This window comes from Zootoca vivipara, chromosome 7 (assembly GCF_963506605.1).
Source record: "Zootoca vivipara chromosome 7, rZooViv1.1, whole genome shotgun sequence".
In the NCBI taxonomy this organism is placed as follows: domain Eukaryota; kingdom Metazoa; phylum Chordata; class Lepidosauria; order Squamata; family Lacertidae; genus Zootoca; species Zootoca vivipara.
Genome location: NC_083282.1, coordinates 16,351,362 through 16,495,540, shown reverse-complemented (window position 1 = coordinate 16,495,540; position 144,179 = coordinate 16,351,362). Strand labels below are relative to the sequence as shown.

At 42.1% G+C, this 144,179-nt stretch overlaps 1 protein-coding gene across 6 annotated transcripts; it reads right to left on the bottom strand.

Moving 5' to 3' along the window:
- Positions 1 to 24,099: 24,099 nt before the first annotated feature.
- Positions 24,100 to 139,586, bottom strand: NR5A2 (nuclear receptor subfamily 5 group A member 2). 6 transcript variants are annotated; one of them, XM_035124043.2, is made up of 7 exons: positions 139,288 to 139,586; positions 117,130 to 117,248; positions 115,250 to 115,391; positions 109,453 to 110,102; positions 57,513 to 57,632; positions 46,012 to 46,159; positions 24,100 to 26,709 (listed from the first exon to the last, which is right to left on the bottom strand). In XM_035124043.2, exons 1-7 carry the CDS (start codon positions 139,349 to 139,351, stop codon positions 26,462 to 26,464), a joined length of 1,491 nt encoding a protein of 496 aa, XP_034979934.1. In that variant the 5' UTR covers positions 139,352 to 139,586; the 3' UTR covers positions 24,100 to 26,461. The 6 variants fall into 6 exon arrangements, with proteins under 6 accessions (XP_034979934.1, XP_034979933.1, XP_034979938.1 ...); XM_035124042.2 differs by lacking the exon at positions 139,288 to 139,586 and adding an exon at positions 122,766 to 123,078; XM_035124047.2 differs by lacking the exon at positions 139,288 to 139,586 and adding an exon at positions 122,492 to 122,732.
- Between the last annotated feature and the right edge of the window lie 4,593 nt (positions 139,587 to 144,179).

Below are 144,179 nucleotides of genomic sequence, written 5' to 3'. Positions count from 1 at the left end.
AGCGTTGAATACTACACTGTCATCAAATGTTGTGCACAAGGCTAAATATTTACACTGCGTATATTAAATATGAAGGCAATCCACCACTGAGCAAAGGTGTCACGTTTTAAGCCCTGACCCTTTGTATAGAGTCAGTAGCCTCTGGCAAAGGTGCAAGAAGTGATTTTTGAATAAATAATTCAGCCGTCTACAGTGGAAGTGCCAAAGGAAGCATTGTATACAGAAGAGAATTTGTCTAAGGCTCTAAGCAGTTAAGCCAGCAGTAGGGGTCTGTGTGTGTGTGTGTGTGTGTGTGTGTGTCCTTGTACCATCTGAATAGAATAATATGTTGGTGCAACGAAGGGAGGGAAAGCATTAAAGCAGCTTGGTCCCTCCAGATATTTTGAACTACAATTCCCATCAACCCCAGCTGGCATGGTCTATTGTCCAGGATGATGGCAGTTTTGACCCTAATATCTGCTGATGACTAGGTTGAGGAGGCTACCCACAATTTCATTAATTTATTATTATATATAGATCTTATATTCACGACATAAAGATACAAGATGGAAACACCAAACTATCTATCAGTAAATCCTCATCTGTCTTTACACACCCCTGCCACCATGATTGTTGTTGTTGTTGTTGTTGTTGTTGTTGTTGTTGTTGTTGTTGTTTTGTATACCGCCCTATATCTGCAGGTCTCAGGGCGGTTCACAGGATAAAATCACAATATAAAAAACCCCAAATACATAATCAAAATAAAACAAAAACAACCCAATAACACCCCCCCCCCACACACACATTTTAAAAGGGCACTGGATGTCAATTAGCCAAAGGCCTGGTTAAATAGGAAAGATTTTGCCTGGCGCATAGTTCAGGGGTCGCATAACTACGTTATGTTTGCTATCCAGAGCCATCTCTCTTCTGTGTGGGTCTTCCTGAAGAGCACACAATTTGGTGTGCACAGTGGGGAATTTGTGACTGCACAATGAAGCTTCCTATCATGTAAAAGAGAACAGGAAGCTATGAATATACTGGGCTCCAGGGAGTGTTCTCATTGTGGCCGTTGTGTATAGACTTGCACGCAGAAAGGAATAATTATTGAACTTAATGACTGTCGTGTTATCTTAAGAGATGTTCCTAATGAATATAGAGTAGCTTTCAAACGTAAGTGTTCAGGCTCCACACTGTTTAAATAATGTTTGATTGATCAACTGCAATTTAACCAATTAAGTAATAATTAAATTTAAACAACTAAATTTAAATAACTTTGCATATTGCCAAACCTGATGTCCTCTGAGATTTTGAAGGCAATGTGACATAGCTTGCAATTTAATAAAAAGGTGTCACTCATTGGAAGGGAAGCTTAGTATTTTATTTTTCATTTCCTGTTTCCTTTATGCAGAACTAAGGCTTTAGTTGAATAATGTTAAGATCTCTAGAGGGGGCTCTCTTAGTATTTTCCCTACCCTTGGAACTGTGGACAATGGAGGCCTGGGAGAGAGCTTTTTCTATGGCAGCCCTTAAATTGGGGAACTCAGTCCCCATAAAATGCATCTTGCTTCTTCACTGTGCAGCCTTTGCTGTATGTTAAAGAAGCAGCTTCCCCCCCTCCCCCGGCCTTTGGCAGTGAAGGTGACTTTGGCTAAATTTATACCATTCTATTCCATTTGGAATGGTTTTATGTGCTTTATAATTGCAATTGTTTTATCTTATAATTTTAAATACAGTAGTGCTAAACTAACCTAGGATCTAGGGCATAGGGTGGGTAAGAAATGAATGAATGAATGAATCAATCAAATAAATAAATAAATAAATAAGATAATTGTTGTTTATACTGATTAAATCTATACAATATGTGCTAATAAATATGGGATTTCCTTACTGATTTTTTAATGCTATAACTATAACTTTTCTTAAAGGTAAAGGGACCCCTGACCATTAGGTCCAGTCATGGACAACTCTAGGGTTGTGGCGCTCATCTCACTTTATTGGCCGAGGGAGCCGGCGTACAGCTTCCGGGTCATGTGGCTAGCATGACTAAGCCGCTTCTGGCGAACCATAGCAGTGCACAGAAATGCCGTTTACCTGCCCGCAGGAGCAGTACCTATTTATCTACTTGCACTTTGACGTGTTTTTGAGCTGCTAGGTTGGCAAGAACAGGGACCGAGCAATGGGAGCTCACCCTGTTGCGGGGATTCGAACCGTAGGGCAAGCCCTAGGCTCTGTGGTTTAGACCGCAGCGCCACCCATGTCCTTATCACTTTTCTTGGGCTACCACAATTAATATTGAAATCTCTCCAAAATGGCACTTTATATATAAAAAGAGAAAGTTAATTTTAGAAAATTATTTCTGCGTCGTTGTATTTTGAGTAGGACAAACATTGGATACAGTCACATGTAATATAAAAGGCAACAGGAGCTGGGACCGAGCAACGGGAGCTCACCCCATCGCGGGGATTTGAACCGCTGACCTTCTGATCAGCAAGCCCTAGGCTCAGAGGTTTAACCCACAGCGCCACCCGTGTCCCTTATATATACTGTACTACCCTTCAAGTAACACTTTATTAATAAAATACAATAGTAATAAAGCAACATAGAACAACAATTAAAGGCAGCATTAAAAAAAATGAGAAGATAAATGTTACATCAGCAGTTAAAAGATTGGGAAAATTAAAAGGTTTTCATCTGTCTCCAGAAATATATCACAAAGTCCAGCAACAACATGAAGCTTCTTTGGGCAGGAGTTGGAGCTCTCCAAGATGTAGCAATGGCCACCAACTTAGATGGCTTTAAAATGAGATTAGACCGATTTATGGCGCATTAGGCTCTCAATGGCTACTAGCCATGATGCCTGTATTCTGCCTCAACTATCAGAGGCAGTTCCTGCGGATCACAGACAGAATGGCATCCACATACTGCTTGCCGGCTTCAGATTGGCAAAATTTAGGAACCAGAATGTGAATGTGAAATTTATGGACTTAATTTTCAATACTTTCATTTAATATCTACAGTAATACCTCCGTGAATGTCCGCCTCATCTAGCATCCATTCCGGCTAACGCCTGCGGGCAAACCTGGAAGTACCGGAACGGGTTACTTCCGGGTTTGCTGCTCGCGCATGTGCAGAAGCGCAAACTGCTCCACACACATGCACAGACACAGCACTTTGCCCTGCATCCTTTTTGGCTAGCGGCTGGGGCTCCGGAACAGATCCCGGTCGCAAAACAAGGTACGGCTGTATTGCTAACCCTAAGGTTAATTTAGATGGACATCAAAGGAGGTAGAGTCACCGCAAAGTGGCTTGGGGGGACTGAACAACTATTGGTTTCAATGCTTTAGCCTAATCATAGACCATGTTAAGAATGTACTTTGTGCGTGCCAAAATATTCATATGAAAACATCCAGATTGAAATAAAATCATCTTGTAATGACTTTATTAACTCTGCCACCAGTTCAGCAACCCTTTTTATTCCCTTTCGCCCTATGTTTTCTGAAACATTTTCATGTTGTTGTTGTTTTGGTCAGAAAAACATATGTTGCAAAATATGGTTTCTGTTTTTTTATTATTATAGTAAAACCAACAATAACAATGAGTCTAGCTATTATATTAAGAATTAGTGCTGATCCCACACACGGCTTTCATCTCCTGTTCATTTGTCATAATGCTTATATTTCTGTTGCAATGAGGATGTGTGATGCCTCTCTGAAAGCAGCTGGAATGAAAACAAACACATCCACCAAGTTTGGCAAGCAAGAGAACAGAGACAGATTAATTTGTTGTGTGCTTCAAAGGGTTCCTCAGAAAAAGCTCTTTCATTGATGGTAGGGTGGCACACTATGCCTGTAAGCATGGAAAGTCTCAGCTGCATTCTTAATTTAGTACTGTGTGGGAAAGTTGATGGACGATGACAGTAATGTTGGTTTTACTTCTATTGTAAGGTTCTTTGTAAAAGAGCAAATCTCAGTTACTAATCTGCAAAATCTTAATTTCTGTGGATTAATTCTGAACACACATATATGCACACACTGCTAAACTTCACTTTAATGCTGTGCAATTTCCCAGTTCATTTATACAGTTGTCTCTATCAGAGGTTAAGTTTTGTTTCTAAATTGTGCAAAGAAAAACTGCGTAGCATTGAAGAAACTTCTATTTAAAACAAAGTTCATGGAGTTCAGTAAGTGTTCCAAACAACAGGAAAATAATCCTAAATTATTCTAAGTCTGCAATATACACACTTACCTGGGAGTTAGCCCCACTGAACACACTGGAACTTACATATCGATTCATGTCATTAGAAGAGAATTTGTCACTAGCACACTTCACTTTGATTTCCACTCCACCCCATCCAGTTGATTATTTTATGTCATTTTGGTAAGAACTTGGCTTGAAGTTCACAGGCAGCACAAAACATGTACCGTAGCTACAAACAGAGCCCTTCATCAGTTGAAACATCTTCCCTTCAGACTTTGGGATAAATAGACTTCTCCGTTTACCACTGACACGTGTGTGAGGAACAGCCCATAACATGATTGAACTCCATTGATTTTTCATAAAAGTTTAATAAGACGATACAGGTCAAAAGCTTTGCAAAATTTGCAATAAATTTTGGCAGCTATCTGAACTAGACTTTGCTGCAAAAGCTGACATAAGAGGAGTGAAAGTGTTGGCTGAGACTATGAAAGGTAATGAGCACTGTGAAACTTTTGATCATCTTTTTAAAGACCTTTGTATTGACTGCTGTTTCTTAGCAGATTATTTTTTTTTGTTAACAGGGGATTTCATTCATTTGATAATATCAGCATATCTCCAGCAGCATGCATTATAACAGCACCTTCCTAATAGTGATGTCCCAAAACATTTTGATGTCCAAAAATACTATCCTAATGGTATGCCAATGGTGGTCAGAGTATTAAAACTAAATAATTGACATTTTGGTGCCTTTTAGTGATATTCCAAAACATGGTGTCTGAGGTGAACTGTTTCTTCCTGCCAAATAGTTGGGCTGATCCTGCTACCTAAATGCAAACTCTCTTGAAGTGCAGCTTTCTGTGGGAATGTTGAAGAAGGTAGGAGAGGATATATTGATTAAATATTATCCCTCCTCACTCACTTTAGTGAGCAAGCAGCAGAGCACATTCCCTTGCAGCTTGTTGGAAGCATGTCAATGATTCGTTAGAATCATTTAAATTAAGCAATCCAGTCTGGATTGTTGCTGGTAAGTTTCCCTTTTATTTCCTCCTTAAAATAATAATAACATGGCGGTCTCCTGTAAAAGTAAGAGTAAACATTCAGTTCACAGCAGTAATCTGTAGGCAGGCTTTATCTTGTGGTTATAGTTACATAGTCAGCTTTTACATGGTCAGCTAGGGTCACACCCATCTACCTGGTCACACACAAAGAGAGGAGACTCCAGAGCAGGTATGACAGGAAGTCCTCCTTGTCTGGAGCCACATTCTTCTGTGTGTCCACTCTAGGCAACAGGAAATGTTGTACTTGACTGCTTCAGTGATGATACACCCCACACTTTCTTCCTGTTTTACATAAGCTTAAAGCAGCTAGGACAATGGCAGTCAACATATTTGGGACTACAAATCCTATCAGACTCAATCAGTATGGCTGGTGTTTGGCAATGATAAAAGTTGGAGTCCAAAGCATCCGGAAGACTTTGCATTGGCTATCCCAGATCTAGGGCGTACTTGCACAGTATGGTTGCCAACTGGAGCTCATTTTTATATAGTTCCATGCGGGTGGTGATGCTTCATGATGACGTATTTGTTGTGTAGTTACATAGCATGCAACCTGGGCAATTTTCTCCATACCAGCACAAGTACCATTTGCCATTAGGTTTCATGAGAAATGGAGAAAGTCGCCGATCCAAGTGGTGATTATGATTAATAATAATAATAATAATAATAATAATACAGTGGTACCTCGGGTTAAGAACTTAATTTGTTCTGGAGGTCCGTTCTTAACCTGAAACTGTTCTTAACCTGAGGTACCACTTTAGCTAATGGGTCCTCCCACTGCTGCCGTGCTGCCACTGTGCGATTTCTGTTCTCATCCTGAAGCAAAGTTCTTAACCCAAGGTACTATTTCTGGGTTAGTGGAGTCTGTAACCTGAAGCATCTGCAACCTGAAGCGTCTGTAACCCGAGGTACCACTGTGAGGAGGAGGAGGAGGAGGAGGAGGAGGAGGAGGAGGAGGAGGAGGAGGAGGAGGAGGATACCACATTTAGCAGTATCAGAAGCTGTTAAAAGATCAAGGTCATACTCCCCTATCTTGTTTCTGACAAACGTTACCAATCAGGGCAACCAAGGTGGTGGTTTCAGTGTCATGGCTGGGCCTGAGACCAGTCTGGGATGGATCCAAGTAATCAGTTTCCTCCAAGTGTGCCTGAAGCTGTACCACCACCACCACCTCCTTGAGCATCTTGCTCGACATATTTGCCACTGGGTGGTACATAATTAACACTTCTAGGCCCAGGGAGGTCACCTGTTATGTAGGGAGATACTTGTAAGATATAAGGCAGTATGGGAGTTCAAGGGGGGTAAGTGAGACAGGGATTCAAACTGCCAACCTTCCGACTGGCAAGCCCAAGAGGCTCAGTGGTCTAGACCACAGCGCCACCCATGTACACATGGAGGGAGCCCCTGAATGGTTTGAGTTTCTAACATACACTTCTTCCATTTTCCATTTTCAGATTTAAATTGCTATGATTGGTTTTGTAGTGGACAGCTTAGACACCATAATATTTTTTCTTTCACACGCTTCATCACCCTCCTTGCCCTTTCAATCATTTCCTACTTTCTTTACAAACTTGTCATTTAGCTCCTAAAAATATCCTTGTTATCAGGGTTCAGACTCGGGGCTTTCACTGAGAGACTATTGTTTGCCAATAATTAGTTTTGTGGTGCATAGCATCTGAGTGGGTCCCTGGTCCTTTTGAGCAGCCTATTATGCTAACTTTCAGTTTCCTGACTGGTCTGCCAAACAAGCACAGATGGAGATAGAAGGAACTTTTGGCTTACTGATAACAGTGATGTTCCCCTTCCGACATCTACACAGAAAACATGGCAGTTTTCGCATAAAACTAGCGTGTTGCAGAAAACAACCTATAAACAAGCAGAGGATACAAGTGCTAGCAGGAAGGAAGGCCAAGAACAGACAAAAGGGAAACAATTCTGCTGCTAGATGTTGAGATGTTGTTTTTGAGACTCTGAAAATGTTTTGCAAAATGTGAAAAAGGCATGGCCTTGAAAGCATCACGCTATCTTAACGTTTATAGAGGTGGCTTCACAGTGCGCTTAGCGTATTGATGAAAGCCTTGCTGTCTCACTATTGAAAATGCTTCTGTCGTTATGGTTTGCCTTGAAGATTAGAATTGCCTGCTTAGAATCCAGAATTTGACAAAAGGAAGGTTCTTGTTTCTTTCTTTGGCTGTGGTTGATCCTCCGAATGGTTCATTCACCTGCAAGGGTGGCCCCTAAGAGGCATGCTTGGTAGATTGTGTGGCGACCAGGGTCAGCCCAAGTCATTTTGCTGTTTGAGGTGAAGGGAAAATTGGCACAACCACACACAACCACATCTACAGAAACTGGGAGAACCGGCAGTATAATCTTACAGGTGACACGGCACACTCTGCTTTTCATTCTGTTAATATTGTTCACACTCTGCTTTTCAATCTGTTAATATACAACCTTACATCTCCAGTGCCCTATCATTCAGAGGAAAAAAAACAAAACTTAGTTGGTCTTTAAGGTGCTGCTGGAAGGATTTTTTTATTTTATTCAGAGAAAAGATACCCAGTGGTACATCCCTTGAAACTCCTCAGCTCTCATAAATATATATATATAGTCTGTAGAGGGCTGTCTCAGTAATGGCTCCCGCCCTGTGGAATGCCCTCCTATCAAATGTCAAGGAAATAAACAGCTATCTGACTTTTAGAAGACATCTGAAGGCAGCCCTGTTTTATTTATAATTCTTTTGGGAGACACCCAGAGTGGCTCAGGAAACCCAGCCAGATGGGCAAGGTATGAATGAATGAATGAATGAATGAATGAATGAATGAATGAAATTTGATTGTGGGTTTTGGTTTATTTTTTAACTGCTGTTATTGTATACTGCTCCGATCTCCTTAGAGGGAAGAATGGAATCTAAATTATTTTTGATATCAAGCTAACTTGTGAATGTCAATATGAGGTACAGGAAAGAGCCTGAAATGAGCATCATTATCAATGTAGCTTTTTCATTTGATTTACAGACATGAGAGAACCACTGCCAGGTGAAACTATGCTTGAGAATACAATAATACAAATGGTTTCAAAGAGTAGTGTAGAATCTTATGTCAAGGGTACTTGGAGATGTCCTCACTTCATAAAGTTGGATTAAACATTTTGCAATTATTATTTTTGTTGCAAATAATGTTTTGGGCCAACATTAAATATTTATTAAATCTTCCGCCCTTTCATGAACAAACACTTTATTTTTAAATGTTAAAAAAGACACATCAAAATTTAAGTTGAAAAGAAAAAAAATACAAAACTTATCTTGATCTTTCTAGGTGTTGCTATGTATTTGAGTAATATGTTGTCAAACCAACAGGCATTCCTAAGATGCATTAAACTAATATTTCATAAGAATGCCTCAACCCTGATGATGTATTAATGTAATACATCGTTAAGGCGCCATTGCTCTTATGACATATAGCTCAAAATATTCCTATACTATTGAAGCACTACCTAGGGCATCTAGATTTGCTCGACCTGGGAAGGAGGGAAATGTTTCTAATGGCTAAGGTGTTGAGTTTTTGCAAAGGGGATGCATAGACAAATGCAGCTGAAAACTAGATGTATCTGGAGGAAGCAATGGCATTGCATAGTTTGTGAAATAAAAATAAAGAAGAGCCAGACTGAAGTTGTAAAATTCATAAATGCCAAAATAGGAGCCGGAAGACTTGATCCTGGCTACTCTTCAGATAGCTTTTGATACTGCACAGAAGCACACACTTTTTTGTGTGATGTGCAAAGAGAAAGCTGCACATTAGCATGGGATTTACGCATCTTACACAGATTTCAGTATTGGTGCTTGTAAGTTTTATACCAGGTGTCAAACAGCAGCTTTGGAGAAATTGTACATGGGAAAGGATTAAATAATAAACACACCCCAATCTGATTTGTCCACTGCTGTAGGCTACTGTTTTTTGGTTTTTTTTAAGAAACTGGGAGATCCTAATCATCAATCTGCATCACACATCACATGCGGTTGTGCTCTCACATTGTGTGGGAAATGAGCACCACCCTCTTCTCATGGTACCACAAGTGATATAAACACACAGCAGTGCCATTAGGCATGGACTTGGGTCCTGCTGCTCAGCTCTCAGGGAGGCCCAAACAAAGCACCCTGTTGTCCACGCCCCCTCGGCACTCGGCTGAACTTGGGATGGCCGCATGGAGCGATCTCTCAGCAAAATGGTGGCGTTGTTATTGAGATCCCAGTAATAGCTGTTTTGGTGGCTGGCTGACATTTTGGAAATGCAGCCAAGAGGACGTGAGCTATGCTGCATAGTGGCAGCAGTTGGAAACCTGGCGGGTGAAACCAACTCCAGTGTAGAGTGTGGTTGCCAAGTGAGTAGCCAGGAAAGAAGAAACCATGGCAAGAGGGGAGGTTGGGGCACTGCAAAGGTACCAGCAGACCCAATCTGGTGCTCCTACCATGTGTCCACCATACCAATCTCACCGCCACCTTGTACTCCCCCTTCTCTGTTTCATCATGCAGCAGTGGTGTGGGCCAGTGATGTCAAGTCAGCACCACGCCCTGCTACTAACACCCTGCTCAGGGCTCTTGAACCTGGCAGTGCCCCTACAAGCAGGGGGATACAAATCCCACTGATAATTGTATAGAGTGTCTGAAGCTATTCCCCAGAGCCAGTTCCACTGAAATAAAATGGGCTTTGTTCAAAGAAAGAGATGGTATAGCTGTTAGCACCACTGTTTTATTAGTTGTATTACTTGTAAATATGGTGTAACGACACAGGTCAAATACGCTGACATGCATTTTTCATTAAGTGAAAACCTGCAGCGCTGTGGTGCATCTTCTGGTGTTGCTGAGCCACGGGCTGGTTGCACTAGTGCTGTGCTGAAAGCTGTCCTCCAGTTTCTGAAAAGGTTCCCCCCCCCTTTCCTGCAAAACATGATTTTCATTATTTGTTTTATTCTTAGGGCACTTTAGAATTTATTTAGAATTTGCTGGGTGTAGCTGTTTTACTTCATCACTGGCAGGTGGTCAAGGGTGGCGTTGTTGTTGTTGTTGTTGTTTTCCAATGAACTTTTGCAGCTTTCCTTGACTGCTTATTCTTGTTGATATGAAATATCCCCATGGGAGGAATGATGCCTTTTCTTGGGCTTTAAGTGTAGTCACCCAGGGAGGCTGCAGATTGTAGACTGCTGCTGAGATGATTTGTATAATGAAGAAAGAACACTCACTCTCAACCACTGCTCAACCACCTTAAAAATAAGGTCAATGTGACCCCCTCAAAAAACAAACAAACCACCCCCCCCCGGAGAATTTCCCTTTGATCATTTTCTCTGCATTTGAAAATTAACAAAGGAGACTTTCTCCCCCTCCCCCCCAATTCATTGCATGAATTACAATGCAGGGGTTTGGATGATCCTTGGGGACCTTTCCATCTTTACAATTCTATGATTGATGGAGAACATCGGACAGAAATGTGGGATAAACTTTTAGCATACTGCTAGGTTGCACATTTGATGAGTGCTGGTAACAGACATAGAGCAGATGAGTTGCATTGGTGTTTTGGCCATACCCATCATGTCTGCATCTGAAGCAACAACAGCTCAGACTCCAGTTGTTCACCTGTGACATATCTACCCTTGCAAGATTTATGGGGATTAAAAAGGGAATACATGGCACGCTTCGATTTTCCAGAAATTTTGCATTGTGTGCACAATTAAACTTCTAAACAAGAGTTATACATTAATGTCTACAGTAGCCTGTTAGTTATAGCTGAGATACTTCCCTCTGGAATATTGAGAGATAAAGTGTTTTTGTGTGTGGTGGTGGTTGCTGCTGGGGGAGTGGGAAACATACTCGACTTTCTAGGCGGTGGAAACATGGTAGGCAGGCCTACCTGGAATGTGTGATGTTAGTTCTGTGGCAAGTGTTTGGCTGCTATATAGCTCTTTCTGTTCATAGCCTGGTGGACTGCTACAATTTCCTACTCTCTCTTTTTAAATGACATGAAAAAGGTTGCCTTTCAGAAGGCAAGGAAGAAAGGTATGTCTTTGCTTTTCAGTTTCCTAGTCCCTGCCCGCCCTCCACAATACACCTTTGCAGGTAACAGAGTAGTTCAAAAAACTTCCCTCTACCAATATGTGTGTGTGTGTGTGTGTGTGTGTGTGTGTGTGTTGGTTCCTGAGAGCCTTGTTTGGCTTTGACGGCAACTCAAGTAGGGTGGCAGTGTTACAAGTAGCTGTGATAGGTCACAGGCAGCTTTGACAACTTGGCACATTCAGTGACGAGAAGCAGTTCTCCAACCTAACAGATGCTGCTACGCTATTCCCTTTGATCACTACATGGCTGCTAAAGAGGTATTGCCGCTGCAAGTGTGTCGTTTTCATTACGGCAGCGAACTACTTCTGATATCAAGTGAAATCCGCTGGGACTGAAACGGCGGTCTGCATTACATGGGAACGAGATGTCTCCTTAGGGTATATGCGCTAGACATAATAATAAAAAATCCCCCTTTACCCAATGATCCAGTTTCTTTTGGGATGTTTATGTTAAAAAAGGGAGATTAGCAAAAGACACCCTATTTGGGAACAAGTGAAGGTTTTGTTTTTTGTTTTTAAAGAATTCTAACCAAAAAAATGGATGCTGCCTTCATTACCCCCCATCGGTGGGGTGTGGAATGGCTCGGTAAAATTTTGTGGAATTTATATTAAAGAAAAAATGCAAGTAATTCACATAAGAATGGCTTCTGGTTGTTTTAGAACACGACATTCCATGTTTGGAGGGGCTTTCTTTTCACAGTAGTTGCCATCTACCTCTTGAGTTATACTAGAGATAGAAAGCAGGTAATGAATAGTATAATAACCAAGGGAGAAAACTATACCTTCCTTCAAAAGAGATGCTGTAGGCCTTCCAGAGTCCTGGATTTTGCTTTGAACAGCAGAGCCCCATACCATATTGAGCACTGCTTGGGAGAATATGCAGTTTCAAAAGTGGCTTTCAATGGGGCCTAAGACCTGCCCAAAGCCATGGCTGGTTCCAGAAGGCAACAAGTGCCATGGTGTTGCGAACACCTGTGGAATCTGAACAGAACCTTCAAACAAAACCATTCTATGTTCGTAGCACTGTGTGACTAAAGGACAGCGCTGGAATTGAGAATGGAGCGGATCTCCTTTGGGTACTGGTAGATTTTTCTTATTTTTTAAGTGATATGGCATTCAGATAACAAAATAGTTTGGCTTGCTTGCATGCATCATATGACAGAGGGCTGTTGGGTGCTTTTTCACTTGGTGCGCCATATGCACCTGCATTTTAGGGGCCCACTGGCGGGTCCAGGTATTGTACAAGTAAAGGGACCCCTGACCATTAGGTCCAGTCGTGACCGACTCTGGGGTTGCGGCGCTCATCTCGCTTTATTGCCCGAGGGAGCCGGCGTACAGCTTCCAGGTCATGTGGCCAGCATGACAAAGCTGTTTCTGGCGAACCAGAGCAGCACACGGAAATGTCGTTTACCTTCCCGCTGTAGCAGTACCTATTTATCTACTTGCACTTTGACGTGCTTTTGAACTGCTAGGTTGGCAGGAGCAGGGACCGAACAACGGGAGCCCACCCCATCGCAGGGATTCGAACCACCGACCTTCTGATCGGCAAGCCCTAGGCTCTGTGGTTTAACCCACAGCGCCACCCGCGTCCCCCAGCTATTGTAGGTGTACCCCAAAAGTGTGACATATCTAGAGGAATTTTTGACTTCCGCCTTTTAAACAGCAGAGCCCATGCCATCTCATAAACTGCTATGTGAAAGTCCCCCTGGACTTTGAAAAGTGGTTGCTGTGTGGTAACAGGAGCTGCTGTTCAAGGAAATTAAGCCAAAAGCCCACTTGGATGCATGGGATGAGACGAGTTGCATAATCCTAGCATGTAATATACTGAAAATATAAGTGACAGAAGTAAGGCATTCTTACTCCTGAAGTATTAATATGTAAGCACTATTTGTGCTGCATGTGTAACTGATTTTGCTAATTACAGGTAGGTAGCCATGTTGGTCTGCCATAGTCGAAACAAAATAAAAAAAAATCCTTCCAGTAGCACCTTAGAGACCAACTAAGTTTGTCATTGGTATGAGCTTTCGTGTGCATACACACTTCTTCAGATATTCTTCAGATCTGAAGAAGTGTGCATGCACACGAAAGCTCATACCAATGACAAACTTAGTTGGTCTCTAAGGTGCTACTGGAAGGAATTTTTTTATTTTGTTTTGATTCTGCTAAATTGGTCTTAAGACTGCTCAGTTCTAACTCCTAAGGCAGAGCTTTCAGTATGTCGCGAGATGTTACCGTAGTGTGTCAGCTGCAGTGTTTGCTGTTATGTGCGAACGCTCCCCGTGCTTCTCTTGGGGCTGGGAAGGGGTGGGTTTAACCTCCGGTTTGCTAGTAAAACTGAATTACTGTGTTACAAAATGATGCATGTTTAAAAAGTCTGTCACCAACATGAAAAGTTTGGAAAGCTCTGCTTAAGGCTATTCTTCCATCGACTTGATTCAATGTGAGAATTATTTCCTGGCTTAAACCTACAGATGTGACTGTCTCTGAAAACAGCCCATTTCCTTGGTCTAGCAAAGGAAAGTACTAGCCTTCCAGCCAGATGCTGTCATCTGGACCCATGACCTTATCTTTACTGTTAGCCAGATTACTCTTCAACCTGGTCACTTCCAACCGTTGCTTTTCCTGTTTTGACATTCTCTGGCATTTTCTTTATTTAAGGCCTGCACAAGTTTCTACCTTGCATTTTTCATTCTATTTGTGGGCCGTAAGAGCACATGATGATGGTTACTTCCATGGTAGCCTTGACACCTTTCATTTATTGTTATTATTATCATTAAATAAAATTTAATACAGTCTCCACAAAAATAATAAACATAGCATTGAGTTTATAGTAGATAGCATATTTCTCCCACCAGTTTCACAAACATCTGTAGAGAGCCTACAATGAATATTAATGTTTTAAGATTCTGTAAAATGACACCCTGACACCTTTCATGAAGTTGATCTGACATCCCAAAAAGAAAGGGAAAATAACGAAAGAGAAGGGAAGAAGAGAAAGTTTTGAGAGACTGAAAAAAAGTGAGAATTAAAATGTTTGGAATTGGAAGGGGAAGTGAGTGAGCAACAGATAGCTCAAATATTTCAGAATGTGCTGAAATGCAATGCACTGACGTAGAAACTCAAAATTGAAATTCTCTTAAATTTGGTAATAAATATTTGTTAATGTTGCAAGATAAATATTTCAAAGAGAACGTTCAAGGAGGTTTTTTGCAGCAAAATTGTTTCAGTTCTATTTCATATTTTCTAACTTACATTTTAATTTAAAGTTAGGGGTTGTATGCAGTGCTAGTTCTACTCCGAGTAGACACGTTGAAGTTACTAGACATTATTAACTTTTGCTCATTAATTTCAGTGGGTTTATTCTAAGTAGGACAACCACTGAATTCAAAAGCGAAATATTTAAGCATTTCAGGTTGTGTGCTTTTGCAGAACTCCCATTAATTTCAGTTTAGCTAGTCTGCAAATAATAACTAAACTAATACTAATTTATCACTACTATGATTTATTTCATTTATGAAGTACTTCCCAGCAGGCATCCCAAAGTGATTTACAAAATAATAAAATACTAATTACTGAACTAGTGGGGTTTTTTGGTTTGTTTATGTTATGCATTCTGTTCATTGTACAACACTTACTGAGATGAAGGTAAAGGACCCCTGAACGGTTAAGTCCTGTCAAAGGTGACTATGGGGTGCGGCGCTCATCTCACTTTCAGGCCAAGGCATAGCTGCCAAGTTTTCCCTTTTCTCACGAGGAAGCCTATTCAGCATAAGGGAATTTCCCTTAAAAAAAGGGATAACTTGGCAGCTATGGGCCAAGGGAGCCGGCGTTTGTCCGCAGACAGCTTTCTGGGTCATCTGAGGTAACTGGTCAGACAAGAGAATTGCAGGCAGGCTTGGAAGTTCCGCCACATGCTTCAGTTCTGAGCAGGTTATCACTGAAAGGAGCTACCAAACTTCAGAAAGAAGACTGCCCTGTGATAGTCTTTCAGACAGAACTCGGGGTAGCCAAAGGTGTGACTGCCAGATGTTGTTGGGCTGCAAGCAAGTAATGGGAACCAAGGCAAGAGGTGGGCAGTTTCAGTAGCTTCTTTTAGGGATGTTCACCTAAGACATCCTGCAGCTGTGGGCCAGCACTGCATGAAAAAAACCTTTCAATATCAGTGAAGCCATTCACAAGATTCAGAAGAGGATCGTGCATTTATATGTTTTGCTAGATCAAGGTCTCCTTGAACTTGGATATGGTGACATTCTGTTTATAGAGAAGTAGGCTAAGACTTCCAAATTGTTTCCATACTTTGAAACAGATGAACTCTATCACTGCAGCCCATTACAGCCAACATCAGCTTGCAGTGAAACTCTTTTAATGAGGGGTGGGGTAGAGATTGTACTGCAAAAAAACAAAAAAGGCTGGTTGCATTTAGGTGTGATATTTCAAGAGAACAATTCTACCTTTTAATGTACAGTATTGGAGAACAATTTGTTCTGGACATATAGGATAGAGCAGAACATTGTATGTCAGATATAAGTTAATAGCAGTACCACTTAATAGAGAAACTCTCCGAAATACATAAACAATTCCCCCCCCCGACCTAGTCCAATAACTTCAAAGCAATTATAATAATACAACACACTTTATAACTTGTACCGGTATTTCTTCTAGATTCAAAGTGAATCAGGATAAATATTAATGAAGCCTTATAAATGTTGTTGTTTTACTGTATTGTTATTTTCTCTCTGGTCCCTCCTGGCTTTCCATTTCAGGCGGAAATGAAGTAGCTGGGCAACACCATAGAAAAGTTCAAACCCAGTATTTACATGACAGTCTGATGTCAGTCATCCACTTAGCTGACCTATGTGATCCTCCAGATCAGGTCGCTTAACCTTATGGGCATGTTTATTAGTTCAAGAGAGCTTGTGTGCGTAGGTAAAGGGTCACCAGACTTTTTTGGTCCCATGAGCCCATTTGCAAACACAAGAGGTTGTAGTGGGCACCTCAAACACACACACACACACACACACACACACACACACACACACACACACCAAAACCAAGCACAAACCACATCCCAGTAAGTTGGGTACAAAAGCATTCTTCTTCCCAGCCTGTCTTCCTCAGGGTGAAGGGACTGTGGACACATGCACTCGCGGGGCTCATGTGTGCCCATTGAATTTAGTGGAAGGTGAAGCATCATACTTGTATTCTCCTAGTTCAAGTCTAACACCGTTTCTCCTTCCCTTGCTTATTTAATTTCAGCTAGTTACTTGATTTGAAAGTTGGCAAAAGAAACTATAACTAGTGTGGATGGAATGGCAGGCTATAGTTGTGTTCAGGCATTTACCTGGGAGCAGGGGGGTACATAGAAAGCCCTACCCCCAATATTCCTGGGGTACACTTCAGATCTTCATGCTGATTAGCATAAACATCTGAATATAGTTTTCAAGCAGATCTGTTTTAATGAGCTTGCAGTCTTTCCTGTGAGTGGGAATCCTATCTTATCAGGATTGCAGAGTTTCTAAGTGTGTTCGGTTAAGCACATTAAAAAAAAATCACTTCAGACCTTTGCACCAACACAGGGGTGAAGAACCTCAGTTCTGGGACTGAGCACAGGTGTCTCTTATCTGGAAATCTCCCCAGATCATACCCCTTAGCATCCCTGCTTTACCCCTGACTGGAATATCTCTTTGAATTCTGATCATGCTTCTTGTTTACCTGGAAGGGAGAGTAAATAGGGCTTTATGCATGTAAAGGTAAAATTTACATGGGTTGATTTGCCCACTTCTGTCTCTGGCACCATCTGCTGCTGGCATGTGGCCCTCAGAAGGTGTCTAAAAGGAAAAGTGGCCCTTGGGCTAAATGCACTCCTGCACTAATGGGATGCTCTGAAGCACAGTTCGGGAAGTAATTTAAGAGATAAGTAATCAAACTGGCACATGGGCAAAGAGTAGGGAGAGCAAGAAAGCTGGAGGCTCACTAGCAGCAAACCATAGATTGGTGTTACATGTGAAGCAGGCCACCGTGTGTTTGGTGCTACCACCAGAATTAAAGTCAAAGAGGTTCATCAAGGAGCACCATGTATATGTGCCCTGATCCAGAAAATTGTGAGTGCTGCTGTCTCTAGCCCCTAAGATGAGATGGAATCTGAACAAATAAATAAATTCAAGCTGACAATTGATGCTGTGAACCCTCCATTCTAAGAAGGCATCTCATTTTATCTCTGGTTGTAATGTGAATATGTGTGCCTTGCCCTGAGCCTTGTGCATAGCATAGTCTCTGCAGTTAAATAAGTAAAAGAAATCCACTGCTCATTATTTCTGTGTACAGCTGGAAGTTAAATCAGATGCTAATCAGAGTAAACTTCTCCTGGTACTACATTGCTAGTGTATTGCACTCACTTTACTATTCTCTATTCTATCTTTTAATTATACCCTGGAAAAACGGAATTGGGGGTATGGGTTTTGCTGATGATTGTGATTTGATATATAACATACTCAAACTTCACTTGAGTCTATGACACAAATTTCACTCCCAGCTATCCAAAGCAATGTTAGAGTTTGCTATATTATTATATCTGACAATGTGGATTGATGCCATCCCGGGAACATATGTTTCTGAAACTACAGTTAATACATGATTGACATACTATACAGGAAGTTTCTCTTTCTGCCTTGGATTTGACTCCCATGGTCCATTGCATGCTGAATTTGATGCAGGCTGCAGTAGGAACAACAACTTCCTTGAAAGTGGCTTCAGGAACAAAATTAATGGTGTGGGATTTGCAAGGAGGAAGGGTGGGGAATGAGGGCAATGAATTAATCAGCCACAATTTTCTCCCATACCTTGAATACATTGTTTATAACATCCTTTGCTAACCTAATGCCCTCCTGATGTTTTGAACTACAACTCCCATCAGCCTCATTCAGCACATGACTCAGGCTGATGGAAGTTGTAGTACAAAACATAAGGAGATAACGAGGTAGGTGAAGGCTGGTTGGTAATGTATTGTGTTGTGCAGTATTCCAGTTGTGGAATGGATTCTGTGTAGCTTGTCCCTTAAGTTACTTATTTCTGTGACTATGGAATTGCATTGTTTAATGATCACACTAGGTGGAGTTGGTCTGAGGAGATTTGAGGCGGGAAAGTGCCCCTTGAGGGGGCCCTTCCTAAAACAGTGGGTCAGGGGTCAGCAAACTTTTTCAGCAGGGGGCCGGTCCACTGTCCCTCAGACCATGTGGTGGGCGGGACTATATTTTGGAAAAAAATATGAACAAATTCCTATGCCCCACAAATAACCCAGAGATGCATTTTAAATAAAAGGATACATTCTACTCATGTAAAAACACCAGGCAGGCCCCACAAATAACCCAGAGATACATTTTAAATAAAAGGACACATTCTACTCATGTAAAAGCATGCTGATTCCTGGACCGTCCGCGGGCCGGATTGAGAAGGCGATTGGGCCGCATCCGGCCCCCGGGCCTTAGTTTGGGGGCCCTGCAGTAGGTCATCAGTGGTCGGTTTACCTGAGGGTAGCAGTGGCAAACAATTGTTTTTAATAATCCACAAATATCCCATAGGACCCGATCATTCTAGGAAATAAAAATGACTGCCTGCCGTTGCTAGGCAACCCTGCCACCTTAGGTCAGGGTAAGTATCAGCGCCAGGGTGCTGGGGGCCTTGCAGCTGCAAGAGTGTGTGCCAGCCAGGTGATAGCCCTAGGCCAGAGGTGCCAACTTGAATAAAATATTGGGGGCCCCAAGTAAGCCCCACTTACATGATGTGGTACATGCACACCATCTGAATGGCAATGCCCATCAACTTGGGGGCGGGGAATCCCTCAGATATTTTATTGGATTGGGGGGTGGGGCTGAAGGGAGCTTAGCCCCTAGGCTAAGAGGAATCACTAAAATAAAATGGTATTTATTAAATAACTAGTAATAACATTATACTGCCTATGCCTGCTGAGGGCCAGCTCTCTTAAGCTTTAGGCCTGGCTTCCTCAACTTTTAAATGGAAATGTCCTAAATCTTATCAGAATGAGTGGGCAGACTAGAATGTACAACTATGTAGCTAAAGGGGATGCTGTTTTTGAATGCTTCCGCACAAACTCCCTGCATGTAGAGCACTAGCATAGCAGAGGGAGATGATCTACCTCAGCTACTGCAGGTAGGGAGAACCAAAAGAAGACATCTGCTGCCAAAGTTCTCCCCACAGTTTGTGGATACAAATTTTGATGTTGAACGTGGGCTTCTTACTTTAGGGTAGTGTCTCCCCGCTTCGCCCCCTCTCACCCACTTGCACTGAAGTGGTATTTTTGTCTCAGAGGATGTACTCAGAAAGCCCAGAGAGCAGCCAGAGAGGGGAGACTGATCTTCCTTCAGCAGTATCTGATTGACCTCCCACGCAGCAATGCCACCTCTGTTTTTGAAGTGGTGATCAGGAGCCAAAATGCCATGCTTTCTAGTAGCAGCAACATCTGTCTTCTTGGCAGGCTCTCCTGGCAATTGTTTGGAGAACTCAGGAATTGCCCTTGGCTCTATCAGGTATATTTACATTGATGAGAGGTTATGCTGAACTCTTGTGTTTGCTGCCTGCCTCTTCTATTGTCTTGCCATTTCTTTCCTCTGCCGCCCCCCCCCCCCAAAAGTAAAAGCAGTTGGCTAGGAAGGAGAACCAAATATGTGAGTTGATCGTTTTCATTAGTTATCCTCTGAGAATGCTTATCTATAGCAAGTCCCATTGACTCCCATATAACTTTGTATAGGATTGCAGCCTAACAATGCAATCCTATGTATGTTTACTGAGAATTAAGCCCGACTTAGAAGTGGATATAGTATTCCAGCCGTAATATTTTATTAAGCATAACTGGAGAGGTAGCAATAAATGAAAACCAAGCTACACAGTCATCATCCCTAAATGACTATCTGTGTGATTTCAGTCTGCTAGTGTGGGAATGAGTGTTTGAATAATATCTTCCAGTAGCACCATAGAGACCAACTAAGTTTGCCATTGGTATGAGCTTTCGTGTGCATGCACACTTCTTCAGATACACAGTGTATCTGAAGAAGTGTGCATGCACACGAAAGCTGATACCAGTGGCAAACTTAGTTGGTCTCTAAGGTGCTACTGGAAGGAATTTTTTTTATTTTGTTTCGACTACGTCAGACCAACCTGTAACTTGAATAATATCTCACATTAAAATAAAATATTTCCCATGGAGAAGGTTCTGGTATATAGCCTTGTCATTTACATTCTTTTTTTTACATTCAGGAACAGGGATACCACATGTATAATAGATGGTGATCATGTATTTTACTTTTAAGCCACAGGTGCAAGGCAGATGCCACGTTTTGAAAGTGCAAACCAGAGACATTCGGAGTCTCTACTTGCTGCCCCACTGCTTAGCCCAAAGTCACATCCACCCCATATGCTTAAAGCACTCTTATACAACTTTACAGTCATGGCTTGCTAAGGGTGCCTAGAATTGTTAGGAGAGCTGCTCAGAGCCACATTTTAAAAGATAAAAAGAGTAGATTTAAAATGGGTGGCTGATGACAGGGGCTTGGCTGCATGTAATGATGTGCGTGGTAAGAGCTTTAAGATCGTGTACTGTATAGCTCACAAGGCTTCAAGTAAGCCAAGTTTTGTTGCCCAGGACTGCAAAACGGGTTATTAAGTCAGGTGGCATTCAGCTTGTAGATGAAGGCTGCTTTTGATGCCACAGGAATGTAAAAAGAGTCCATCTATTCCAGCACCCTGTTCTCACAGAGGCCAACCAGGTGCCCATACAAAGACTGTAAGCAGGACCTGGAGTACTGCTTTACCTGCTGTTGCCAGCGACTGGTGTTCAGAAGCATGCTGCCTTTGACAGCGGAGGTGGAACATAGTCATCAGGGTTAGCAGCCATTGATAGCCCTATTCTCCATTGATTTTAATCTCCTTTGAAAGGCATCCAAATTGGTGGCCATTGCTGCCTTCTGTGGGAATGAATAACACAAGTTTTAACTATGTGAAAAAGTCCTTTGTCTTTTTCCAGAATCCTCCATTATTCAACTCCATTGGATATCCACAAGTTCTAGAGAAAACTTTTCTTTCTTTACAAAACCATACATAATTTTCTACACTTCCCTGTGGATCAGGTCTGAAATATTTTTTTTGTGTATATTCTAATCCATGTTAGCCTTTCTTAATGAGTTAGATCACTGTCCCATTTAGCCTTGTATTGTCTTCTCTGATTAGCTGCAATTCTCCACGGACTTGGGCAGAGGTCTTTTCCAGACCTGGTAGTAACATTTTAGCTGGTGATGGCAGGAGACTACATGACAGACCTTTCTGCATCAATATTGTTCTCCACCTCTGCTATAGGATCTCTCTCCCTTTCTTTTTCTTTTACAATGAAGTTGTCATAGAAACAATTTTAAAATGATCAGAATGGCCATATCAATATTTATTGAAATACTGGAAATAAAAATCCATTGGTGTTGAGAAAATTCCTGGCAAGAATTGACATGAGACAACATGAACTTCACAGATACAGTAAGAGAACTTTAACAAGTAACTAACTGCACATTCTAAAAGGGTTGCATGGATTCAAATGCCAGGCAGCTGCGGAACATATTTGTAATACAAATTCAGACACTTACAGATTGTCTGGTTACAAACACTGAACAACTATAAGAAACCAGCCAAAGCCAAAACCTTTGAATTTTAGTCTGCTTTTACTAATATGTAATCAAGAAAGCAATTGTAAGTAAATGTATTGTTACAAAGTGGTTAACAATTAACATTAGTGTTGCAAGCTTGGGCTTCTTGGAAACACAGATATTGACTAATATGTGCTCTATTTTATTTGAAACCGTTTCCATTAATTATTCTTTGCCTTTAACATCCTTACATTAATGATCTGGTTGTGTCTATTAGATAATTGTGCTTTGTTAGTGGTTTTATTCTGCTTTCATAATTTCAGTAAAATATGCCATGGTTTTCAACAAAAAAGTTAAGGGCTTACAAAATACTGGTGTGTGACAGTGTAAAAATCCTCACCATCCATTTCTATATGCGAACTGAACACTCTCCTAGTTACCTTTTAAATGCCACTGTTGATAACTTCATTTATTTTCTTCTTTTTAAAAGCAATATTCCCATTTGTAAAGAGAAGGTAGGGTGAAAGATCCTTAAGACAGAGTTGATGGTGCATGAGACAAATACCTAAGAGCTGCAAATGCTAGACTTAGTTAAATATGCTATCCCCACCCATCTTTACTGCACAAACAAATTTTAGAATCCAGGGCAAGTCCTTCAGACAGACATCCTCCAGGAGACTTGGGTACCAGCAAAAAGTGCTCTTCCTAACCATCATTCTCAGCATAGGTACCAATCCTGCTTCACCGGCTGCTAGGTGAACACCATAATTAGTATTCTTGGGATGATGGAAGTGGAGTAGTCCTGCCATTTGGTAGGGTGAGATATTATATGTAATTTGCCAACTATTTGGATTTTATTGGCTGGGATTCAAATAACTATTTTAGATCCACCCAAGGGCTTAAGCGTGCCTAATGAGATTTTTTATTTCCTACCCCCTCATTAAACACTAGACCCCCAAAATCTCATATAATCATAGAACTGTAGAGTTGGAAGGGACCAAAAGGGTCATCTAGCCGTTTCCCCCTGCAATGCAGCAATCTTTTGCCCAACATGCGGCTTGAACCCACAACCCTGAGATTGGGTCTCATGCTCTACCAACTGAGCTACCAAGTGTCTCCTTAGTTTCAAAGGAGATGTTCCATGTAGCATGGCAAGCTGCTGTTTGATGCCCACTAGTCCAAAGACCCTTGGTAAAATGGTTCTGTTGATCTCAAATATTTATTTTTACCACAGTAAAAAAGTCAGCCTGAGGCTGACTTTCAGTGACGGTGTTTGAGGGTGGACAGTCATGGGACAGCAGAAGTATTGGTAGCAGAGCAGACAAGGGAATACCACTTTGTACAAGCAAGGATTTTTCGTACTTCATTCTTCCCCACACTTCCCCACACACTGATCCAAAGGTAAAAGATTATTAGACCAGATTCATGGGGTGATAAAACTCTCTGTTCTGTACTAATACAAAAGAAATAAACGTTGTCTTTGGTATACAATGTCCACTGCTTAGAAAAGAATTTTTAGGTAAGAATGCACCTCACTAGGCTCACGTGAAATAAAGGAAGGTGCGAATCACTAAATTTACAATAGAATTTAAATAAACCACATTTAGAATTATAAAGATTTACAGACATTTAATCAAGCAAATGATCTTAAACTGTAAAGATCCTTGTATGTCCCTGAACTATGTTCCACTAACTTGAAGACATGCTGTAATAAACACATATATTTGGCTTCTTTATTCTGGCTATATTTTTATATAAAGATGAAACCAAGGAACAATAAATTAGCATCATAATTGTCTACAATGAAAACTGTGATATACAATATAAATAAACTATTTAAAAGCCAGCAATCCTCATGAAAACAAACAAAGCTAAGGGAGTAGAAGTTTTAATACAGTTTCTACAAGTGATTGTGCAGCCAATCTAAAAATTTAAAAATTAAAGTATAAATGAGATTCCCTTATTGATTTAGTGTCTCACGACATACAGTAATTAAGTACTGGTAAACTAATTACCAATCAGAAAGCAACATTAAGGAAATCACTGCTTTGCAACATCATCACAGTTCCCCCCACCCCAGGACCTAACAAATGTAAACAACCATCATCTTTTTTGTTTACATATTCTTCAAATATGTAAAGTATTAATACTTTCCCCCCCAAACATACATTGATCTGCATCTGTATAGTTACCATTCAGAATTCTGAAATAAGGCAAAGCTTTCTTAACAGTGGCACTGCATTTATAATACTGATATCTTCATTTTGGATAGAGAGTTATTTGTCCTTCTCCAATATTTGTTCTGCAGCAGACTTTGGTCTACATGGACCTGGCAGTATCACTCTTCTGTCCTCACATATTTTTGTTTGAATAATTGGTTTAAAATGTTTTTTTTTGAATCCATAGACTGTACTAAAAACTACCAGTAATACTAACCAACAACTTATACATTTTGAATATTTTTAAATCTTGCATAGGTAAAATCATTTTTAAAGGTCTTTTATTACCTACAACATGACCCAGAATTTAGTTAAAGCTGAAGTACTTGGATTTGAGCTTGTAGGGATGGGAGAAGATGCAGAATTGTCTGACACAGTGGGGTGCTACACCAGTACAGGGAACTGTATGATTGTATAATGCCTTGCATTCTCCCCTTGCACTGGTGCAGTCCCTGAGATGAAGTCATCTAAAGTTGGCAACTTTTCAAAAACATGCGTCCTGGGCCACATCAGGACTGTGAGGCCCAGAGGCAGGGCCAGGGATAAGAACACAGCTCAGGGCAGAGTGAACGAACAGAAATCCCTAGAAGTATAGTGAGTTCAGAAGCAAGTGGATAGGTGGTAGACCCCAGATGGAACTGGTTAATCATGGGTAGAACCAGGGTAGAATTTGGCAGGTTATCAGCCTTGGGCAACTAAGACGCCTCAGCAGGGCCCACTGGCACCAGTGTCTGGCAATCCCACTCTGGGGCATAGTGTGGAATTTAAAATGGCATCTCATACCTCCCTTCCAGTTGCCAGGCAAGCCCATAGGTAGGTCCCACCAATATAGAAGGGGGCCCACCGCAGGGCACTTGCGGGTCTGAGGACCCCTCCAAATCCAAGGTCCTCTTTAACCAGGAATTGGCCATGTCTGACTTTTGTTGGCTTTTTGGATCCTGATACAGGCCAGAACTGGCCGACCGGCAATTGCAGAAAAGATCTGCACAACCTGAAACCCACCAATCATGTAATATGGTACAGTACTTGATAAGCCCTTGAGGGGCTGCAGTAGATGCCCAGCTGTCTGTGTTTAGCTTTACAATGCAGCCCTGCTGTTATGACAACATAGATGCTCATGGGGCGTGGCAGTCACAGGTTGGTGAGCAACTTGTGCATCCCATCACTGTGTCCAAAATTCGGTGGCACAGTCTGAAGCCACTGAAATTAATTGCTTTATTAAATCCAAGTAATTCATTTTATCTAGGTTGCAGATTAAGTGCGGTAGATCAAGAGATGCTGCTGACTAAAACCTTGAAGAAAGAAATACTGTTTTTATTTTCGATGACAGCCAAGAGGCTGAGTAGTATCAGCAAGCTTATTATTTGGCACTAAAAGCTTTAAGAAGCCATTTCAGCAACGCTTGAGCCGCTGCATTGGAAACACGATCCAACAGCGGTTGCTTTGGAGCAGCTTAATTCTGACGCTTGTAGCCATTCCTCCTCCCATTGGTGGAAGAGGGATACTGCCTGGACGATCAACATGAACACAATGACAAAAACAAACTTTGGAAACATATTAAGAATGTCACACTAGTTTATGAACATTTTTTTAAAATATTAGCTGTTTGCAGGCCTGAGTTACAGACAGTCCCCCAAAGCCCCCACCCCAGGCTGTTTTTGTTTTGGTGGTGCTAGTGTGTGTATATATATACTATGAAAGTGGCCTACTTGAGATCTTTATTAGATTGGTGCTACACATCCTTTCTGGAGGAGAGATAAGAATGCAAATCTTGGAAGGATGCCATAGGGTGACTGCAGTTTTGTGTCCATCAGAGGTGTTTTCAGTCCTGCTAACAAGAAGGGGTGTAGTGCATACAGATCCCTTTGCTCTGTTAGCTGCATAACACAGATAAAACTTGTTCCTAAATTTCTCAATAGTGGCAACTGGCAAAAGTTTTAACTTACAAAAATTGTTCCTCCCTTCCTTTTTTGTTTGTTTGACATTGGCAACGGTTCCCATATCCATTGGTAATCTCCTTTCATTCTAGTGATAAAGTCCTATACATGTTCCTTTGGGGAGACTGTGTAGCGTTTGATTCACAGTTTGCAATACAAATACCCTGATACATCACTTATTTACTATTAAGTATTTGATTATTACACCATTTGGGGGTGGGGTGGACAAAGTTCATTTAAACCAAGTTCTTTTTAATTAGTGTCGCTTGGAGTAGTTCAGAGTATTTTGCTTTTCCTCCTCAAAAGCAGGGGCTTTAAAAGGATATAATTTATGCTCTTTTTGCATGCAGCATTTCAATGAGGAGGTTATTACACGGCACATCCCCGTTCAGGTGTTTATAGTAGAGGTATTCTTCAGCCTGCATACTGATTGCCCGGATTTCCGGGAGTCGCAGGAGAAGCTGCCCGAATTTTTCTGTCTGCTGTGGATAGTTGCACATTGTGTAGTCCAGCAAAGCAGTATTCACTTGTTCTTGAACACCTTCCACCAGCTGGAAGTTCTCTAGGTTTTTGACATCTGAATAAAAAGTAAAAAAGAGAGAGAGAGAATCACATTATATATATATATATATTTAAAATAAAAAGACATATTTTAACTCCTGTTTATTTAAAATGGTATTTCACTGTATTTTACTCATGACAAAAGGATGCTTTACATGCTATTGAATATTCAGGTTAAATCCCTCTGCCAAGTTTCCTGGGAAAATGATCACAGCACAGCTTTAGTGGAGCGTCTTGTTGAAATTCCGCATATACCTCAGATCAATTAGACACCAATGGATTTTAAGCAAGGTCAGCTGTCCTCCCCCCCCCCATCTTATGGAGGCAAAGACTGAAGACTCCTAACATAGAGGACTGTAATATATTGCCAGCAAATGAGTCCCCAGAGGAAGGCGTAGCTTTAACCCGACATATTACACAATTCATATAATTCTGTATTAATTTTTCTGACCCAAGGTGAAGTCTCTGTCCAGGATATGATGCAGTTAATTCTAATAAAAAATGACAGGGATCTTGTTTCTTTTTGACATTTCCTAAATTATTCTGAAAGCCTTTGACTTGTCTACCCTTATGCTAATGAACCATCTGGTACACTCCAATGACTGCCAAAATAACCTGCTTGACCTGAATCCCTAAAAAATACATTTTTCAATTACTAAATTCTTTCCTTCTCTCTCTCTCTCTCCCCCTCCCTGAATTGAAACCATTGTCCTTTAGACAGATTGACTAGTACATCACATGGTGGCTGGATGTCTATATATTACTTTTTTCTAGCTGTCAGATGATTTTGACTTTTTCTGGAGGTCAAATAGTTTGCAAATATTTCCACACATCCTGTACTTACTCATCTGCTTCAGTATCGTCACCACTGAATCCTGGAGCAAAACTGATTGCTGGAATGCCTTCTCTCACATCAACATACAGCTCTAGAAGTCTGCTTTTTAGGCTTGGGTGGTGTGGAGCATGTAACACTCTAAAAGGCAAGTCTCTAAATGACTGAGGGGGGAAATGCTTCTCTAATGAGGGTTATTCCAGGCTGAGCGTAGCATAAAACCTCTGATCTTATGTATAGATGGGTGCTCTCTCACACTTTCAATGCACATTTAACCATCACACGCTGTCCCTCCACTCCACCAGCACAGCTCTCTCTTAAGGAATTAAATAAAAATCTGTGGCTATGAAGCCATGGGGATATGGGGAGATGATGGATCATCCTCAGGTGTTTCAGCACGTTTAAAAATCATATGATGGCCTCCCATCACCACATATGCATGAACCAGCCAAATGAAAGTGTTTTCATCACATTGCATTAAATTGCATTACTAAATGGTACAGCTCAAATGATGGGTCTTCTAACCTGACAAAGACTTCTAACTGTGCTGCTGACAACCAATCACTGCTACTTGTGACAGGAGGTATGTAACTGACAACAACTAACTTTGCCCTGCAGTCCCAATTTTTTGTTTGTGACCATATCTGTTTGCAACATAGCATAAATACTTGAAATATTGTGCTGCTTCCTCAGTTTGTATTTATAGGTAAGGCCATTTCTCATTCATTTTTCATTGCATAGAGCATTTTGTATACAAAAGTAAATTACTCTGAATGGCTAGTCTTTACATCTCTGTTTCTGCACAGAGTTCCTTGGTAGCAATGAAAAGATGGCATAGATCTTAGAACAGAGTACCATCTGCTCTGGAGGTGTTTGATCCAGAGGTAGTCTTCATTCATTCATTCATTCATAAAGTATTGGATGTCTTTGAGGTCATATTACCAGACTTGAGGCAAATCCCATTAGCTCTATAGCTATTGATAATAAATGATGAAGAAAAATGAAACAGGAGTTGTGGGTGTGGGAGGAAAGAATCGCAATATATTACAACAATTTACATGTGCAATGATGAGTCAGTTAGTGAGGTCCAATGTTCTTATTTCATATTGGAATGTATTCATAGTTTTGTCATGGAAATTTATGGCTTTTTAATAAAATGTCTCATAGCAGTCTTATTTTAAAAAATGAAACAAGCAAGGTGGTGAAAGACAAGTTTCTGGCAAGACTTAACACTGAAGGGAAAGTATTAAATAAATTATGCCTCTCAGAGAACTTCTGGTGTCTCTTGCAAAGACTTTAAGATTGGTGCAAAAAAACAACATAATAAGGTTTGTCTTTTTAGATTGTACCTTTTAAATAATGATATCCATAATACGTTATGCATGAAAATGCATATTAAGTGATCATTTTGCTCTCCTTTGCATTGTAGTGGGAGATGGAGGGAAGCAAAAAAGCACCCTCTTTGTTACTGATGTTTTAAAATGAGTTTTAGTCACACCAATGGCAGTGGAGGCATTTGATTTATTTATAGAAAATTATTTACCTTCTGGAAAAAAGACTGTGAAAAACTAATGGCAAATGTTGGAGAAATACAAATGCAATGCCAGCAGAACTGTATTGATGTCTGCGATGTCATGAAATCAAATCTATAACTTTAACAAGACAATCTTTGGAGCTTAAAGCACTTCTGCTTTTTTGTAGTATTCAGGTGGGTTATACATCTGAATACTCAACAGTGAGTCCCTGTGCTTAAGCATAATATTAAGAAATCAGCACTTCCAAGTTCTAAAAGTCTTGTACAATTAAAAATGGTGGAAATGGCATCCTTCTTCCCACTCACCCTTTCAGCTCTAACTACAAGGAAAAACATTTTTTGTGTTGCCTCAGTAAGTACCAATCTCTTATCTCTTCCACTTTATTCACTCAGGGACTAATTACCAACTTTTTATGTGAAACTGTCTTACTGTGTGCTCACAGTGGGGCGCATCTCTTTCCCAATCCTTATTGGAGAGTAAACCCTGAGGTCTTGTGGAATATATAATTTTTTTTACAAGCACTTGCAATAGCATTTCTGTCAAAACACTGAATTTTGTCTCCTCTATAGTTTACTTCTGAAGATAAAGACTATTTTTTTAAATAGAGGTGCCAGTATTAGTTCTGTAGTCACTCTAAAGGTCTGTCAGCATTCCCAATTTTCAATGCTTTGTCCCTCCCCCATAAACAGAGATTTGAGCTCCAGCTTCTGCATATGAAATTCAGCTTGCACAGAGTGTGTTAGCATATATTTTTTTTAAAAAAATGGGTCTGGCCTTTAGAGGGGGAGAAATATAAAAATATTTAGGTTTCAGAGAGGCTTCCTTCCCCTCTTATATTCAAGACATGAAAAACTGAAATTTGGTGCACTATTAATCTATAGAGAATGCAGACTGGTTTGGGAATTTTGAAAAGGAAAAATGAAAGGGAATGAGAGATTTAAGTCTGAAAATGGTTACTGTGCTGGAGCTGTGTAAGTACTTTTCAAAGAAAGTTAATTTATTTTCATTGCGCCTCTTGGATATCTTACTGGGTGCACTTATTGAACACATGGCCCTCACAGCTTTGTACCTTCATGTATAGTGGAATGTAGTTAAATAACCAAAAGCCAGTGTAATAAATGGGCCTCTTACTCGGTCAATATAGAACAGGCATAGGCAAACTCGGCCCTCCAGATGTTTTGGGACTACAGCTCCCATCATCCCTAGCTAACAGGACCAGTGGTCAGGGATGGTGGGGAACTGGAGTCTCAAAACATCTGGAGGGCCGAGTTTGCCTATGCCTGATATAGAACATGTCCACACAGAAAAGATCAGAAGTTAGGCCTTGAAGAATGAAGATACAGTGCTACAGATGTTTTCCTATGTTGCTATTGCTGCCATGAGACCACTTCCACAGACAGCATTGCTTCATAGATGCATGCATGTGTAACTTGCCATTCACAGGTAGCATGCCGTAGGCTTTTCTATTGCTTCAGATGGAATTTTGGTACTGCATCTCATTACTCATGTTACCTTAGACACTGTGGGTTGTATCCAATGCTGTGCCAGTGGGTTCCACTGGTGCATCGGAACTTCCATTTCCTCTCCCCATACACCCCCAAAATCTGTTCGGGGGGGGGGGGTCCCAAACGCCTCAGGGCTGTTCCTTAGGGTGTGTGGTGATGGTGATGGAGGGGGGAAGAGGAAGAGGAAGTTCCACTATGCACATGGAAGTCTTTAGACCAATGGGTTATATCTACTGTTAGTCATACCCTGAAAAGAAATGAATGGACATGATTAGTTCAGATCCATCTGTTGCAGTGAGTATACTATGTGTATAACTTAGCTGCATACAATTTAATGCTTTCCATGGCACATTCATTTGTGAGATATTATGTGGATTAATCAGCCAGCTGCAGCTCCTCCAAGTCTTTCACAAGTGGAAGTGCTGATACATGGCCTCCCAGTTTTGGTGATTTTAGTGATCCCCCCCCCAACACACCTTGTTAGCTGCACAACATCCAAGATGTACAATGAAAATAAATTAACTTCCTTTGAAAACTATTTACACAATTCATTCTCAATTGTCCTCGCTGACATAATCATATAGCCAAATCTTATTAGGTTTGTAACATCATTGTGTTCACTGTGTCCCTGATTTGGTGAGATCAGCAATGCAAATAATTCAGGAAATCAGTATCTGGGAGGAAATATGCTGAGGTAGCAGCAGCCAAGGGAAACTAGCTGCAAGTATGTGGGCTTTGTAAATAGATTTAGATGTAGATAAATTTATTCAAGTTGGCTGTCAACTAGGTCTCAAAATCTGAAGGAAAAAGGTAAGTTAGATGGATGCCCACAGTATTTCTCATAGGAAGTGAGGTAGAAAGACCCACACTTAGATGGGTGGGAATAGAAGATAAGGTCATGGATGCTGCTAGCTGCTGTCACACTTTTTCAAAGTAAAAGACTAAAAAGACCTAATAAAATTAGCAAGCAGGAAATGTCAACAAGTGAACAGCTGATGAGCAGTCAACATTTCCTATATAAGGAAAATGGCCTTTAATTTCTTGAGGTTTAGGCAAGTAGGAGATTTGTTTTTATTTTTTAAAAATTGAATCCACAAGTGAGCAACCTGGGCCAAGAACACTAATACTTAAAACTTTTGTCCCTGGTGTAAGACCAAATACACAAGCGTAATTTTCTCTCTCTCTCTCTCTCCCTCTCCCTCCCTCTCTCCCTTTTTTTTACTGTGGACATAAAATATTTTAAAGTTCATTGGAGTGTCAAATAATGGATACATTGTTTTGAAAGTCTTGCCTTTTTAAAGTGCATTACAACAACCAGTGTGCTTCAGTCATGCAGAAATAATAGGCTAGGCTCAATGATATTTTCTCTTAAATGCAGCTTAAGATGCTTACATAGTAGAGGAATGCTGCAATTATTGGTGTGAATCCCATTTCAGCTTCTAACTGTTAAGGATAGCTAGAATTACAATTTGTTACAGACCAGTTCACAACTCAAATAAAAGCACCTTTTACAACATTTTATGGCATCAGACTGCCGGGTGCATTATTTAAAATTATGATTCTCTTCTTTTTAATTTTTTTTTAAAAAGGCATGTAAAATGGTACCTTCTTTCACAACAGATCATCTATGCCTTCTTTCTTTTGCTAGATTGGAAACCCTTTGAACCAAGAACAATGTCTTTTTGACATACAGAGATGAGCATTTTGGGCTGTCTCTTGTAACAAATCACTACATGCTGCAGTGAATATGTGGGAATAACTTCTTTTGCAATTCCAGGGCTCTGTGTTTTGAACATGGGAAGATGAGTGCGCATCTTAGCATATGCCTTTCTTTCATCATTGAGAGAACAGGGCTCCTTCAGTTTATTCAATAAATGTAACCACTATAGAGAGATGACTTCTCCTGTGAACCAAATGGGGAAGAAGCACCTTATGGGTGGGAGGTATCCATATGTTCATTTGAGTATGCCTCTGGAATACCAGGGGATCATGAGTGAGAGAGGGCTATCATTCATATCTTGTGGATGTCCCATAAGCATCTAGATGAGCATTTGAAGAATAGAATGCTGGACAGGCCTTTGGTCTGACCCAACAGGGCATTTATTATGTTCTCTTGCCAATTGTAGAGAACCGCTATAGTGAATCTTTCACTTGGAAACTCAGGTCTTAGCTGTTTTGATGAAAAGTCTAAGGAACAAGCCATAACAACTTCTCCAAAGTGCTAAATGTGCCTGCATAAAAAGAAACAGAAGCATTTTCTTTTCTTTTCTGAAGAAAGTCATCTGCATAAATGTTTTCTGTGGTCAAAGCAAAGCTCTGCAATTTTTATAGAATCCCCATGAGCCAGTCCATGTACATTTGGAAAATTCATATATATCTTCCAAAAGGGAAAATGTAAAAAATAGCTTTTCCTGGGGAATAAATTCTGCCATCACTCTACAAAATATTTATATCTCATACTCAACTTTTCATTTTAGTTTCGTTTGGGAACTTACATGATTTTTCTCCCATGAAGTTTTCTTACGTCGTTAGAATAAGATCTGTGGTTAAGTTCATTCAAGTGGCAAGTCCGTGGTATGAATAAACCAATGTTATCATATGAAAGAGAATTAAGCAGGCAGATCCAAATGGGGATATATTAAGCCAAATTTTAAGCTCCAGTTGTTGAATTTAGCTGGTACTAGATGTCTGGCTTGCCTCAGGATAAATTCAGCTAATCGAATGAGGAAAACAGCCTCAGGTATGATGAAAATTACAAGAGATCTCAGCCGAACACTTCTTGTTATAAATATTAGCTCAAAGGTATTCCTCTGGTCTCTGGGAATTGGGGGGTGGGATATTTGCATGTAATTAATGGCATTTCAAGCTTTTATGAGAGTGGCTTAAAATGTTAGCTTTGCTAATTGTTATAATGACAGTGGGCTGGGGATTCCACAGTAGTAAGGACCCTAACAAAGTAATACAATATGAAACCCTGCATGAGAAAGATTTGCTAAGCTATAGGACTTGAGAGAAACGTATACTAGGTTGTTTACAGAAGCATACAGGAACAAGTGGGAATTGGTTTCCCTCCCTCTGCTGTGTAGTTAATGCTTTTCCTGCCCTGTGTTCCCTCCTTAAAGGGGCACATGAACAGATCAAATGCTGACTTATTTGCTACTCCCCCTAGCTTTAGGTGAGTTGCCCTCTTTGTCTTTATTTTGAAGCATTTTCCTTATCGGTTCAAATATTTGTTTGCAACTTTATTTTTCAACGATTTTCTTATATTTTTTAACTTCTCTGAGAAGGCAGGGAAGATGGCCTGATGCTTGGCATGTTTATCTGCAACACCTCTGATGCTTTAAAATTTGCTCAGATAAAGTAAGGTGGAGTGGCTTTGTGACTGATACTGCCAAATAGCGCAGTACAAATCCAGCTTCTGCTGAAAACCAGAAAAATTGTTTTATATATGTGCCCCAAATACCTCCCACAGCAGGTTCCTTGACTGAAATATGTGTGTCTAAAGTTTACATATACTAAAGCTGTTTTGGTGATTTTGCAATCCAGATCTGTAGTAACTGAGCAGGGAAGGGGAACCTCTTGCTTGCCACAGGTTGTTGGGACTCCAACTCCCAATAACCCACAGGGTCTGGGATGATGGGAGTTGTAGTCCAGCTACATCTTGAGTTCTATAGGTTCTGGTACCAGATGATGTCAAGATGAAATAAAACACTGTTCATGTTGGTACAAATTATGACAGACCAAGTGGACCACAAATGTTTTTTGGGGTTTTTTTTTTTAATGCAGTGGTTCACAATAAACCAAATGGAAGCACTCCGTTTGGGATCAAAGCATGCTGAGCCACTGATAGTCTGAGTCAGCAGCTATTCACCCTACTAATCAACTGTACAGCCACTGGAAGAAAATGTCTCAGTAATAATGTTTCATTGCCTGGGTATGCATTAAGCTAAAGGAATGATCAAACTTCAAGGGCATTTACATGCTTCCTCTTCTGTGAATCCTCATTATTAAGATTGCATGCCAAAAGAAAGGTGATATGACTCAGGGATATGACGAATCAACAACAAGAGGACAAAAACTGACGCCTGATTTCCTCAAGAGGCTGCTAATGCCAAGTTAACATCAATAAGTGTTGGTATAATGGCTGGGATCCAAAGAGCCCAGTATGAAAATGGAAAGCATGTTTTTCTGCAGGGGTGGACATGGCCAGCTTTTTCTAAATGCATCTGCTTGTGGTTTATTGAATGTTGTCTCATGTGATTCTCTGATATTCCGAGGCAGGTTTTGGGATGCGAAAGACATTCCAATGGGACAGGCAAAGGTCTCCCAGTATGTATGAAAAGCAAACATAACCTTTTGGCCCCTGGTCTATGTAATTTAATAATATATGCACACATCTATGCATATATGCCTTGGGAAATATATCATTTGTATCTGTGGATCCATAGTGTATACAGATTTGCCTTGTGGCAGGTTTCAGCAGCATCTCTAGCTACAGAAACCTGTCATTTAACACAAATGGTGGGCAAACACCCCTCAGCTTGATTTGGAAATGGGTTCAGTTGTTTCCTCTACCCCAGTTAATGTTTCCTCCCCGCCCAGTTCCAAATTGTGAAACTCTGTTGTACTAAGACTCTTGACAAATTCCCAGCCTAGTGTACTAAAAACACCCCCCTTCTCTTGCTGCCTCTTCCATCAGACTACATGGCAGCAGCAGAGCAATGAGGTATATTATGGACCGATGTGTGGAAAACTGTTTCCTAGTCTAGCACCTGGAACACTGTTTTGGAAACTTCCCCAGTACCTTGCTCTTACTGCTGCACTACAATGATTGGGTATGGTTTAGTGGTAAACATAGCAGGGAAAGAGACTGTGCAGCAGGGAGAGGATGGCATGTGGCAGCAACAAGGTCTTGCTGGAGGAGCAAACCCAAATATGATCCAGGCCCAACTTTGGAAGGGGCTGAGCTTTGATATGGAAGGGGTAGTATTCTGAATTATCCCGGTTCTAATTCCCCCTCCACATCACGCTAAGATTACAGTGGTACCTCGGGTTACGAACACGATCTGTTGCGGGATGCAGTTCGTAACCTGAAATGGTCGTAACCCGAAGCACCATTTTGCACATGCGCAAAGCGCAATTTCCGCGATTTTCACTCTTTGCGCATGCACAGAACGCACGTGTGGCGAAAATACTTCTGATACTTCTGACTGTATCACAATAGCTCTTTACTGCTTTCAGCCAGGCTACTCTAGCATGTTTACCTTCTCGCTGTAGCGGTACCTATTTTTCTACTTGCACTTTGATGTGCTTTTGAACTGCTAGGTTGGCAGGAGCTGGGACTGAGCTTGACCATTAATTTTCATTTATTCAGCTTTGTGCTGTTGTACTTCAGTAAACCACAGAAGAATTAGAGGGAGATGTGTCACATTGAAGTGGCATTTCCCTATTAAAAACAACTCATCTTACATAAAGATAATGATTCCAAAGGAGGAGTCTTCTGATTTTGAACTTTTGAGATTAGGAATAACTCTTTTTCACTGCAATTGCTAGGAAGTCTTAATGGATAAGAAGGAACTTTTGTGCACTACTCAGAGTCAGGAATTCATTTCTTAACATGGAACATTTATAGGGTCAAACATCCATGAAACATGAAGCATTTCAGAAATATTACTGGTAGCTTTGTTGTCATTCATGGGCTGGCATTATGGTATATAAAAATATGAAAATGAAAAATATGTTACAGCTTCTGCTCTCTAATACTATTTCAGGGCATCCTAGTCTTCTAATACATGTTCCCTATCCCTAAATTAAGCCATTTATAGTGATACCTTGTAACCTTTTCTCCTCCCTTGATCATTGCTGCTTTTCTAAGTGCTCAACACACAGGTTATTGCACCATTCAGCTTAGGCCATAGGGTACTCTTGAGATGCGGTGAACATTAACACAATTAAAATGCACAGTTCAACCCAGGTGAACACATCAGAGGGATTGCAACACAATGCACATGGAAAATGTCATTTGAATGTTCATTTTTCCCATTTAGCTTTTAAAAGCCACACTACCCAGATCCCACCGTAGGAAAGACAGATTGGTCTTGTTACCTGCCTTAGGAAAGAATTGCTAGCTAGGATAACCTGACTTGAAGCCCTGGTTGTGTCCAAAATCTGAGATACTTGATGTTTCAAATTCAGACATCCTTCATTTAGACCAAAATAACAGACATTTATTGTGTACCTTGCAGTCAGTGACTATTTAACAGCGAGAGACTATCACAGCGTGGGTCCTCTTTTACTTTATGTGCTCAGTAATGAAAGTCCACTATTGATTTTTCTGTAGCTGCTTGTAACTATTATAGTTGATACATCAATAGAAAAGGAAAGCACAATGTTTCATAGGAGGCAGAAAATCAGAGAATACACCATGCCGGGACAGTAAATCATGCCATAATCTCTGGAATTGATAGATGGTTACTGCTAACTTGAAACCCATGGCTTTTTCTGAAAAGACTGGCCTATAATCGCCCAATATGTCCTAACAGACTGAGTGCCCGTAATAGTGCTAAAGGACACAACACAATGTTTCATTGGTTTTTTTAAAAAGTTTCTTTTAAAAAGGTTACCAAATGCTGGTCTGTTTTGTACTGGAAGGATTAATTTGCTCTTATTATATACCTTGCAGTCCAAAAAGAAAGAAAGAAAAATTTGGTAAGAAATTGGTAGGATTTCAAGACAGCTGAAAATAATTAATTAGCAGAAACCAATCAGCACTAATTTAATCTGTAGATTGTAATTCAGATTTGCATCAAAGCTGTTCTTCATATCTAGTGGTTCAATTCTGCCTATTTTATAGGTGCTGACTTCAATGCCAATTCCATTCATTCCAAAATTTGGTTCATATTCTCTCCATGCAGTACATCAGTGTTGTGTGCGGTGGTAGATGGCATGGTTGCAGCTTCACAGCTTACCTGACCCCTAGCTGGCTGACTCGCTGCAGCATACCAGGATGAAAAGGGTGAATGGCATGGTTGTAGTGAAGTCGGTGCAGTGCAAAAGTGTCAGTAGGAGTGCCAGATCAACTCAGCCAGCGCATTTGCACTACGCCAACCTTCCTGGGTGAGCAGCCCAGCTACTCCATGCCATCCACGGCTGATCAGGCATTAGAATGGAAATATTTTAAGGGGCGAAGTTCGGTTGCAGAGTGTGCATGCAGGTTTAATCGCTGTTATCACCAAGTAAAGCAACAACTGGCTCCCAAGCCGTAGATTGGGCAATGATGTTGAGCTGTTCACAGTAGGAGTGGGCAAGTATAATGCAACTTCAAAATAGCACACTAGCAGTGGCCTCACTCACATGTGATGGTGAACCAAACCATGACTTACCAGGACTGTGCAAATGTCCCAGAGAGGAGCTTGCACCTACTTTGCTCTTCCCCAGTCCTTTCAGTATAGTTTGGTTGAGTGTATCATCTGAACCTAGGATTGTGGCTAAGATCTCTCCTTCCTTAACCATAATCCAAAAGTACAGGAAGGACTTTGGCTAAAGATCATGCTTAAGATGGAGAGAACTTAACCACAATCCTGGGTATGGATGATATGTGTTGATTCTTGTGTCTGTAGTTGGGTGTCTGCAGTCTCCTTGAAACCAAGGAAATTTCCACCTAATCCATACAAAGGCTTTCAATTTTTTGTCCATCAGCTTAACCTGGGTGCTAACTAAGGCACTGTCTCCCTACATGGGAACCTAGCTCCTGCTATGTTTCGTAATAGGGGATCATTCTCTAATTTAAAGGATACACACTGGTATTGAGAAGATCACCAAATCGTATTGGAGAAACTTCCAGGTTATTCTTTGATGGTACATTCCCCCTCCCCAGTTCCCTCCATTTTCTTGTAGTACCATGAACATGGATTATTAATGGGATGGGCAATGACACACAGAGATGTGGTTTTTATATTGAGGATAGATGGCAGGGGGAACTCACAGGGTGGATATGTGAACCTCTAAAGTAGCACTTCCCCAACCTGGTGCTCTCCAGGTGTTTTTGACTGCAATAGAGTTACACTCTTGCAGCCCAGCACTATGCAATTGTGCTGGCTGGGACTGGTGCAGTCTGAAACATCTGGAGGGGATCAGGTTGGGGAAACCTGCTCTAAAGGCTCGGGCACAATCAAAGCACATTTATGAACCTCAGCTATGGAGAAGCAATATGGGCATATTGTTGAGGTATGGGTATTCGGCTGTTGCTCCTCAGACCATATTGAGAAGCACAGGTGACTGATGAGGCCAACCTTTCCAACTGGTACCGAGGTTGTTTTTGGATTAAAATCTTGTCTGTAGCGTGTTGAGTGCTTCTAAATGCATTTTGAAAATGAAGACGTGCAGAACAGGCGGTGGTGTTGGGCCTTCATAACTGATTTGGGCAACTTCCAAAGTTAACTGAGATTCCTCAGTCTCAGATGCCCTAGGCCCAGTGCAATCAATGACTGGGTAGATTAAGAATTATGTTAAATATATTACATAGTATAAAGTGCCTGCTAAACTGTAGCCCCTGCTGCAATGACCTGAGGACAATTCACACTTTGCACTGCTGACATAGTGATGTTTATTTTTAGTGGCAAGCTTTTGAAGAATGGAGTGGAGATATGAGTTTGTAACACACAGTCATTAACTAGCATACAGCTTGTTACACTGTCCTATTTGTGCCACAACAAAAATATAGACAGTGACCCTTTACCATATTTAGAAAAGCAACCAATTTTACCCTACAGTCTAATGGGCTTCTTTATTATTGGGCGGCTGTCTGATTTGGCTGCAGTTTTCTCCCTTTGTGTTCATTAGCATTCAAAGGAGTATTATGTACCAGCTGCTCCAAATGCACCACACATTGTTCTTATACTAGATATGTTGGAGCAACCAGACTTTGGCGAGTGTGTGTGGGATAAACATCATTTTGAGGTTCTACCAGTTTTGGAATCCTAGGAAAAGTGAAGGGGAGTGTACCAAGACATAAGCAAGCAATTAATAAGAGCAATTATATAAAAAAGCCCTTAGGGTAAATATTTTGTCAGATGTAATTGTTTGCGGGGAGAAAATATGCTTAACTAACGGCACTCCTATCCATTACTGTTAGCTGCCACCCTGTAATAAACGTTATTCACTTCTTTCCTTGTTATAAATACATATTGATTAGGTTTAAACTCTGAACTTCAAAATGAGTTATATCTGGTCATTGCTATACTGCTTTGCTCACTAGGAAAAAAACAACCCTACCCAACACCTATTATACCACTTTAATTAAGACAAGCATCAGCTTTATGTACAATTATTTGCTTCTGCCAACTCTCTGTGGTGTAAATATTGAGCGGTCACCTCCCTTGAATGCTAATCAATCCTATCTGAATCCCAAGTGCTTCCATAAATTTCAGAAAATTTATATTTTCTGGCATTAGCTTCCCAATACATATGTTACTCAAAAATAAGGTTGCAAGATATATGCCTCTTTTTGGCTCTCACATAGTACATCCCCTCCCCCAATTATGATATTATATGCAGAAAGTTAAAAACATTGTCTAAATTCTAATAGTAGTGTATACACTAGGGTACACTTCTTATCTATTTTAGCTGAGTTGGTGAAATATGACTAGTATACAGGCAACAAAACGTGAGGAATGTGTTACAAAAATTTTCCATAGCTATTGGAGAAATGAATTATACCCTTCCCCCAGATACTGAGGCAGCTTAAAAAAGATATCCCCCTAAGATGTCTTGAGATAAACCAATTCATTCATGGCAAATTATCCATGCAATACTGTGATAAGGCTCTCTGAGTACTTGCTGAGGGCAACACTGAAATGGCTGTTGTAGTCCATAGAAAACAAAACTACAAGTAAACGTGTGTGTGTGTGTGTGTGTGTGTGTGTGTGTGTGTGTGTGTGTGTCTCCAGGCCCATCTGAGGGATTCTGAGTTTTGATGAGATGAGGAAAATTTCTCAGAATCATTCTACATCTCCCTAGACTGTTGGACAATGAAATTAGGGGGTGAATATGGAGGTTCCTGCTTCTGCAGAACTTTTGAGAAATATGGAGGGAAGAGGGGGAAGAAATTAGATAAGGCCAGAAATTCACACTAAAATGCTGAAGTATTTTCATGAGAAATTTTTTTAACCCACCACAAATAGCTGCAGAAACCTGGAGAATGGAATTTAAGATTGAGAAATTGAGAGATCTCCAATGATGGAGTCATTTTTTCCTCATGTTAAACTTGCTGAAAGTATTTCCCTTGAAGCCACTCATATTCTATCACAGGCATCCCCAAACTTCGGCCCTCCAGATCTTTTGGACTACAATTCCCATCTTCCCCGACCACTGGTCCTGTTAGCTAGGGATCATGGGAGTTGTAGGCCAAAACATCTGGAGGGCCGCAGTTTGGGGATGCCTGTTCTATCATGTGATTCCTGCAGTGCAGGGGGTTGGACTAGATAACCCTTGGGGTCCCTTCCAAACGTACAATTCTGTGATCCTATAGGGAGAAAAAATGGACCACAGCTACAAAAGACTGGATATTCCATTGAAAGCAATGGTAGGTAATGAATAAAAAGTTTAAACAAAATGAGCTTATAATGAATGAGAAAAGTAGCAAAAATGAAACATTTAGCAGAAGCAGAATAAATTATGCAAGTTAAACAAAAATATGTAAATGTGTTTCGTTTGCATATTTTAACAGGTGGCAATGAATTCAACTTTCCCTGACACAGTGATTTGGGTCACTGTGGTTCAGGATTTAAAATGTTTTTATTAGCATCCAAAACTGTCACAAAAGATGGGACTGTATCCTGCATAAAAACTAATGCTCGCTTTGCTCTCAGTAAGAGCCCGCTGTTTGCCATACATAATGATTAAATGTTTACCATTTCTACAAGTCCCAGTTGTCTCTTGTTAAGTGAGACGTGGGATCAATAGTTGCTCTGCAATTATTTGCCCATTGATAAAGCCTTCATTTCTTAAATGAAGTACATTTATCTGTGGTCTTGACAGTGATAAGAGAACAGTACCCATCAGTCGCTGCCTATTCTAGCATTAAGCTCAGCAGACAGACAAGTGACTGGACATGGGTGAAATGATGTCTAACTTTCTTCCTATTGGCATTTCACTTTACAAACTGTTCAGATGGAAGCTTTGACAAATCACCCTTGCTGACTTCGAGTAATGAGAGCTAGCAGGACAAATGGAAAGTTTTGGTAAAGGGAAAACAATGACTGGATTGCCATTGATATGGTTGGGACTGTTGGCAATAGGGCAGAGAAATCAGGGGAAGCGGTCATGCCACACCTGAACACAAAAGGCTAAAGAAAAACAACATTTGTTCCTTATGTAAAAAACCAAAAAAACTAATGTAAACAATGTCAAAGAATACTATTATAGTCATAGGTCTGACTTTGCTGGATGACTGAATCTAGTTCCTGCTGTAGTGATCCAAAATTTGATAAATTAATTTTAGGCCACATTCTAAATTGTGGAAAGAAGTCCAAGCTGAGGGCCTACCTCTAAGTAAATATATTTAGGAGCAAAGTAGGGATGCTCAAGAAAGTTTGCTATCTCAGCTGGCTTTGATTTATTTTTATCCTCCTGCCCCCAGATTTATCTCAAGTTTTGGTTTCAGGCAAAATTTTGTGGTAACTGAGGGGTGTGTCGCCAAGTCATTCTGAGCTTTCACTAATTGTCATGAGGCTCATTTGACATCTCTCAGTTGTTCTGCCCGAGCAAAAATATTGAAATTTGCCTTAAAGTTCACTTTCGGTAAAACTATGTGACAACGCTAGAACTGACTGTTAATGGGTTTTTTTTTTAAAAAAACAACAACAAGAGAATAAGTAAGAAATGAAATATTGCAACTTTTGTTTAGATTATCATTTTATTTCTGTATTGCAGGGGTTTGGACTAGATGACCCTTGGGTCCCTTCTTACAGTTCTGTGATTCTGTTCATTGTGAAAACATCTTAGGCAGCAATTCTATACCCCCTTACTTGGGAGTTAGCCCTACTGAACCCAAAGGGACTATTCAAGTAGGCACACGAAGGATTGCTCCATTATTTAGCAACAGCTATTACTATGGCTCTGTGGTTTAGACAGAGGCTTGCTGATCAGAAGGTCAGCGGTTCGAATTCCTGCAAGCTCCCGTTGTTCGGTCCCTGCTCCTGCCAACCTAGCAGTTTGAAAGCATGTCAAAATGCAAGTAGATAAATAGGTACCTCTCCAGCAGGAAGATAGACGACGTTTCTGTGCGCTGCTCTAGCTTCGCCAGTAGCGGCTTAGTCATGCTGGCCACATGACCCGGAAGCTGTCTGGGGACAAACGCTGGCTCCCTTGGCCTATAAAGCAAGATGAGCGCCGCAACCCCAGAGTCGTCCGTGACTGGACTTAACGACCAGGGGTCCCTTTACCTTTACCTTTACATTACCATGTAAAACTAGAGTATCTGATTTCAAACTTTACTTAGAAAATGGTTAGTTGTTACTGTGGCCTTGGTCACACATAAGTAAGCCATAGTTTGTTGGGGTACCAAGGCCCTGAAATTCTTCTCAAAAAGTAGTTCACATGGTTCCCTCATGCTAAAAATCAAGACAGCAAGCTAAGATGATAATGTTTCAGGGAGTCTTTGAGCTAATTGACTGGGTGGCTGTTGTCTTATCACTTTAACTGTTTTTGGGGCTGCTTGCTGTGGTTTTCATATTTGTAGTTATATATTATTTATTGCTTACTGTGCTTATTTGGTTATTCTGTTTTTATCTTTTTTTATTTGCTTGCTTGCTTTATAGGGGTAGAAAGGTGCAACACAAATGTTTTAGATTACTAAGAGAACCAGATGTCAAATGCTGAGAGTTGCATTCAGTGCCTCATTTGAGACCAAGATTGTCTCCTTGCCAGAGAGCCTCAAGTGACAGGACACGGAATGGTAGATGTTCTAAATGAATGCAAAGTACTGGGAGCTGCTGATGAAAGTGATCAAACGTAAAGACTGTTTAAAATAAACGTGAGCATTTTCCAAATGTAATTCAGATATTCAGCTAATTTAAAATACCACTGAAGTGCGAAGGATCTCTTTAAATATTTCATCACAGAGCAGGCTGCATAGCTCCTTAGACGTTTGGGTTGCATTGCCTAATGTGAAAATATCTTACATTCTAAACTAAGGTAAGAGATGGCCATGGGGAAGAAAATCAGCTTCCATGAGCCCCTATGCTCACTTAACTCTGGATCCAACCCACAATTTCTTAAAATGAAATGTGCGACCCTCTTATGAGCTCCTGATCACCTTATGAAAGGTGCTTTTTAGGTTGCTTTGCTTTGGAAAGAAAGAACTGTAGGGAAAACATCTTCATCTGTCACCATGTGGCACTATATGTTTTTATCCAATGGCTTGATTCTAGGAGCCAGGGACTGGCAAATGACCACAGGTGCCACACACTAATAAATCCAGGTTACTTTTTAGGTTATTTCATGCCTAGTAAACACCTGAATTCAGGAACTGCTTCAGAGACAATATCCTAATTATAAACGTTTCTCTGATTAAAGCAACCAATTATGCACTTTTACTGAGGAAGTATCTAAATAATAAACTAGTGAGTTGTTTATATGAATTGGTCCTCCTCCCCCTCCTCCTCCTCCTCCTCCTCCTCCTCCTCCTCCTCCTCCTTCTTCTTCTTCTTCTTCTTCTTCTTCGTGATTTTATTATCTTGATTTTAGTCAACCCACCCTGGTTTACAGTATTAAAAATGTGCATGTTTTGAATCTGTCAAATTTAGGAAAAACTGCTGAGTTCCAAAATGAGAGGAAGGATGAGGGGATTAAGTTAGAATGCAGCCAGCTGAGAATGACATTTGAATTTCTAGGTATGATCTGATGACAAGATAGGCCTAAGAAAATCCTTTGAGGGGAAAGTTCCCCAAGCAGAGGCCAGGTACAGTGCACAAGAGACCATTAGTTTGACATCCTGTTTCGCAGTCCAGGTAATTAGAATGGCCACAACTGAAACTGCATAGCATGCCAGTAGACCATGACATCCTTAATGGGCACAGAATAGCATTTTGTACCAATGTGTCTACCCCTTTGGTTCTGCACATTGGGCACATCTCAAAGGTATGGAACAGTTTGTGGCATGAACTTTCTTTAACTTTGAAACCTGTTGAAATGATGAAGGGGCCTGATCCTGGTAACCAGCTGTTATTGGTGCTGGCTCTGCCTGTCATTGGCTCTGATTTCACCTAATATTAGCTTCTCTGTTTTAATGATTCCTGACTGGTAAGCAAACTCCCTGTGCATAGAAAATCAGGACAGCTAGGAAAAGCATGATCTTGGTTGTTCCTCCTTGGTGTGATACATTTTTATTTACAATCTCACATGTAATGGGTACTGGTGGGTGGGGGTGATGGAAGAATCGGCCAGTACTACACTGGGCATTAAGGCACCTGGATATTTTTCTTTCTTTCCTTGCCTTCCATTCAGTGCCAGGAATGTTTTTTTTCTTTTTTCGTTCCTTTTGTTTTAAGGAAGTACTGCTACCAGTGGTGTTTCCCCTCATGTTGGCCAACCATTGCCACTTCTACCCTTTCTGCCTGTCCAGAGTAAAGCCTGCGGGACTGGCTTTGTCACCAAGTTCCTCATGGTGAACTTGCTCACACAGCCAATCCCTACAGTACAGCCCTATGCTCAGGGCTTGCTAAGCCCTTTGCACAGTGTTTTCCAAATGCCCGACAGCTAGCTGGTTGCCTGAAGTTTGGGAAGCAATGCACAAAGGACCTTGCAGGCCATGAGAGCAGCCCAACCCATATGCCACGCCCAGGACTGGCAAAACCCCCTATATTGTGGTTCCCAAGTGTAGGACAACTCACTTGTCAACCATTTGATGTCAATTTGGTTGTGGAATTCAGTTCCACAGCTGATCCCGCCACCTCTCTACCTGCTCTCTACCTGATGTCACAATGTCTCACTATTATAATTTTGTAAGGCTGGTTCTGATGCTTTGGCTCTGCTTGGGCTGTGACTGTCTTGGTCTTACTTTTTAGCTCTTATGTGATAATTTTAACTCTCCATATGACTAGATGAATTTGAATGTGGTTGCTCTTAAGATTTTTTTTAAAAAAAATCTCTGCTGTGTTTTTAAAATGGTTGTTGTCGTTTAGTCGTGCCCGACTCTTCGTGACCCCATGTAAAATTTGTATTTTTGTCTTCTATAATATAGCCTTTTTTCTACATCACTCAGAGACCCATACTATGGATATAATATAATACAATAATTGTGTATTTTTCCAGACCTCACACATGGAGGGGCCCACATCAACACTGACAAACGATACATTCTAATTTAGAAAAATAGGTAATGTTAGAGACATATAAGTAATAATATTGAGACATATAATCAATAATTAAATGGCGACAGTACCTACCTAAACTGAATAGCACCAAAAATTTGAGACACACAAACTCTCGTAGATCAAACTGCAGAGATCGTAGTTTTGCTACAAGCTCCTGTGCATGGCTCATAAGATTGTTGAGTGTGACTCCTGCCTGAGATGCTATTACAGCGTAATCCACCTGTAAAAGAGTAATATTTACATTGAGTTATCTTAACCAGATACGTTAATACTGCTATTTCATACTTTTGCTGAATTAGTCCTGGGACTTATAACAGCTTTGGAAGGAAAGGTCATTTTCACTGGGCCCCCAGCATCAGGTTTTGCTGTTGTTTGTGGTTTTGTTTTTTGTTTTTGTTTTTTTTAAAAAACACCACACAGTGGTCTTGATCCTTACCTGGCTCTGCTATAGTAGCTTCACTACAGCAGGGGGGTGGGGTGGAGACACATGAAATGAAAGCATGCATTTAACATCACATGTAGCCTACGGTAACTTACTTTTCTGCTTGTTGGCTTAACACCATACTATGTTCCTCTAAGCTCCTCTGAGACAGAGTGGAACGCAAATATAACTTTTAAAGACACGTATGCTTTTCACACATAAAAAACCCTAAACATACCTCACTGCTAAATAGTGCTCTATTTATGTGCTCTATGCTGCTTTTATTCTTTATTACATTATTTTTAAGCATTTTTAATGTCAGTATGAGCCACTCTGGAATTTAGATAATGAAGAGTGGCACATAACTATTTTAAATAAGGCCTTACATTGTTTCCTGGACAGTAGCTAATGGGGAATATGTATCAGCTGATGCACAGCTTAACTATCGTGTCCTCTTCTGTTTCTTCAAACCTTTATACTCCTGTGGCCCTTGGACAGTAGTACCTCAGGTCTACACCTTGGGTTACAAACATTTCGGGTTACAGACTCCGCTAACCCAGAAGTAGTACCTCAGGTTAAGAACTTTACCTTAGGATGAGAACAGAAATTGCGCGGCAGCAGCGGGAGGCCCCATTAGCTAAAGTGGTACCTCAGGTTAAGAACGGTTTCAGGTTAAGTAAGAACAGACGTCCGGAACGAATTAAGTTTGTAACCAGAGGTACCACTATAGATAAAAGTTAATTTGATTTTCACAACTGCCATATCTGTTTTTCATTCGTTTGTTGTTTTTAGGCTACTGTTGAGCCTTCCTTAGAAAAGTAATTATTAACATTGATACACCACTTTTTGAGAGTTTGATGCTGCAGTCTAAACACACCATTGAATGTAGTGGAACTTTTAACAGTAAACATTGTGTGTTTGTTTAATTTAGCTAACAATAACAATAATCCTTGAGGAGTTTTCATAAAAACATCAAGGTAACAAATATAAATAAAAGTCACCAGTACAGTCGTACCTTGGTTTTCGAACCAGTTCGACTTCTGAAATTGTTCGAAAACCAAGGATTCAGCAGATACCCCACCACCTTGCTTCCAGAATGACTCATTAAGTATCTCTGGCACGGATATCACCTGCAGAAACTTCTGCCTACCCAGGGAAGGTGCACCAGTGGAGCTCCCCTACCAGTGGAAGCCAGAGGAACGAGACAGGGCTAGGTGGAGGGAAACCTCTGCCTCACCCAAACTCCATCTAGTCCAGTGGACTGGGAGTTTGGACAGTAGGCTGAACCACCTTTTTCAATAAATGAAGACATAAAACTGTGCCTGTAAATGACAATTTATGTAAATCATTTTACAGCCCCGCCCCAGGACGTTAGCTAGGCTATTGTTTTTTGAAAAGTGTAATTCCTGCTGAGACATCTAATTTTCAGCTGAATTTCCCCTCTGTGATGTATTGGGAGGGCATGTGGGAATCCCTTGGTGAGGTAACCAATTGCTGTTTCCACGCAAGAGAAAATATGATCTTCACTTCTTAATAATAAGTTAAGATGTTGGGATGAATGTCATGAATATCACTGCCTATACCACTGAGATGATAACATAATGGGAAACCCCAATAGGTAGATTCTTCCACCCTCTGCTACTGGAAGGCTCTTAGGCAACTAGCTGTTCTTTCAGATGCATTTAATATTTGCAGAACCAGCAAATTTGTCTGGGAGGCAAGTCTTCATCTGCCACTCACCCAGAGCCGACTGTATTAAATTTTTATATTTATTGACATTTCATTACCATAATTGACTGCACTTGGTTCCCTAGTAGAAGGCACAGGGATGCCTCCTAAGCAGGAGAATTGGTCCCTTGAGTCAGATTTGCAATTAAAAACAAGGCAGAATGGATTTTTTTTTATTGTGTAAATATGATGAGTTGAATTTTCAGCTTTAACTAGAGAATACAGAGCACCGAGAAAACCTTTTTCACGAGTGAGCAAAATTATGAGTCAGTGGAAAGACGACCCCCAAAGGTGTCAATCAGTTTATATAAACTCAACTGTGCATGAAAAAGCCCCAGTTAATGTCTCTTCCAGGGGTGGGGATGGGGTGGGGAGGAAGTGTTAATATTAAAGTGAATATTGTCTTGTCTGCTTAGTCTATGGGATACTTATCTATGAAAAGGGTAGCCTTTTGAGCCAATATATTAAGAGTGTGAATGAAAATGATGTGGGGGGGGGGATATGATGTACACTTGGATGATGAGCTTGCCATATGGGTGGATATTATCCAGATATTTAAGACCTATACACGACCATGTTCACTGAGCGACTCTTTTTAGAATGATGACTGTGTGATGTTCTGTAAGTAAGTACTTACAGAGTAAGTACAATGGTATTTTTCAGGACAGGACAATGGTATGTTTCAGATACTTGAAAGTGGTCTGATAGATGTATTGTTGTGAATGGTGAGTACACTAATTTTGCTTTTGTTTTGGACAGTTTTTGCTGTGCTTCAAAAACTGGAAACAAAGAACCACTTGGCCAGATAGAATAGTATAACTGGTGGTGGAGTATCTTAATTGTAGCTCTAGCATATGACCTACAATTCTCTGAAAAATCAACTCTAGAAAGGATTGCTTCATGCAGCTAATATGCCTCAAACTGTGGTTTGTGCCTAGGAAATGTTCACTATCATTTAGAATTTCCAACCTGTGGTGGATTCTGCTGGGACTTTCCCATCATAGCTGCCAAGTCCGGATCGTAAAGATCCGGGATCGGCAGCGCGCACATGACCGGAAGTTGCGTGACGCAACTTCCGGTGGCGCTTCGCCCTTCTATGGGCACCAGAAAATGGCGGCGCCAGCGCCGGAAGTCGCTTCCGCGCATGACCGGAAACACGTAAAAGCGACTTCCGGCGCCGGCGCCGCCATTTTCTGATGCCCATAGAAGGGCAAAGCGCCACCGGAAGTCGCATCATGCAACTTCCGGTCATGTGCGGAAGCGGCTTCCGGCGCCGCCATTTTCTGGTGCCCATAGAAGGGCAAGCGGCACCAGAAAAATGGCCGGGTAATTAGGGTTGCTAACAATTGCATTCACCTCCACTCATAGCTGCCAAGTATCCCGATTTAAGGGACAATACCGGGATTTTTCGCTAAACGGGAGACCGCTGGGAAACGCTAAGAAAAAAGGGGTTTTCCCGGCAGATACGGGATACTTGGCAGCTATGTTTCCCATCCAACAGGAGAAATATACTCCAGTAGAAGTGAACATGTTCCATGCAGATAGGTGTCATTTGTGTAGGCGTCCTAGCTGGGTCAAAAAACAAATGTGCTGAATATTCTCCCATCCACTGAAGCTGAAAAATCTTTGGGTTCTGTTCTCGCATACATTCTTGCACACGTTTCCACTCCTTTCAAGAGATAGCACATTCTTTCTCAATTTCAGCTGTGAATTGATATAAGTTCCTAGCTGTTATAAAGTTTTTACCTGCCTGCGGGAAAGCAAGACTTAAATAGAAACCTTAAGGGTGCCCAAGATACAGAGGAAACCTGTACTTATGATGGTAATTGCTTATGATGGCAATTGTGCAATATTGGGAAAGGGTTCTTAAAGTCATTTTTTAAAAAAACAACAGTGTATGACCTATCCGTTGATTCTGTGGTTATCTTGTTCAAATTGACAGGCTGGAAACAGTGTAAAAATGGGGATCTGTTTATGAATCTTTTAGCTAAGAGTACAGTTGCAAAGCAGCGTAACTTCCTCCAGTGTCCCATCCGCTAAGAAATGATTTGATAAAGGTCTTAGAGGTAGTGGAAATTGGCAAGTTAACTGCAGTGGCTTATCTGAGCATTGGGAAAGGTAATAGTGACATGTTGTTAATACATTAGTCTCTCTTTATTAGAAGCTGGGATAAACGTTTTTGCAGAGTGGAGGTTGAAAGGCATTTGCTTTCAATTCTGTGAATGATTAAAGTTAATGATCCATGTAGTTAATTAGAACTTAGTCGTTGTTGTTGTTGCATGCATTAAGGTAAGGGCAACTTTCTTTAATTTTTCTATTTTTAATCTTAGTTTCTTCCTTGTGTGTTGCATTTTTGGAAGGTGGTAGCTGAAATTCTTCTCTCAGTGTTTGACTAGGATCTGATCTTGGCACTAGTGCAGTTTCACAAGTCAGAATGTTGCACTGGAAGCAAATGAGTAGTGCCTAATCATGTGTGCTATGATGAGTCTTAGGCAACCATTCTCTTCAAGCAGTATTTCCTGTTAAAATGATTATACTGTCAGTGAAACTAATTTAGCATCCCCCCAATACAAATGTACATAATAAATGATGATAACTTTATGATTACAAATCAGATTTTATCTGCAAAGATTGTAGATAACATTTATATAATGGAAATATAATATAAATATTTCTTCAGCAAGTACTGGAAAGCAGAGGACTTTCATACGTTAAGAGTGGGAATGGGTTCCTCCTAGATAGAGACAGCAGGCATCATGAATTAAAATTAATTAAAATTGTGATGACTTGTACAGTATACGATGCCTGCCATTTTAACATGATATGCCAATAATAGAAGATAAAGAATTAAGTTGCCAGCAGACATCTCCCTCAGGATGATGTTACAGAGGTTGCTAATTAGTTCTAATATGCAAATAGTAAAACTGATAATGCTTCAAAGTGCTATAAAATATCTTATGCATTTATGGGCCATTGGTGCATTACGAACAATGAAAAATGCCATTTCCTGTGCTGGTTTCTGCTTCTATACATATAGAGGGGAGATACCAAATAGCTAGAGTAGGGGGTGAGCATGTGGGATATGCTTTATTTTTTTTACTGGAACCCTGTGGTCTACCGGCTAGAGAGCCAAGTGCAAAAAAGGGCCGCAGATGAGTACCAGGGGGTGTCTTGAATCTGTGAGCAGTACCAGAAACAAGCTCCCAAGCCCTGTTCCCCCCAAGTCCTGTTCCCTCCCCCTCAAGTATTTTTTGTTTGTTAATAACCTTAAGGTTAGAGCAGTAGGACAGCAGAGCATTGGTCTAGTATTGTTCACAGTGACTGGCAGCAGCTCTTCAGGGGGCTTTCCCAGCCATACTTGGAGATGCCAGGAATTGAACCTGGAAAGCAGGTGCTCTAACACTGAGTTACAGCTCTGAGCTGCAGCCCTAAGCAAATAATAATAATAATAATAATTTATTTATACCCTGCCCATCTGGCTGGGTTTCCCCAGCCACTCTGGGGTGCTTCCAACAGAATATTAAAATACAATAATCTATTAAACATTAAAAGCTTCCCTAAACAGGACTGCCTTCAGATATCTTCTAAAAGTCTGGTATTTTTTCTCTTTGACATCTGGTGGGAGGGTGTTCCACAGGGCAGGTGCCACTACCGAGAAGGCCCTCTGCCTGGTTCCCTGTAACTTGGCTTCTCGCAGCGAGGGAACCGCCAGAAGGCCCTCGGCACTGGACCTCAGTGTAGATCTGCAAAGCAACCATAGGTCTACTAGTGGATCCTGATCCTCCACCTCCCCATTGTTTAGTAGACTCTTGTGCACTCCTGACCAGTCCTGTTAGCTAGGGATGATGGGAGTTGTACTCCCAAAACATCTGAAGGGCCGAGTTTGCCTATGTCTGCTCTTGTGTGTGTGCATTCCTAGCTGAATGCTGCAAAGCAAAGCTGGATGGCTTTAGCATGGAGCAAGTGAGACCTATCCTATTACAACTGAATCAAGAAACTTAACACACTATGCGCACTTGGCACCAAGAAGATTTACAGCCCTACCCCAAAAAACTTGCTACACCAGCAACTAAGTGCTTTGGAAGGGGTATTCCGACTGCTGCATCAGTGCAATGTCATCAGCTGTCACTGCTTGAAGGTGAGAAGCTGAAAGAAGGGGAAATACTTAGGATCAGCTGGTTTCATTAGAAGTCAACTTCACACCAAGGATGATAAAAGTTGGTTTGTTAAACTAACCATTATTTGTTTTAAGCCAGGATTCCTGGCTTGACTATAATGGTGAGCTGAGAGATTCCTGTAAAAGCAAAACTAAACTGCCAAATTCTTCCTCCTAGTTATGGAAGAGGAGCGCTTGGGAAGGGGAGCATTTGAGTCTCATCCTTTGCTTCGGTTTGTTTAGGCTGTTCCATACTGTGCTAAACCATGGCTTCATGTTATGCGCAGTTGCAGCATTTATACTTTGGAACTCCCTGACCATTGACAAGCACCCTCACTATATTAAAATTTCAGCGGGCCTACCTAGACATATAGTTCAGTTATTTACATTTTTAAAAAAGTTTTACTGGGTTTCTTTTTCCTGTGTTTCATCCACAGTTATATTTTCATATTTGTAACAGCTCTGTGAATTTCAGTTGTGTTTTATTATGTACATCACCCAGAGAGTTTTGTGATTACATGGTTTATACAATCTTTCCAAATGAAAATAAATATATTTGTATTATGAATAGCCTTGGCAGGCTTGGCAGGGCAAGAAGGCAGGATATATATAATTACCGTAAAGGAGCTGACTGGAAATACCCTTATTTTTAAGCTGCCCAGGTGCAGACAGGGAAGTGGCTCTTGCACTTATCCTGCTATACAAGGAAGATGGGGGACCTTGGTGATTTCAAACACACACACACACACACACACACACACACACACACACACACACACACACACACACCCTGCTCAATGAATACATTAAATAAGGTACCAGAAAATACATCCTGAGATATCTTAAAGACTAACCAGTATTATTACATAAGCTTTCATGGACTACAAAAACTACGCTGAGCCTGTGCAGTTTCATAACTCTCTGCAAAACACAAAAAAGTTTCTGGCAACCTTAAGAAAAAGAAAAGACTCTGAGCATGTTTTGTGCAGTATTGAAAACTCAATTGTCATTATTTTAGCTCACCATATTCTGGGTTAGTCTCCAACTCTCAGCCTAACCTGTTCTACATGGCTACTGTGACGACATGGAAGGTGGCATAAAATGGCTGCAAAAAGTGGATTTGGTGCTTGTATCTGCTTGTATCATAGGCATCCTGTTTTGGTTCTTCTACCCAGAGGCCATATTTTTCAACCAGTCTTAATCTTTCTTGATTATAGCACATTTTACTGATGACCCAAGTCCTACTTGTCTTCAGTTGTACAGAGGATTGATTCCTAAGAGGAATTATCTTAGGGCTTAGTTGCTGGGGAAGGGGGAAGCTTTTGGAAAGCAGAGGAGTGTGTTTTAATTTAATTTAAAACTTTTACTATTTTGATTTTGAAGGTAAAATAGTAAGGGGTCAGTATTTTTCCTGACTGCCCAATTAAAAAATAAAATAAAGCATGCTCCTACTTAACCAATGTTCTGCCCTAACAGCAAAACCTATGAGATACAAATAGCATGATTTTTAAATGGTATAATGCCCCCCCTAATAATAATTTAATTGTGTTAAAATTATTGTTGATTTTATCTATCACTCTCTTTTATAAAATAAGAATGAATCATTGTTTTTCTCCCAAGAAGCGGGCATCATTTAATTTCGTGACTGCTGTCACCATCTGCAGTGATCATGGAGCCCAAGAAAGTAAAATCTCTCACTGCCTCCATTTCTTCCCCTTCTATTTGCCAGGAGGTGATGGGACCAGTGGCCATGATCTTAGGTTGTTGTTTTTTTGATGTTGAGCTTCAGACCATATTTTGTGCTCTCTTTCACCCTCATTAAGAGGTTCTTTCATTCCTCCTCACTTTCTGCCATCAAAGTTGTGTCATCTGCATACAGTGCTACCTCGACTTACGAAAGACTCGACAACCGAATTTTTCGACTTGACATCCGGAAAAAAAAAACCATGGCGGTTTTAGATAGGGATTTTTCGACTTACGAATTTTTAGATAGGGTTGCTTCGACTTACGAATTTTTGCGTTTTCAATGTATTCCTATGGGAAATCGTGTTTCCAATGGCGTTTTTCGACTTATGAAGGTGCTTTTGGAACGGATTAAATTCGTAAGTCGAGGCACCACTGTATCTGTATTGTAGGTGGTCTATATTTAAGATCTGTATGTTTTGCAGTGAGACTGACATCTTAAGCATGAATTCTCTGCTCTTTCTTCACAAGAAAGGCAAAGCTGCAGAGTAGCTGCAGAGCCAAAACTGGGAGTAAACTTGGTTAACACAGAGAGACTTACCTCTGAGTGGGCATGTAGACCATTGCATTGCAAGTTTATTACACAATGAATTCTTTATGACTGCCTGGACTTCCAACTACTTAACTGTGTAATAGCATTTGCAGAAAATAATCTGTAGGGAGTACTTCCATCTCAGACTAAACCATCATAGCATTTTTGTTTGCTTTCTTTTAACAAAGATAATAATTACAGCAAATAACAGTAGTATCTTCATATTCTGCAGCCTTGAAGAAATTTAACTTTCTTTTAAAGTGTGCAGAATAACTCTGGAAGCTGAAATATACATGGGGCACAATAACTGTTGCAATATTGTGCATCTGACAAAGAACAATTCATTCCTGTTTTTTAAATGATGCTTGAGTGAAAGAATGCACTTTGTTTGTTTTTAAAACAGTAATCATTGTAGCAGATGAGCAGCATTTTGTGCAAAGAATGAAAAGAGTGAGTAATGGATAACTTGGTCTGAAGGAACTGCTAATGGGTCTGATCATAATTCTTTATGTAAGAACTGGCATTTAACAACACAGTCCTATACATTTCTACTCATAAGTAAGCTCTATTGATTTCAGTGGCACTTTTCCCCTGGTAAGTGTGCGCAAGACCGCAGTATAAATTTGCTTCTTTCCTCTTCTGTTTACATTGCCTTTTGCAGTGGGTCTATTGAATCATGCGTTCAAGGAATAGTGTATATAGGATGCTCAAAAATAAAGATAAAATCTACATAGCTGTCAGAGTTACAATGACAAATGCAATCAGAAACTTACATGAAGTTGGGGGTTTAAATTGGTCTGAGAGGGGAGGGCCAGAAATGGAGTCAGTCCAAATTAGAAATTATTTTGATTTAGTCCGGGTGGAGGGGAATTCCAAAGACATTTTATGATCTGTAGTTAGTGAGCTTGAGCCTGTTATTGTCTAAATGTGATTAAATGCTCTGTTTTGTCTTTGCAACCCTTGCTCATTTATTTAAAGGCTATCCAGGTGGCTTGTGCAGTTCAGAAATTATCTGGCATGGAGCCTCATGGAGTAGTTCTTAGCTTTGGAAAATTTGTCCCAGGCTTGATCAATTTCCTAGGGCATATTGCCAGGCAGAGCTCATCGAAACCAATGGGACTAAACACCACTTAACTTTGACTGGATCATGCCCATGGTTAATGTAGCCATGATCAAATGGTTTATTCACCTGCCTTTCATATAATGTGCATGTCTTTCTGCCTGACGCACACAACACATGCAACTCTCCTTGTAGGCACAAAGGAATCACCCTACATGGTTTAAATTAGGGCTAAGTCTCTCTATGCAAATTTTGAATAGCAATTGAATAATGTAGTTTGCAGTCCAAACAAGCAACTGTTTCCTCATATGTATATAAATGGAGGCAGTTTAGGTTTCAGCTACTTAAATGCCAGTGGACCATCATTTGGTTTCACTTTGAATCAGAAATAAAACACACAAAATGCACTCTGCCTTCCCATGACACCATACATTCTTTTCCATTAGAGCTGAAAGACATTTTCAAAGAGTAACGTTTTCATTTAATTTGCCTTGTCGCTCTCATTTACTTTGCCAGGGCTCTTGGAAATTATAAATGAACCCGGCCACGACTTATGAGCAACTTCTCTCGCCACAATCGTCAAGAGTGATCTCAAGCTGCGCAAGATCATGGCAGTGCTCTTGTGCATGTTGTGTTTGTTTAACTGGACATTGTCTGTGCAGAACTCTCTGGAGGTCCGTGCCCTCTGTGGCTTCTAAGCTTGACTTTTAAAGCTGCTTCTGATTCTCCTAATCTGAGTGGAAGTAGCTTGCTGTGTGTGCCGAAGTTGCTATGCTAGCTTCCTGGCAGGTAGGTCACTGCTGCTTACCAGAAAGGCGCAAGGTGGCGGGGAGGTCAGTGAGGCGCAAAAGCAGTGGCAGGAGCACCTAATTGGCTGAGCCTGTGCACCAGCACTGCACCAACCTCCCCACTGCCTTACCTCTCGCCCACCCAGTAAGCAACAGCAACTGATCTGCCAGGCAATTCCCACCACACCTGGCAAGCTGCTTCTGAATCCAAGTAAGTAAATAAGTAGGTAGGTAAATTCAGTAAGTAGCTGAATTCATATTTTAGCACAGAATCTTTTTTAAATGTTTGCACACAGTGCACACTAGATGACAGTGTACTACAGTGCACTGTTCTCTCTGGCAGTCTAATCCTGAAGTGCTGAGAAAATGGGATTATTTGAAATACATCTACATGGTGCTAAACCATGGCTTGGTTTAATGTTACATCTGAACTTGAACTCATGGCTTGTATCACAGTGTTTGGCCTCACAAATGTTGCTCTTCATTGCTTTCTGAGTTCTTGTTTTTTCTTATTTTTTCTTTTCATGGGCTGATTCCTTTAATTCATACCATCTGCTTCTAGTTCCCACTATGCCAAGCCCCTCTACAAACCATACATTTAAAACACATGGCTTCCACAAGAGAATTTTGGGAACTGGAGTTTGTTCAGGGTGATGGGAATTGTAGCTGGGGGAAACTACAGTTCCCAGGATTCTTTGGGGGAAAGTCATGACTGTTAGTATGAATGTACTTTAAAGGTGTATGTTGACTCAAGATTTATCTGAAATAAATTCCCATTTTTTTTAAAAAAAAAACCCGATTGGCATTATCCTGCAGATATCACACTTCTTACATACCGTGCCTCACTCACAGAGGTAGATGAGTAAATGTTTATATAAGTTATATTTGTTTTTATTGTAACAAGTTTGGATCGGGAACAGAATTTACTTTTAAAATTTTATTTATTAAATTTATATGCCACCCTTTTTCATCCGAAGATCACAGTGTGGATGATCATTTTACTTCAGTTGTTTTGCAGCTAATACCGTGGTTAAATAGGAAAGGCTTTCAGTGTAAATACCAGGAATGTTTGTGACATAGTTAAGTTCCTACAGTTTGGAAAGAGGTTTAAAAATGAAACCAAAATATTCAGTTTGCAAACTCACTTGTTGCCCAGTGATTAGGAGGATGGAGCCTTCTTTCCCATGTACCACTTGGCGATAAATATGATCTAGAATTAAGAGTTCACTCCAGCAGTTCTGAAGCAGCTTCATTTGGTCATCAACCTGTAGACAAAGAAATATATATTTTTAATATATGATATTTCCTTGGTGGCTTATTGTTGCCATTTACTTTTCTGGTGACAGAATTCTTAGGTACTTAGGTACACTTAGGTACTCTTAAAACCATTGGTGAGGAACCTTTGGCCAAGGCTGACCCTCAGGATTTTCTCCAGGCAAAACTGTGGGAATTGTTTTTCCATAGGTTCATCACAAACCGCTGCTGTTAAAGCTTTCTGTCCCATGGGTGGAGTCATTCACATGCATCCTTACTACAGAATCATTGCCCTGGTGGAACTGAGCACCTGCTGTGCTGTGGGCTTTCAAATGTTACAGCACCACCATTGGATATTCATTGGTGGTTTCTTCAGAGGACCCTGAATAATTTAGTTTCTCAGAATGGTTGATGTAGAACAGGCATCCCCAAACTGTGGCCCTCCAGATGTTTTGGCCCACAATTCCCATGATCCCTAGCTAACAGGACCAGTGGTCAGGGATGATGGGAATTGTAGTCCAAAACATCTGGAGGGCCGAAGTCTGGGGATGCCTGATGTAGAACTTCTGATGGTGTACTGTTGTGATTCCTATTAGTGACACCAGCAACTGGAATACTCAGGGCTATTTTTGTGGAAGGGAGGGTGGCTCTGCTGTACCAGGTTGGGGGCCACAAAGGGGCCCAGACTCTGAAAAAAGGTAAGTGTCTAGTCCTTGTGAAAGGACGGTTATGAGGCAAAATATGCAGGCACCATTCAAAGCAATTGCCTGCTCCAGCCTTTCCCAGCTTTTAGCTAATGATGAAGTCAGAGCTGTAATTGATGAGCACTGAAAAGAAATTTAGAGTTGTATAAGGACCAGGGAAGATCTAGAAGTAGGTTTAAAATGACCCAGGTTTAAAAATGACCCAGGTTTAAAATGACCCTTCCCCCAGACAACAGGGAAATGATTTCTGGGCAGTTTCTGTGATGCATGCATGGATCCAGTTTTTTTGGGGGGGGGCAGGGTTTAAGTTCAGGTAACGCAGAACTGCCTAGTTCATTTTGAATTCCTCTCCCATTTTCATTTTGTTACCCACTTTCCAGAGAAAATAATTTAAAAAATCAGAATTTTAGTGTAACTGAGCAGCATTGTGTCCACCCAAAAACAAAAGGTAATAGCAAAGACAGGAATTTACCGGTATATTCCTTCTAATTTAGGTTTAATTTAATAATTTCAAAAAAAGGAAAAGGAAAAATATTAGTATGTAAACATTAAGAAATTACCCTGCAAATACAAATAAAATTAATCATTAGTACATTCAGATTGTGGTTGAGAAGCTGTGAGTTTCACCAAGCCCTGAAAAAGTAGCCCAGGTATATTAATATTGCTGGAGGACTGAGAGTAGTGTTAGAATCCTGCGGTGGTGTTGAGTTTTTTGTTTGCTTTGTAGGAGGAAATGCAGTCAGGGGTGGGCTGTTGGTTGTGACAATAACATGCTGGGAAGGGATGATTCATTGCTTTTCCACCTATGGGAAAATAGATTTCTTGAGAGGAGTGGTTGTTTCTTCTTGCATAAACACTTAAAAATGTTCAGCTCAAAAGCTCAATTCTTATGGCTTCTCTCTCACACACAAAATGTACATTGACCTGCACTGTTAACATTGTTGTAGTTACATTTTATAAATGAGTACAGAACAAATGGTCATAAAATACATTCTTTTTAACAATTAAATTTTGAATTTATCCAAGCATTCGCATCTGAACATTGGTTGCTGAATATCTTAAATCTGTTCTGACCACCACGTCTCCATCTGAAATACCATGCCTGTTCATGCACAAAATGTACTGGTAGAGATCAATAGATGAAAGACCTACAGTAACTGGTTAACAGCTGTTGCACTGGGGGACAGCAATGATTTTAACACCTGTATGACAGGCACACATTCAACAGGTTAAGCCTTTCTAAAATGAAAATATACTTATTTGTTTGTGACTATCAATTAGCAACTGATTTTATAGAAGTAGCATCAAATAATATAAACAAAATACCAGCAAACGACAGGCTGAAAAGAAAGTTCTTTGCTTGCCAGCAATATGTCATAAGAGAGAGGACAAGATGAACTTCCCTTGAGGAATGGGTTGTTTCCAGATGCTGAACAAACATCTCTTGCATACATGTTAAATGTAAACAAGTCGTGTCACTAAGTATTGACCTTAGAGCATGGATGGACACAACAAGACAAGAAGTTTTTGTACTCACATAGCTTAATTTGTCTTCCACCATAATATTTGTCTAATGGCAGCTAGAAAAAAGCAATGTAGAGTTCTGTTTCGTGAACTGTTTAATCACCTATTTCATTTAAATGCTAAATGCAAGGCTAAAGCGGATCACTTTTGAGGCTTGCTTTGTATTAATGAAAGTGGATTCTGAAAATACCCAAATCCACATGTTAAATTGTTCATATGAGCATGAGGAGGATAATTACCAGCAGCCAGCTTGCCCAACTGGAATTGAATAATGAAACTTAACTAAGTAAATAAATTGAATGAAAAAAATCAGCATAGAATTGTAAGGCATATTATTCCCCCTTAAATCATAGAATAATGGAAATTCAAAATGCAATACTAAAGCATACTCCTTGGTGGAGCAAATGCAGTCTAGAGGATTGATCAAGAATGATCTTTATAAGCAATAGTAACAAATATCACTATGGTATCTTAAAGGAGCTCACTGGAAGGACAGATCGTGAAGCTGAAGCTGAGGCTCCAATACTTTGGCCACCTCATGAGAAGAGAAGACTCCCTGGAAAAGACCCTGATGTTGGGAAAGATTGAGGGCACTAGGAGAAGGGGACGACAGAGGACGAGATGGTTAGACAGTGTTCTCGAAGCTACGAACATGAGTTTGACCAAACTGCGGGAGGCAGTGGAAGACAGGAGTGCCTGGCGTGCTATGGTCCATGGGGTCACGAAGAGTCGGACACAACTAAACAACAACATCTTAAAGGTGCCATTATTCCTGGCATGAGCTTTTGTGGGCCACTGAACTCAAGTATAGTTTTGCTTGATATCAGTGGCACCATAAAAGTGAATTGATTTTAAGATTAAAGCTTGCAATGACTTTGACTATAATTCAGCAGGCGCATTGTTTAAGATTTCAGTGGGTTGGGCTTTGGGAGGGGAAAGATTCACAGCAAACGTGCAAAGGCTTTGCTCTTGAGCATCCTTCACGATTAAAATGGGGAAAGGTGCATTTTGTGGAAGTTTATTGTTAGTACACTTTACAACTCACAACAACCAGAAATATAAGTGTTCTGGACAAATAATCCAGTCTGTGTTTTCAAACAAAATGGTCGATCGAAATGGTGCCTGTGTCATTTGGAAGATTTGCTTGTGATGTGACAGTTTTAAAAATGTCAGCAAATGCCAAATTCAGGGGTGCACTTGCTACCTCAGGCAGAATACTGTATTTTTAAAAGGTTTATAAAGTTCATTGGGAGGGGGGCTAACAATGTAGCCCCACTTGGATACTCTTTGCATCCAGAAAAGTGTGGCTATTTAATCTTAGGCTGCAAACTGAACCCAACCTACACCAAGGTATGGGAGCTTGTACAGTCAAACCTTGGTTCTCGAACTTATCGGTTAGAAAACCAAGGCGTGGCTTCTGATTGGGTGCAAGAGCTTCCTGCACTTAAGCGGAAGCCACATTGGATGTTTGGCTTCCGAAAAACGATTGCAAACTGGAACACTTATTTCCGGGTTTGCGGCGTTCGGGAGTCGATTTGTTCGGCAACGAAGCTGTTCAGAAACCAAGGTTTGACTGTATTGAGGAGAGGTGTCCTTTCACACACTTCAGCTGGCTGAGCCCATCTCCTGCTGAACATGTGGACAGAAGGTGGTGGTTGGTGTGGCAGACACAAAGCACTCTCCCATGAGTTACAACCACAGTTCAAGGACAAATTTCAGCCGGCTAAAATCATAAGGGTCAGTGGGGGCTATGGCCAGGTGTGTGGTGTAGGATGAGTGCTTGAAGGGCCATTTTTCTCCCTTGGTCCCCCGCACCTGTTCTGAATGTTTCCACAAAGGGGGAGAGGTAAATGCACGGCTACCATTTTTGTTGGCAGCAGACTCTTTATTGTCACCAGGGGTTCCCAAATTGTGGTCCGTGGTCCACAAGCTTCATTCAGATGCTACACAGCATGTCTATAGATTTGGAGTTGAAGACATCTATCACATTAAATAATCCTATTGGTTTTAATTGTATTTGTCTTCTTTTATTTTTTCTATGGAATTCAATAAAACCAAATATAATACAGAAGCAAGAAGCAAGACAGATACAATTAAAAATCACAAAGCACCTAGCACGGCACATTGCAATTGCTACAGCTGGCAGAAAAATCATTACAATGTCCACCAGGACCCTCAGCAATTTTCAAATAGTCCATGGGGGAAAGAGCTTGGGAAACACTGATCTAGTCTGACCCCGCTTGTGAGCCAAGAGAACCTCACATTAATTAAGTTTTGGGAACCTATCCAACTTTCTCTTCTCAAGAACAGATTGACCCTTCGGCCTGGAAGCACCGTGTAGCCAGCCTGTCAAGTAACCCAGCAGGATCCAGCATGGGTTTTGGCAGGATCCAGCGTGGTGCACAAAGCAGACAATTTATTATGAACACCCTCTAATATTACTTACAAGCTGTGCAGCCTTTGACAATATTGCTGGATGAAAGAAAGAGGAGGGGTACATAGCAGAGGGATATATTACTAAGTCAAAGTGAAGCTTGTGTTATCACAGGAGCAACCTTGCTCAGTCCCCATGCTGCATGTAACCACAATAATTCATTCTTACTTAGATCACAGAACAAGGCTGAGCCTATATTAAAAAAGAGCTCCTTTTCACTCTGCCCAGAGTTGTATTTATCTCCCATGCCATTTCTAACAAAGTCCCCTGTTATCTGGAAGAGAAGATTGCAGTCGTGCTTTGTTGAAAAAGTAGGAGTTACAGGTCCACACTGCACCTTTCTCAATTCCCACAAATGTGTCAGATTGCTTTCAGTTATAGTATTGTGTTTGTTCTTCAGCACAGTTTTATTAGAAGCTTTAAAGACAAATTGTAACTGTATTTAAGACTGATGGATATTGGTTTGAAACATGTAGAGTTGTCCCATCTACATTCCAAAGATTATCTAGAAACAAAGAGTTGGCGCCAATGCTAGTCCTACTCAAAGTACACCCTTTAAAATTAATGGACACGGCTAACATTGGTCCATCAATTAATTTCAATACGGTCTACTCTGAGTAGAACGTAGATGTCTAAAACTAAAATAAAAATATTCCATATCCTGCTAATCTGTACTACCAGGCCAGGTTAATGAGTGCAAAGCATTGGGCTGTAACCTATTAGGTTATAAAGACTGTATAATTAAGTGAATGCACACAAGGAGAAAAGTGAGGTTTTTCTCCAGCCACAGTCCTGCTCTTGACACCAGTGGGTGCCCCATATTGTCTTCCATACCTGGCTTTTTATAGTGTATAATGAACAAGGTTTGAAAAGCCCTAGTACATGTCGAGAACTTTTCCCTTAACTCTTTCGATACCCCATCATTGTTTATTCCTGCGATTTCTAGCTTACACTGCTTTGATACATGCTCCCAGGGTGGGTCACAACATAGAAGATATACTGCAAATCTAAATCACAAACAAATTACAGTCATACCTCGGGTTGAGAAAGCCGCGGGTTGCGTACTTGGCGGACCTGGAAGTGTTTACTTCCAGGTTCCACCGCATGTGCATGCACAGAAGCGTTTTGCGCACTTCGTGCATGCGCAGAAGCGCTTTATCAGCGCTTCGCGCATGTGCTAAAACACCACTCGGGTTGAGTACTTTTTGGGGTGCGAACGGCACCCCGGAACGGATTGGGTACTCAACCCGAGGTACCACTATACAGTCTAGAAGTTAAAAGAGCAAACCAAATTTTGAAACAATCTGTCAATGTACAGCTGACCTCATTACATCAACCCCCTTTGAAGGTCTGAGCAAAGAGGTGTATCTTTAGCTGACTTCAAAAGTTAAACTATGCACTATAACTACTATTCTTATTAGACTTTATAAGTCTTTTTTGGTGAAGAGGGACAAAGAAGGGAAAAAACTAAACATATGCAGAAATAGAATCCAAAAAACAATTGTAAATTGAAACATTGGAGAGACCAAAACTGTATCAGCAGCACAATCAAGTTCAAAAATGTGTTAGTCAATATGTAGGGAAGGAATCTTGACATTCTCCAGTTGGAGGATGCTGTGCAATGTTGCTAACAGATGTTTTTGGGCATGGTGTTCCAGGGTCACCACAGGGAAAGCCCTAGTTTGTATTAGGCTTAATTTAACTTTGCAACTCAATCAACTTTTCTGAATATTGCATCCCATTGTATGAATTGTATTGGGTCTGACCATATTCACAGTTAACAACAAATGTGTTTTAAAGATGCAGCACCTGGATACAGAAATGCGTTCAGCAAACATCTGTCTCAACCACAGGCGGCAACTCTGGAAGCCAAAAATTCACTTTGCATTGTGGAGTAGGTGCGGGGAGGAGGATTTTTGAAGGTTCTGAGAGTCATCAGCATGCTATCAAAGCTTATCTTCCCCTCCCAAGCTGGTATCACCTCATTAGCAAGCCAATGCTGTGCAAACAGTGTGAAACAGCAAAGTCAGAATAAACAATCACTGCTCAGCTCCTGCTGTTGTATACAAGGCTCATAAATGTAGCAAAACAGAATTGTAGTTCACAAAACCTTTACCTCAGCTGGGCCTAACTACAAATGACGCTTGCAAACATGTAGCTTTCTTCTTATAATAATAATTACCGGGGGGGGGGGTGATTACTGAGAATGTAGAGCATGGGAAGATAAGACTTAACCCTTCTACTCACCATGATCTCAATGAAAAATTTCCTTCACCTTTGCAGCTAGCCCTAGTTAAAAAGTTTGCATGGGCACTGCTGTGGTGTTGGCGTGGAGGTCCTATGTCCAGTGTTCGGAAGATCTACATCAGGGATGGCTAATCTGCGGCAATCTCCAGATATTGCACTCCAACTCCCATCAGCCTCTGCCTTCATGGCCAGTGGGGTGGAATGATGGGAGTTGTAGTTCAACATCAGCTATAGGGTCACAGGTTCGCCATACGTGGGAAAGGGCACTATGAATCTAATGTAGCTGCTTCACGGAACAGCTACCATATATTGAATCTATGCCATATCGCATTCAATATTAGTAAAGAGTCCTCTCCAACTCAGCAACCAATTCTACTGATTTGGGTAGAAGAAGAAAATACGATATATTAAATGCAGAAAAGTCCTAGGTAGATTGGTGTGGAGAGGACTATGCTGAAGTCTGTTGTGTTAAAAGCCCATTGCAAATTAGCTTTCCAACTTGCAGACTACTAATTGTTAACTAAGGAGTTTTCTTATGCAATGTGGGAGAAGAGTGTCATCATTTGTATTTCCCTGATGCACCTAAGTCTACTTTGTGCTCATTGCTCCTCAAAAGGCAGCCATTGCTCACGCCCTCTCTAAAGAACAGCACATCTGCAGCAGCTTCTCTTCCCAGCTCTGTCTTTGTATATATGCACTTCCGCTGGCTTTGCAAAATACTGTAGAGGCAACAGAAAGCCTTGATAGAAGGAATGTATAAGAGAGAAGCAGGTAACAGCCAGTGAAAGGAAGTACAAGAAGCACTGAAGGCTTGGTATTGGATATGGTACATTGACAAATGAAGGAACATTGGCAGAAGACCATCAGATGCACTGTGGTGTCGGTTTACTCATTGTTTGAAAACCTACATGTCCAAGCTACACAGACTCAGGCTTTTTGGAATGTGTTCCCAGAGAATTCTGCTTGGATTTGGCAAGGACTGCAGTAATACACAGTGTCAAGTCTCAGTTGACACCAAAACCCAAAAGCATGTTATCAATTGTAGTTAGAACTAAGTCTATCTCAGAAATGTTATCTCAGAAATGTTAGTTACTCACCTGAAAAATTAAAAACAATGAAAAACCTTTGTAGTGGTGTTATCAATGAGGGAGGGGAGACCAATACAAAAGTCATTTTTTAGCAGCAATAGCAAACAACAATGGCAACGACACTGATAAAAAAAAGTCACTCAGAGCATATTGAAATATTCAACAAGCACAGTTCTATTTTTCCTGTTTATTTTTGATGATCTAATTTTGAGAATGGAACATTGTGCAGTTATAACTGCACTTTACGTTATTATCAAGTACTACAGAATTTTGGTGCATACCAGATGTTTATATGAGACTTGGATTCAATGGAGCAGTCATGGAAGTGGAAAGCACTTCTGCCATGCCCTGTGGTTCTAGTTTTTTGCTGCATCATTTGTGATCCTGTATTGCATGAAACCCTCAGCCTGTCACTCTGGTGCCATTAAAATACACGCGTATTTCAGTGTTCCATCAGGTGGGGCAGAGTACTCACTGTGAACTTTCCTTGGGTGCATTGCAGTGGCAGAACCATGTTAACAGTGCTAATAATAATAATAATAAATTTATTATTTATACCCCACCCATTGTGCTATATCATGCTACAGTGCACTAGCGCTGCCTGTAGAAAGGAATCATGTGGTTCAAGTTACTCAGGCCAGCACTGCCCCTGCCTTGGAGTCTATCAACCATGTCAATTGGCTGACCCACAATTCTCCTTCCTGAATTCTTTAGCACAATGATGACAGGACAAGTAGAAGGGACTTGGATCAAGGCCCATTGGTCGGAGCGAGTCCCAGGAGCAAGACTCAAGGCTAATGACTAACTTATACTTTCAAGCATGTCTTCTTCGCCAGTGTTCTTCAACCTTGGGTCCCCAGATGTTGTAGTAAGTGGGTCAAGGAGATACATATGGGAACCAGGATCCCAGTGGGCAGGCAGGGATGAACATCCAGACCATAGTGGCCAGCATGGACCCCTAAAGCAACAATCCTACTATAGCCAGCCTGTGTATCCCCAGAGGCTTGCTGAATAACCCCAGAAATCTTGCAGATACTGTAGTTAACAAGCAGTTTATGAGACTGAGGCATTGGTAAACCGGTGGCTCTCCATATGTTGTAGGACTGCAACTAGCCATTGGGCATGCTGGCTAGGGCTGATGTAAGTTGGAGTTCAACAACATGGGGGGGGGGCACAGGTTCCCCATTCCTCCTCTAGCATAAGGTTACCAGACATCCCCGTTTCCCAGGGACAGACCCTGGATTTACAAATCAGTCCCCATACAAAATCTATTGAAGTTGAAAAGTGTCCCCGGATTCATTGAAAAAAATCTGGTAACCTTATTCTAGAAAAAACACCATTGTCCGACCTAAGGGCTTGATTTGGACACTCATATGATCAATGGTGTGCAGCCACACCAACCCACCCATTAGCACACATAACTAAGGTCCAGATACATGCATGCCAAACAACTGCAAGATGTCACTAGTCCAACCTCTCCTTACAAAAAGCTTAGGTAACCTGCAGAGTAGAGCCAACTTCCCCCAAGACAGCTTATTCTCCTCCTACCACTGCCTCCTTCCAGTATGCTAATATTCAACAGGGTTTCTGAACTCCTGAAGAGTAGACAAATACAAGTTCTCAGCATTTCACACAAACCCACAGATGACTTCTAAGTGGGAAAGAAAATAAGGTCATCACTAGATATTTGCATTATTCAAAGCATCAAACAGAGTACCTGGCACTTAAAAATGGGCTTTTATGGGACTTGGGGTGGTGTTTTTTTTGTGTTTTTTTTGCTTTGCATGCTAGATCACATGTAAGTTATTCATGTTTGACACTCAGCATCATTTCTGATGAATTATAAATGTAATTTCCAGGGTTTTTCCTTTTTTGTTTTTAGAAAGGCAGGTTTTTAAGATTTCTGCTGAAAATTATACTGGTAACGCAGGAGCTATTCTTTATCAAAGTGATTACAAGTGTTGTTCTGTAGAAATGCTCTGCAAGCATTCTCCTGAGAGCTACATCCTGAAAGCTCTTTCTCAGTCATGTTACTCTTTCCTAGCTCAGTAATTCCACTTACGTCAATAATGGAACCCCAAATGTTTATGTGAAATTATGAAATAATTTCAGATGAATTAGAGCTGAGTTACATAAACAAAAGAGTTATGGGATGTGTAGCTCTTGTTCAATTTTCATCATTAAAAATGCTTGAATGTTTTCCATGCAATAACAAAACAAAATGAAATGAAATGAAAATTATGCATTAAAAAAGGAGCATGTTACAGGTAAGAGCTCTAGCCTCACCTTTTCCTGATTTCCTAGTTATCTGTGTACAGGGAGATCACTGTAGTCACATAGTGCCTGAAGGAAATGTAGCAATGGTCAAACCTCACCTGGAACACCTGTGTCCAGTTCTGGGGACCGCATTTTAATATATGCACAAACTGGGATGTCTCCAGAGAAGGACAGCAAAAATGGTGAGAGGCCTGGAGACCAGGTTGAAGGAGTTTGGGGTTTTTTAGCCTGGAGAACAGATCACTTAAGAGGTGATATAAAGCTACCTTCAAATATTTCAAATATTTGAATTCAAATATTCATGTAGATGATGGAACAAATTGATTTTCTGTCATTCCAGAGGGTAGGACCGAAAGCAATGGGATCAAGACTAAACTTTAAGGAAAACCTCATGGTGGCCAGAGTAGTACAGACTGCCGAAGAAAGTGGTTGGAGATTTAAAAACAGACTTTTTAAAAAGATTGACTTTTAAACAGAGGCTGGATGGTCAATTATTAGGAATTGTGTAAAAGTGGATTTCCTGCATTGGTAATGACCTTTGAAATTCCTTCCAATACTGTACTATGATTCTAAGTTAACTGATTCAGCGGTTGTGTCATTTAGCCCTCAATTCCATATAATATGTTGTGGATTCTGGCTGTAAAATGAACTGAAACTGTCTGAGACTGTCAGGATTTAGGCTGATTTGGCCCTATATAGTGATGAAACAAACTTCTGCTGAAGTTGATTCTAATCTATGAAATTTGGTGCCATAATGAATTTGTAAATCTAAGGTATTCGTCACTGGACATTTTTTATTTTTAAAATTGAAATCTAATTACAGAAGCAGACTTTTCTTAGTGCACCAATAAAATAAAATAAAAATCGCACTGTCATTTACTACAAGTCACCTTCACTTTTCCCTGTCATGTGCAAACAACAAAATATCATGTTTAACAATGCACTTTTTGTTTATTTCAGTATAGCATGAAATCAGAATTGAGTCTAGTGAGGTTTATTTACAATCCTGGGAGTTCTAGGGTCTCTGCACAATCTACACTGACATATGCCTGAGAAGAGGCTAGGGGTGAGGGAGCAAGAGAATTTTAAAATACCAGTGATGAATTTATTCTGAATATATTGTTTCAATGATTGCACTATAGACATCAATAGACTATGAATGTGTTTGACTGAATTCTCTGTTGACACCCACAGGTCACTAGTGTTTTCTCTTTACAAATATTATTCAGTGGTCTCTTGCTTGGCAATTTATCAAATGCAATCATTTCACTGTTCCGCACTGCTATTTTTCAAGCTAGAGTTGGTTTCAATAAATAATTAGGTAAAGTTTGCCTTATGTTCTCACTGTAAATTTCACAAAAACAAAGAATGTGGATTGCCAGAGTGTAGATTTTTTTTGGTGTGTGGTACCCAGCCTGAATATGTAGAAACGTTTAGAAGAAAATGCATGTGTTGCTCTCCTCGCATTACTTGTTTAAAAAACATATCATTGTTAAATCTGAAGACACAAGGGTGGTTTTTCAAAACAGTAAGAGGAGCAGCCCTAAGTGGCAGTTTAGAGTGTTATTCACAATGTAGAAAACAACTTTTTGTTGGTGTTTAATAAAATATTTACAATATGTGGATTTCCATAAATACACTACAGTTGGAACTGTGCTGTTTATTTCCTTAATTATAATCAATACATTATATATGAAGCATTATGTCTGGAACATTTATGAATGAGTGTGCATGTGAACAGTTTAATTTTTGATCAGCCGATCGTCGCATATTTTGCAGCTGGGAATGCAGCTCAAAAAAAAAAATGTGTGTTATCATTTTTAACCTAGCTTCTCAGTTGCACAATTCCTTGCCAGGCCCCTTGATTCACATCTTGTGGAAATTAGGTATTTTCCATTATGGCTGTGAAGACTGAGGCAAAGCAGATACTCAAGTATAGCACCTCAAGTCATTATTGTGTGTGTGTGTGCGTGTGCGCGCACGCACGCATGCGCACATGTGCACACAAATACACACACTTTAAAACAAAAGCAAAGGGGCAAAGAACTTATGGCAGACTATAGAGCTTGGGTGCAAATGTGCTCTGTTCCTGACTAGCAGAAGAGTACTGCTGAGAGGTATAGCTCAGTTGGTAGAGCATGAGACTCTTAATCTCAGGGTTGTAGGCTTGGGCGAAAAATCCATGCATTGCAGGGGGGTTGGACTAAATGGTCCTTATGGTCCCTTCCAACTCTTCTATGATTCTAAAAGTGACCTCCTGATCCAGAAATGTTCTTCCATTTACAAAAGCTCTTTCTGCAAGACTTCGTACAAGCTCTTTGTCAATACTGTGTTACAGACCACTGGTGTTTAAATGTTACAACCTCTGTCTTCTATGATTCACCATGTTTCTCAGATACACACACTTGTACGTTATGCCATTGCTAGAAATCTTCCAGTAGCTTTCGCAACAGTTCATGGGTCCATAGTAATAGATTTACTCTTTCCACTCATAGTTCTGTGGTCCAGCCCTGTGTTGTGTTTCAGTTTGAAAGGTAGTAAAGTGCTCATGATATAGGAAATAGGAAGGATGTGTTTAACAAGGCTAGCCGCCTTTTACCCAATTAACTAGGGAAATAATTTATTATACACAAATAACTGTCCATACTATATTAACTGCATTGCAATTAATTACATATTGCATTGCGTTACCATAGGTGCTTTATTGAAATAATAATTTCCTTCTGTGTTTGCTTTTTGCAAGGTTTCAGAGGGTTTTCCTAGTTGCTGTTGTTCTTGTGCTAATTTTGGGGTCAAAATCCTGTGGTCAAGAATGTATTAGACACTTCAGGTCAATTTTTATTCTTTTGTACACCTTCCTGGAAATTTAGGTTGAAGGACAGGTAAGAAATATATTATATTAAATTAAATGAATATAGTATCTCAAGCTTGGTCTACACAACACATGCAGCAAAATAAGGAGATAGAATATCAAGGTGGATGAGTGGCATCTTCCTATTCAGGCTACAACTGAGGAATGCTAATTGTGAGCGTTTTCTTAAAAACAAACAAACCTGCAAGCAAGCAAAATGCACAGACACACACTCTCTCCCTGCTATGCTGGGGAACATTTAAAAATTTGAGGGGCTACAGTCCATTTGATCACCTCAGGCCTCTGCCACCTTATTCCATTCCATGCGTAGTCTGGTTTCAATAATCCTGACAACTACTATGTAAAATAAGTCAATACTGTAGTATGTTCACTGTATTACAAATCAGTAACTTAAAGGGGGGGTGAATGGTTACCTTTTAATAACTTAGAAGGGGTTCGCAGCAGAGGCAAGATTTGAACTTCCTGCTTCAGTGGTTCACAGTTCAATTCTCTTGACCACTCCACTCCATTAGCCTCACTTTACAAGAAATGGGAAGCATACACCATTCGAAGAGAAACATTTCCAAAACGTTTTTATTGTTTTGTTTTGCTGTGAGTAAGGGGCAAATAGCCTATACATTGCTAGTATTTACCCTCAAATGATTTGAAATCAGTATCTCCACTGATTGTGCTATGTGCCATAAGTGTCAAGTTCACAAAGGGGGGGGGGGAGTCGTCCCAGGCCACTTATGCATCTCCCCCAAAGAAAAACTGTGTCACCAAGAGACAGACACAGAGAGAGAGAGAGAGAGAGAGAGAGAGAGAGAGAGAGAGAGAGAGAGAGAGAGAAAGAGAAAGCAGATATCTGTTTGCATAAACATTGCATATGGTAATGTCTATGGCCATTCATTGGCCTGCATGCCACATGCATGGGCGCTGTGAGACAGTCAACAGCGGCACACCTTTACACTACTAACTTTAGCACTGCTGCCTCTAGCACTCCTGCTTCTCAGTTGCCATTCAGCAGTGGTGACCATCTCTGCTGCACCACCGCAGCAGCCACCACTGAACTTGGCTCTGTTTCTTGCTGCTTCTGGGAAAACATATATACAGGCCAATTCCGCTGTTGCATTTGACTGACAGCCCACTTCTGGAGTTCACTTCTTAGCTGAGGCTAAGAAGAAGAAAAAGCTGGCCTGCTTAAGGATTAACCCCTCCCCACCCACAGCATACATTAAATGCTGTCAATGAATTCAATCAGAACTTGCTATTCCAGGAACTCAGTACTCCAGAGGCCTCTGCACAGATGCAAAATGGTACAGCTTGCACTCCTCCAGGATTTGCCCTGTCACTACCAAACAATTATTGGGCCAGTGATCCCGCAGCAGCAGATGCCAGGCATTTCCCTACTATAAAATTCCATATGGGGAGGGAAGCAATGTACATTGCCTGTTAGAACTGTGACCTCTAGCATCAAAAACCTTGTATAGGTTTCTAGCTCTCTTGTTTGCGGAAATACAGTACATAGGAGAATATGCCTTCAAAAATGTCATTGCATAGGATAGACCTTCTACAGTGACTCATGCTCTTATAACCTCTAAATTGGATTACTTCAGTGCATTGAATGTGGGGCTGCCCTAGAAGCTTCAGTCGTGTACAATGCTGCTTCCAGAATGTTAATTAGCTGGAAAATAAAATATAATAATAATAATAATTTTTTATTTATTTGTACCCCGCCCTCCCCGGCTGAGAATCAGGGCTCAGGGTGGCTAACACCAAATATATAATACATTAAAAAAATCAAACTATTAGTTTAAAATACAGTTCGAAATCACATTTAATATCAAAATAAAATTAAGTGGGAACCCACAAATCATAACCGTCGGGGTAAGGAATTAAAAGTTCACTAGGCCTGACCACTCGTGCTGGTCCCATATGGGCTGATAGAAAGAGCCAAGGAGGCCACTTACATACAGGGTCCCATAGAAAGAAGGGGGTAAGACTGGACCCAGACCAAAGGCAGAACAGCTCTGTCTTGCAGGCCCTGCGGAAAGATGTCAAATCCCACAGGGCCCTGGTCTCTTGTGACAGAGCGTTTCACCAGACTGGGGCCAGGGCTGAGGAGGCTCTGGCCCTGGTCGAGGCCAGTCTAACCTCCTTGAGACCCAGGACCCCCAAAGTTTGTGGAACGTAAGGTCCTCCATGGGGCGTACCAGGAGAGCCGGTTCCGTAAGTACGAGGGTCCTAGGTCACATAGGGCTTTAAAGGTTAAAACCAGCACTTTAAATCTGACCCTGTACTCCACCGGGAGCCAGTGCAGCTGCTGTAGCACTGGATGAATGTGGAGCCTCACCGCAGCTTTCTGCAGCCGCTGGAGTTTCTGGGTCAGCTTCAAGGGCAGCCCCTTGTAGAGTGAATTACAATAATCAAGCCTGGAGGTGACTGTTGCATGGATCACTGTGGTGAGATCAGGGCGAGAAAGGTAAGGAAAAATGCCGCCTTTGCCGCAGTTGCAACCTGCGCCTCCATAGAAATCATGTTACCTAGATTCTGAAAGAGCTAGATTGGCAGCTTCTGAGCCCAATTCCAGGTTTGGCTGTTTATTTCTTTAAAGCCCTGAATGGCACGGTACTCAAGCATCTGAAGAAACACTCCCTATACCAGCCTGACCATGAGGGGGAACTATTGTCTGTGAATTAAGTGATGACATGGGAGAGGGTCTTCTCTGGGGTGACAGCATATCTGTAGAATGCCCTCTGTTTAGCAGCAGGACCGTCACTAACCCTGCTAATCATTTTGGCACCAGATCAAGAGTTATTTTTTTGCTTGGGTATTTTAGGTGTTTTGCTGTTCTGCTTTGCTGCTGCTGTTTTGTTCTAAGCTGCCTCCATTTATTCTGCTTTTATTGTTTGATAATTTTATTGCATGGTTCATTTATATTATGTGTTGTACTGCCACCCTGGTATCTATATAGATGAATGATGGGTTTTTAATATTTCAATAAATTATAATGAATAGGAAACAAGACAATTAAAGGATATCCTAATACATTGTTCTTCTGCTCATGTGCGTCTGAAAGGCCAGTTGACACAATAGTGTTCTTTCACAATTAGCAGCCACAGATGTGCTGGAGAAGAGAGCACATGTGAGAAGAGAGCACATATGAACTGGTGTTTCAGAAATACAGCCAGCATTTGCATGGCATCAGCAATGGTAATGAAAACGGTAGGCAAACGTAGTTTGATCGCATACAACTAAAATATTAAAATTAACTCATTGGCTCTTGATGTATTTCCTTTGTAGGTTTCAGGAACTACTAAGTTGTCACAGCTTTTGCAGAACTAACCAAAATTAAACATTAAAACATCAGTATGTCTTGCTTTTAGTGAATATAAATCAAATCAAGGTCTTCTATGTTACAACACTTTAACATGTAGGTTATTCAGATGCAGTAGTAAAAGCCTCTGCTACTCTTGACCAAAGCAGAATCCTAAGGACCAGAAATCTATCAATCATTTTCCACACTGGAGCTAATCAATCTACAAAGCGAAGTGCCAATGAACTATTAGATCAATGCAGTGAAGTATGGAGATTGATCTTATCCCAGAGCAACTGCATTAACAGACTGGTAAGAGAGTGACCTCTGCCCTGCAGTGCAAATTATCTGCAGTACTGCAAACCACATTTCTGAATGAAGACCTCAGGTTACTGCTTTTAATAAATCTGTTTTATTGTTGAGAAGTACATGTAAAGGTAAAAGAGGATCAGCAGAAATACTAGTGTGGATCTGCCTGAAAATGGCCATAGATAAATACTAGCTAGACCTAAATGCACACTTTTACCATAAGTTAGTGTGTGTGTTGTGTGTGTGTGTGTGTGTGTGTGTGTTACTAGCACAATGTGCTTGCTGTTCTCCTGTGGCAGTCTCCTGTCCCATTCTTGTAAGTTTTTTTGTGTTTTTTTAAAAAAGAGAAACAAAAGAAGTCATTTAATAATATTACAAATAATTAAATGATAAAATTAAAAAAAGAAAAAAATTAAGCTTGAATCATGTTATTGGGGAGTGGGGGAAGCTCCTGAAAAATTTCATATGGATAAAACTGATGTCAGATAACAACTGTGTTTCTTACAGTTTTGCTGAATTCACACAGCTCTGAGTGACTATAGAAATATAACAGCCCTCTTCCCTTGAGGAGTGTGAGCATTAGTACCAAGGCTAATTTACTAATTTAAAAATAAAAAATACATTTTAATAATATAACAAAAGGACTGTAGTGCAATAGGTAAAGGGACCCCTGACCATCAGGTCCAGTCGTGACCGACTCTGGGGTTGCGCGCTCATCTTGCATTATTGGCCGAGGGAGCCGGCGTATAGCTTCCAGGTCATGTGGCCAGCATGACAAAGCTGTTTCTGGCAAACCAGAGCAGCACATGGAAACGCCGTTTACCTTCCCGCTGTAGTGGTTCCTATTTATCTACTTGCATTTTGACGTGCTTTCGAACTGCTAGGTTGGCAGGAGCTGGGACCAAGCAACGGGAGCTCACCCCGTCACAGGGATTCGAACCGCCGACCTTCTGATCAGCAAGCCCTAGGCTCAGTGGTTTAACCACAGCGCCACCTGGGTCCCTATAGTGTATAGTCCCTATAGTCCCTGTAGTGCAATACAAGCATATTATTTCAGACCCATAAGCAGAGTTTGGGACATTCCTTATGACATTCCTAAACATCAGCCTCAATAGCTAAAGTTAATATATAGTTTTGCATATTTCACCATGAACCTAAAATAATAAATGAATTAATACAGATCCTAGTTTCACATACATACATATTGCGCCTATATCGCCTATATATATATATATATATATATATATATATATATATGCATGCATATATATGGATGCATATATCTAGATAGATATAGGTATGAGTAACCTACCGCTAGGTTCACACAAGGAAGCCCTGAGGGCTCATCAAAGCACTTCCTTGGAGGATCGTCATCATTAGTACCAAGGCTTAAAATTTACTAACTTTTAATGGGATCTGATCCAAAAATCAATTGACGCCAAAAAAACAACAACCCTACAACAGAATGGATTTCCTGAGCCCAATCTAGGTGTAAAGGCTTTAAAGGTAAAGGTAAAGGTACCCCTGACCGTTAGGTCCAGTTGTGAATGACTCTGGGGTTGCGGCACTCATCTCGCTCTATAGGCCGAGGAGCCGGCATTTCTCCACAGACAGCTTCCAGGTCATGTGGCCTGCATGACTAAGCCGCATCTGGCGAACCAGAGCAGCGCACGGAAACACCGTTTACCTTCCCGCCGGAGCAGTACCTATTTATCTACTTGCACTTGGACGTGCATTCGAACTACTAGGTGGGCAGGAGCTGGGACCGAGCAACAGGAGCTCACCCCGTTGCAGGGATTCGAACCGCCGACCTTCTGATCAGCAAGCCCTAGACTCTGTGGTTTAACCCACAGCGCCACCTGGGTCCCTAAAATAAAATAAAGGCTTTACATGTGTCTAAATGACAATTAAGTATGCTTCCATAGAAGTTTGCTACTAAAACCATGCACATCTGTAGATAGCATAATAATTTTTACATATTAACCACTGCAACACTGAAAGCTTAACATACAATGGCTCATACAAACATGTCCACCTTATTTAAAAGCACAACCACAAATGAACAATTTTGGAGCTGCTCATCAGAATCGTAAACCATTATCTAAGTCCTGGGTTTATACCTTCAATGAAAATTAATTTAAAAATTCCTTCTAGTAGCACCTTAGAGACCAACTAAGTTTGTCATTGGTATGAGCTTTCGTGTGCATGCACACTTCTTCAGATACCTGAAGCTCATACCAATGACAAACTTAGTTGGTATTGAAGGTGCTACTGGAAGGAATTTTTTTATTTTTTATTTTGTTTCGACTACGTCAGACCAACACGGCTACCTACCTGTAATAAAAATTAATATCAGACCCAGCCCTTTAACCCTTGAAAACAAGGCCAAATTGTGTTCAATGGGAACGGTTCTTCTATTGGCTTAGATCAGTAACTCTGCCCTGGAAGCTTGTAACAGGGCTATGCTAGGGAGTATGGCATCATCTACTGTGGCCCATTGGTGCAAGGAGGTTTGGTCTTCATGCATTAGTCAGAACTATTGGTAGTAACAGGCTAAATCCCCACCAACATTCCTTAGGTCACTAGTTCAAGACCCACCATGGATTGCGTTTCTGTTTTATATTTTTTTTTCAACTTATATTTTTGTGTTTCTCAGTATTTCCCTTCCATTTAAGATCTCTAACGAATACACCTCTTGTGTATAAAGTACCATCTTTAATACTCTGTTTATTAAAGCAAAATGTCTTTATCCTTCAGACTATAATTGAATCAATGAATTAGAGGAAGGTTACTAAAAAGGATTAATGCATTTTTAATGACACAGAATGATATAACTTCTGTTTTTCACTAAGAATAATGGCAGATCTATCAGCTTTGTACAGATAAGAGCTTGGTGAGTTTATCTGAAAGCCTGCATAATGGCTCTAATTTAGTTTTAACTGAAAAAAAATAAAAGCCGTAGACATCCCATTTAGCTTTACAATTCATTGTTTATTTATATGATCTTTCCTCCACCTTATGACCAGTTCACATGCCTAAGCGAAGAAATGATAATTTGTTTAACAAATATACATTATTTATTCCCCTTATATGCATTTTAAGATCCCACTCTTGTAGAATCAAGATATAAATGTTGAGATCGGCTTAGACAACGCTATAGGGATCTGTATTTGAACTCTTGGGTTATCACACAAGAGACCATTGTGCAGTAATAATGAAAAATATCTCAATTTGTATATGACTCTGATCCCTCATTATCCTTACACACACTGCATAATATATTTTTCCACAATATCTTTTGCTGATGCAGACTGAGTTGAATAGCAGACTTTCATTAGAATTACAATATTTAGTATTTATATAGCACTTTTGAGCATTCAGTTCTAGTGTAGTATCTCAACGTTCCTTTGAACAACTCATAAGGTATGTTAGTGTTATTACCCACCTGCTGCTGGGAGAACTGAGGTTGATCAGTAATGGCTTGCCAAGGGACACCTAATGAACTGCCAGCTGAGGCACGATTGAACTGGTTTAATCCCAGTTTGCAATCCTGATTTGGAAGGATGCTCAGAAACAGGATGTAATGAATTAAGTCATGCATGTGTGAGGAGGGAGGAGTTAGATAGAGTGAGAAGCAAGCGTCTTGCTCATTCATGATCCTCCTTCCCATGGTTTGGAGGATTATCTGAATGCAACAATTGAGATGAAACTTCCTTTTGTGTGTAAAATAACCAGTATGTGGCATCCTTGAGCGACTGCCAGAGTCCCAACAGAGCCCTATTATTACACCTTTTTAAAACCATTAAGCAGCGGGAAGCTGCCATTTTAATTTCCCGCAATGCCCCACAGTGATACTGCTGCTGTCACGAGCTGCTTCCAGAACCCATTAAAATAGGAGGAGGCTCACCTGAGAGCAATTTCCCCCTCCCACAAAACCTGAAGTTTACCCTGAATGCAACAGGCCTTCATGAAAAAATATGTATACCTGATTTGATATAATCATTCTGACTTTTTAAAATGTATTTATCCTTGTGCAAATTATAGTTATTTAAACTGACAGCCAAATAGCATTATATTAACTTTGTATACTATGGAGGAGTAACTACTGGCATTTTGACCATTCTGAGCACTTAGTCTTTAGGTGAATGAACCTATAAAGAGGTTCTTGTGTACAGAGAGGTTTAAACTGAAATGTGGGAGAACTATATGCCACAGGGGTCCCCAGACCCTGTACAGTACTATAATTAGCCAGAGCAATGCAGTTGACTTCGGTGGCTGGCTTTGGATAATAAATAAATAAATAAATAAATAAATAAATAAATAAATAATAATAATAATTTATTATTTGTACCCTGCCCATCCGGCTGGGTTTCCCCAGCCACTCTGGGTGGCTTCCAACAATGATTAAAATACATTAAAATGTCACACATTAAAAACTTCCCTAAACAGGGCTGCCCTCAGATGACATCTGATGGGAGGGCATTCCACAGGGTGGGCACCACTACCGAGAAGGCCCTCTGCCTGGTTCCCTGTAGCTTTGCTTCTCGCAGTGAGGGAACCGCCAAAAGGCCCTCGGCACTGGACCTCAGTGTCCGGGCAGAACGATGAGGGTGGAGACGCTCCTTCAGGATGTCGTGCAAGGCAGCAAATTGTTACTAATTTCTAAGGTAAGGTGGTGGTGCTTGTGGCGCTCTCTGCCTCAGGTACCAAAATAGCTTGGCTGGCTTTGGGTCCTATGAACCTTGACAGGGGGGTGATGTTTGATGGCTTCAGGTGGCGAAATGTCATAGGCTAGCTGTGTCTGCTGATCATCGCCTCAGGGAGGCAAAGAAGAGTGAGGATCTGGTGGTGGTAAGAGCTTTGTGAGCTGGAAAGGCAGGTGGGGATTGGAGAGGGACATTTTTACAAGACTCAGATTTAACATGCCTGCTGGAATAAGAAAGTCTTATCATGCACCTGAAGTGCAGCAAGGAGGGTGCCTCTCTAATCTCAGTCAGGAGGCAGTTCCACAAGCTTTGGCCCACAACACTGAATGCACAGTGGAAGCTGGACCATTTTTAGTTAATTTGAGGTGGACTTGGGAGGACTCCCATAATGCTTTCGACCTTCACAGCCCAACCACGATTATTAACTAGAGTTGAATCCAAATGGCTCCATGCGAAGCATCAGGGGCATTGTGGGGATATTGAGGACTCTCATTCTGGAAGCAATTCCCCATGCCCCTCGATAAAAATCCAGAGCAACTTGTCTTCCATTGCAGCAAAAGAAACCTGCTGCCAGAATGAAAAGAGAGAAGCCCCAGGACAATACTGAATTGCCAACTAGATTTTCTGGGTGTAGTCATGGAAAATGAAAGTGAGTAAGCCTGATATTGCAGAACTAGTCACTTAGTTCTTTGGATCCAGCCCCGAGCCTCCAGAGACTGTCGACAAAGATGGCCTGGAGCTCTTTTTTTTTACAGTATATTTCTATAATCATATTTTATTAAACGAAGACTGCATTGTCAGCTGACAGCAAGTGTCTTGTAAGGAATGTACTGGAAAGCCATCAGCTAATTAATCAAGCCTGACTTGACTGAGGACTGACTGGACTGATCAATTATTCAGATGAACACTATATATCTCTAAACAGGGGAATTAGTTTCCCCATAAGTAAAGTACCCAAATAACAATCCCTCAAATATGTACATGTGAGAGTGATAGCTGTTATGATGCAGCTCAGTTACAGCTACTCCCCCTGCTCACTTGAAAACTCCAGGGCCCTGACCTAGACCTAGGGGGTGATCTGGCACGGAAGCTGACCTGCACATAGATTGCCTCTCCCCTCCCCTGCACCGCCGCATGTGCAAGCCCAGGTCTCTTTTGATACAGCATGCTGAACACAGTAGGAATTTTGTCCTCTGAGGAGTTTGAGAAATCTCTATTCATTTTTTGCTGCCTGCCTGAGTCTGCCAAGCGAGCTGGCATTTCAAGTGGCCTGGCGTGCCACCACAATAGGTGGCTGGTGGGCTGCCGAGTTGTATATGGGTCAGGTGAAATAGGGAGCCGAATCCTTTGTGTTAGGCTGGGGAAAGGTCATAAGCTCCGTGGTAGAGCATCCGCAGAAGATCCCAGGTCCAGTTCCTGGCATCTTTAGTTAGGGCTGGGAGAGGCTCCTTTCTGAAGCCCTGTAGAGCCACTACCAGTCAGTGTAGAAGATACTGCTCTGACTCAGTATAAAGCAGCTTCCTATATCGCTGCGTTCCTCAGACAGGAAACTTCCACCTGCCCAATCAAGACTCAAGAGAAGCGCAGAAGGCTGACCCCCCACGCTACAGTGTTCCTTGGAACCCTCTCCATTTCCTCCCATTTGGGCATAGCCACACTTCCTATGAAGGTTTCGACCTATAAAGCCTTAAACTGCTCAGGACCACAATACCTCAAGGGCCACATCTCTCAATATGAACCTACCCTGACCCTGAGATCAGCCTCTGAAGCCCTTTGTGTGCCTCTTCCACGAGGGTGACCACACAAGAACAGGCCTTTCCTGTGGTGGCTCCCCATTTGTGGAATGCTTTCCCCAGGGAGGTCCAGCTAGCACCTTCATTATATTCCCCTTCAACCAGGTTTTTGGCTGATTAGCATTCGGTGCTCTTTTAAATGTGTTGTGGGACGGGGCGGGGGGGGGGTATTGGTTTGGTTTTGTCCTTATTTTTATTGTGCATTTTTTGCTGTTTATATTGTATTTTTACATTGTGACCCACCCTGAGATCTACAGATCTACAGATGAAGGGTAATATACATATTTAAATAATATTAATATTAATGATTTGTTCAGAGGAAAAGAGGCAAGATTGATAGTGTAGTGCCAAAAGCAAAATCCATGGATAAATAGGTAAGGTAAAGGTAAAGGACCCCTGGACTGTTAAGTCTAGTCAAAGGCGACTATGGGGTTGCGGCGCTCATCTCGCTTTCAGGTTAAGGGAGCTGGCATTTTGTCCACAGGCAGCTTTCCGGGTCATGTGGCCAGCATGATTTAACCACTTCTTCTTCCAGAAATCAGAGCTCATGGAAACGCCACTTACCTTCCCGCCAGAGCGGTCCCTATTTATCTACTTGCACTTTGATGTGCTTTCGAACAGCTAGGTTGACAGGAGCTGGGACCAAGCAACGGGCGCTCACCCCGTCGCAGGGATTCGAACCGCCAACCTTCTGATCAGCAAGCCCAAGAGGCTCAGTGGTTTAGACCACAGCACCACTCGCGTCCCTTATGGGGGATAAGGTTACCAGCCACGATGGCTATGTTCTACCTCGTGTCAAAGGCAGTATGCCCCTGAATACCAGTTGCTGAGGATCACAAATGAGGACAGCATTATTGCACTTATATAGGTCATTTATTGGGGCTTCCCATAGGAATCTAGTTGGCCACTGTGAGAACAGGATGCTGAACTCGATGGGCCTTCGGCCTGATCCAGCAGGACTCTCCTTACGTTCTTAAAAGCTGTACACATACAAGGCCTCTGCTTCTGATAGGGAGCCATCATCATTAAAAGTTGTGTGGCATATCGTATGTGACATTAAGCCCAATCGTGTGTGGCATTAAGCCCAGCATGCAGAGGTTCCGTGCGCCGACTAACAGGTGTGATCACACTCCCCTGTCCGCACATTTGCTCTGTGCATGCTGATTATATGTGAGCCATTGTTTTTTTAACAATTTTTTTCATTTGCTGTTGAAAACTCTGGCTCCTGCTGTTCCTTTTATTTATACATTTACATAAAACAAGTGGAATGGTAATAGGTAGCTAAAATGCATTTGTTTGCATTTTTGGTAATGCTTTGAAAGAGATGCACGAAGTGAACTATTTGCAGTGCAGTTTGGCAAAAAAAGGCTCTTTAAACAGACGTCAGCAGCAGGGAGATCAGAAATAGATGGGGCCAGAGACACCTGCTGACAAACAGTGACAAATTCCACTGACACAACAGTGACCCCCAGTTTGTCAAGATTTAATTAAGGGTATAATTAAGTCAGTGGAACAGAACACTAATGAGTGGAGTTTTTTTTAATATGGGTAATTACATCTAAGAATACAAAGTAAGACAAGGCTCTAAATATATCATTAAAATGAGCACTATAGTGTGACAAGCAGAGCGTAAAGTGTGCCTTTTTGGAGGAAGAATGCAAGTTTGTAATTGCTTGGCTTTGACAAAGCATTGCGTTTTAAGACTCCAGCTTTTGCAGCCCCTTTCAGAGTCGAAATTCATTAAGTTTCCCTGGGAATTTTGCCAGAAAAAGTCTGGATCAAAGTCCAGCTAAAATCCTAAATGCTGTTTTGTAAACAAAATGCCAACTTTTTTTATTAAAAAATCTATCTACCTATATGAAGGTATCACAGTAATTTGGTGAATGTTGACAGTTACTGGGGGTTGTCAAGGTTTCCCCGAACCAGAGGGAAATGCAGAAAATATCGACCAATAAATGTCAAATCCAACTGCGTATTTTCACTAAGTGCAGAAACGAACATGCCAAAATATGTGTGACTGCCACCAAAATAGCACTCCTGCATCTCTCTTTCCCCCTTCCCTGGTAGGAACAAGTAAATAAGAATGTGATGTGATGTCATCATGCTTCCAAGTTTGCACACTTCCACAAGCAGCTACCCATAAAGTGGTGTGGGATTAGGGAAACGTGAAGTGTCATGTCACATATTTTTACTTAATAAACTTCATGTTGAGGAGAGCATACACAGGGCTGATGTTTTTGGTGGTAGCCACCTTTCTCCTGTAATTGTACGTTCTGCCATAAATGTCCTCCATGTTTCCATCATTTACCAGTAAAGGACATTTGCAAAACTATGAATGGAATGTGAGAAACACCCCTGATGATGCAAACATTTTAGACATTTCCCATTGGGTTATTTATTTTAAAAAAATCATCATTTGATATTTGTGACTCATAACACAATACAACAATGTTGGTGACGTGGGGCATACATTTTTAAAGAAATCACAACACTACTCTTAACTACAACAGTAGCTGGTGTGGTCTTGAAGTTACAAATACAATGGTGCAGGAAGATTTGGAATCTTCACAAATAATGTAAAGGAAGATTTGAAATCTGCAATAGGACCCAGGAATTTGGCATTAGGCATATGGAGGAGATGGCAACCTATATGGTTAAAAAGGATCTCTCTGTGGGCACCCTTAGAAAGCATATATGAGGCAATAGATGACCCCAAATGGTGGAGAATTCTTAATGCTAAGGGATATCACATGGTCCAAGATATGTATAGAGGAGAGCCCTTAAAGTCATTGCAGGAAGTAACAGAGAACATAGGTAACCAATACAGGTTAAAAATTGGAGGGTTATATAATAAAATTCTAAAAGCCCAAGAGATAGGAAATATGAGATTAGAAGAGCCAATAGAGGAACTATATAAACAAATGGAAAAAACTAAACAAGGAATGATGGGTAAAATCTATAAGAGGATGATTACAAATAAAGAACTGACAACCCAACTTATTCAAAAGATGTGGAGTAAGGAAGAACAAGTTAACGAATCAAAGGTCGAAGGGATAATGAAAGGAATAGATGAGATTAAAGTAAGCAAATTTAGGGAGCTCGAACTAAAATTCTTTCTAAAATGGTATAAAACTCCGGCCCAGCTAGCTAATATGATACCAGGATTGAACCCTAACTGCTGGCACTGTGAACAAGCCAAGGGGTTGTTCTCCCATATGGATTGGGAATGCCCAAATGTAAGGGGACTTTGGAATAAAATCCTTAAGGTTATTAATGAAGTTTTTAAAGTGAAGTTACCTATAGACTTCAGTCTCATGACAACGGGTATACTAGGAAACACGGCCATAGAGAAAGGTGACCAGCACACCTTCAAAGCAATGATACTAGCAGGAAAGGCAACAATAGCTTTAGGTTGGAAAGATAGAGAAAAATGGACAGTAGAGGTCTGGATAATTATTTGTTTGAATTTATTCAGACAGACATCGTGGCAGTAACGTCACAGGAAATAACATGGAGGGCCAAGTCGACTATTATAAGGACCAGATGGAACCCCTATCTTCAATGGATAACAACTACTGGATCAGAAGACATTCAGTGGAAATTAAAGACATTGTGCCCGTGGCTGAGGACAACTGTTTGAACCCTTCCAATGGATTGTGGGGGAGGGGGTGGGAAGAGAAAGGAAAAATGGTACGGGAAATTAAAAATTGGAAGAAGAGAATATAATGTATGTAAAAATTCTTGTACTTTAATAAAGAACTTTTTTAAAAAATTAATAGGGACCCAGGTGGCACTGTGGTTAAACCACTGAGCCTAGGGCTTGCTGATCAGAAGGTCAGCGGTTCAAATCCCTGTGACGGGGTGAGCTCCCGTTGCTTGGTCCCAGCTCCTGGCAACCTAGCAGTTCGAAAGCATGTCAAAATGCAAGTAGATAAATAGGAACTGCTACAGCGGGAAGGTAAACGGCGTTTCCATGTGCTGTTCTGGTTTGCCAGAAGTGGCTTTGTCATGCTGGCCACATGACCTGGAAGCTATACGCCGGCTCCCTCGGCCAATAATGCGAGATGAGCGTGCAACCCCAGAGTCGGTCACGACTGGACCTAATGGTCAGGGGTCCCTTTACCTTTACCTAAAAAAATAATATTGATGTGGGTGTCCAACATGGCATCCACAATTGGCAAATGTGACTGTTTATGTATTTGTCACATTTGTATCCCAGATTCAAATGAGCATACATGGGTGGTGTGTGTCATTTCATTTTACAGATAACAATTCTATGAGATAGATTAGAGACAGCAGTGTATTCAAGACTGTGTATTCAGTGTATTCAAGTGTATTCACAAGAGCTGATGTGTAATTATATATATATAATTACACATCAGTTGTGTTTGTTGTGGGTACATTGTGTGGGTAAGGAGATGCATTTCTTCAAATACAGTGGTACCTCAGTTTATGAACACAATTGGTTCCGGAAGTCTGTTCATAAACTGAAGCGTTCATAAACTGAAGCGAACTTTCCCATTGAAAGTTCTGTAATGGAAAGTGGATTAATCCGTTCCAGATAGGTCCGCGGCGTTCGCAAACCAAAAATTTGTAAACCGAGGTGTTTGTAAACCGAGGTTCCACTGTATACAATTAAGCTAGATAGGAATACTATAGTCCCCAATACATGTTTACTTTGACAGCAGATGAGAACGGTATTCCTGTCTCTACCATAATCATCACATCAGTCTGAGGCTGAGGGCTCACATGACAGCATGCAAGGCTGAGGGAGAGGAGATTCCTACACAGAGAAAACTAGCATATAAGGGTACTGGTCAGGCTAAAATCCTTGTCTTTGAAACCTAGTTTTCTATATGAAGGGAACTTCTGCAGGGAAGAGCATTCAGCCATGTGAGATCCTTTCTGCTTTCTTAAGCAGCATGGTCTGGACACAAATGGCTGTTTGTGAGAGCACACTGAAGGGTGGACGAGGAATGTGTCTCTTCTACATAGGTTTGCTGCAGCATTAAACATGTTCATTAAAAATGATTATCACAGAAAGTGTGAAATGGCACAAAGTATCACAGATAAGCAAGAATTTGAATCTGGGGTTTCCTCATCTAGATTCAACACTCTTAACCACTGTATCACACTGGATATGTGATAGTTGATACCTAACTTAACCAATAAAATGGCTTATTATTCTTTTACCTCTGGTTTAATTACTGTTTGTCATTGTATTTGTTTGCATTTAATGGTTTTGTTATGAGTCACCTTGAAGTCATTTGTGGATAAAGAACATCTTAAAGAAAACAAGCAAACAGATGCACAGGGGATATATCCATTGTTTCCTTACACAGTATCCCCATTTGTCGTTTGGTTTAAATCAGGCCCCACCAATCCATCATAAGGTTGCAGCGTGTTTCATCTAATGCCTTGGAATTATGGGAATCTTCATTCGGATGAGCGCTTGGTCAAAGAGCAGAGCGGGGTCAATGAAAAATTAATTGAAAGCAACCTGTAAGGCTTCCTATATGGGATGACAGCTCCCTCCCCATTAGGGAGGATGTCTGTGATATAAACAACTCCTTTGTATTCTTCACAATAGGTAAGAATGATATAAAAGATTTTTTTATACTACTGAGAGAACAGCCTTTCTACTGAGATTATACTACCCACTCCCAGCTGGTAACTTATACTTCACGACAGCCTTTTATCCATTATCAAAGCTACAAGTAGAAAAGCAGATATTCCCGATCTCTAACACCCTCTGTTCGGTTCTCTCTGTAGAATTTCGGATGCTAAATCTTCCCGTTTAACAAGCCCTCAGATTTCCTTGCCGCTGCTGTTGTCGGCTCTAAAGATGTCTCTCAAGTCTTTAGCCTGCTTGTCTAACCTAAACTCAGCAGAATTCCACAGGAATGGAGACTCGTTTGTTTTTACAACTGTATATTAGCTATGGAGAGGGAGAGGAAAAGGCAAGATAGCAGCACTCTGCTCCTACTGAGCAGACCAAGAGTGCTTTCCCAATGACTGTAGCAGAAAGAGGAGTGGGCCCTTAAAAAGATACGTAAAATTGTATGTGGCAATATATCTCTTTGAAGTTTATTGCTGCTCCGGTCTCAACTTATCTCAAGCTTTAGTATCTCTTAACAACCAGTGTAGAACAAAACAAACACAAATACGTCCAGGGAATACAAAGGGCACCTCCCCACACTGGAGACTGCTGTGTTGCTGGTTAGGTGCTACAGCGCTGAACTGGCAAAGCTTTATACAATCCAGTGTTTGATGGCGGAACACAGGGACATATTTGGCTTTGGAAGTGATGTGTGTCAATCAACTGACCATTTTGGTTCATTTGTTTTAAAAATAAAGAGTATCAGATAGCTTTCCTTGCAGTGGATTTGATTGTATTATAGAAGAGCTGCAAATGTTCTCAGCAACATTTGCTAGCTCGACAAGATGTTATGGGAAGAATGAAGTGTAAGCTAGGAATTGGAATTTTCTATTCATACTCAGGGCTTGGCATGGTATGCAATGGAATCAAGAGGCATCTATTTCCCATTCAGATTTTCTACGCCAAGTTCACATATCATGCTAAGCTATGGGTGCGGAACCTTTGGCCCTCCAGATGTTGCTCAGCTACAATTCCCATCATCCCCAGCAAGCATGGCAAGATGCTCCCCACATCTGTATTAAACTATGGTGATATATGACTTGAAATGAGCCCGAGTGAGCCTCAGGACACACACTTGAAGAGTCATAGAATCACAGAATTGTGGAATTGGAAGGGGGCCTGATGATCATTTAGTCCATCCCCTTGCAATGCAGGAATCTCAACCAGGTCATACATAACAGATGGTCCTCCAGCCTCTGCTTAAATCAGAGTGAAGAAACAGAGTCCACCACCTCTTGTAGGAGTCTGTTTCACTGTCAAACAGCTCTTACTGTCAGAAAGTTCTTCATGACGTTTAGTCCCTTTGCCTCCTGGCCGCACAGTTTGCTTAAACTTGATCTGCCGTTGCATCCAAACTCAAGTTGGATGTTATTGGAGTCCAGCTCCCACCAGCCCCAGCTGGAATTTGTAGACTAAGAGCATCTCGAGGGCAGATTAGCCACCTTTTCTTTACACTAACTGAGCTTAGTTTAAGCAAGCCACATTCATAACCCATAGGTAAAAGTTGGCTTGTTTTGTCACTGCCCCTGTTAATTTGCTGTTTGGATTACAGTACCTGGAATCAGCCCAGTTGCTACTTGTGTGTGAAAGGTGCTTATGCAGAACTGGAAAACCAGTAATACTGGGTAGCTATTGTGTGTTAGGTTGGCAGAGAATGCAAATCTCAGTTGAGGTGAGGTGTTTGTAGGAGGGGAAGAAGCAAGATTATTTACTTACCGTGTTTCTCATATTATAAGTCATGTCTTATAATCTTTTTTTCTCAAGAAAATAAGCCTATGGCTTATTTTCGGGGGGTGTCTTATTATTTTTTTAAAAAATTACAGTATGGTACCTCCCCTGTCCGGCGCCCGGAACTGGCTGCTGCTGCGCTGCTGGGCGCGTTGTCGGCGCTTCAGCAGGGCACGCTGCTGGGTCCCGCCGGGTCGGGGCTTCACGCGGCGCGCGCTGAGGCTCTTGCCGGATCCCGGCTCGGAGCAGCGCGCGCTGCGGCTCTTGCTGCGTCCCGCAGCGCCAGCGCCAAGCGTCAACCCAGCAGCGGGACCGGCGGGGACCTGCAGCGCGCGCGACAGGAAGAGGAGGGACCAGCGAGTGGCAGCCGCGGCGGCCAATGAAGGCTCGGCCGGGTGTTTTTTGTCGTTGTAGCTGCGTCCCGCTGCGTCCCTCCTCTTCCTGTCGCGGCTCGGCGCCCGGAACTGGCGGCTGCTGCGCGCGTTGTCGGCGCTTCAGCAGGGCATGCTGCTGGGTCCCGCCGGGTCGGGGCTCCACGCGGCGTGCGCTGAGGCTCTTGCCGGGTCTCGCCGCCGGGTCGGGGCTCGGAGCAGCGCGCGCTGCGGCTCTTGCTGCGTCCCGCCGCCGGGTCAGCGCTTGGCACGGTGCATGCTGCTGGACATTTTGGAGGGGCAGCAGCAGCCGATTCCAGGCGCTTACAGGCATCTTCCTCTTCCATGGCGCCATCCAGACCTGCTCCCACCACTACGGCTTATTTTTGGGGTATGTCTTATATTTCTTCAACTCAGGAAAATCCTGCCATGGCTTATTTTGTAGGGGTGACTTAAAATATGAGAAACACGGTATTTAGATAATTGATATGCCGCCTATGCAAAAGTCACAGGGCAGTTTACAACAAAGACGTAAGATGTAAAGAATACATCAAAATAAGATATACCCTAAAATATGCAGTACAACAAGTAACACTAAATAGTGATTTATTAATGTCAGCAGCATCAACTAATCCATTTATCTCATCATGCATCTGAACCAACTGCCTATGGAGGGAGTTCTGCATGCATGCAGGGAAGCGCCTCTGGAAAGTCCCCCCAATCATTCAGAGATCTGAAACTATAGATCAGGCATCCCCAAACTGCGGCCCTCCAGATGTTTTGGCCTACAACTCCCATGATCCCTAGCTAAGAGGACCAGTGGTCAGGGATGATGGGAATTGTAGTCCAAAACATCTGGAGGGCCGAAGTTTGGGGATGCCTGCTATAGATGCTCCACCAAAGCATCCATTCATGCCCTTAACATCCATTCAAGTCCTGTACAGAGTACCATAATCCAAAAGAGAGAGGCCACTGTCCTTAAGGAGCTTACAGTTTTAAGATTCAGCAGTGGAGGAAGTTGTGCAAAGGCAGGGGGGAAAGGAAGGAAGATCAAAAGGCCAAAAACATGAGAAGGGGATGCAAGAAGATCTGCCAAAGACAATGAGGGAAGATTATGTTTACAAATTGGGCCACAGAAGTGCTGTCTGTGAGATGCTCTCCTCATTCATGCCTTCAGGGTTACAAAAATCCACATATTTTAGCTAACTTACCTCTGAACTAATACCGTGATTCTCCAACAATTTATGCTAACATTCATCACTGTATGTGCAGTGAACTCGCTGTGCTAGACTCCCACCATAAGGGCTCATCTGCTTCCTTATGACATCTGGATCTCATCTACTAGCTTGTAGTTTTCTTCTGCTCTGATCATTTATCAAAAATACTAAGTGTTCCCTGACATTTCCTACACACATTCCCCATATCATTGGCAAGGTAAGAAATACAGTAGAAGCTTTGCAAGAGCTCAGCTGACTGGTTAACTCAAGTTCTCTGCAAGTCAATGTACATAACTAAGTTAACAACGGATGGATCAACTTTGCTATCTACAGGAACCTACAAACAGCAGAACAGCAGCAACACCAACATTTTGATCTATATATTAGACTGAAACTGGGACTTCTTGTAGGAGAACTCCCTGGTGTTGGAGTCCTTACTACACAAAGTAATGACACCTACAGAGACCTGTTGAATATGTGACCAGGATGAATTAGTTTTATTTCAGTAAGACTACTCTGTTAAGAATCTAAATTTGCCTGTTTGCGCTTTTTAAATGTTGAAAGGTCTTATTTGGCACAGACAGTCAACAGCCATGTCCTGCAAGTAAGTCAAATAAGTTCTTATATAACCCACTACAATCTGCGGCTTTTGCACACAAAACACGTTTCCTGTCAGAAAGGGAAGCAGGAGTAGATCTCAGCAGCTGAAAGACTTATCAGTAAACATACTCTGTTAACAGCTTGTTCCTGAAAGTAGTAAGCAAAATAGTCATGATCTGGCAGCACACTAGATAAAGCTGATCTGCACATGGGGAGTTGTGGCCTACAACTGGGTCATGATGAGTGGCACTGGGGGCACTATAACCTTTGGCGTTTGTGGGGGGGGGGCAAAAGAGAAACAACCATGTAATCTCTGTTTACGTGTAGCTTTTTGCAGATGTTATGCTGAGGATGTGCACAAAGAGTGCACAATCCTGCTCGCTCCTCTACACATGCTCCGTGTACACAGATTTCTAATATGTGCACAGCTATGTGGGAAGAAACTGAGAATGACTGACAAAAACAGAAAAACAGGGAAATGATAGAGAGAGGGAGATACAGTAAAGGTAAAAGTGGCTGGGATTCATAGGCTCACATGGTCTTCTTTGTATATATTTGGGGTTTGGGGGGGGGGACCTTTTTATCACAGCCCAAGAAGACACTTGGAATGTCAGCAGACCCTTCTGAATAATGGCCAACACAACAAAAAGTGGTGAAGCAGATTCCCCATATGTGCACAGGAGTGATTTAAGCATGCTCATTTACAGTTCAATCCCAGCAAATGAGCACATTAGTTGGTCATGCAGTTTGCTGGACTAGCACAAAGCTGTGAAATATGGCGTTGTATGGGCAATGCAATGATTCTGCACTGGCCTGTAGATTCACACACACAAAAGATGAGTGTAAGCGTGTCACAGACCTACAGGATATATCTGCGCTCAAACTATTGCTACTTCCAATATGGCTTAAATTGCAAGTTCAAAAGGAAAAGGCACAGTGTAACCCAGATAAAAGTACCAGTGCTCTTCTTTGAATAGTAGATAAGCAAAGCAAACAGCCCTCTTGTCCCTTCAAGCATGTACATAAATATGAAGCAAACACTCAACATGCAATGTTCAAATTTTAGATACAGGGGATTCTGTAATCTCAAAAAAAGGAGGGCAAATCATGCATATGGTGAATGCACTGGAAAGGGGAGGAGAGTATCCTCTTCTACTAAGTGTCTACCACATGAAGAACTTAACTGGCCTGTTAAACATAGGATCAAGGTCCCTATGCCAACATCACACCTTGGATTAATGGGCCTACATTGGATATGCTGTTGGAAGGAGAGTAACAGATCATCTAACGCACCACCACTCTGCATAGGCTGAAAACATCCCCAACCACCTTTTGAAAACCATAGGACAGGGGTCAGCAACCTTTTTCAGCCATGGGCTGGTCCACCGTCCCTCAGACCTTTAAATAAAAGCACACATTCTACTCATGTAAAAACTCCAGGCAGGCCCCACAAATAACCCCGAGATGCATTTCAATTAAAAGGACACATTCTACTCATGTAAAAACACGCTGATTCCCGAACCATCCGCGGGCCAGATTGAGAAGGCGATTGGGCCGCATCCGGCCCCCGGGCCTTAGGTTGCCTACCCCTGCCATAGGAGATCCCTCAATTAGCCTTGGTATTGCATTTTATTGTGGAATTCCTCTGATATGCACATTTCCTCTAGTGCTGAACCCAAGTCTATTCTTGTAGTTTTTTGTTCCTGCAGATGGAATAAAGGTAAAGGGGTAAAGGGACCCCTGACCATTAGGTCCAGTCGTGACCGACTCTGGGGTTGCGCGCTCATCTCGCATTATTGGCCAAGGGAGCCGGCGTATAGCTTCCAGGTCATGTGGCCAGCATGACAAAGCCGCTTCTGGCAAACCAGAGCAGCACATGGAAACGCCGTTTACCTTCCCGCTGTAGCGGTTCCTATTTATCTACTTGCATTTTGACGTGCTTTCGAACTGCTAGGTTGGCAGGAGCTGGGACCGAGGAACGGGAGCTCACCCGGTCGCAGGGATTCGAACCGCCAACCTTCTGATCAGCAAGCCCTAGGCTCAGTGGTTTAACCACAGCGCCACCTGAAGAAGGACACTGTGTGATAAAGGAGCGTCTAATGAAGATGAGGCAATCCAGCTAGCCAGTGAAAATAGTTGCATAGTAACTTATGAGTGGAAGCTCCTGGTTCAAATACCAGCTCAATGAATGCATTGCCAAGAAACATACAACCACACCATTGGGTCCATCCAGCCAAATATTATTTCATATTGGCCACAAGGGTTTCAGGGATGGGTCTTTGCTGGCCTAGCTACTTAACATCTCTTGAAGGCTGAACCTGGGTCTGTCTGCTTGTGAAGAATGTGCTCTGCCACTGAGCTATATGCCTCTTCCCACCTAAGAAAGGTGGTTGTAAGAATTATTGAAAGGATGTGTGTTAAGTGCCTGGAGGCTGTGAAAATGTTCATGCTTCATTTTACATCCCAGTCTTAAAAGTAGCTGTGGGAAAATCCTGTTGGTGGATGATAGAAATGGATAAAACAAGGTGCAAATGATTTGCAATTGTATTCTCAATTGTGTTCAGGTATGAGCACTTGAATCACAGTTCCTTGTTAAGTGATTCCCCATTCCTCTCAATGGTGCTAACCAGAGCTTTTCTTATAGAAAAAAGGTGTTGGTAATGTGTACTATTATTTACTTATTTAGACCAACAAAAATGTAGAAATATTAAATATCTGTCCATTGGGGGAGTAGAATTAGGGGGAGGGAATGAAAGAGGGTGTTGCAGGGAGGCATATGTAAATGCTGCCAGTGGCAAATAAAATTACTGTGGATTTGCATCTGTATAGCTAAGGACACATAAAAACAAAGAACTGAATTCTGCTGAAACCAGTGAGATTTATTTTCAAGTGTACACATACAGGATTTAAGTTTCAGTGGGCTCAAAAAAGGAAAAAAGAAGGCATTTTCTGTTAACCAGTATCTGGCATCAGGATTCTTTTTATTCTGTTCTGAACTGCCACATATCAAAATAAGAGTAACAATAAAATCCCATACAACAGTGATAGTATTTGTCAAATCTGTAGGAGGTTCTCTTGTTCTTAAAAAATCCAAAATGTTACTTTGCTATGTGCATCGTTATGCAGGCTATGGTCACTATAAAGCCTTTTATTAAGATTCCTTTCCCCCCTTGCGCGCGCGCACACACACACACACACACACAAAATTGATTCCTAACATTGTTTCTGTTTTCCTTTTGCAAGGCCGCCCCTTATCAAGTTATGTATGAATGAACAGAAGTGCCTTTCATCCCTCTCTCCCTCCTCCCAAACTTGCCTTAGCTGTTCAAAAGAAATGACTAAAATAGCAGCAGCAAAAATCCAGCCTGCAGCCTGCCAGAAGACCCGCACGCGTCCCATTCTTAAAGGCATGTGAAAGGTTGGAGAGCTCAGCAAAAATTTTATGTACGGGAGCAGGCCCAAGGAAAACTCACACGCCATAACCAATTGTGGACAGAGGATCATCTATCAGCAGACAAATGCAGGATCTCCAGAATGTCTCTCCTCAAATGAAATAATATATCTTTGAAAGCCAATGCCTGTTTTAGGCCCGAGGCCCATATATCAAGCCTGAGAGGCTTGTGGATACGCTCCAGGGCCATTAACCTTCCACCTGTTTCCCCTTGTCCTTCAGGATGAGACCCTGCCCTTGATTTTACTCCCTTCCCTTGTTCATCTTCCGACAGAGTGCAAATGTAAAGCAGAGGGCCTGCGAAATAATTCAAAGGCAATGGACCAGGGACATGGTTACAAATCTCTGCCACTGGCACTGTGACTTATGCAGGCAGTTTGTCACACATGAGCCAGGTGACCTCTATGACATAACAGAGAAAAATATCGCCAGAGATCAAAAGAGGAGACTCAGGGCTCTGTGGCTAACTTGAGGGGTTACAAAGCGATATTAGATAAGAACTGAAAATTTCCCCTTTTCTAAAGCCTCCCACCCACTCAATCAATACAGCTAGGAAGTCTGTTTCTCAACATATAATCTTGTACACTTAACAAACGGGGAGGGGGCAACTTCTTTGTGTCCTTTTTTATCTTATGTACAAAGAGGGACAATAGTACAAATAGTTTTAAACTCCCCCATCCACTCCCATTTCAATCTTTTATCTAGAAACATCTCACAGTTGAAAATCTAATCTACTTTGTTAACACACGCCTAGCCTCACCAAGAAGAGTTTGGACTTGATATCCCACCTTTCACTCTCCTTAAGGAGTCTCAAAGCGGCTAACAACCTCCTTTCCCTTCCTATCCGACAAGAAACACTCTGAGGTGAGTGAGGCTGAGAGACTTCAGAGAAGTGTGACTGGCCCAAGGTCACCCAGCAGCTGCATGTGGAGGAGCGGGGAAGCGAACCGGGTTCACCAGATTACGAGTCCACCGCTCTTACCCACTACACCACGCTGGCCTGAGGCACCCACCCACATGCTACTGTGTTACACACCGGTTCTTATTCCTCCACTCTACATTGCCTTTGTTTAATAACAGCTGCAACTCATGCAAGTTCAGCAACATGAGAATGGTCCTTCTCAGTAGTGGCTCCCCACTTACGGAATGCTCTCCCAGGGAGACATGCTTGGTAACATCACAGTCAAGGCAAGGCAGAAATGTTTCTTTTCCACCTAGCGTTGGGGCCTTAAATTATCTGTGGCCTTCTTCGGTGAGTGGGAGGTGTTAGTCCTGCTTTTATATAAATACAAGTATGTTTTTAGCTTTTACGTTGGTTTTAATATATGTGCTATTTTTCTGTAAGTCATCCAGGTGGGCATGCATTTACATCAGGGGTGGGGAACGTGGTCCTCCAGATGTTGTTGGAATACAGCTCCCACAATACCAAAACGTTGGCTGAGCTACCTGGTGCTGATAGGAACGAGTGTGACAACATCTGGAGGAGTACGAGCTTCTCATCACCGATTCCATGAATGTGCACTAGAGTCAACACGTGTCAAAATGTACCCCTTCCCATCATTTAGAAATTTTAATTCTGGGTCCCTGGAGGAGGCGCTGAAATCTGGCAAAGTATTCTACAGCATTTCAGTGCACACTAGCAACATTTTGGAGATACATGACTAACACCTGCTCCAAAAGCAGAATGCCAACCAAACTGGAAGAGTTATTTTCCAGTCATGTACCAAAAGAACAAGGAACGTCCATGGTAAATAAGTAGAGTTGGATTGCATGAAATCTCAAAGATCAGCAGTGGGCAAATTCTGATGCGTGTTTGTGTATGTTTAAAAAAGATTACCATATTTTTCCGTGTATAAGACTAGGTTTCCTCCCTAAAAAATAATGTCGAAAATGGGGGGGGGCGTCTTATACACGGATATATCTCCCCCCATTTTCTTAAATCTGAGTCCCCAAAAATAGGGGGGTGTCTTATACATGGGGGCATCTTATAGAAGGAAAAAATACTGTATTTATGCTATAAACTGTGAACTAGAACTGTGTTCAGGGTTATAATCATAATTTTCATGGACTGTTCATTTTTCAGGCACTCATCCTAAATAATTAAAACACTTATGATGGACAGAGTTTGCCCATGCCCTATTTTCAAGGAAATATAAAATGTTTGCCTAAACAAACTTTGTTTGCTTCTACCTTCCATTTCAAAACTACATGTTTGCAGAGTAGGGCAGGATTTTTTTTTTCAAAAATGATGCAACAACTGCTTTAATGTGGAAAACTAATATAATAAAGAGCAAATTGGTGTAGCAATACAATTCAGAGTGTTATTTTGTTGTGTCATCCCCATTCTGAAAACGGAAAATAACTGCAATGGATAGGAAGAAGTTCTAATTCACAATAATTTAAAGCTATCATTTTCCCAAAGAACACAGGGCAGTAGACATTGAGAAACAAATTCGCTGACAACGATATTTGTACAATAAAAAAATGTAATATACACTACAATCCTGATTTGAAAACGCATAGCGTATAAAGCTGTGGCTTTCAACTACAGGAAATAGTCAATTGGAAAGAACCAAACCTTAATTAGAATGAATTTATTATTTCAATTCATCAGCTCAAGTTGTACACATGACATGTCCCAGCTGTTTTGTGCATTCAGGGTTTCTCTGCTGGGTGCAGATGAAAGAACAAGGCCTATTACAATCCACCCTCACTCCTGCAGTGACTTAATGGCTTGTCTGGTATGGATATTTAATTTTCCCCCTTTTCATAAATTATTATCTGCCTTTACAATCCAGTGAATGATGATGAAGCTCGATTCCTGAATGTAACTGTTCAACTTTATTCTGAGACACCTGTGAACATTTACAGTGAGGGTCAAACTAGATGAGATGTTGGACATCCATGATTAGATCTCATATTTTTTGCCTCCCCTGATTCCCTTAGAACCACGGGATTTGACTCTTTCTTCCTATGTTGTTATTTCAGAGTAAATTATCCCTGCTAGGGAAGCTGTATGCACTGGCGTAGGAAGCCGCTCGGGCACCGGGAGCGGCAAACGTGATGCGCACCCGGGGGCGGGGCGGCGCTACATAGTACGCATGCGCAGTGTTGCTACGTACGACACATGCATTGCTACTCAGTGACGCATCGACGCATGTGTGCTACATAGTGGGGTGCCGGAGCTGGGAGCAGTGGGTGGGTAGAAGGGGACGCTTTTCCCTGCCAGCCTCCAGCCTCCTGGTAAAAAGCCTCTCTCGGCACAGTGGCAGCTGGCTTGCTTGCTCGTCACCTGCTCGACTGGCGCGCACTTTGCTTCTTCCTTCCTGCTGGGCATAGCCGCAGAGGCGAGGGGTGGGCCAGGGAGGCTTTTTACCGAGCGGTGTGGCGTGGCTTGGGAGTCGCGGGGGGCGCGGCGAGTGTCACCCCCCTCTAGGGTGGCACCTGGGGTGGCCCACCTCCAACACATCCCTTGCTACGCCCCTGGCTGTATGTGTACCCATATATTTTCCTGAATACTACAAATACCAGCTTCCAAGCAGGGCCAATTCCAAGGCATTGTTCCACCTGGGGCAGTGCAACAAAGGGTACCCCTCTCCCACTAAGGCACATAATGTCCAAGGCATGCAAAGTTATTTTGGCACCTAATCCCACAAATGCTTCTTCCCCATCCTGACAATAAAATCCAGACCCAATCAATTAAATAACGAACAATTCGCTGCACTCTACAGGACACCCAAATTGCCCCCCTGAAGCAACTGCTTCATTCTGCATAAAGGTAGGGCTGCCCCTCTCCTGGGGTGGGGTGAGATTGAGAAAAGGAATATTTACATCAGGAAAATATCATTGGGAAAACAGTAACACTCCTCCCCCAGCTTCATTTGAATGAATGCATGAGAGATGTGGTTGCAGTTCTCCAACATTGTGTCCAGCTTGGCCATGAAACACTTCAGTGTAAAGACATATCTGCCTGTTATTATGTATTCCAATGACTTTGCACTCAGTTTGGCTCTCAAAGGGCCTTATGACAATTAAAAGTACATGACAAGAAATGAGTAATTGCAAATACAGGGTTGAATCCAGCTAACTCAAGGCTGAATTACTGGTATCCATGGTACGATTAGAGCAACTGCACTAGGGCCCATGCCCGCAAGCAGCCCCAGAGTCTGAGCTTGCTTTTTTTTTTTAATGAATGAATGAATGTCACTAACCCTTCCATAAACAGAGTTACAAATCAAAATGTGTGAGTTGCTGGCTTTGCAGAGCAGTTCCAAAAGTCTGCAGGGCTCCTCGCTCCTCCCACTCTGATTGGCTGTGAAGTAATCATCTCCCCTTCTCTGAACTCAGGATATGCTCAAGCTAATAGAGCATGAGACGCTTAATCTCAGGATTGAGGGCTTGAGCCCCACGTTAGGCAAAAGATTCCTGCATTGCAGGGAGCTGGACTAGATGACCCTCGTGACCCCTTCCAACTCTACCATTCTATGATTCTTTGGAGCGAAAAATGAGTGTTTGCGTGGAAAGTGGTTGCACTTTCCACTGAAAGCAAGTCCTACTGAATTCACTGGGACTTAATCCCGAGCAGACATGATTAGAATCACACTGCAAATCGCTGTGAAAATAGCATTGTAAAATCAGAGCAAAGCAAGAGATCTGCTCCCTACCCCCAACAACACATAGGCAGGTAAGAACCAGAAAGTGAGATGGGAGGTGAGGTTTTCCTCCTGTCTATTTGGCTAGTCTAAGAAATCCTTGCCTACAATGAAATGTATAAAAGGTTGTGACAACTAACCTGAGTTTGGTTCCAACTTGAAATCCGATTAGCCCAATGCAATGTATAGGACTTAATGTTGCCCCAGAGCAGTTCTGAGTGTGACAACAATCATACTGAGCCACCCAGTGCTGACTGGAATCGTGACAATAATACACCAATGTTGTATTGATACTACATGAGTGTCTCTGGCAGATACTCAACTACGAGTATTTAGGAATGGGTTTCAAGACAGTTCAAACCAAATTAAGTCTCATTGGGTTGCATCTGTAGTTTGAAAGACTGTTAGTAACCGAGATTTGGTACAGATGTAACATCAACTCCCCATGGTTTGCAAATCAGGAGTCAGCCTCAGAGATGAATTCTTCTACCTCTACCATCCCTAAAGAAAATTATCCCCCCTCTTCCTTTGTAAACAATAACCAAGGTTTAGAGTTACTTGCACACCAACACTAACCATGGTTCTTTTGTAAATCAGAATTTGGAGCTATGGTTTGAAGTACATTTTCAGACTATAGTTACGAGAAAACTTTGTTAGCTTTAACTATGTACAACTGCATACTGGTTAATGCTGAACAGGTAAGGTGCAGAAATTTGCTGTGGAGAAAGGAGGAGGAGATTGTATATATTTCCCAAAGCTGGAACCTGATTTGCAAAATGGTGGTTTGAGGGAAGCCGGCGTTATAGCTTTACCAGATTACATTCACATACTCTTTTAGAGAGTTATTTTGCCAATGTCTAGGTGCAGCATTTATTTATTCTGTTCTTACCACAAATGAAAACAGAAAGTGAAGCAGGGAAACTGGCTGTCTAAAGGAAATCGTTTAATGAAACTACCGTTTACTGTTAACAATATGCCTTGAGATTATGTCTAATGTTATAAAGGTTTCTGGAAACCCAATGAACCCTTGAAAAGGAATGATGTGGCAGTTAAAAAAAATCTTATATATTGAAGATCAATTTCTTCTGTGTTTTGACAAAAGCATTTCAAACATCCTATACTAAACATTGCTAAAAAGTAATGCTAATTATGTGGCTGGTGATACCTTAAAAAAACATTACTGAAATATAAATGCCTTTTTTTAAAAAAAGGAATAGATCCAACTATTGTTTTGTGGCTTAACAATGATTTTACTCAGACTACAACTTTGTAATTATAGCTAAATCTTCTTTAAGCTTCATGTTTATTTCTGAGACATCATTATGTTGAAGACCCAAACAGATATTATATTCATGGGAACAAACAAGGTCAGCTACATACAATCTTGTTTTAAAATCTGATTGGCAACTGAATTACGGTAGACTAAAAGTATTTGATTCAAGGTGAATTTTTTTAGTCAAATTAAACACAATCTTTAATGTCCAAACACTTTTGTTGAACTAACTTACATATAAGCATAATGGTTTGATAATGGGAAATTACAGAAGAATTATATGATTGCATGAGAATTATATCTAGAACTTTTATCATGGATCATATTATGTATCTTTTTAATAATACTTATGAATATTAAAATGGTATAGTCAGCTTTCTAGGTGGTTTTCTGCACCTGTTCCACAACTAAATATATTAGAGAGTTTCGGGGAAAAGATATTTAAAAACTCTAAAAGCATTTTAGCAAAGTGTATGCATATCTTTAATACCGCTCATGATACCTGGAATAAGATTGGCTCTTTTGCTCTGGCCAAACATTTAAATGGAATTGGTTTTTTAAAAAACAACACAAACTTTATGTTATGAAAATACCCAATGTCTTAAAAAATACATTAAAACAATTATTCTTTTGCAGTTTTAAAATGGATATAAGGTTCCCTGCCCCCAATCTCTTGTCTTTTTAAACATATTGGACATGATGTTGCCACAGTTAAATCATTTTTTAAGAAATCAAGTTGATTTATCCTCATGCTCAAAATCTCTTCAACTGGAATAATTCAGATTGAAACACATTTAACTCTGGCTATATTCTGATATTTCATAATACAGTACTTCTGAGAACAGAAAAAGTTGTACGCAAACATATTGGCGAATTTGGCAGAACAGATGCTAAATTTTAATGAAATCTAAGCTACCTGTCCACAGCATATTAAGGTCTGTTCCCATGTAATCATTTTCCCTTAAAAAGAGCTTTACACCTAGCAGAAGAAATACAAGCCCTTTTTGACATGATCCCCCCTCATGCCCCCACCGTTGCATTCTTTTCCATCCACAAACAATTTCCGTTGGGAAAAGTGCCACGTAATATTGACAGTGACAACAAATTGTACAGCCTGGTGAACATCTGTTTCCGACTCCCTCACTGATACTGCAGGTTGGCTACTTAGGAGTGAGTTCGTCTTCCCAAGCTGTCCAGCCACAAAGGAACTGGAAACTGCTGGTACGGAATGGACAGGCTTTATTATTGGAACACAGGAAAACTTTATCACCCTGCTGGGATGGTCTGTATCTTTTTTTTTTAATAGATTGGAAGCTAGGTTTTTGTTTGAAACAATATTCCAATGTGTAAATGTGTGCTAATAGAAGAGAATAAACACATCCTTCTCCAATGTGTCCTTCAAATACATAACAAGCTTGGATACAAACTTATGCAGCATAAACATCATTTTGTATTAGGCTGTCAATGACAAAAACTGTTAGAAAATCTATTCCTTCTAAGTGTGTGGGGAGGGGGGGGGGGCTTCAATTGGTCAGGAAGGAGAGAAAGGAATTTGGCATATATATACTCAGAGGCTTTTTACAAGTGGGTCCTGCAACTAAATGATTTGGTGTGGAATGCTGCTGTTCATGACTGCTAGCATCTCCACTCCATCCCTCCTCAGAAGTTTTCCTTCTTTTGCTCCAACAGTCAATCAGCAAATGAGCATGCTCAAACCTCACTGAACTGTTTTTAGGAGTCCTTCCTCCCTTAGGCTCCCCTCCCCGCTCCACCCCACCCCACCCCCAGATCATTTGTACTTCCGCAAACCTTGCAGGAGGGAGACCCCTTTGGCCACCAATACCTTCCTCTTGAGAGTAGTTTATATAGCCCTTTTGGCTATATAAACTACTTGCAGGTGGCTGGACTAAATGACCCTTGTGGTTCCTTCCAACTCTACCGTTCTATGATTCTATGGCACTCACAGCCTGGACATCAGAAACAGAGGGCATGTTTACATCACACCTGTTTCTTTAAAGAAGAAGGATGACAGCAGATGGTGCTAAATGGGACGGCGAGGTGGTTAAAGGACCAAGAGCAACAATACCTGGAAGAGATTTTTCTCTATTTTACACCACTGACTTTGAACACTCAGATGTGCAACATAAATGCTCACTGTCACTATAAATATAGAGTCGCCCGTACAAGCCTGCAGCCCAAACTGATCACAGCCAGCAACAGAATGAAGATAGATGTTCCCATCGCGTCCAGCGACACCCCAGTAGGCTGATATTTCCTCTGTTTAGCAAACAGGCCTGTTAAGGAATTTCCTTGGCAAACAGACAACATGGAAACATCCTTCATCCCCACAGAACACATGAGCCAGCAAAAACCATTTCCTATGCTATGGCAACAATATCTGCGTAAGGTTAAACAAGACATTTCATACCATCCCTTAACTCAGGCCACCGTATCTATTTCTGGACCTCTTCTTTTGTTCAACCTTTGCTAATAATAGTGACCTAGCTTAGGTGGTATTTATAGTTGTTAAAGACTTGTGGCTTGACTTTTCAGAACACTTTATTCATGTATATTTCCTGTGTTTATTGTTACCCTAGTTGGTTTTGTTGGTTTTTTTAAAAAAAATCATTAAGCGAACTCCATCCAAGATTTTTATTTAGCAACACATTTTCAAAGAAACTTTTCCTTCACCAAATGAGCGAGCCAGATTTAGTTGGAAGCAGATCACTTCTCTCCTAGGTAGCTTGACTCTCTCTGTGTTTATTTAGAAGTAAGCCTCACTGTGTTCCGTGGGACTTGCTCCTTGACACAGAAGCATAGGATTGCTGCCTTCATGTCAATGAAGAAAGCTTTTAGTATCTTTCCAGTTGCTAGGAGCAACATTGAAAACACACTGCAGTAAATAAAAGTTTTGCTAAAAGCATGTCTGTCCATCTGGCCAAACATTTTTTCCTACTAAATTTACCCACTCAACCTGTTGTTTCCTTGACACAAATGCTATATTATTCTGCTTTTATTATTCTGGGATAGGGAAATCTGTATCTCTCTCTCACACACCTCATCACCTCTGGATGTTACTGGACTACAATAGCAGCCAGGATGGGTAATAGCTTTGCTGTCTTAATGGTACAATCCTAGTGTTTATTACACTGTGGCAAGAAAAGGGAATAAAATGTGGTCATAGCAATAATGACACCAGAACCATGTTGTGACAAGGAATGTGAGGGGATTACAGATGACCACCCACCACAGTGGGATGAAACAGACTACCCATGCAGCAGATTTTGGGATACCATTAAAGGGCAACAAAATGCTGATTATTTTGGATATTAAGATACATTTAGTATCATGGAATGCCAATATGGATGTTGCCTCAAGACACCCGAGTGTCTTGGCCTGCTTCTGGAGGCAACATACTGGATTGTACTTCTAACCACTTGCTAAGTTAGTCGCACATAATATTCTACCAAGAGGTGGGAGGGATTTTGTTGCTCCTCTGCTTCCCCTTCACCCTGGTAGGTTGACAACGTGGTGCCAGAAAGCATCTCTCGGTGGCACCGATTTGGGCTCAGTGATGGAGCAGGCAGAAGGTCCCCGTTTCAGCTAGATGGACCAATGGCCTGACTTGGCACAAGACAGCTTTCTGTGCTCCTACATCCCATTTTCTGAGAGGACTGTGGATTGCCTGGCAGCTGTGGGTACACTGCCTTGAAGGAAGGTGGATGTAAAATAAATAAATTTGCTACAGCAGTACCTATTCCCCATCTGCTTTTGCTTTCTGGCCAAACTTGAATTAGAAGCTCCTAGCCACCTAATATAAGAAATCAAGATAAGCACCTTTTTGACTTACGCTGTAAGGTGCTATGCACACAGGCTTCATCGTTTGTTTATTTCAAACATTTGTTAGCTGCTCTTCAGCTACAGCTTCCAGAGCATCTTCCACACAAAACAGAAAAATGCAATAAAACCATGTACAAGCAGATCACAGCAGACTGTAAAAACCCAGCATTCAAAACAAAACCATTTTAAAGTTCTAAAAGGCCTGGACAAATCTCTCACCTAGCACCACATAAACAAAAATAATTGTATAAATTAATACATTCATGGTGACAACTCTATATATACTTACAATGCAATTCTAAGTAGTAAGTCCTCCCGAGTTCAGTGGGGCTTACACTGTGATAAATGGGGTTAGGATTAAAAGGTAAAGGACCCCTGGACAGTTAAGTCCAGTCAAAGACGACTATGGGGTGGCGCTCATCTTGCTTCAGGCCAAGGGAGCTGGTGTTTGTCCACAGAGCTTTCTGGGTCATGTGGTCAGCATGACTAAACCACTTCTGGCACAACAGAACACCATGACGGAAACCAGAGTGCATGGTAATGCCGTTTGAACTTCCCACCACAGCGGTACCTATTTACGTACTTGCACTGGTATGCTTTTGAACTGCTAGGTTGGCAGAAGCCGGGACAGAGCAACGGGAGGTCACCCCATCACGTGGATTCGAACCACTGACCTTCTGATCAGCAAGCCCAAGAGGCTCGGTTTAGACCACAGCGCCACCCACTCCCCATACTTAGTCATACTTAGAGTGGACCCACCAAAAGCAATGAGACTTCTATTATTATTATTATTATTATTATTATTATTATTATTATTATTAGCCACTTCCCAACATTCTGTTATTTTGTCAACTCTTGTATGCATAAGAAATAGGCATCAGGGCCTGTTTAATAACTGCAGTGCAATTATGATGTATGTCAGACATGGAGAACTTTTGGCTCTCCAGATGTTGCTGAATTAGAGCTCCTATCATCCCTGGCCACTGGCCATGCTTGCTCTGGGACTGATGTACAGTTTACTTTCAGTGCTCCAAAAGCATTATATAACATATTACAACTGCTCCCTTTTTTTTGGAGCCAGGTGGCATTTTTCAGCAAGACAGCTTTGGCTCAGGGACTAATTCTGCTTCAGTACAATATACACATAACATTCACATTCTTTTATGAATTCCTTTATAACCTTTGAAAGACCATGCCTTCCATATAATAAAGCAGTGTATTTTTAGGCACAAATACTTAACAACAAGAGTTCTGTAGATCAGATCAGTTGAGCAAGGGGTTGAACTAGATGAGCTCTAAGGTCCCTCCCAACTAAAATGCTGTGATTTTATGAAAGCTCTGTCGAGACCAGCCTTCGTTTTCTAACAGTGTCCAGCCAAATGCTCCTGTGAAAGCTTACAAGGGTGGTGTGGAAGGGAACAGTCACACCCTCTTGTCCCCTGCATCTGTTAGCCAGCAGTAGATTCCCCCTAGATATGGAGATTCTGAGGAGCAGGTCTAAACTAATTAACACCACACATCCACATTGCTATGTGTTTTAATGCCCACTAATATTTTATTGCTTTATTTATGGTATAACTCACTCTACAACCACAATGTCGCCACGGTAGGGAGAGGCAAGAAATAAGGGTGTAATCCTGCAGTATGTTTCTTGCACAAGCCTCTTTGAAACGATGGAGGGCTATAAGACAGTCCAGTATGGACTATGCCCAGAACATTTTTCTGGTTTCTCACTCAAGATTTGTTATATCTTTCTCAAGTCCTCTGGCATAGAGCATGAGATAAAATGACGACCAGAGTGCATGCTACAACTTGATGCCGATTGTTGCATTGTTTGCACTAAATAAACTGCACGCTATGAGTTCCCGAGGAAAACAGACTTGGGCACAACACATCCAACATCTGCACGCTCATGAAAATATGCAAGTTAAACATTTACCAGAATATTCACAGAACCATGTGTGTTTAAGGCTTGCTGAAATCATGGGAATTCCCCCAATAAAACTTTTGAAACCAAACTAGGAGTGATCACATTCTCTGAGTGTGTGTTCTTATGGAGTGGGAATGGCACCTTGAATGCCATTTGCAGCAGGCTTGGAAAAATCCAGAGGTTTGCAAAAGTGCAAAAAACAAACCAACAACCACTAGGTGTTTTTTTAAAAAAGGGCACCGCCCAATGCACACACAAATAGCCCATTGAGGACTGAGCATAATCAGTGTGTGTGGAATGCTTAGTGTTTGCTGGAGGATGTAGCATGAGAAAAAGGGGGATGGAATGGAGTAATGTAAAAAGGGCATATCTGACTGGCTGGCATCTTGAATAAGACCTCTCTACTCTTGGGTGGCGCTGTGGGTTAAACCACTGAGCCTTGGGCTTGCCAATCAGAAGGTCGGCGGTTCAAATCCCCGCGACAGGGTGAGCTCCCGTTGCTCGGCCCCAGCTCCTGCCAACCTAGCTGTTCAAAAACACGTCAAAGTGCAAGTAGATAAATAGGTACCTCTACAGCGGGAAGGTAAGCGCCGTTTCTGTGTGCTGCTCTGGTTCGCCAGAAGCAGCTTAGTCATGCTGGCCACATGACCTGGAAGCTGTACGCCGGCTCCCTTGGCCAGTAAAGCAAGATGAGCACCGCAACCCCAGAGTCGGTCAAGACTGGACCTTTACCTTTACTCTGTAAATATTTGTTACATATGTCCCTTATTTGCTTATAAAGAGTTTTCTTCCCCATAACTACTCTTAGCAGCAAACAGGATTCACAGGCAATCAACCATTTTAGGACTGATTAGGACCAAGGCCAGCTTGGCTGCAGCACTGCCTTAGGAATGCCTCTAAAATGTGCAGCCCTCCATGCTGTTGCTTCATTTTCTCATTGGCCTCCCATCTGGTAGCAGTAGCAGAATGGACTAGTCTTGGTGCAGTATGGGAAAAGCCTTTTCTATACAAGGGGAAATTCTACGACAGCAATTCCAGAGGGACGCTCAATTTCTTTCCCTTAACCACAGAGGCCTTATCAATAACCACAGTACTGTATAGGTTGAAGGAACAACATTTCCCCCAGCGGCAGCGGCATATTCAGGAAGGGACGGTATGGTGTGAAGTGGTAGAAATGAATCCCTGTGTCTTTTCTTTACCATCTCAAGAGCAAAGCACAAAAGAATCCCTTCATGCAAACGAGTTGCCCATGGATGAGCTTCCTCATTTTGTGATGGTAAGGAAAACTGTGGAGAGTTAGGGGAAAAAGAAAAAAGCATATATAGACTATAAAGAGAGGGGATGGAACTGAAAGAGCAAAGGTGAATGGCTGGCCTACACGTGATGCAGAACGTGCAGACCGAGGTGGCATCACTCTGGATTGAATCAGCTGAAGTTGTAAGCGGAAGGATCATGGGCCTTAAACTGAGTGAGTGAGTAAGAAAATAAACAAACCTCTTTATGCAGAGTAAACTAGTATATCAGAGGGCAAAGATAGAGACATCTTCCTTGGCATGCTAATTCATGCAAGCAAGGAACATTTGGGGGGGGGGCATTTTGTATGTGCACTCCAGAACAATGTGGTTCTACCTGGACAGAGATAGCTTTGCATCAGTTATCCATGCTCTGGCAACATCCAGGTTAGACTAGAGTTCTTGAAGAACTGCCTGTTTTCACATGTGCATATGTGCTTTAAGATATCAAAGTACCGTCTGCAGTTGCCTGCTGTCTGAGAGGACCTTCTCAGCAGTGGCACCCCAATTGTGGAATACTCTCCCTGCTGTCTTCTTCTCCCTTCGGTGCCAGGATAGCCCTTTCTAGCTCCCCAGCCTCTTGCACATGATTTCAGTCCTTCTGGTTAATTTTTACCTGTCTATTAAGACGATGTCTTTTAGTTTAGATTTGCACTATATATGTCTTAATACCGTAGCTTTTCATCTACTTTGGAAATAATGTGTCACTAAACACAAAAAACAACCCATGCCCTTTTAAAATGGGTTGGAGGTGGTTATTGGATTGTTGTTTTCATTTTTATAATGTACTTTGTGGGTTTTATATTCTGATTTTATACTGTGAACCACCCTGAGACCTGCTGGTATAGGGCGGTATATAAATTCAATAGTTAATCATTAATAATAATAATTCTGCATCTGTGTAGAACAGCTCTCAGGAGCCAGGAATGCTGTGCAAACCAACAAGAAAACTACATATCGGCAATAAGCAACGACTGCAATATAAATGCGAACTCGTGAGATCAGCCAAGGCCTGGCTGCAACAATCCTGCTGTTCGTTCCCATCCTCCCCCTTGAAATGTGACATACTCCTCAGTAACACTTGGGAATGGAAGACTTTTAGAATCAGAACGAGTCCCCTGCTCCTATCCCTTTTCCCTAGGGCAGGTTGTGCTATATGTGAACAATATTTGGCAGAAACATTTTCCAACTTCCACTGAAAGTCTCTCAGAAAGAACATTCCACAACCTCCCAGGACACCTGCTTCCACAGGAGAGTGATTGTTGTTTATTGTTGTTTTCTAATGCTCAAAAGAAAGCTGCTTTCCTAGCGTTTAAGCTCCATTGTTCCTAGTCCTATCTTCAGTGAATTGCAAAAATGCCCCCCAACCCCCTTTCTGGCCTCCTTCAAAACTGCCACCAGCACATCTCTAGGGTTCTGTATTGATTCCACTCCTCCTAAGCCAACTGCTGACCACTTCATTAGCTGACCATTTCAGTTCTGTCAGTGACTTCTTATTCTTACTCTTTTTGCTTATCTATGGGCAGGAACTTGAGTAGACCTTTTTCTCTGACACTCTTAAAGATTATAGGAATGTAACTCTGAGGGCCTTTACACACTAGCAGTTTGTTTGTGTGTGTGTGTGTGTGTGTGTGTGTGTGTGTGTGTTTGCACAGTAAATGCACATTTGATACTTGCAAAGCGCAGGGTACTCCCCAGTCCTGAAAACATTGCATTCTGGAGTGCTCAAAAGCACAAAATGTCTTCCTCAGATAGCACACCTATTGTTATTTTGATATCTACAAGTTGTTGGAGTATTTTGCTGAGAGGCTCCTGGAAACTGTGCCAACCAGAATAATATTCATTTTATCAGAACTGTACAGAGCCACAGAAGTTGAGGCATTTTGGTTCTCTTTGCAACATGTTTATGTATCCTGCCCTACCCAGGAGTTACTGGGCCCAGTGACTCCCCCATACTTGTTCCATCTGGTCTTATGAATGATTGGCATTAGCTCAAGTGACTGGTTTATGCTTTTCTTTCAGCAAGCTGTGCTGTCTGTGACCAAACTTGAAGCCATTCATAGCTCACAACAAACCCTGAGATTCGTAGATACCTTTCTCTCAGTCCTGCTTCTGCTAAGATACCTTACCAGCGGTCTGACTTTTCCCTATTTCTCTAATATCAGTAGCCCTCTCCCCACAAAACCCCCCATTATCTCGTTTCTGAGGAACATGCAAATATGCCAAAGGCCTGCAAAGGAAGAACATCTTCTATCTTCCACAGCAAACATTCTCCTCCACTCCCACAAGTGTCGTACTAGACAGCTGTAGACTCTGTAAGAAGCCCCCCTTGGACAGACACTCCAGCTCACCAGAATCTTGTTGATCTGGAAATCTGCAGAATAGAGATCTGACTTTTTTTATACCTTATGCTGGGAGGATAACAGATGAGCAGAACAGCTCCACGCTCACAGCTTATACAGTGCCATTTGACCAAAGAGTAGTGAGTGAATGTAAGTCACGCCAAGCAAAACGGCAAACCATATTTATATTTCATTGTAATGCAATAGAAAACAAGTGTGAAGCGTACCTTGAGTTCTCTGAAGAAGATGCTACTCCTGGCCCACTCGACAATCGAGAAGAGGGTTTGGTCAGCCATTTTGCACATAAGCCCAAAGGTATTGAGCTTTTCGTGTTTGCTTCGGTTGGCTTGCTCCTGCTGCAAGTATGCCATGATCTTTGCCTGGACCTGTGGCTCATCTGGCTCACACTTCAAGAGTTCCAGTATCAGGTGAGGAATACTTGCTGGCGAGCTTGTCTGATGATAACCATCCATGTAAGAGTAGCCCATTATCGACTCAGGAGAGCTAGTGTAAGGATCGGGGTACTCAGACTTGATAGCACGGCTCGGAAAGTGACTGTAGGTCTGGTAGCCTTGCAGGCTGCCATGCGGCGGCATTGTCATGCTAATGGGAGAGGTTACAAAGGGGCTTCGGTCATAGTCTGTGGGAGGCAAGGCTGTATGGTTCAGAGGTAGGCCCTTGGAGGCAGAATGGATATTCTGGATCGCAGAGGATATTGTTAGGTCAGTGGGCATTGCTTGAATCACCTGAGTCATGGCTTCCAACTTGAGTCCATTTGCTCGGATGAGAGCTTTCTTCTGCTGCTTCAGTGCCCTGTCCCTCTTGTACATTGGTCCAAACTTGTTTCGACCCCCACGCATCCGGTCAGCTCTCACGGCTGTTGAAAGGGGAGGTGAAAAAATGACGGGCGTTAAATTATGACTGTGAAGCAAATGACAGTATTCAAATTAATTTAGCAATACAGTATGGATCTTTTTAGACTATAAATGCCTTGGGGGAAGAGGACCGTCCCCTCAAAGGACCATATTTGTCACCGGAAGTACAGGTTGTCTCCTTGGCACATGGAGCATCTTCTACCAGCTTCTGCTGTAGCACCAGCTGTGAACTTACCTGAACGGAAGTATTCAGGTCTCAGTGATCCGTGTAACCTCCAGGTTAGACCAGTGCAGTGCTTTGTACATGGGGTTGCTTTTGAAGGCAGTTCAGAAACTGCAATTAGTCCAAATTACAGTGGTGAAGCTGTTAACTCTGACCGGGTGTTATGATCACATTATACCTGTGATCCACCAACTACACTGGCTTTCAGATTGTTTGTGGGTTCAATTCAAAAGTGCTGTGTTTGTTTGTTTGTTTGTTTTACTTTCCAAGCCCTTCACAGCTTGGCTCTGACATCTAAAAAGCTGTTTGTTTCCACATACTAATATTTTCAACAGAGGCTCTTCTTCAGGTTTCTCCACCTATCTTAATAACATTTTTGGTTCAGGTTGAAACCTTTTTGTTATCCAAAGCTTACTAATCCTCTGTACATTAGTGTTGGGTTGATTTAGTCTGCTGATTGCTTTAATGCTGCTGTTTTATTCTGTGGTGTTTTAATGTTTTCCTTTCAATTTGCTTTACTATAATTCTAACTTTTGGTAAGCCGCCCTAGGAATCTGTAATTTTTTTAAAAATCTCCGTCAGCCCATAGAGAGGATGCAATTTTGAGGCACTTAACTAAATTCTCAAAGCCTTTGGGTTCCATGCTGTTTGAAATGTTTGTGGGGTGGGTGAGCGAATAACAGCTATAATAGTGTTAACAGTATTTTGTTTGGGTTTAGCCATTCTAAGAACACTTTTGAGTCTCCCTGCACCCCTAGCTTCTGGAGATGCTTCTCCAAATAGGCTATACAGTATATGTCCAAATAGGCAGGTGTCACCCACCCCAGAGATGAGCTGATTCTGCAACTGCTAAGGCCATTCAGCTTGTAAGAGAATTTGGAGGGGGAAGAAGTCAAGGAAACCCACTCCAACAGTTGCCTTAGGGAACATAGCAGTGGTCTCTGCCACAGCATATTTTGAAAGCAGCAGCGAGAGGGTCTCACCATCCCTGCCCTTCCCAATGGCAATTAGATAGCAAGAAAGGCCTCTGACAGCTTGGTGACATGCTGAGATGGCTGGAGGTTACGTTCCTAAGCTTTTATCTTAAGGATTAGTGGTCCATTAAAAATGTATTAGAAGTCCTAGGTACACAGAGGACTATACATTATCATAAAGGCGTTAACAATTAATGATTTCAGCCTAAACTGTAATTTATGAACTAGAATTTAAGTCCATGTATCACAATCAAGGAAACATGTATATAAATGTCACGGGCATTTACAGTTGTGAGGGCATGCATTTCTTCTTCCCGTTCTGCAGGTAACAAAAGGGAAGTTGGATTATGATACAAGAGCAGAAGGGTGGCAAGGTAATTTAATAATAATAATAATAATAATAATAATAATAATAATAATAAAGCATCAACTGTTTCTGACTGCAGGCAACTAAAACTGCATACCTGATTTGGAAGGTTTATTAACTGGCTGCAGTGGTATACCATTTTTATACAAATTGTTCCAATGTGTGCGACATGAAACACCATTGGCCAGTTTCTGATTGCTGTACTTTTGTAAGATCAGAAGCACTGATCCTGCCCGGAAACAAGACTCTCCCTGTGTATGCATGTGTGTGTTTTCAGGGGTACCACAGGTAAGCTGCACAGTGCCAACTGGACTATGTAGCAATATGATAGGCATATATGTAAAGGGAAGATTTGATGGGGAACTGACATCCAAGTCTATGCACAACATTTTGGGTGAGCGCAGGGAGTTTTCAGGCTTCCATCCCTTCTATGGCTTTTTATGGCTCCTAAAAACAAAAATATTGAAGGTGGAGAGCCTCCCAAGAAACATTCAATAGAAAGGCTACAGCCAGAACAAAAAAAAAAGAGAGAGGGATGTTTCCCCATAAATACACGGAAATGCTTTCTGCTCAGGCATAATAGGATTGCAGCCATTTTTAACACCATTCTAGTGGTGTCAAAGAATTCCAAATGTCTGCTGATATTAAAATACAGTAGACGAATGATTACATTTTTTAAATAAAAAAATCTAGTCAGTACTAAAAATATTATTATTATTTATTAATTTATAAATCACCTTTTGCACTCATGTCAAAGCAATTTTCAAGCATACCATAAAAGAGCCGAACATAGGGTTGTTGTTGTTTTTTTAAAGGAAACACACCACAATATAGGGTCACAAATAAAATGAGCACCTTCGGCAGAGACTTTTTCACCAAGCTGAAAGAACTTTTTGAGACAATTTTTCGTTTGTTCCTGGAAAGTACGGACAGTGGGTGCCTGTTGTCTCATATGCACCAAAACCCCACCAAGTAACCATAGTTGTTGTTTTGACATTATTCCCTCGTGAGGTATTCCCTCATAGCACTGTTATGGGAGGGGAATATTTTAAGAGAAAATTAGCAGTGTGGTGCTTAATCCTGCCCCTGACATCTGATTCTCCTTTGCAAATCCATTAAATACTTCTCTCTCCAGCTGAGCTGAGAAATAGGATTCAAGCCTACCTAGGGGGGGGGGGTTGCGAGGAAAGGAGGTGGATGGCTTGGGCATCCTTTCTTCCTGTCCACGTATTGCTCCTCTATTAATGTCATATCTTGCAAAATGCAGATTCTGAGCATGTATTTGGCAAGATTACTTCTATTACCTCTACTACCCTGTTTCTCCGAAAATAAGACATAGCCATAAAATAAGCCAAAGCAGGATTTTTAAGCATTCAAGGAATATAAGCCATACCCCGAAAATAAGCCATAGTGATAGGCAGTTTAACCTTGTAGGTTAAACTGTACCAGACTTAATAATAATAAAAAAGACATCCCTTGAAAATAAGCCATAGTGGGGGTTTCTTTGAGGAAAAATAAATATAAGATGGTGTCTTATTTTCGGAGAAACACAGTATGTTATATTCTGTGGACCATAGACTGGACTGCTGCAGCCCCCTAGATTGCAACAAATGTAGGCTCAACTGCCTGTTACGCAGAAGTATTCTGAAACAAGTGGTTTGTGGACTACACTTTGTAAGCAGTACGTTGGGACATATTGTAGATCTGTGTGCACGAAAATAAGGCTGTCTACTAATGGAAGGAAGTTTGCTTATTACTTGTGTTTAAGTGAGTAACTGATGAATTGTTCCATCAATTATCTTTAAATCAAATGCCATATTGTGAAAGCACCAAAGGTGCCTTTCTGTGGTATTGAAGGAAGTGTAGGGTACCATACTGTTCAGCTATCAAAAGGTACCCCTTAGTATCAGCATGACAAATATTTCACATTCATGCTGGAACCTAAATAGCTTCAGAAATAAACAAGTCTGCCTCAACTGTCAGACCCACTGATTAAAATTAGTCACCGCAAATTAATAAACTCTTAGGTTACTGTCAGTTAAAGTTTAGAAGTATTAAAATGCAGTAATTATGCCTAGTCCATTTTTAAAACCTTGGCAAAATCATGTACAGTAAAATCTCATGCAAGTTCCATTCTCCACGCTAACAGTGCAATCATGTACATGTCTACTCAGAAGTAAATTCCACTGAGTTTAATCGTTCTTTTTCCCAGGTAGGATTGCAGGCTAAGGATGTCCAGGATTCCACCGTTAAAAAGCTGTGAAATGGAACACTGAATACATTCTACATTCAGAATCAACCTTGAAATCAGCCGCAAATAAAATAAAATTCTATCCATCATATATCTAAATTATAACACATAGGGCCAGAGTTTTCTGCCATTTTGAATCCCATTTCTTGATATTTGAAGCACTGCAACCCTAATAAAAATTTCATATAGCATTTGCTTCAAATTAGCAATCACTATCACCTGAGACATAACCAAGTAGATCATCATAAAATCATAATAAAATATGGCAAAAGTGTTAGCATCTCAATATCCATTGTTAAACTCATTACTGAATTTCATTTTGGGGCCAAACTATATACCTTATAGCTATCACAACTTTGAGTCAGCAACATCCATAGCCACGTAAATAAAGAAGAACCCAAAATCTCTGTTTAAGCTAACATTTGGTTCTGAAGTAAAATGAATTTTCCAGACATTTGAATGGTAATTTGCTATGAGTAAAAGAATGCAGCATGATGCAATTCTTATCTTGCATTTGTGACTTGTTAAAATAGATATGAACTCAAACTTACTAGTAATTTAGAAAGGGGAAGAGACAGCTGTCTTTCCTAATGTTGAATACTATAATTTCAGTGAACTATTAAAATATACTAGGAAAACTATACTAGGAAAACCTTAAATCCAATCCAATATATTTTATACTTCCTCATATTTATTGACTTCTATTGGAAAGCAAAGTAAAACAAAAGTAGGGTCCCTTTCTATTGAATGCTAGTCATACTTTCAATGATTATTTAGTTAATGATTTGCTCAGTTGCACAACCTGTCCATGCAAGGAATTCCATTGATAACTAAGAATGACCAATTGTGCATGAGAAAAATTGCCAGTATACAAGACCTCTAATGCTGTGTTTTTAAAACTCTCATATATGGCTAGAAATCTTGCTGTAGGAACTGTTAAACTCTCCCTAAATAATCTATGATATCTACTCTTATTTAATTCTGTTTGCTTAAACGAATGAATTTTATTTGTTCTTGTATTTACTGTTAGCTTGAATACTCAACAGTCTTATGCTGTAACTGTAAAGTTATATGTACTTATGAGTTGCCATTTCTAATGCACACATTTAAACCACCCTCCCAGCACAATAGCTACTGTACATATGTTATAGGGGAGTCCTTTAAAAACAAAAGTTGCATGCAGGGAGCCACGGGAAACAATAGTTTTGATCAGCCATAAGGACATGAATCTTGGAATAGTCCAGAGTGACAGAAATTCAGCAACTCTAAATATGCTGCAGAGCAGTTACATATTATATGCTTTACAAATATGCAGGAACAACTCTTTGCCTTACCTTCCAACTTCATCCCAACACTTAGACATTTTTGAAACCGACAGTAAGGGCAACGCTTCCTTTGAGTTTTGTCAATCTGGCAGCTTTGATTTTCTATGCATGTGTACCTTTTATTGTTCTGTACTGTTCGTTTAAAGAACCCCTGTAAAACAGATACAAAATGTTCACCTGTTTTGCATGGACAGGTGGGGTGCTGGGGTCTGTGCCATATTTCAAAAACCTCCACCAAACTCACTTCTCTACCGTCATTATGCCAATTGAGCACTTATGAAGCAGCAGGCTTGATTCCATATTTCTTCATGTAGTCTCTTATAGGAAACCCACTTAGGCCACAGACAGAAGTTTTCTGGGGCTAGTCTGCATTAGTATTGATTTATAACAGGCTTCAGTGAGCCTTCCTTACTGCATCCCTAGCAATCCTCTACAGTTTGCCGAAAAAGTCTTTATAATTTTATGGTATGAATTAAAATTATGTTTGAATTCGTATTTTTAGTGATTTGATGCAGAATTTTAAAAAGCCTGTTCACCCAGTACAAGAGAGAGGAGTTGTCTGCACCCATCTCTTCCACAAAGCTTTGGGCTTAACCCCTCATCTCTCAGCTTCCACTGAGGCAATAACATTCCACTGAGGCAAAACCTAACTACTTGCAAAATACATTTTCTCCTATCCATTATCTTCACTGATGCCTTCCTTGTCCCCCCTGGTTTGTTATTCTTGCCCACTTCTCCCTCTGTTTTCAAGCTGTATAAATTTAGAGCATAAGCTTACTGGGGCAGAGACCTTCTGTTGGGACTATATAAACTACAACGGCTACTAATAAGGGGGGGAAAGTCATGTGCTATACTATAATTAAGTATTCTAATAATTAGGATCATTTACAGTAATATGAAAAAACAGCATATTGAGCATTTAAGCTGCAACCCTATGAACACTTTCTTGAGGAGTGTGGTTGCAATCTGTGGGACTTCCTTCTCAGCAGACATGCATAGGACTGTACCGTTAATCCCTGAGGTTAGTGGGGCATTTCTTCATGTTATAGTCCCAAAATTACGTGTCTATCAGCGAGCAAAATTACTGTAAGCTATATTGCTTTGTACAGGGATACAGGGAACTAAACAAGTCTTAAATTCCATTTTACTAGAACATTTCACTCTCAAAATACGATTCTTTTACCACCGCCTTTTACAGCTGTCCAGTTATTTATTTCAGATCAAATAAATTGATTGACTTTAATAGCTGGCTTCATGGGAGCAGCCTATAATTCTGAATCCTATGTACATATTATGTATTAAAATGAAATACACATGCAAAAATATTCATCATGATATATGAGGTTTTAAAAAAATCATTTAATTGATTTCCACTTGATTTACGTCCAAATGAATACTGATATAAAATATTGTGTGTGTGTGTGTGTGTGTGCAAGCATAAAAAGTATGACAACAGAAATTTACATTTTCATCCTGAAAGATGAAAAACTTGAAACTGTTGCCTTCAATACTGCAGCCCTGAAATTTATCAAGAACAAGATACAGGAACAATAATACTCAATGTATATAAATCAACTAAAATCAATATTGAGGACAGCTGGGAGCGAAAGCTCCTCTACAACTACATCACTTCACGACAACCAAATATTTAAAGGCAGTAAATATAGCCACAGTGTATACAGAACACCCTATTGAGTTCTTACTGTTGACTAAAAAAGGGAGATATTTCCAGCTCTTCACAAAACTTCTTCCAAAAAGAAACTTTACCTATATTCACAATATTCTGCCATCCCCATCAAAAGAAACAGAAATAGCAATTACCAAGCCTTTTCTTGATAAAGTTATCAATCTCCTTCCCTTCCCATAAAAAAGGAAAAAATGTACGAAACCTTGCAGCTTTCACAGGTAAGGAGTCCATAGTGATACCCAGAGACTTTATCTCCACACACTGGACACAGTTCTTCAAGATCTTCATCATATGAGTAATTCACCATTTTAAATTGAGACACTGGAAAATAAATAAAGAGAATAACATGCCATGAGAATGTTTGCAAATATCCCCTTCACCTCAACTTAATCCATTATTACGGTACTTTTGGGACTGGGAAACAATTCCTGGACATTCATCCCCTTTACACAGCCAAAGTCAGAAAGTTTTCTATAAAGAAATTAATAAAAAAATCAACAGCAACACCAAACATTTTAATTAGTGACCAATAACTTTTCTTCCCATATTTCATTTAGGAGAATTAAGTCTGCCAAGCCATTCACAGCCAGCATTTTTGACAGTACTTTGCTCAGTTTACCTTTCCCAGTCCAACAACCTCACCCCCAAAATCATTTGACTTCAAGCTGGATCCTAGGCATGTTTACTTGCAAGTAAGTCCCATTAAGCCCAAAGCAGCTCACTTCCAAGTTCACTGGGCAGTAGCCTTAGGCTTTCTTCAACTTACTATTAGGAGATTCCCTGCCCCCACCCCAAATAAAAATAAGAAAATTTGCATTTCATCTGAAAAACGTAACAATCAAAAGTCCCCATGTTTTTAATAAGAAGCTTTTGTTTCATTCCCCGAAGTTCTGTGTTGCAGCAGCCAACTTTTAAATATTTACCTAACCTCCAATTCAGCTGTACAGTATAAAGCCAATTAATCCGAGTTGAAAATCAATTTCTTAAACAGTACCAAAAATGAAAAATGGGAGCTATAAAATCTTATTCCGCTACAACTTGTCTAAATCCGTTCCTCGGACCAAAAGTTCTTCTATGCCTAATTCGACCTGAGCAAGGCAAACTCCTCCAGCTTTGGAAAGGGTCCGATCCCGCTGCGTGCCGAGTTGTTAGCTTCCAAACTCTTGCAAAGGCTGTCAACTAAAGCAAGGAATAAAGTTCTTCAACAGGCATGCCCCCCCCCCACTCCTTCGAATCTTCTTGCTCGGTGGCCAAGAGAAAGACTTCCGAGGAAATACTCTTCGCTCCGATCCTAAGAGTTAGCCCAAAGAGGAAAGCCCAGCGCGTTGGGGCGAGAGACTCACCAAGTGAGCCAGTTTCCTGCAAAGGGGTGGAGAGAAAGGTCGAGTGTCCCACCGGCTCAGGAGGGTGGGGGGGAGATGCCCGCAACACGAACAGGAAGATCTGCCGGTCTCCTGAGTCTTTATCCTTCGACCCCCCACAAAGCACTCCCTGGGTATTTTGAAGGAAAATCTTTGCCTGTGGGAGCAGAAACCCCAAATAAAAGGCTGGGGCCGGGTGATGCTGCGGGTGGGAGGCTACAGGGGCTGGGACGTCGCGAAGGTGGGTGGGGAGGTGGGAAAGCGATGGACTTACCCCAAACCACCCCCCAAAAAAGAGCTCAGTCAGCAGATCGTCTAAACGGAAACCCCGATCCCCTCTGTTGACGCCGCTGTGCGCGCTCCGCTCTCTCCTTGGCGCAGCAACTGGAGGCGGATCAGAGTCCCAGGAAGGTGTTTGAATAAATGATAGATGCGCGGACGGGAGACGGAAGCAGGGGTGAATGGAAGGAAGATTCAAAGAGGGTTGATCTTATTATTATTATTAGATGATCGAGTCAAGCCGAGCGATTCAAGCCGTTCCTTACAACTTTTCGCAATGTACGCGGGCATGAACTGGGTCTAGCAACGGAGTGGCGAGCGTGGCTCACGGGAACGCGCGGGGCCTTTGGAGAAGCAGACTTCTCCAGCAGGGAAAAGCTTGGTCAGAGAAGAAGCGAAGCACCCCCGGTTCCCTCTCCACCGCAATGCCAGCCTCTTCGGGGATCAGAAGGTGGGAAGTGAAATTAACAAGGCGAGGAGAGAGAGAACAAGGGAGGAGGGGGAGAGCGAGCTCAGGAGCGCTCCCGGCGACTTCAGGACCTGCGGCCTGAGGGAAAGCGGGGCCGCTGGCTGCCTCCGGCTGCCTGTTTCAGAAAGAAAAGGGACACATACACAAACTTGGAAGCTCCCCACTCCTCCGCATTCCGCATTACCGGAAGGTAATGTCCTTAAAATAAAAGACAGCTTTGTTTTGCTTTGTTGGTTTTTGTTTTACTTAATTCTGGGACTGGATTGGGGTCTTTCTAAAGAGGTGACTGACAGCCCCTCCTTTACAGACGCACACCTCTCCTAGCCCCACACTTTTTGCAGTTGAGTTTCTGCGCGTTCTAAAAACACTTAGAAAGTGTTGCCCGGCTTCAATATTGTGCATTCATTGAGAAGAGGGGGAAAATGACTTAAAGCAGTTTTCTAACTTCTGAACTTTCGGCATCTCTTTGCTGTGCTCTGCACACACGCATACAACCCCCCCCCCCCTTCACATAATGCTGCAGCTACATCGCTTTGGTGGTGAAATGCGATGGAGAGATGCAGGCCTTAGGCTGCTGTAACTAAAGAGGGTCCTACTTGGAAACAAGGCCACGAGGGGTTTGCTTCCTTGACCGGACTTGTGTAGCAGCTCCGGAGTGAGGCACACTCATGTCTGGCAACTTCCTAGCTCAGAAGCAAGTCCCACTGCATAAGTGGGGGGGGGGGGTAAACAGGGCAGAGAGTTTCAGGGTTCATTTCCCATCCTACCCCGTTTGCGCTTCTCACACCTCAAAGTTATGTTTTTCCGGGGACTCCCGTCGCTTCGTCCCTCCTGCCAGCGTCAACTCTTGGAACGACCCAGGTCCCATTTAAGCCGAAACAAATGGATTCCCCCCCCCACCCCGAAATCTATGGGAATCGAGTTTGTAGAGGCGACGGAGATCCCTACTGGCATCACCCAGCTCGGAAACGCGTTTCGCCGACTGCCAGGCGCGCGAACAGGCTTTCCCAACTAATGCAATTACAGTACTGTACTTGGTAAAGTAATTCCAGATAACATGATGTGCTTAGGAGCCGCAAGCCTGTGTCTGTGGGGTTTGACAACCGCCAGCTTTGAACAACGTTAACTTGGAGGACCTGGTTTTAAAAGAACCCAACTCCCTGTAAGTCAAAGCAGTGCACTTAAGATCGCAGCCTGGGGCTTCCCGTCCTCAAGCGTGTTCAGCTGGAAGGAAATTCCATGGAAAACAATTGACTGGTCAGTCTGCAATCCTAGATACTAGAGAAGAAGTCCACCCCCACCCCCGTCCTGCGAAGTCAATGGGAATAATTTCTGACTAGGCATGGAGAGGGTTGCAGTGTCAACAGTACAATCCTGACCATGTTTACTCGGAAGCAGATGCTCCTATGGAGTTCAATCCCCCCCAATGCTTAGGATTTCAGACTTCTCAACCCCTAAATTATTACTCTTCTCCTAGACATCTTCTGGGAGGCTTGTGTAAGTTGCTAAAGTGGTTCTCCAAACCGATCTGGTGAAGTCCCTACTAGGATATATTTGTGGCAGTAATTTTTATTCCGTTTGTGGAACCAGTGCACCCACCCACCCACCCTTGAGCCCTCCAAGTGCATGGAGAATAGGCATCTGCACTGGGACAAGCCTGTACTAGTTCCCCAGAGACCCTCCCCATCTTCTCTCCACTTTCCCCTCCCCCACTTGACTGAAGAGTATGCTAGATATAGATCAGCTGTTAAATCTTATTGGGAAAACCTAGGAGACCTCTACACCCAATTACCCCCACCCCAAAAAATAAACCTCTCCTGCTTCCCTGGTCCCTCTTTTATCTCCCCAGCTCTGAAGACACCCACACTGGCAACTCTACTCGCACACCCCCCACCCCCGCTTCCAGACCCAGCCGACCCTCTCAGAAACTTGAGGAAGCCCTCTTGCCTTCCGAGAAGCGCCAAGCGCTCAAAAACTCTGTTGAGCCCCAGGCGCTGAATTGCAGCCGGGAAGGATGCTGAACCAAACGGTTCCCGCGCGCTCTTCCTCGGTAGGTCTGTGCTTCCAATCTGGCACCACTACGCGCCAACAACGTGGAAAGGAAACATTGTTTTTAGCCCGGTAGCAGACACGGTCCGAAGTCACCAGGACTGACGGGTCGGGGGGACAAGAAGAGACCCTCGGATCGGTCGCCCCATTGCAGACGGGCACTCCGGTTCCTGCTGCTGGCAGTTTGCTAGGAAGGAAAGAACCCCAGGAAACAAGGCTCTAGAGATAGGAAACAGCTCTCCGCTGCAATCCTGCCCCGCTCTCTCCGGGAATCGCAGCCCACTGGGATCTATAGGAGCTGGAATGAGATGAGCAGGCTAGAATAAATGAGCTCCCTTCTGACCACCAGGCTGACCTTGTCAGTTTCAAGTTCAGTCTCGAATCCGCAGGTTACCTTGTCCAGAGTTGTACACGTCTCCTCTGATCCTGGGCAGGGGCGGCGAGGGTGGCGGTCTCTACTACCTTGCTTCCCCATTGAAAGGTCTCCCAGCCCTCTTAACTGGCTGCCTCACTGAAAGGCTGTATGTACGATGCTGCCTCCTCCTGATTCTGTCATAGTGCAAGATTAGCGCGGCTCACCCTCTGCTACAGAAAAGTGTATGTGTGTACTCGTGTGTAAAAAAAAACTTCCCATAGTTGTCCCCCAAACCTGTCTGGATACTCTCCCTAAGCACACGTGTTTCACTTTTTTACTTGCAAAGCAAAAGGACTTATTCCCAAGTTTAAGGACCTCACTTTTTGCTGCTGGTGTCCAAGAAAGGCACAAGCGTCCCGTGATTTCCGGGTAGAGGTTTACAAATTTCCGCCTGCCGTCCAGTCTCTCTTCCCCCACCCTGGCCCCAGGGCAACAACATAAACCATAGGCTACCAAAACCGACCGTTTTGGTAGTCTTCTGCGTTTGGCGAAAACAAGCTTTTGGACCCAAAACTATGCTGGGAAAGTGGGGTGGGGGGAGGAGGTCAGAGAAAGAAAGAACGCTTCCGCGCGGATTGTGCCCGACGAGGATTCCCGTGTTACTTGAAAGCTAGCACCCCAACAAAAGTTGATCCCGTCCTTTTCCATCAGAAACTATTTAAACGCCCTCCGCTTTAAATGTCCCACCTCTTACTCTGCAACTTTCAAATTCGCGGCGGGACCCTCGCTCGCCACCCGGTGCCGTGCTCAGTTACTCGCGAGCAGGGCGCTGCAAATGAGCGAGACTTGCTTCCGAGTAAAACGCGCGTGCGCTCGGGCAACCCGCTCGCCACCAGCTGCCCTACCAATTCTCATCGGGGTCTTCCCGGTGCCCTCTTGCTCCTTCCAAAGAGGAGCCGGGCAGCGTTTACTTGGGAGTAAGTGCCCAGGTTCCCAGGTCCGACCCGACTCTCCGAACGTTTTCCTCCCGAGGAAAAAAAAAAGCGCTCACCCGTGCCGGCGAAGCACGCGCGGGAGCATCACAACCCGGCCGCGAGTGGACTTTGGAGTCCACCCCGCTTGGGAACCAACGCGCTCCAAAAACCGCCAAGCCTTGAAGTTGCCGGAGGGGAGGAGACTGCAGGGAGCCCTCCCGGCACGGAGGGGGAGAGGAGGCGCTCGGTTTGGTTTCGGACCGCCGGCTTCTTTGCTCGCCCGCTTTCCTGCCGGGGCAGCGCACCCACCCGTTCGCTCGCCCCTCGGCGCGCCCAGCACCCGGTGCTTACCTTGCATGTTTTCCGGCGTCTGCCCACGCTCCCCATTCGCCCGGGCGAGTCCCAGGGCTTCCGTCTCCACTTTGGGCAGCATGACAAAGCGGCAGCCGCGAGCCGGTCAGGGCGGCGCTGCCTGCGCGTCCGTGGCACAGCGGCACCGGGACGCAGCGACAGCACCGGAGCGCGGAGAGGAGACGGCTGCTGCTGCTGCTCTCAGCTGCGCTCCTCCCCCCCCTGCTAACTGCCGGACGCCGAGCCGGGTGGGCTGGAGCCTGCACGCACTGCGAGCGCCCCGATCCCCAGCTCGGGAATGAGGCGCGAGCGCTGCCTCGCTCGGGGTCGGGCTTGGGACGGGGGGAGGGAGGGAGGGAAGGCGAGGGGGCGGGAAGGTCAACCTGCCCAGCGGAGCCCCCCCCCCCACGCTCGCCCGGTCCACCTCTTCCCCCTCCAAAAAACCTCTCCGCGCGTTGGGGGAGAGTCGCCAACTTCCAAGAATTGGAGAATTCACATAGATTCCGAGGAGCCGCCCAACTCCACTTTGTACCGAGGAAAGAGGCTCTTCCCAGCGGAGGAAAGGGAAGGGGGGGAGGGCTGGCGTGTGAATGTGAGCGTTTGGGTGTAACGGGGGGGGGAGGAAACCGGGGGCAGACTCTGCTGGTTCAGCCAATGAGGAAGAAGCCCAGACAATTCTTCCGACCCCCTCTCCCACTCCTCTTTTGCATCCTCCTCCTCCTATTCCACCACCACCCGGGTAAGGTTGACATTCATGCTCCTTCCTGCGGTGGGGGGGGGGAGGGATTAGGGCCTGACACATTTGATCACTGTGATTCCGAGTTGCTCTTTTCCATTGTAAGAAAGAAATGTCCCGGAGGCTGCAATTCCGATTCCCTGGTTCTTCCCGGGGGCTGTCAGAGGTGCAGATAACTCATCTGTTTGGCTAAATGTTCTTGCTCCGGCTTTGCGATCTTCAGAGGCAGCTATGGTGGTGCTCACTTCGGAACTGACTTCCGAGTAAAACAGGCACAGGCGGCCGTGCGCCAGGCACTTCTGGGGAAGGAGATGCCCTGGTGCCAGGACCAGAGGAGACCTTGGCCCGGCTGGGGCGCGCGGGGAATCAGGATCCTCCTTGCTGTGTAACCCACCTCCAAGGGACCGGGTGGGAAAGAGGAAGCAAGAGGAGGCGCTTAGGACAGAAACGGATTGTGCCGTGATTGAAAGGCTTTTACCCCGGGGTAAATGCCACGAGATACAGGCGCTTATGGCAGCGTGTTTGTAGTTGTTCTTGATCTTGCCTGCTTCATTCTGTACGAAACCTCAAGACTTTGCGCTCTGCCTCTGTCTCTCTCTCTCTCGCTCTCGCTCTCCCTCGGCGCGCCCCGCTTATGAGTTGCAACTCTTTTGCGCGTGGCAGCTCGAGATCCCAGAGGGCGCCGTCACGGTTATGTCCCCTGAGATGCTGCAAAATAATCTTAAAGGTTTTGCAAATAGATTCCCCTCTTCTTCCCCCACTGGCATGCTTACGTTTCCCTGAATTAGACCGGGGAGATGGGTCCTTGCCATTTCCACTTACTGCCGCCCTGTCACAAACATTAAGACGAACGTTTAACAAAACAATAAATGAATAGGGCACTCCGGGCAAAATGAAGCACGTTTAGTTCCCGCGAAAGAGATCTTAAGCACGTGCTTATTAAGGCTTCCATCCGTGGGAGTTAAGCGTGCTTAAGTTGAGGTGGATCGGGCGGGCGCCTCACGCCTTCCTAAAAAAAACAACCCTGAGGCGAACTCGGAACTGAGCCATGCCAAGGCTTGATTTATGCATCTCTTCGAATCCTCCAAGTCACCAGCGAACACGATGCGCCTGTTTTAAGTGACATGTTTCCCAGCCGGGTTTGTGAGCGCGTTAACTGCGCTTTCATTTTGGTGAGCAGAATTCTCTACTGTCTCAGCCCGTTTTAGGGGGGATGTTGCGCCCCGATCAGCATCTGTTAGGACTGGCAATGGCTATTGTTTTCTCAACTGTATTAATCAAGATTTCACCTGCTGTTTCCTGCTCGGTGACAAGCTGGAGAAACAACAGCTCAGAACTAACATACTGGGAAACGGGCAGGAAGACCTCGTTGCACCTCAGTTAGAAACGCAAACCCATTTCCAGGGCTGTAAAAATGAATGTTTTCTATACTTCTCTTAACAACAACAACCACCACCATCACCACCACAACAACAAAAGTAATCGGTTCTAGCGTTTAGGTTTAATTAAAAGTTCTACGGATTTTATGAAACACATTAAAAATTCCGCTGATTTTGGGAAACGCTTAATCAGGTGATGGTGAAGGAGCGTCCCGAAGAAACAGGACCGCACTCTTTATTTGGGTGCTATTGGTTCTCCAGTTTTCTTGCACCATCACCTAATTAAAACCTCGACATCCTGATCTTCAAGTTTTATTTAAGCGGCATTAAGACCTTTTGCTTTTAATGGCGTGGACTTCATTTCTCTCTGCCGGCCCGCAAGCTAGGCCGGATCACCCAGTCGCTCCGACCTGCCTGTGGCTCCACGCAGCGAATTAAAAGAGCCAATCAGTGAAAGCCCCCATCAGCGTTTCTTGCAAAGGTTTTCATCTGCACTCCCTACCGTACCATCTCTGCTTTCAGCAAGCCCCCTCTCAAGCTGCACAGAAATGCCCCCAAAGGAACGGCGAATCATCTTCCTAGACTCCAGGACCCAAGAGGGTCTCTCCCTTAGGCTTCCTCACTCTTAACTGTTTAGGCTTGGAAATATCTTACGACATTAATAACTTTATCCTCTATATGTGACACAGGCAGCGATGCCGTTCACAGTTTGGAAATCTGGCTATTTCTTTAAAAGGTTTTCTTGTCCTTTGGTCACTTCAGCGTGGATAAGCATTGGGCCACTTTTTACCTAGGTCTTTCTTTCTTTCTTGGACCTGGCTTTGCTTTGGGCTTTTCCCGAACCTTAAATATATGGGTGCAATAAAAAAATCTGTTCGCTGCTTAGTCCTGAGGCTGCCGATTCACCAGCCAACCAAGAGCAGCCTTGTTTTCATTGATCCCACCAAAATGACTGACAATGGTTTGTTTGTTTGTTTGTTTTGCATTTCCCTGGGACTCAAAGTGTTGTTGTTGTTGATGATGATGATGAATCCGTGCGCTTTGGGTTGAGGATCGGTTCATCTTCCAATGCCATTGGTCACTAGGAAAAAAACAAAACAAAAGGGGAGAGAAAAGGGCGGACAGGCCTGAACGATGGTAGGCTCTCCAGAAGACCCTTTTAGATATTAGATTAATTTGACTGTAGAACTTCACCAGGAAGTCAGCTCTAAATTTGCTTGAGGGTGGAGAATGTGTGGGGCCTCTAGTTCGCTCCGTGAAAGTGCCTTGATGTTAAGTCTGTTGGCTAGTCAATTGCACAACAAGAGTAAAAGAGAGCGACACCAGATTTCTAGGAGGTAGCCCAAGCGACTGGAGGCATTGTTTTGGTCCTAAAGGCAGGAAGGACCCTGAGCTGAAGTCGGGGAGAAGTTTAGAGCCTCACCAGCCAGACTTGGGGAAGCCATGCTTGACCAATCAGAACACTTCTCAGCATCTTTATCCTCATCCTTCTTGGGCGTGGCCCACAGGGCAGGCATGTTTCTGCAGTTATCTCTCTGCAAACTACAGAGATGTTAAACGATGGAAAATAGTGAAAGAAAGTAATAAGGTCAAACCCAGATAGCTGAGCTATTTTACACCTATAACCCACGCCGAACCGCTAATGCCTCAAAGGGCGAAGGAGAGTTTTATTTGTCCAAATGTCCAGACTCTTTGCGCTTGTTTTTAGATAGTTTCAAACCTTCCTCCCAGGAGGAGGAGGAACAATTTGCTACTAAAGGCATGCCAAGATTCCAACAGAGGTCAGCGGTCCAGGGCTTGACCCGTCCATGGCTTGGGAATAAGCCACATCAAACATAATGCATAACCTGCATAAGAAGAACGGATTGCAGGACCGAGACCCTCAACCTACTTCATTGGAAGGCAGCGATGGGGGGGGGGCGGCATTTCTGCGTATAGGGGGTTGGGAGCGGGGCTGAAATGCCTTGGCCTTACTGTATTTGGTATAGATGCTGCATTAGGACCCAAAAATTATAGGGCCCGCGGAATAAATTGGCTTAGAGGCCGTGTTCACACGTGCAAGGCACCACTCGCTTTCCGTGGGAAAGTGTTAGGAAAATTATCTCTGCGATGTTATATCTGAGATTGCCCATCCACACCCTTAGGGCGCAAACACAGGAGAAGGCCCCCGCTATCACCTATCCGAAAATCCTCTAGAAAGAAGGGAGATGGGGGAGATAGGGACTTTCGTCCCTTTCCTCTGGAGTCCGCGCTGGCCAGAGACAGGACTACAGGACTAGAGAGACACCCTGTCCCGTGTAAACCTACTAGAGGGCTGCGCCTGTTTGCCCAAGTCCGTTTCTCCAAAGCGACAATTTCAAGGCAAAGTCTCTCCCGGGTCTGCCTTTAATTTAACCAAGAGCTTTAGCATTTCCCTTCGCCTTGAGCGATGGCCCTTGGCGCCCTTTCCTTCGAGCCCACTTTCCCATCCCTTTCACCACCAACTTCTGCTAACTTCTCTCGGCGCTACGCGGCTCTCCCGAGCTTGCGGAGCTCGCCCAGACTTTTGGCGGAAGCTTTTGACTGACGCTTACAATTATCAAAGATGATGGCTCAGGGAGGCTTCAGAAGCCTTCGTTAGGAGGGGAAAGCATAAACCCGCCCTCCTTCCACTCAAGATAGAAGCCCACTTTAGGGGAAAAGAAAAGAAAGAAAAACAGCGGAGCGAGTAAAATAACAAATAAATACAGTTTGTAGCATTTCAAAGTCTTTCGATCCCGAGCTCAGAAACTTGAGTTGGCCAGTGCGTTAGAGCGCTAAGATGTCCGGCTGGGATTGGGGAGAGAGCCAGGTTCGAATCCTACCTCCGGCACACAAAGCTCTTCAGCTGAGCTTGGGTCAATGTAGGGTTGTTGCGAAGAAACAGGAGAGGAAGTGCGCGGATGGCACCAAATTGCTCAGGGTCGTAAGCACAAGAAGGGATTATGGAGAGCTCCCAGGGGATCTCTTCAAGCTGGGTGAATGAATGGGCATGAAGATGGCAAATGCAAGTCAGTGGAAGAAAGTGGGAAGCGCGGTGCGCTCGGGGAATCCCTTTCTCCGCCTAACTTCAGGCGCTTTGAACTATTGGTGTCCATGAAAACGGCGGTCCACGCGTGTGGCAGCTGTGACCAAGGTGGAGTCCATGCTACGGATCATTTGGAGAGGGTTTCAGAGTAAAACTACCGGTGCCACAGTGTCCTTGGACAAATCTATATGGCGCTGCGTTGAGTTCAGGTTTATGGCTGTCCAAAAAGGGTGCTGCAGAGTGGGCAAAAAGAGCAACCCAAATGGCCAGGGGCCTGCATAACGCCTCTAGGAGGAAAGGTGACATCTGTGGCTTTTTAGTTTAGGGAGGAGGTGTAAATGATGAGTGGGGGGGGGGGGGATGACAGAGAAATACAATATCATGCATGGGGGGGGGGAGAGACGCGACCAGTGTCAGGGGGGCAAAAGGAGGTCCTGTTTTTACCCATCGCGCATTTAAAACCATATGATTCGCTTTCACAAGAGGTAGCGACGGCCACTAACCTACATGGCTTTGAAAGGGAGACTGGACAATTGCACAATAAGGCAATCAAAGCTACTAGCCATGGTTGGAGGCAGGATACCTCTGCACACCGCTTGCTGGGAATCCCAAGCAGGGAGAGTACTGTGGCGTTCAGGACCTGCACCTGGTTGGTTGCTGGAAGAGACGGGCCCTTGGTGTCATCCAGTAGAAAGATCTTATTGTGTTCTCTCTGTACGTTGCCATGAGCTTATTTGAAGTGAAGCGGGACAGTAACTCATTCTCTATCAGCGGGAATTCACCCCAGAGCAAACATTTTCCAAGTCACCGGGCCTCTGCCATTTCTCACCCCTCTAGGACGTTTCGTTGCGCCTTTTTCGCAACCCCCCCCCCCCGCTTCCTTTTGAAATACAGGGCACAATCCTGCCAAGGGGAAAAAAGTGATCGCAACGTCATCCTAAACCTATTTAATATGTGCCACTCAGTAAAATAGGACGTCCCAGGATCCTGGATTTAAGCACGTGCTGCTTCCAACTTTCTCACTCTGGTGTTCCACTTACCAGGGAGTAAGACACATAATAGGAGCTACTTCTGAGTAAACAAGAAGAGGAGTGCAGGATTGCGCTGCCCGATCATAAACTGGTCGAGAGCAAGGTCTTTGCTTACGTTCGTCTCAGAGTCAAAGAACTTGCTTGGATTTCAGGTGATCAGATCAGGCAGGCTTCCTCTTCATTTTTTCATCCCACAAAATGCTGCGTGTATTCGCGCACTTCACCCATAAACGACTTGGAGGCACTCTTTCTTAGTAGTAGCAGATTACATCCTCAAAGAATGTACACATGGGGGCGGGGAATAGGTATCTTAAATATGTTTACTTGGGAGGATGTGTCACATTGATCTCACTTCAACCTTTCTCCAAGTAATATGGCTTAGAATGGTAGTGTGCCTATGCGTTCCAGTGAGCAGCGAGTGACTTAGCCCAGTTGCGTGTTTTTTTTAAAGTCCTTCCTCTGCCACAGACTCAGTAGCTGGCCTTGGGTATGTCACCTATCTCTTAGCGTCAATTGCCAACGCCGATATTAAAAGCACACAAAACCACTGTGCGGATTAGAAATCTCTCTCTCTCTCTCTCTCTCTCTCTCTCTCTCTCTCTCACACACACACACACACACACACACACACACACACACACACACAAAAGAGGTGCGATCTTAACCAACTACTTTTATGCTTACTCTGAAATTACTCCCTCGTGAATTCTCAATGGGAGCCCCATTCAGGTAAGTGGAAGACTGCAGTTTTAACAAACTCTCATCCCCCGAAAAGGGGGCGGGGGGCGGGACATATTACACACTGACCCTTCCTGTGTCTGCTTACTTGGAAACAAAGTTTGGAAGCAGTTGGGAATTCTTTCCAAAGCAGTGTGCTTTTGGGTTCTGCATTTAAAATCTTTTTTATATTAAGCGACAATCTTTTTAATAAGGCAAGGCGATTTTCACAAAACCGAAGAGGAACGCGTCGAGATCCACTCGCAGGCAATGTTTGTCTCTGACGAACCTCCACAAAGATGCAAAGATCACATTGGCACACAGTGGAAAAATGTGCCTTTCGTAAGGCGCGGGGGCGGGGCCGGGGCCGCGGGGGAAAGAGCCGATCTTAACTGTCTGGTCCAGAGTCCACCAAGGCTCTTTTTATAAACCGCGCGCGGCGGAGCTGTCTGGGAAAAGGCTGGTGTCAACTCGGCTAAATGTCCTGGTGCGTTTCCATTTCCACCATTCCGCATTCGCATCGTACACAGCATTCCAAACTTTTCCTTCCTTCCTGTCCCAAAGCAACTGCAACCCGAATTTCTGGATCAGGAACGTTTTCGTCTCTGGTTGCTGTAACCTTGGATCTTTCCAAAAAGAAAACCGAATTCGAATTGAACCGCCCATACTGTACTGTATTTAAGTCTTGTCCACAACAGGGGCGCAAAGTGAAACTAAAAAGACGCGATGATAGGGTCTGACATTTCTTTCTTTCTTTCTTTCTTTCCTTCTTTCGCTTTGGATTGCGAAAGTGAATAATCGAGCAGATGGATGTTGCAATCCTATTCCTGGCTGCCCGCTGTGTAACTTCCCTCCTCCCAGTCGCCCAGTCTTTCTTAACCCTTATTTCAGTGTAAACGCAACCAGAACATTTTAAAATTAATATTAAAAAAAGAAAAATAGATCCCTTGAAAATGTCATTGGAGACTTCCCCGTGTATCAACGGAGAAAGTTATATTCCTTCCCACATCAAGGCATGAGGACATTTCATTGTTGAAAGCTGCATTCCTCTGCTCACATACCTGGGAGCAAACTCAATTGAACACAGAAGGACTTTGGTCCAAATGCTCTCCTATAGTATTAAGCAATATGCATTTCCTGCCAATTTTCAACAGTCCACTCCCCACCTCCCATCCATTACTAAATTGGAATTAAAGTTGCACACTTGCTTGCCTAGGACTGGGCTACATGTCCCTTTGATTTCAGTGGAATTTGTCACCAGGTGATGAAACCAAGACAGTGTAAGTTAATTGTGACTAACGGCAAAATCCTAAATAAGCTTGTGCAGAAGCAAATTCCACTTGGTTGCTTAACCCCCAACTAAGTGTGCATAGGATTGCTGCTGGAATCCATTGAGATCAATGGGATTTACAGTGCAATCCTGCAATCTTGACTTAGACGTAAGCCTTGCTCTAGTCAGTCTTAGGCAAGTGCCATATTATTTGCCAGATAACATTAGCTGTTGAGTTGGGGAGGCATTTAAAACACCCTTGAAACCCATGTAAGCGCACCCCTTTTGAAGGCTGTGTTTACCCATTCAGAGTGACAGCAGGGAGCATTCTCCTTGTTCTGAGCTAGCTTTGCACTGAATAGAGAGCCATATCTGATTGACCATTTGGTTGAAATGTCATTATGCTCCAAAACTGATAGGGATCTTACCACTAGGAAGACGGACTAACCCTGCGGTAGAGAACCTGTGACCCTCCAGATGTTTCAGGATTAAAACTTCCACTATCTCTGGCCAATAGTCATGCTGGCTGACGATAATTGGTGGTGTCCAACCACATCTGGAAGACTACAGACTTCCCACCTCTGGTCTAACTTGCATTGAAGCAGCAGGTTGGGGAAGTTTCAGGAAACATTTCAGCCCCTTTGAAGATTCCCTTTTGCATCATAAACATTTGCATGAGAACATTCAACACAACTAGTTGCTGTGACTAACTTGTTTCATTGATTTCATCAGAATGTTCACGAGATTATAAACATAACTTGGAAGTATGTTGAAAAGATCTTATTTAGACTTATTGGAACCTTAATCATGATTATCTTTGGTTGGATCAGAGTCAATATCTTGAGGTGTTAATTGCATTTCTTTCACAATCAGTCTGATTTGAGGAGTTACATAAGGTAGAAAGGCTATACTTTCCTACTGATCTTGATATAGGATTCAGACTCCCATATTCATATCAGAATAATACTTCAGAATATTCAAATAATTTCTCATATATTATTTTTCTATATTTCAGGAAGTGTAGTATTATCTCTGTATTGCAGATGGAAGAACTGAGGCATAGAAAAAGTGGCTGACAGCTCAGAGGCAGTTCATGGCTTAGGCAAAATTTGAACCAGGGACTTTATTATTATCATTTTCGTTTTTTAGCGCAACTTTGGTCTACACCTCCTCCCCTCAACCTGGCGCTCTTCAGATGTTTTGCACTCCAAATTGCATCAGTTGCAGCCAGTGTGGTTGAAGCTGAGGGATAAGGGGAGCTGGAGTCCAAAACATCGGGAGGGCACCACGTTGGGGAAGGCTGAATTATACAGTGCGTTGCAGAGTAAGATAAGCCAAAGAACCATCTATAATCTTTTCTGAAGAAAGGAAGGCTATGAACTAAGAAACAAACAAATGTAGGCAGGTCTCTGCCCCAAGGAGTCAATTCCCTGCTCAAGCTCATATTTACTAGAGACTGCCCTAGGGATATCAACTGCTCTTTGATAAGGTCAATAAGGCACTCCCTGCAATAGGCTGGTGCTTCAGGCTGCCATTAGTATTAGATGGATAACAATAAATGTTACACGAGCTGCAAAATTTCACAGGTAGAAGTGACGGAGTGGCTCCTTTTCTCTTCCAACCCAGGCCAGTTTTTCAAGTTAGTGCTCCGCTTTACCTCCCTTAGTCAAACATACCAAACTCCTAAACATTATTATCAGGAAGTTTGTAGTTTTACAATGGGTGGGAGAGAAAAAAAAAGTCTGGTAAGTGATTTTATATAGGGTACTTTAAAAATAGTTCCAGAACTCCAGTTGATAACTGGGGGTTTGACTTACTTTCTCTCACTGCATTAGAGGCCACCTTTACGAGTTTTATGTGAAACTAAGAGAGGAATAAAAGGAGAAGGCTAGAAATTAACCAAGATTTAAATTTCCCCCAATTTTTGGGTATGTTTGCAGGGCCGGCATCAAGGTTTGGCATCATTAGGCACTTGTTGGAGTCCACAACCCAGTAAGAGGCCCAGTGCCAATCCCTAGACACTCCTGGCCTTGTTTATTATCCTTCCTGCTGTTGGTTTCTCTTTACATGCCCTGTCTAAGCAAGCGTTGAAAGGAGGAAGGAGAAGCAGTAATCTCCATTTGTCTTGTCCTCTGCATCTGGGACATGGTGACAACTTGGTCCAGAGAAAAGTGCAAATGGAGTGGGCTATTGTTTAAGGTTTTTGTTGTTGTTGTTGTTGTTGTTGCGGTGGAGTTGTTGCTGTTAATTTTTTTGTATTTTTATTTTGTACCTAATGATTTAGGTGGAAATTGTCCAATTTGGTTGTGTGCTTTTTGTTGTTCTGTTTGTTGCTTATGACCGCTTCTGTTATGTTTGTAGCTATGTAATTTTTTCATGTGTTGCAAGTTAGCTTGAGCTTTCAACTGTGGAAAGGTGGCATACAAATAAAATGACTGATTGATTGAAATGAATGGGCAATGGGCAAGGACTAGAGAGCTCACCTATAGCCCAAAGAGAATCAGTGTGCAATGGTCACTGGTGTGTTAAATGTGACTCTAGAAAACCAAGATGTGTATCCCAGCTAAGCTATGAAGCTCACTGGGTAGCCTTGAAACGAGTCCACAATAACAGCAAGAAACAACAACAAGTGTAGCTTTGCAGAGGTTGGGCAAGATCATCCTTTGGTCCCTTTCGACTCTAAAATTCTATGATTCTAGTAGAACACCTTACCAAAGTGCCTGCCAAACCTGAAGTCAGCACAGTAGGCTACTTAGCTCCAGTTCCCAGGCCTCCCTGTGATAGAAACATAAGAACTGGCCTTGTACTGAGCCAGACAAGTGACATAGTACCTAGTTCAATATTATCTACACCAGGGGTGAGGGGAACCTTCTTCAGCTGGAGGGCTGCATTCCCTTCTAGGCAACCTTCCTGATTCTATGATTCTTGGGGCCATTTGCCTGTGGTGGGCGGGGCCAGAAGCAAAAGTGGATGAAGGAACTAATTTCAATTTTAGCTGTGTACAGTATGGTTCCCAGAGCCATCTGAAGGCTTGCATTGGAAATATAAGGCTGAATTAGATGGGCGCTCATCATGATCCAACAGGGCTCTTTTTATCTTATTACGGTTCTGCCAGGAGTAAAGCCTTTAGGTAAAGGTAAAGGGACCCCTGACCAATAGGTCCAGTCGTGACCGACTCTGGGGTTGCGCGCTCATCTCGCATTATTGGCCGAGGGAGCCGGCGTATAGCTTCCAGGTCATGTGGCCAGCATGACAAAGCCACTTCTGGCAAACCAGAGCAGCACATGGAAACGCCGTTTACCTTCCCGCTGTAGCGGTTCCTATTTATCTACTTGCATTTTGACGTGCTTTCGAACTGCTAGGTTGGCAGGAGCTGGGACCGAGCAACGGGAGCTCACCCCGTCACAGGGATTCGAACCGCTGACCTTCTGATCAGCAAGCCCTAGGCTCAGTGGTTTAGCCCACAGCACCACCTAAAGCCTTTAGTTTTGTACAAATTTCTGAACTCACACATGAGATAATTTATACGGATTATCATAGCAATTATTCAGCTGTGAAAATATTTGATGTTGAATTGTTTCTGATGAGAGGAAGTGTATGATAGAAATGGACTATAATGATATTCTTATTAATAATTTTATATTCTTATAATAATTACAACTCATTGTATGTTACACACACACACACATACACGCATGCATGAATATAATTATAACCTCATAAATGTGCATTTAAATAATAAATAAATAAATACCCGACATTGGTGATGATGATTGCATAGCACCTAGCACATTGTTAGAAATAAAAAATGTATGTATGTATGTATGTATGTTCAGGCATAGTGGGAAGTAGTAAAAACAGCAGCGTAACAATTAGGTGAAATTTTGTGTCCAATTTGCCCACATCAATCTGATACTCCCTCTGACTTTTGCTTTGGACTGCTTGGTGAGTTTTATGTGGGCTGATAGGAACTTTATTTATTTATTTATTTTTAACCAACGCCCCACATCACCCCATTTGCTTTTAATACACTTTCTTTTATTTCTGTTATGGTGGTCAACAACAATCAACAACTTCACATGAACAGGGAAAACTTACTTCAGAATTTAACACTGGGGGAGCGGGGCGGGGGGGGGGGGGGAGTCTGCTCTAAATTTCTGTCATTTCCATCTTCTATAAAATTGTCTCCAGACTACAGTGGTACCTTGGTTCTCAAACGCCTTGGTTCCCAAACGCTGAAAACACGGAAGTAAGTGTTCCAGTTTTTGAACGTTTTTCGGAAGCCAAATGTCCAATGCAGTTATCTGCTATTGTTTCCGTGGTGCCTGCACCAATCAGAAGCTGTGCCTTGATTTTTGAACATTTTGGAAGTCAAACAGACTTCTAGAATGAATTAAGTTCAGCGCTTTTGTTTTTGCTATTTATTTTGCGTTTTTGTTTTTGAGGCTTTTTCGGTTAATTTGTTTTTGTGACCGTGTGGAACCCAGTTCAGCTACTGATTGATTGTGTGACTGCGGAAATGGATCTAAACAATCCAAACAATGACTATCATTGGTGCAGGTAAGAAAAAATAATAATTTTATTTTTTATCATCTACAATACTGTCTTATTTTATAGTACAGTACATGGACCCAGGTGGCGCTGTGGTTAAACCACTGAGCCTAGGGCTTGCTGATCAGAAGGTCGGCGGTTCGAATCCCTGTGACGGGGTGAGCTCCCGTTGCTTGGTCCCAGCTCCTGCCAACCTAGCAGTTCGAAAGCACGTCAAAATGCAAGTAGATAAATAGGAACCGCTACAGCGGGAAGGTAAACGGCGTTTACCTTCTGCTGCTCTGGTTTGCCAGAAGCGGCTTTGCCATGCTGGCCACATGACCTGGAAGCTATACGCCGGCTCCCTCGGCCAATAATGCGAGATGAGCACGCAACCCCAGAGTCGGTCACGACTGGACCTAATGGTCAGGGGTCCCTTTACCTTTACCTTTACATGGATTATTGCTGTCATTTTATGGCTCAATGGTCTCGTTAGGTAGTAAAATTCATGTTAAATTGCTGTTTTAGGGGTTGTTTTTAAATGTCTGGAATGGATTAATCTGTTTTGCATTACTTTCTATGGGAAAGTGTGCCTTGGTTTTGGAATGCTTTGGTTTTGGAACAGAGTTCCAGAACGGATTAAGTTTGAGAACCAAGGTACCACTGTATCAGTTATTTCCACTGAGTTTCCATGATGACAATCACCCATCCCTGAATTTAGAATGCCATTTAATTTTTTTAAAAAATGTATCCCCCCAACAGCACATTCACAAGAGTAGCTCTGAGGATCACCCGTTATACTTAATACCTGGTATACCCAGATGTAATCCAAGCCATTCAAAATATCAAACTAAAAAAAGACTTGGCTAGCCAAGTATACTCAGTAGTAGTAGTAGTAGTTGTGATTATTGCTACTACAACAACTACTACTGTTTTATTGTTATTTAATTGATAGCTTGCCTGCCCTTCACTATAAAGTCCTGGGTGGGTTACAGCAATTTAAAAATATAATATTAAAAATAATTTAAAAGAAATTACAGTACAGACACAAGAGTACAGGGTGTTCTAATACATCTCAAGCGTGAGAAAGGCTAGGGTAAAAAAAGAGGAGTGTCTCCAGCATGCAATAGAAACTGTAAAATGAAATTACCAGCTGCATCTCTGAGGGGAGGGAATTCCACAACCTAGGAGCTGCCGCAGAGAAGATTCTCCTCCGCACCTGTGAACTTCTCTAAGGGTGAAGGACCTATCAGAGGGCCTCTGCTGATCTTAACACCAAAGGGAGTCTACAGAAGGTGACAGTCTTTCAGCTATTTGGGGCCTAAGTCACTTACGGCTTTAAACATCATTGCGAGTACCCAGAAATTGGCCAAGAAACAAACTGGCAATCCACTGCCAGTTGGGAGAGGTGGACAGAGAAGACTTACAACCAGTGCTTTTTTTCTGGGGGGGGGGGGGAACGCAGCGGAACGCATACCCCTAAACATTTTGTGAATCTAAGTTTGGCCTCATTGAGGGGCAGTATTTCAATATGAGCAGGAAAATGAGAGTACCCCTAAACATTTTTTAAAGAAAATAAAGCACTACTTACAACTGCCATGGAAAGTGCCAACTGGGATTTGTGAAGAGCTTGAGGAAGGGCTGCTGTTTACATAATTCCACTCCACTACTCTCATTAGTGCTTATAATTCCACCACAGTGCATACTTATAGAACAATACTCTGCTGTGGTATGTTTTACATATGTACAGTTTTTATTTGTTATGAGTTTACGCACTTGTGTGCATACAAAACTTCATGTAGCATAATCCCTCTACATTTTTTTTAAACTCACCAGTTAAGTCCTCTGGAACTCAGCGGGTTTTACTTTTGAATATACACACAGATGATCAGGCTGCACGTGTATTAAAGAGCAGGACATTGCGTGCTTATTAGCTTCCCTCCAACATACATACCATTCGGCAATAAAATCTTAATAGTGGGGGAAATAATCCCTTTTATGTAAAACTCATACAGATGGATTCTTAGGAAGGATTGATAATTGCAGATCTGTCATTTTCATACAGAATGACCACAGAACTCTAAGCAAAAGGAGGCATTTTTACAGTAGAAAACTTGGAAGTTATAACAAGAGCAACTAGAGTTGGGAGTACAATTTTAAACACTGTGTATCAAGCTTTACAGGGGGACACAATATAGCATTACTCCCCCTTCTGTGAGGCCCCCCCCATTTTAAGGTATATTCTGGACATTTGATTTGATTTTAAGAATTGGTATTTTTCACAGCTGCCTAACAATGAAAACGCTGCATTTCTGAATAGTTGGGATGTGTGTGTGTTATATTAAACAATCATACATGTATATCACTTCAATTTTTCTTGCGTGAGAAACACATTAAAAACAGATCCTATGCATGCTTACTCAGAAGTAAATCCCACTGTGTTCAGTTAAGCTTATTCCCAGATAAACATAAGGTAAACAATGTAAGATGGTATTGCAAAGCATGAATTTGCTTGCAACTTGATAGAATATAACCATGTACCTAGGCGTGTTTACTTGGAATTAAGTCCCACTGGGGATCACTGCCTAATAAATGTGTGTTTAGGATTGCAACCTTAATCTGTTAAATGTATAAAAGAAACAGCCTAAGACCAATTCACTGTTCACATTCCAGTTACTGTATAGCCCAACCTGTTGCCATATTTTGAAGGGCAAAAAAGAAGACATATTTGCCGACTTCTGGTTTTAACTATAGATCGCTATGACTCTACCCATGAAAAAGAGGACATATGGCAGCTCTACTTTTCATCCAAAATTTTATATACAAGGCTGATACGATATAAAATGCTCAGAGGTTTAGCTGTTGGCTTTAATGGAGCAGGAATTTTACCACAGGTTCAAAAGTATTGCAAGAGAAATTACATATAATCAAACCAGTCAAATATCAGTGCAAATGAAGAGGGTTATCTATAGATATGTAAAAAAATAATAATCAAACTTTAAAAACTGACTGAAAGTACCCAGACGTTTCAGTTTTGTTAACCAATGGATGGTGGAGTGTTAAACAAGGACCAGAAATTGCTAAATAAATTTTCCATGAAATAAGGCAAAACAACACAAAAAAGCAGGAAAGGCCTAAATAAAAAAACTCTTATACTCACTATTACAAAACAGCACGCTAAAATACTTTCTCACTGACTGTCATGTAACTCCAACTTTTTAAAGATTAATGTCCATATGAATGTGTGTTTGACAATGATCATTCTTTAACAAGTCAGATTACACCAATTTAGAAATATCGTGGATTTGGCCAACTGCCATTTCACAAGGGTCAACCTGAATTCAAATTTATTCCTACACCACTAATGCCCTCTTAGCAACTTTATAAACAAATAAAGTATGGTCCAGCATAATTTTCTGTCCTTCCCCGCCCCAAACATTATTATACAGTTCACTTGGCAGGCATAATCTAACTGCAATTCACTTTAAAGTCCAGTTTACTTAAATGTAAGAGATTTAAGCATGTGTTTCACATTGAAATAAATGTGACTTTGAAGTACAAAGTGCTTTACAGGGCAGTGTGCTCTTATTAAAAATATTTCATCTGAAGAAAAAACATGCTTATTCATACATCAACACTTGCACTTTTAAATGTATATCATATCCTTTGGGATTCATATTCTTTTGAAGCAAAAATTAGACAAGTGGGAAGTGATCCCATAATAATGACGTTTTAGTCTGAGATGGCTGATAAGGCTGAGATTTAGTTCTGTTGGACCGGCTTATCAAAACAGTCAGAAAAGGTTTTACTTACCACCTGGAAGAAGTCCATGTTTTATAGGTTCCTGTGCGTTGCAGGTATCCGAACTAGAAGACATAATTAGGTGCAAATATATAGTGCCCTTGGGTTTCAGGTATACAGCATTGAGGACGGCAAAAGGTGAGGCTTGTAAACTTTTCTGGCCTTGGGATACTGGCTACAGTAACCTTCAGTGAAAGTCAGGGAACAGTCCATCAACAACACACACACACTTGCGCACGCACATACACAAATCCAATAATTCAGAAAGTAACAGGCCTGCTTTTCAATGGACTCTGTACTTTTTCCAGCATTAGTGACCCTCTGTAAACCAGCCATCCCGTTTCATGATGGTCCCTAATCAGAGGAATCGGGAGCAGGGATAGGCTTGCCCTGGTCACGTGACTCTAAACAGGTTGATAAGAGGACCCTGTTATAAAGTGACAGCAAAAAAGAGATAAGAACTCTTGGCAGATAACAAGCGGAGAAATGATTAACTCTGGGCTGGAGAGGCGCTATGAAGCAGAGAGAGGAAGGCTGTAAACTTGTGGGGGGTCAGAAGATCATGCTGAATGGATAACCCCCTCCCTCCTTCCATCCCAATGTAAAGTGTAATACCTATAAACTCATGCCTGTGACCTGGCCTCTTGATGTCATCATTTCTTTACAGAGTGAACAACAGCCATGGGCTCTTTGGGCTTCTGTAAATACCTTTGGAAGGCAGAACCAGCAAACACTCACCCCCTTAGCCTAGGCTTGCGAACCCATTTATTGCTCTACATCCCAAAGCAATATGAAGGGGGGCTAGCCCATGGCGATTTTCTGTCTGACACAAACATTTTATTGTACCTATTCATTAGACAGGGGACTAACCCTAGTTTGTTTGTCGAATAGTCACCGGTTAAAAGTGTAAAGTATTTTTTCTTCTTCAATCGCTTAAGCCCTTTATTACTTGGTTAAATACAATTATCCTGGGAAAATAATGGCTCACTCGCAGTTGGAATGGCTTAAAAAAAAAACTGACTAAGATGAAGAAAGTTTCTCCTCAGTCCTCTTTGTGAACGTTTTGCTGAGCAAGACTCACCAACAGAATTTTGTCTAAATTTGGTCACTATTTAAGATTTAGAATCCCTGACATGGAAGTAATACCTGCTTAAGCCTTCATTGCCAGTATTCACGGCTATTAACCTGGCAACCTGATTTATTAATTTATTAAAATATTTGCATAATGCTGTGTCATAAATACATATATTTCAAAGCGGTTTGCAGCAATAAAAGCATAAAAGTGTACAATAAAAACCATAAAAGTTAAAAGCAGACATGGAAGGAGGTATTCTTGATTGGGCCTGGTGGAAGAGAAAAAACTTTTAAAGTTTTAAAGTCAAAACAGACGGTTTCTGCTGAATTTCTATTGGCAGAGTATTCCACAGGACTGGGCCAATGACACTAATGGCTTGGTTTCTTGTTAGTAAATCTAGGGTTGCCACCTTTGTTGCTGCAAAATACAGGACAGGGCGGATTCCCCCCCGGTGCTGAAATGATTTACTGTTCAATTTGTATACCACCCTTCTTCCTGGGGTGGTTCACAAAGGGATCAAAATCCACACAAAAATTGCATGTTGATGTGCATTTAAATATGTATCATTGAACATATTTCTCTCTCTCGAAATATGCTTTCATAAATCCTAAACACTGGGGATTAAAGCCCATTGAACACTATGAGTTGTTTCCAATGTTGGTCATACTCATAGAGTAGCCCGATGGATCTAAGTTGGTAATGTGCATTCATTTCAGTGACTCACATCCTTCCCACCTGCTGAATTTCTGCCCAAGAATGATAAATGTGGAAACGTAGCAAAAAAAGAAAAGAAAAAAGAAATTGGGGGTGGGGGTGGGGGTGGGGGTGGGGAGAGACAGCAACAAATTCTGCTTCTCTTCCTCTCAGAGCCTCCAACATCCGAACAGGGTTCACATAAGCCCTAATTCCCCTGAGAGCTCCAGTTTATGAAGGTTATGATGTTGTTTGTTGGTGAAAATAAATTATATACCTGGTTATAACATACCGAGTTGCAGCTGCCACCTCAGGCACATCTACTAGGCAACCAAAGCCCACTGGGACTTACTCCTGAGGAAGCACGCTTAGGATTTCCACAATCCCCGCATTTCACGCCCTTATCCTCCTTGCTTAACGGGCGGTAGGCGGGACATCTCATTTTCCAATTGGTGGCTTAGGCGTAACATTTTGGGCAGGGGGTGGGAGGGAGGTAGCAAGTTCAAACACCTGCGACTCCAACACTGTATTCTGCTCCTTCCCATGAGACTTGGTTTCTCTTCTTGGCACATTGGCAAAAGGAGCAGAGGATGATTTGATGGTGTTTCCTGCTTGGCAGGGGGTTGGACTGGATGGCCCTTGTGGTCTCTTCCAACTCTATGATTCTATGATGGGAAACTTGAGGGGTCTGCCAGGCCTTCACACCTTGATTAGGAGAGTGGGGTCAAAGAGGATGTGGATTTGTTTTCTGCTTTCTGAGTGGGGGGACAGTGTGGAGGCAGGAGGAGGAGAAGTGAAGGCTAATGAATTCAGCAACACAGGACAAACTATGTCCTGTATTAAATCAATATGGGAGGCAGCATTTTATTTTGAAATACAGGACGATCCCATATTATATGGAACGGGTGGCAACCCGAAGTAAGCCTCATTCAGGAGCCAGCTGTGACTCATCAGTATGCAACTGCAGCCCTAATATGCAGTAAAATGGCTGTCAATAACATCAAAACATAGTAAAAATGCAATTTAAACCGTGCTTTCCCCTCAGGTACAATGGCTGAATGCTATGGATGTCATCCTACATCCATGCAGCTGAAATGCATTTCACAGAACTGAGCCAATCACCACTCTATATATTATGTAAAAGAGGCGATCTCAAACTTCAACCCCACAGAACCCACTTGAGATGACTGAAAACAACTGAGATCCACTATAGTCACAAAATTGTGGTATAGGGGCAGAGCCAGTCACAAAATGGCAGCTGATGGAGGCGGAGTTTGGCATAATCAGCTGGCAGTTAACTGATATTGTTTTCTATTGATATCTAATCCATATTTGGAAATTGCTAAATTCTTTTCCAGAGCATTTTAGTTGTGGCAAGGAGTTCAACGGCTCAGCACCCCTCAAGCTAAGTACAGGCATGTGCTCTGAGGTATTTTGACTCTGCCTCCCAATTTTGGGCAGATTTGCAGATCCACAGACTAAGGCTGTGTCCCTACGACACGGATAGTGTGAAACTGCCATGTAGATGTATCCTTATTGTCAGTCCTTGCATGGCCAGCAGATTGGTCCATACCTCCACTGTGTTGTTTACGCTATTTTCTGATGTGGCTGGTAACTTATTAATGTTAAGAGATGAGTGATTTTGCTAGAACAGGAATAGGTCTTCACTCAACCTTCTTCCCTGGCTGGGGCGCTACCACTGCCATTTTGTGGTGCTTCTCAGATGCCAAATTTTTTGGGGGCGGGCCATGCTCTGCCCAGTTTTCTTGCCTCACCCAACCCTGGAAGGTTGCCCCAGAATGGCAGTGTGTGTGGGGGGGATGATCCACTGGGGAAGTCATCTTCCACTTGCCTGCCCTCTTACTTGTAGCCAGTCCAGAGGGTAGCACTGGCTGGCAGCTACCTCTTCTTTAATCTCTGTGTTGCCACTGTAGAACTCAGCAGGGAGGAAGATGGGGGCCTAAGCCAAAACCAGTTGGCTCTGCCTCCACTTCCTGTTGGGCTGTGTGTTTCCCACCCTACCATTTCCAATGGGCACCAGCCTCCATTGCATAAGGCAATACAGCCCCCACTCTGAAAAAGGTGCTACACGGCTTGGCTGGACGTAACCTGACCTTTCCTAGTATTGCTGTTAGATTCTGGCTTGATTAATGGAAACCCTCTATTTGATAATTGCAACTGTATTGGTGGAACTTCATGGTGAACAGGCTTCATTCTAGCTGCCCATAGGTGGGTGGGTGGGGGGAGAACTGAGACTACACACAGAAAAAGGTTGCTCATCATACAAGCTGCAGCAAATGTTCCTGCCCTTAACTTCTAAAGACGTTCCCGGCAACTGCCCACCTTTTAACGACTCGTCAGTCTAAAACTATTGGCATGCTAAGAGAAATGATATTAACGAGGTACATTAGCCACATTGAAGCTTATCTGGAAAGCTCATTTGCTAGAAACGATAGCTTTGCAGAACACAGTGTGAGAAAATGCCAGATTTCTCCCCCCTCCTCTTATTAAGTGGGCAGTTGGTGGGAAAGAATTTGTGTTTACAGAACAAGCAGCAGGTGCTGTGAGGCCAACCTCAGGACGCCAGGCAGTTCTCAGTCCATAACAGAGGAGAGATTTTCTTTTCCCAAAGGTGGAATGGAACAGGAGGGCTTAAACTGGCTTGGTTTCATCCTTGCATTATCTAGAAGATGGGATTTTAAGAAAGGGCTGTTCAGCAGGTCCCAGTAGGGACAGATCTACTATGAAACTAACAAAGCTTAAACTTCAGGGCCTGTAATCCTGGAGGGGCTGCAGAAGCGACTAGTCCACATTGCTTTAAAAAAATAAGGTCTAGACCCAATTTGAGTTGCATGACTCAAATTGATTAATTTTTTGTTGCTTATATTTCCCACAATTTGAGTCTCAATAGCACAGTTGCTATAAAGGTTGTTGTAAACAACCCCATTGAAGAAGATAACAATGGTTACTCAGACCTCATTGCTAGTTGCAAAGGGATCTCAATAAATAATAATAATAATAATAATAATAATAATAATAATAATTTATTTGTACCCCGCCCACCTGGCTGAGTCTCCCCAGCCACTCTGGGTGGCTCCCAATTGAATATTAAAACAACACAGCATTAATATTAAAA

Excerpts from the sequence above, each read along its gene's own strand:
- NR5A2 (XM_035124042.2), bottom strand. The coding sequence starts at position 122,847 with ATGCTGCCCAAAGTGGAGACGGAAGCCCTGGGACTCGCCCGGGCGAAT. Across the intron at positions 117,249-122,765 it reads GACGCCGGAAAACATGCAAG|TGTCTCAATTTAAAATGGTG; the intron begins GTAAGCACCGGG and ends TTTATTTTCCAG. Across the intron at positions 57,633-109,452 it reads TCTTCTTCAGAGAACTCAAG|GTTGATGACCAAATGAAGCT; the intron begins GTACGCTTCACA and ends CTTTGTCTACAG.